Raw genomic sequence first — 135,918 nt, 5'->3', positions numbered from 1 at the left:
GAGCCGCGTCCTGTCCTCTCCTGCTAAGATGGCATTAGCCAGGGGCTGCAGTAAGTGTGTTATCCCCAGCCCGGTGATCCAATCACCCAAGTAGATTAGCTGTAAGACCTTAAGACAAAACAGAGGCTACGCGCCCCGTGCTGCACACTGCTGAAAATGTCCACCCTGAAGACCCTCCTGGCCCTGGCCATCATCACATCCCTGGCTGGACAAAGTAAGTGTCCCGTAGCTCAAGGCGGGGTAAATCGCTGTAGCTGCTCTTCTGCTTGCTGGCTGCCCCGTCTCTGCCAGGCTCGCGCGAGCCTGCTGTGCCCTGCCCGACGCTGCTCCCATCCCTGCAGAAAAACGGCCTTTTGGGGAGGTCGGGGGTGGCTTTCTCCTCCTAGGAGTACCCAGAGGAGCACCCGGCCCCTCGCCCTCTCCTCTGCCGCTTGCACAAAGCACAGGCGTGCGGTGCCCAGCGGAGCCTCACGGTCTCCATCTGTGATGGAGCCCAGGAGGTACCTGAGCCAAAGAAACGCAGCTTCTCATTGCTAGAGCCGTGTTTCCCAGCTAAAACTTGGTTCCTCAAAGGCAAAATCACAAAAAGCCATCTTAAAAGGCGGGAAGGCGGTCGTGCTGCTCAGAGCAATGCCATGAAGCGTGGCCAGGTCGGGACGGTTTCAGGATCTTTGCAGCAGGAGAAGCTGAACCACAACGGTGTTTTTAGCTACGGGTAAACGAAAGGTTGTACCGTGCTGCAAAGACCCACAAAGCAGAAGTGCGAGATAAGCAATCCCACTGTGGAAGCTGGGGTCTGTGTGGGTTGATGGCAGCCGTTTACTGGCATTTGGCCCCATGAAATCCCAGTTTCCCCCAGACATGGGTTTTCTCCTTTCCCAGGAGATGAAGGTGGGAGCTGTGGCCTCCTGCAAGATCCACCCTGCTGCCCAGGAGCTGGGCCCCACTTGCCACGAGAGGGCTCTGCTCAGCCAGCAAAGCAGATACAAATTTTAGTCCCAACATCAGTGATAATTTAACCATCACCATCAAAATCAAGTATTCATAAGTTCAGGCGGGAGCAAGATCTTCAGGTTTGGGTTTTTTTGGGGGAGGGTGGTGCTTCGTCTGCAGATATTTGAAACAGCGCTGTTATTTAAAGTCTCTTACTGTCATAAAATGATAATAACACTTTCACATTTGCTCAGCTGGTTCCTAAACTGAGCTGGGACCTCTGGCAGTTGTGCATTTTCCTCTCCTGAAGGGTCAAACAGCTCTCGTCCCTATTATCAGCTCTGACGCACAGAGTGCCGGCGCAGGCGAGGGGCTGGTTATTCTCTGACATGCCCGTGGCCTCCTTTGAGGACAATTTGGAGATGATTCGTCCTTCCCGACAGGCACGCGCCTGCCCGGCACTTTGCTGCCCGTCACCGCACTGCGTCCCCCGGGCAGCGCCCTCGGGGTGCGCTTTCTGTGCAACACCTTGCACGGGGGAGCTGCCGTAGTTTGAAGCCACACAAATGCACAAAATCTGCTGCCGTGGTTTAGCTGAATCCTCCCTTCCCCCCGAAAATGCTCGTTAAAATGGAATTTGGCACAAGAAGACAAAGATTTAGGGTTTGGGGTTTTTTTAATAGTATTTCTACCTATTTTTACTGTAAAGGAGATTACAGGAATCTCGGTTGCAGGCAGTTTTTGCAGAGCAAGGACTCAGAAGAGCTAGCCTGCCCGCTTTAGCTCTCATCATTTTGAGTCACTCTTGGAAGAGTTTCGCACGCGTTGTGCGGACAGGAGGGACCCCCACCCCAAAGCCCGCTGCGTGCCGCGGCCTTGCCGGTTCCCGGCCAGCAGAGCTGCCCAGCAATGACCAGTGCTAAGCCTGGCCCGTGACTCCCTGCCCTGTGCTGGGGGTCACCGGTGGCTGTGGAGACCCACAGACTGCAAACAGCACTCGGGGCTCCAGGATGGAGCATCGCCGCCGCTCTCACTCCTCCTCCTCCCCATCTTTGCGCAGGTCAAGCGCTGAAATGCCACAAATGCGTTGCATCCAACGAGAACGACTGCAACAAGCAGGGCTCCCACAGCTGCCCCCAGTACGCCGACGCCTGCTCCACAATCACTGCGCCCAGTAAGTCCCTTGGCCGGGGGTCCGGGGGTGCTGGGGGGGACCGGAGGGGCTGGGGAAGGACCAGAGGGGCAGGGGAGGACCAGAGGCCAAGGAGAAGGGGAGGACCTTGGGGGGGCAGACCAGGAGCTGGCTTCCCCCTGTCCCAATGAAGCAGGGATGAGCCACCTGTTTTTTTCCAAGTTTTTAGTCCTTGGAAACAGGCTTTTGGTCTGAGATAACTCACAGCCCTTTCCTGGCATGAGGAAAGTCCTTCTTTGTGGCGTGCTGCTCCCATCCTCCAGAAATGCTTCACCACCCTCGGTGCAACCATGTGGCTGCAGGGCAGCAGCGTGGCCAGCGAGAAGGACAGAGATGGTTCCCAAAACCAACCTCCTCTCCCGCCTCGGGTTCACTCCATAGCCTGGGCTATATGTATTTTCACACGCGGCTATAAACGCGTGGCCACTGTTTCACAGTGGGGCTGTGCAATGTGCTCCCGGGTGACTTGGAGCAGTGTGACCGTGGGGACATCCCTTGGCCACCGGACTGCTGCTCGGCTCTCTTGGCAGTCCCATGGGCAGCAGGGAGACCCTTTTGTTCCACATTTGCAACGCAATGGGACATGACTCTGCTTTCCCCCTTTCCTCCCCCAGCTTAGCAGGGGAGGAGTGAAGCCCCAGTGCCCGGGGGTGCCTAACCACCGCGTGCCTTTCCTTGCAGACAGCATCATTAAGTCTTGCTCCTACAAATCCTTCTGCGACCAGGCACGGCGCAGCGGCTCCGGCGGGGCCACCCTGCAATGCTGCTTCAGCGACGACTGCAACGGGCCGACGCGGGGCTCCAGGAACGGCGGGGGGGCCACGCCGCTGCACCTCCCCAGCCTGCTGGCCGCCACGCTGGCGGGGAAGCTGTTGCTGAGCTGGCTGTGAGCGTCCCGGGCGAGGGGCGGCCGGCCCGGCGTAGCTGCTTGCTGCAATAGCCTAGGGACGTGCGCAGGTTGGTGGCCGGAGGGTTTGCTTCTCTGCTTAAAGCATGGGAGAGGCCGAGCCACCATCAGTCAAATAAACGCTGCAGTTGAAAGCCGTGTTCCCAGCCACTGCTTCTCATTTACGGGAAAACCATAACCTCTGGAGAACAGCCCAAACCAAACTGATTTGATTCCCTACGGGAATGGGAGCTCATCCGAGCGCAGGCGCCCTGGGAGGCTGGGGCAGAGCCCCCCTTCCCAGCACGCTGCCCCAGCAGAGATGCTTTGGGGCTGCTTTGTGCTAACTTGAGATTCCCAGCTGTGGGGAGTGGTTTCTTGCCTCTTGTGGCTGGAAAGATAAGGGCCTGGATGGGCTATAAAATATATTTGGTGTGAAATATTGGCCGAGCCTGTTCGGTGCAGCTCCTTGAGCTGCTCGGTGGGAGGAAGCCGTCCATCGGGACCCCCTCACCTCCGCAGGGAGCCCCGGCCACGCTGCACCGTGGGGTGGGCTTGTCCCCAAACAAGCAGTGCTGCGTGTCTGCAGTCACAGAGAGACCAAACTTTCGGGTGACTAATTCATCCCCTGGCTGTCACCGCCACTGCCGGGAGATCTGGCTTCTCCTCTTTCCAGCAGGCTTTCCCTTTGAACCCCTAAGGACGGGGTGTGTCCCGCAGGTGCCCGTTGTTACTACCTGCTAAAGTGGGATTTTATATAGGAGTCCTCCTGCAGCTCAGAGACCCCCGGGACTGGTCTGATGCAGGCACAGGGGCTTGGCCCAGGAGATTTTGCAGTCTAAGGAGAAGGAAAGCAGTGCCTGGTTGAGGTAAGGAGGAGATGAAACGTGTGGGGTGGCTGGGGAGGAGGCAGGACGTGGGGGAGGCCGGCTGAGCTCCCCCGTGGGAAACTCAGTTGTGCGTTGGGATAAGAACAAAGCTCCCAAGACTTGCGGAGAGCGGGCGGTATCCTGGTGGCACTGTGGGATCCAGGGCCAGGCAGCAGGCAAGCAAACTGCTTTCCCGGTTATTTTCAATATATGATGCTTATGAATGTGAAAGCATCCGCACCGAGCCGAGCAAGCGGCAGCGCTCTGCGGTGGCCGCTGGCACCGGAGGGAAAGGCGCCCGAGGAGCAATCGGCTGGGCGTGGGGAGGCTCCTCTGCCCCCGCGCAGCTCAGCACTCGCTGGCCAGCAGCAATTTGGGGCTGTCCTGAGCACAGGGGCCCCTCGGGGCAGCGAGGTCCTGGGTGAATCCTGCCAGTCCCGTGGTTTGCAGGGGGGAGCGTTGATGTGGGGCTTGCTCTGGGGCGGCTGGTGTTCACACAGCTTAAAGCTCTGCTAGAAAGACCCCCCAGGAGGGCTCGCTGCTGCTTGCTTTTGTAAGGGAGAACGGTAAAAGCGAGTGAATGAGGAGGAAAGAAAGGGGAATGATGAAGGGAGGAGAGAGAAGGATGGCTGGGAGCGTGGAGAGTGGGAATTTGACTGCAAGAAATGTAATGCAGGGCAAGCCAGCAAACTGCTGACTGAAAGCCCAGCCTCTGCTCCTCCAGCAAAGCAATCTGCTGGGAGTTTCCCTTAGTCATAACGCAAGAAAAAAGGGAACAGGTACTGAAACCGAAAAGAGCAAGTTCAAACAGAAGAAAAGAAATAATTTAGCATGCTCGGATCCAGCCGTGGAACTCCCTGCCGCAGGATGCTACTGAAAGAGAGACCTCGGTGACTGCTGGAGGATAAGAGGGTCAGAAGTCCTGGAGAACATGGATATCGGGTCTTGGGAAGGCTAACACCAACGAAGAGGGATGCTTGGCTGCTGCCACTAGAGGGGAGATGTCTGCAAAGCAGATTATTCTGTCTGCTGTGGGCCCTGCTCCTTCCCCTGGGTACACGAAGGACGTGGGGGACCCCGGGTGCTGGTGGGACCTCCACAGGCCCTGGGGCAGAGACGTGCCCTGCCCTGGGAGTCCCCTCATGCCCCTACGTCTGCTCATGGGGTGTCTCTGTGAGTTCAAGGGGCTGCTCGCACCCCTGGAGAGGCTACAGCAGCAAAATATATTGGAAAAAAATACGGGAGGAGAACCGAAAGGCTCGCCAAATAAAGGAAGAGCAGCAGTGTGACTACCTGCCATGTGACTGTGCCCGTAGAAAACAGAGCTGCTTCAGATCCAGGCTCTGGTGCAAGTCACAAGGTCTGCAAGAGATGCCCCGGTATAAAAATACTCTATGGAACAGTTTAGTCTTCGCAAAGCGGGCAGAGATGGGGGGGGGGAGACAGCGGTTGGCAGGACAAGGCTAGAGAGCTCCAGCGAGACACGCTGGGAGGCAGGCGGCGCAGCGGGACGGAGCGGACACGCACGGGATGGACGAGGGTTGCGGGTGGGTGTGGGTGAGGCTGTGCTGAAACCCCGGCACTGACGCTCTGCATCTTGCCTCTGCTGCGCCATGCCCGCATCTCGGTGTGCGTGTGGTAACACCGAGCCTGTTTAAGTGCAGGTTTGGGTGGGCAAGTGCTGCAGCAGGCTGGTGGGTATCCACCGCTGAGACTTCCAGAGCTTGCCTGGGCATGGCCCTGTCCTCACCCGGTGGAGCCGCCAGCCCTGCTTTGAGGCAGGAAGGTTGCTTTTCTAACCTCCTTGTTTTCTCTGTTTGGTGTGTTGTTTTGGTGGTTTTTTTTATTCTAAGTATAATCCTGTTGCTGTGGCCTGCATTTCCATAACTGGTGGTTTTTCGTGCTTCAGGTTTTGGTTCCCTTACAGCACCTTCAAAAGCTCTACAGGGAGTGCTTGGCACTGTCAGGCTCCGGCTCCATCCGTGTTCGCAGCTGGGCGAGGGTGGGCTTTAGGGTCTGTGGCCGCCCGCGTGTGTGGGGAGATGGGCAGTGCGAGGAACAGCGCCCTGGCTGCAGTGAGGGATGATCCTTCCCTTGAACGGTACCCGAGGGGCAATGCCAAAACCCCGCTCTGTCCTGCACAGCAAAATAGGCATCCAAGCTAGAGTCACCCTGCGTACACCGGCTCGCAATTATGCACGGTCCTGCTGGGGCTCCCCGGAGTGTTGGCAGGAGGAGATGCGGAGGGAGGTCATCCCTTCTTTGCTCCTGGTGTAATTATTAAATGATGCGTTTTGGGCTGCAGCTTCTGGCAGGGCTAGGCTGGACTGTGCCCCAACGGGGAAACCGGGGAGGGAAGCCGCTCCTGGGATGCGTGGCCGCGGTCGGCTGGCTGCAGCGAGGGGAGCAGCCGCCAGCACGAAGCTGGACGATGCATTTTTTTAATGGCGCTGAATGCTGTGCTTTCAATGAGGACAGATGGGGTGAACAGCCCTGTCAGGATCCAACAGGAAATTTCTGGGGGGGGGGGGGGGGGGAAACCACCAAAACCTCTTGTGCAAAATGCTGGGAAAGCACCGCTTGCACGGCGTCTGTGAGAGCAAGGCTCCCTGTGCACCCTCGGTGGTGCCGGCAGCACCAGGATCGGTTTCGCCCACGCGGGGAGAAAGTGCTTCGGGGCCAGATGCAGCTCCCGAGAGAAAGCAGGGACTTTCCGAGGGCGCAGCCGCGGGGATCCTACGCTGCCTTGGGTGGCATGGGGCGCGGGGCGGGGAGCGAGCGTTTCCTACTCCCCAAATCCACCCTGAGCTTTGGCAGCAGCTTTCCCAAGCGCTGCTGCCGCGGGACCTGTGACCCAAACTGGGCAGCTCATCTCCATTCGAGGCCACGCTCCAACACGTGCGTAAGAGCCTGGCGAGAGCGGGCCCTCAGCTGCCGTGCCCCGGCGCGTTGTCTCTGCGACGGGCTGGAGGCTGCTCTCTGCTGTGGCAGACTGTGGTTTCGGCTGTCACACAGAAACGAACACACATGGTTTCAGTAACAGCGTTCAGGCAATCTTCTGCAACATGGAAGAGGGGGGGGGAAAAAAAACTTTGTTCTAAAAATGACCCAGGCCATAGGAAATGCTCAGGATTGAGGCAATATGTTTACTTAGCAACACTTAGTACAGCAAGCGCTGAACAGCATGTAATTGCTCTGGGGGGGGAAAAAGATCTTCAAAGGCATGGCACTGGATCCTCAAAACCAGAGTCTTGCCTTAACATGAAAAAAGGGAAGACCCCCCCCAATACACCAGCAGCGAGGGGCACGAAGCTGGAGGCTGGGGTCATTTGCAGTGCCCGGGAACGGCAAAGCTGGTGACCGTCCCTAGATGGGGACCCTGCAGAGCTGATCCCCAGGGCGGGTGGGAGCACCACCGACTTTCGGTGGCTAAATCGGCCCGAGCCATGTAGGGACCTTTCGGATGTAGGTGACGGGCTCAGCCGATTGACTAACAAATGACTGACTGATGCAACCCTGAGGTTTTCTGGGTGACCAGGCAGCGCCTGCAGGCCCGGTACATGAATGATGGCCCTTGGCTTTAAAACGAGGAGCAGCTTCCCTCCGGGCACCGCGCGGGAGGTTCAGGGAGGTGGCAAGGACCCCGAGGCCATCACAAAGGGGAAGAGTGACTTGCACCGCTTTCGGTGGTCCGCATGCTCAAAACATCGGTTATTAACTCCAGGCTTTATTTTTGCAGTTTTCTCAGGTGAGGAGGAACCACAGGGCTGTACGAGCCCAGGTGCTGGAGCACATGAACAACTGCTTACAGATTTCACTGCTGGCCCGCTGCGAGGGCGCCCGCAGTGTTTCGGGGAGCGGCGCGCCGTGGTTTGGACGCCCGACGTAACCGCTGCGTTACACGGCAGGGTTTACGCCTCCCACCCTGCGAGCGTGGGGTGCCAACCCCACCGGCTGCTTGTTCTTTCCCAGCAGCACCGCTGTCGGTGCCACGGTGTTTTTGTAGGGTCCGGACTGGAGCTCGCCCTCTCCGGCCTCCGTCCCTGCTTGCAGCGCCGGCTCCGAGCTCTGCGAGCCTGCGTGCGCACAGCCAGAGATCCGGGTGCACCCTCAGGCTGGTGTGAAAACGTGCAAGCGTTCACAAACCCCCACTCGGGGGGGGGGAACTCACAGGCGTAGCTGGGTTGACAGGACCTGGAACTGAACTATGAACAAAACCGGTGGTGATCGGCCAGAGTCGGATGCAAAAGCTGGGGCAATTCACCCTCCGAGATGCACACCGCTCTCACCTGCTTGCTTCTATTTGCTCAGACGCGGCTGTATTTGTTATTACGTGCCATAACAAGGCCATGGGAGCAGGGAAAGGTTTTGCAAAGCAGTAACGATGCCCCACGTGCTTCGGAAGCCCAGGACTTTGTGTCGGGCTAACTGTAGAGCAGGACCACTGAAGCGTACCTACCCTTAGAAACTTCTCTTGCGTGAGAATCCCCTCGCTATTTTGAGCATCTCGGCTAGCAGCGCAGGCGCTGCGCCCCAGGCTGCGGTCGTGGCTCTTGTCCCAGGTGGGGTCTCCGTCAGGGTCGCGGGGGTGCAGTTTCACACGGCGGGGATGCAGCTGTCCCCAGGGTCCCCCGTGGGCCAAGGGGCAGCTCATGAGATGGGCCTGGGAAACTCTTTGCCGAAGCATCCCGGTGACGGAGCGGGAGCTGTTTGGAGGATGCAGATTTACCGAGCGGTCTTCTGTCGAGTCGGGGGGGGGCTTTTGCCAGGAAGGACCCGAGCCCGGGGCTGGGCGGGGGGGCTCGGAGGCGGGGGTGCGAGGCTCAGGGTGGGGACCGGGGTGGGACACCGCCCCCCCGCCGGTGGCCGTTGCCGCTGCAGGTGCTTGGGGTGGGGGACACGCAGCCCCCCCCCCCGGGGCCACCCACCGCCCCCCGGGGCCACCCGGCCCGCACTCACATCCGGGGCCGGCTTTGCTAATGGGAGACGTAATTAACCCGGAAAAAAGCGACGGCGGAGCCAGGGGCACACCCCCTCCGCCGCCCGGCCCTCCTCCTCCTCCTCCTCCTCCCCCTCCCCCTCCCGCCGCCGCCGCTCGGCGTGCGCCCCGCAGCCCCAGCCCCAGCCCGCTCCGCCGGCCATGCGCGGGGGGCGCAGCCCAGGGACGCCGCGGGGTGAGTGCCGGGGCCCACGCGTGTCCGCGGAGCCGCCGTCCCGCCCGTGGGCTGCGCTCCCCTTCGGGCGTTCCTTCGAGAACCCCGCGGGGCGGGCGGGGGGCCCCTCGCTGCTCCGTCCCCGTCCTCCCTCCGACCCAGCCCGTGGGATTCCCCACCCGCGAAGGGGCTTCCGCGGGGTCGGGGCGGCCGGGGGCGTCGGGTCCCCCCCGTCCCCGGCGCTGGGAGGCGGCTGTTCCTGCGGGCAGCCGGGGGCCCGGCCCCGAGGGGGGGCAGCCGTGGTGGGACCGGTCCGTGGGTCCAGGGATGCGGCAGAAACTCCCGGCTCAGCGGCTGGAAGCATCCGTGGGAGTGGGTGGGAAGAGGCCTCCCCGCCGCGGTGCGAGTGCCTTCTGCGCGTTGTTGCTTGCGGGGACGGAGGGAGCTGGAGGTGGCGAGGGCTGCTCCTGCCGGGGTGGCCTGGGGTTTTGGGAACGGGGTCCCTGTGGGAGATTTGGGGGTGCTGCACGCTTTCATCCCTGGGTCTGCGGGGTTGGTAGCAAACGTGCGGGGATGGTTTGGGATCCGCAGCGCTTCGGAGCGCGTTCCCCTGCCTGTTTTTCTGTGGTGAGATGAAGAAATGGATCCTCGCTGCTCCCAGCCTGCCTTTCAACAGGTTAATTACTTCGTTAAGGCAAATGTCTGGAATTAGCAGGAGTTAGTTGCTGGGCTCTGCCTACACCATCTGTCTCGTGTGTCAGCCGCCGGATAGACGTCGGCAGGGCGAACTCTGGAAACTCCTTTGCAAGGCCAGGTAAAAGGAAGTACTGCTGCAACCGCTGCGGCAACCGCTGCCGCTCGCCGCCGTCGCCCCGCGCGGCCGGGGCTGTCCGGGAGCTGCACGGGGGCAGCGGGCGTCGCGGCTTGGAGCCCTCGTGAAATGAGGGTGGTGACCCCGCGCCCCAAATGGCACCGGGGCGGCTGGGACAGACAGGCGTGAGAGAGGAGGAGGAGGATGCTGCGACTGCCTGCAGGTGCAGCGGGCCGTGCTGCGGAGCGAGGGGCTGAGGAGATGCCTCCGGCCAGCGCTGCTGCGATGCTCTGAATGCCAGGTCTCCCGTTGCGTCGGCTTTTCCTGCTGTGGCTTTCCGTGGTCGTGCTCCCGTGGCTGTAGCGGCACAGCGAGCGCCAGGAGCGGGACAGAGCAGGGCGCGGGCAGCCGTGACGGCGCGGGGAAGCGCTGGCGTCCTGGGGGTGCTTCCCGGAAAGTCTGGCTGTGTGGCTGCACACGAGGCCTTTGAGCCAGCAGCGACCGCAGAGAGGGGCTTGGGTGCCGTTCGGACGCTGCCCTGCACCTTCCGCCTCCTCCCGGGAAGCGCTTACCTGTGTCTCGGGAGGCAGGCGAGAGGGTATTTTTGCTGTAAACCTTCTCTAGCCCAATTCCTCTTGTTATCTCATTAAGTGAGCTAGAAAAGGGTGGTTGTTCTTGGTGGGATATTATGACTGATATTATGGTGGGATATTACGGCATAAATTCCTAAAAGGGACCGTGAGGGCCTGATGCGGCGCGGTGCTTGGGGAGTTCAGGTCGTCGCTGGACGGCAGATTAGCCTCCACGAACTGGGTGCGGGCATCGGCTGTAAATCGCAGCTGCCCGTGCCCAGTGCCAGGGTGATGTCCGTCGTGTTTCCACGAAGGTTGTCCTCTGAAGCTGAAGTGCCTCCTCGCTGCGAGGCCTTCAGGGACTTATCCGGACTTTTAAATGGTGCCAGTTTTCTGTGAGGTCCTTCTTACCTTCGGTCCCTCTTATCCTCACCCTCAGATTTCATCTTCGGTCCTTCCTACAGCAAACACAAGTTTGGGTCTCGCATAAAAAAAATATTTAGACTTTGAGTTTACGAAGTGCTGTATAAATAGTAAACGTTAGTGCAAACTGAGCCCTCCCGGAGTCCCTGAGCGGGGGGACCAAATACCCACACGCTGGGGGTGCTACTTTTATCCTTTCCCTATGGAAAAGCGCAATTCTCAGTGGCTGCAAGGAGAGAGACGGTTTGCGTCCCGCAGGCGGTGGGGTGTGAGGGGACGGGGAGCCTGGCTGGCTGCGGGGAGCCCGGTCCGGAGGGCAGAGACGGGAGCAGTTGCAGTCTCCTCTGTCCAAAGGTTTTTTTGCATATCCAAGTGCAATCCGAGGGCAGCTCGCACAGAAGAGTTGAGCTGGTTTGTGGGCTTTGAGCCCAAATTAATTAAGGATGGCGGGGGGAACGTAGGGAGTCCCGGGAGGTGTCCCGAGGGGCTGGGGGCTCGTCCCGGGGCTGCCTGCGGCACACCTCGGCTTTCTCATCCCTCTCATAAGCAGAAATCTCTGGACTTTTGTTAGCAGCAGGAGGAAGAGGTAATTTATGAGGCCTGGTCTGAACATGTCGGTATGGTTGAAGGCACTGGGGAATCTGCTTTCTGGGTGCTTCCCCCCGCCCACAAAAATAACCCCACAAAAAAGCAGTAAAATGTGAAGTGCCCACATAACCCTTGCATCAGGGCAAACGTGTTGTTTTAAAACCATCTCTTGTACTGAAGCAGTATGATTTCCCTCTTAGCAAAGCCCTGATACCCATCTCTGAGACGCTGGTGATAAACTCTGAGATCCTAACAGCAGGTTGACTTGTTTTCTGCCACCTCTACCTTTGCAGCTGCACCACAACTCTTGCACAACACTTGCCTCTCAGGGCCCCACTCCACTGCAGCTATTCAGCTCAAAAATAGTATTTCCTCCTTTTCTGCATGAGATCTTTTATTTGTGCAGCCTCCGCTTCTGGCACCTGCGTGAGTCACCCCTCTTCTACTGGACAAACCGCACCAGGTTCAGCTCGCGTCCTTTCGGTAACCGCTGTCTCCGTCCCTGCCCGTCCACCCGGGCCGTGGCGAGGGGGCTCTGCCCGGGCGGAGGGACGTGTCCTGCCCGCCCGCGGCTCTCGGTGCTGCTTTCGCTGCCTGCGTGGGGCTGGAAGTGACGGTGCAGAGACGCAGCCTGCCGGGGCAGCCCCATTGCAGGGGTGCTGAGGGGCTCCCCTCACCACGGCTCTGCAGCCAGCTCTGCTGTGCAAGGTGGGTGGGAGCTGCCACCAAATTAAAGCGGTGGCAACGTGCACCCACTCCCGCTGACTCAAAGCGACTGCTGCTGCTCCTGCGGGGTGACCGAGAGCGATGCTCGGGCTCCCCCGCGTCTTGCGCCCACGGGGGACGCAAGCAAAGCCTATTTACGGGCACCGCGGCTGCCGTGCTCTCCAGTCTGGCTGCTCAGGGCCGTCGTGCCCCGTGCCCGTGTTGTGGCAGGCTGGGCACGGCGTTTCTCCCCGCTTCTGCAGAGCGGGTTTGTGCCGTGGCTGCCTGGGAGGTCGGTGTCGCAGCCCAGCCCCGCTCCTCTGCAGCTGCTGCGGCCAAGGTGAGCTCGGAGGTGACCGCCTGGCTCGCCCCGGCTGGGGGACAGCGCCGGGGAGGGTCCGTGCCCGCGGCAGACCTGGTGACACGGCTTGGCCCCGCGGCGATGGGTCATTGTTTTCCCTGCTGACTCGGCATCCTGGCTGCACAGATTTTCTGCTGGAGTTGCAGATTGTTTTCCATTTCCTGGGAGTGTGCTCGGGCTCTCTCTAGCGCGCAGTCCGCTTCGGGGTTATTTTTTATTACGGTTCCCAGGGACCTGGTGTCTCACATCAAATCCTTTGTGGCTGCTTTGTCCTCTCTCGGTGGGCCGAGCTGTGGCACGGGGCTGTCCCACGCTGCTGAGCTCTCTGGAGGGCAGCTCGGTGGGATGCGACCGCCGCTGTGACAGAGGCAGTTTGGGGCCCAGGGCTGTCACTCGGCCTCGGTCTCTCGCTGCCCTGGGATGTGCCGGTGGCCGTGGTGCTGCCCTGTGCCATGAGCAGGCTCGGAGCCGGGCCGGCGAGCGTTTGTTCAGCAGCGTGCAGTGATTGAGTCCATCTGCAGCTCCCAGGTTTCCAAAGTCCTGTGGTTCCTCGCTGAGCTATTTTGGTCCTGCTCGCTGGTCTGATCTGCCCTGCGCCCGGGGCCGGCACGTTGGCACCCCTTCTTCTCGCCAAGGCGTGCTGGGTGACGCTTGCGTTTGGCAGCTTCCCCGTGGTGCGAACGCGCGGCAGTGGCTGTTTGACTTTGCTTTCCGTGTGTTAAGCCGTGGGCTGGGGAGGCCTGGGAGAGGCAGCAGGAGGTTTGGGCAGGTTGGGAAACTGCACCTGCAGGAAGCTCGGCCGGCGACCGTGGGGCAAGATGCGGAGGGGGGAGCTGGACGAGGAGTGAAGCCCCAGACCCTCCGCCGAGCGCCGTGCGGGCTTTCACGCCTCTTGAGCTTCCTGACACGGTGGGGTTGGTGGCTCTCGGGGCTGGGGAGCCACATGCACCTCTGCGGGGAGGAACGCCTTTATGCAAACACCTCATTTTTCAGCAAGGGGAAGCAGCTAACGTGCTCGTTTGGGTCAGCCCTGGCAGGTTGTGCCTTCCCTCTCCCTCTTGCGAGCTCAGATGGGGGCTGAGCAACTGCGCTGGCATCCCAGCGCCTGTGGCTGTGGTGGGTTGAGATGGCTGTAGGTGCAGCAGGAGCTCCCCTGGGGAGCTGGGGCTGCGGGCGCAGAGCACCCACCTCTCCCTGCCTGTCCCTTCTCCGCAGGGTGATGCGAGAAGGAGCCCGGCATGCCGTACTTGGATCGACAGAACCGTATCTGCGGGTTCCTGGACATTGAAGAAAATGAGACCTGCGGCAAGTTTCTGCGGAGGTATTTCATCCTGGACACCCAGGCCAACTGCCTCCTGTGGTACATGGACAACCCTCAGGTAGGTTCCCGCGCTGCTCCCAGCTTCGCGCTGGGCACGTCCCTGGAAGTCGTTAGCGAGTCTTCAGCTGCGTCTCGGGCTCCCCGCTGGGCTGCCCGGGTGGAGGCATCTCCTCCGGGTCCCCGAAGGAGGATGCTGTCTGCTGCCTTGGTTGTCTGCGGGGGTCTCCCACGGCTGGGTGCAGCCACGGCCAAGCTCCAGCAGAGCAGCCCCGCCGCGACTTCTGTGGATTCCGGGAGCACCCCAGCAGCAGCTTACCCCACCAGGAGCCACTGGTAGCCTGGAGGAGCCTATAGAAATGCTGTGCCCATGGGAGGTGTTACCTCTCCCTTGTGTCTTAGTGTAGAGACAGCGATAACAAGAGAAGAGGTTATCCTAGAAATGCTTGTCATCTTGGAAGCGGTGTCATGAGGAGCTGGGCGGCTGGGGGAGATGGAGCCTGTGCGTGTCGTGCCCAATGTCTCTGGGAGCTGCCCCAGCGCTTGCGGTCAAGCTCAAAAGAGCAAAAGCCGAAGCTGAGCTCTAGGAAGACCCTCCTGGAAACCCCACGGTGCTCGGGCACTGCTTGTAGGCTGGGGAGGCACCTGCCTTCCTGAAGAGCATCTTGCAGCAGATTCTGCATTGCCTTGTTAAAAGGGGAAGGGGAAGCGTGCGGCCGCCTGGCCGGTGTTAGCACAGCCTCCTGCTCCTGGGCTACGCGAGGCGGGAGTCGGAGCCCGTCTCGCACCTGAGGTGCCGCTGCACGGGGCGGTGAGCGGGACCGAGGAGGGCACGGCGTTTGGGTGCAGCACAGCGTGGCTGGTCCCAGCTGCTGGTAGGGTGCGAGATGAACCAGGTGCACCGAGGAGGGAAGCGGCCGAGGCCGGCAGCATGGCTGTTGCTTTTGCCGCCTGACCCCCAGCGACGCTAAATGACAGCCTGGCTCGCCTCTTTTGCCTTCTCCCTGTCATTTAACTCCCATTGCTCATTAAATGTTTTGCAGAACCTGGCCATCGGTGCAGGTGCTGTCGGATCGCTGCAGCTGACCTATATCTCCAAGGTAATGTCGGGGTGGGGCAGAGGGAAAATGAACGCTCCCTGTTGTCCCCTTATCCGTGCGGCCTTCCCGGGAGAGGCGATGGCTCGCCCCGGCAGCACCCGAGGCGAGGTCCTGGTCCTGCCCGAGCCCGTGCCATCCTCCCTGGGACGGGAGCCTGCGCGGGGCTGTGGGAAGGGGAGAGCATCCCTGCAGCACGGCTGATCCCAGCGCTGGGACCGGTGTTCGCCTTCCTCTGTGGACTGGCACGGGACGGGCTGCGAGGTCGGGGTGCAGGAGGAAGAGGAACTGTTGTGCCGGGAGGAAGGACGCGGGGCGGCCGGGGCTGAGCGGGGACGGGAGCATGGTGTCAGCCTGAGCTGGACGCGGGGCTGGCAGTCAGCTCGGTGTTGCTGCTCCAGTACCGGACCGAGCCAGGCTTTGTGCTCCCACCGCGGTGCCCCTCTCGCTTTGGCACTCAGTCCCCGTAACCCTGGCGCGGTGCCTCCCGCCGCAGCCCAAGGTCTGCGGGAGGGTGCTCATCAGACCCAGTGCAGATGGGGAGGTAGAGACGGTCCCAAGGTCCCTTTCACGATGGGTTCGGGGGCACCAGTACCTCTCCCCTGTGCTTAGAGGGCAGCTGGAACGCGCGGAGCCGTGGCTGCGAGCATGGCTGCGGCAAGCGGAGGTGCCACCATCCTTTTCCCGCGAGCTGCCCCTCGGCTGCCGCTGCCGGGGGGAGCGGGGGCTTGCGGCCGCCGCGCCGGGCTCAGCTCCGTACTGGAGCCGGATAAAGAATTGGACAGATCTCTCTGTTCCTGCTGAATCATGATTTATAAATTAAGCACAGATGAAGCAACGCTGGGAGGTTGAGCCTTCCCCATTTCGGAAAGAGCCTCACTTATAAATTATATACGTTTTAGTCTAAATGAAAATTGCTGTAGGACAGCATTTGGTCACAAACTTCAGGATTGGGTTATGCCAGCGGCTTTAACTACCAACTGTAAATACGCCAGAAAAATGGAGGTTTGCTTGAGAAAACATATTTAAAGCATTATAGACTGGCTCTGAAGGAGGAAGCCTGTCAGAATAAATACTCCATGAATGCTGTGCTTGGAGCCCCGGGGAGGAGTATTCTTATATAAATGATTCCTACTCTTTAGGGAGAAACCACTGCTATTTTCCCTCAATTTTCTTAATTGCTGACAAGAGTGACTGTGTTAGTCCAGCAGAAACTCGCGTTTTCAAGGCCTTTGAAAGCTTTCCGTTCTTTGCTTTACAGTGCAGCCAGCGCCGGGGGGGACGGCGGGAGATGAAAGCCCCGTCTCCGCGCTGACCTTCCCCTGGGACCGCGCGTTCGTTGCTGCATGTGGTCTGCGTTTCATCCGATACGGGCCAGTTCCCGAGAGTTCGCGCAGCTGCGCTGCCGCTCCCGGGCTCGCGCCGTCCGCGGCGTCCTCGTGAGCAGGGGATGCGCCAGCGCCCCGAGGAGCGCGCTGGCCGTCGGCCCAGCATCCGCGCTGCTGGGGGTCCTGCCCGGCCGTTCCCGGGGGCGGCGGAGCCTGGGGGGGGAGCGGTGCCCTGCGGGCTGCGGCGGTGGCACGCGGCAGGGCTCCGACCCGGAGGTGCACGAGGAAGACGAGCTAATTGGGCCCTGCCCGCCACCCATGTTCGTTTTCCCCGATGAGCTGGCCGGCTCTCCTCCTTGTTTGCAGCCGGGGTAACTGCAGGGCTGGGGAGGGCAGGTGATGCCTCCCCTCCGGCCGGAGCGGCTGCTGGGCGCAGCGTAAGGAGGCTGCAGCCTGCGGTGTGCCAGCGGCCGGGCGCTCGCTCCTCGGCCCCGCGCTCACGCTGCAGCGTCGGTGCTCGACGGGGGCTCGGATGAACCGGGAGTGCGGACTGGGTTGGAGCTCGGGGAACACCGGCTTCCCCTCCATCAGGGGTGTGCGGATGGAAGCTTCCAGCTCTCGTGCGTGCCGTTAGCCTGCACTATTGTCTTTAATTTTTTCTTTAATTTGCTCTGTTGCAGGTTAGCATCGCCACGCCGAAACAGAAGCCGAAAACTCCGTTCTGCTTTGGTGAGTGAGGGGGACCCCGGGCCGTGGCGGGGCTCTGCCAGGGAGGACCCCCCACCGTGGGAGGCTGTGGCTTAGCTGCCTCCCCCGTGAGCCCTCCCGGACAGACCCTGCCTGCAGCATCCTCGCGGTCGGGGAGGGAAGGGGATGCGTCAGCGCCCATCGTGCCTGAGGGCCAGCGCGGGGCCCCGGCCCCGTTAGGTGGCCCTGTCACCCTGACCCCCGACGCGAGATGCGTGGGCAGAGCCCAGTGAGGGAGGCAGGACCCTGTGGGTCCCCTCTGTGACGGTCCCCTGCGCCGACCCCGGCTTTTGCTGTGCTCCTGAATCCTTTCCGTGTGTCCCGTTGTGCTGCACCGCATTGTGCAATACAGGGTTGTTTTTCCATTTTAATGCCAGCATGAGCTTCTGTTCCTGTTGGTGCAAGGACGGGGTGTTTTGTGTCCAATTCCCCCTCACCCCAGATGGCCTCAGCCCGACCCACGCTGCCTCAGTGCCTTGTGCGTGAGCCGTGAACTCAGGTTTAAAGCAACAGAAATGACAGCACGAGCGCATGCTTGTCCCAGGGGATCGGTGTTGCCTTTGCAATACTTTACTACGAGGGATGGAGGCCAAGACAAAGACCAGAGCGTGTGGTGTATCCCCGCGCGGGGACGGGGCTGCTCCGGAGGAGGCCGGTGTGGCAGAGCTCGGGGCGCGAGGCTCCTCGGAGTTTCAGCAAGATCTTGTGCAGTTAAAAATCTCTCCGGCTTTTTGGTGCAGAAATCCTCCAAGAGGTTCCTCTGAGCCACCCGGCTGCCGGCCAGCAGGCAGCGCTCGCCGGGGAGCCTGCGGGGAGCGCGTCCCCGAGGAGCTTCCCAGACCCCGCTTGGGGTTCGCACCAACGTTTCGGATGAGAGTGAAAACCCGAGTGCCGAGTGAAGGAAGTCCCGAGGGGCCCTCCAACGCCCCGTGCGAGGGGGTAACTTCAGCACGAGATTAAGTCCTAGTTTGGGCTGTGCCACAGCCTTGGTTTAAGCCTGGCTTCAGCCCTGCCCTCCCTAAGCTCTGGTGCGAGGATCCGGCTGACCAGCCACCACGTCCCCCCTCCATGCCCGAGCGCTGGCCCCTTGGCCGCTTTTCCATGCGAGAGGTTACGAGATTGATATCTGCAAATCGCTCTGGGACTGGGCGTCGAGAGATGCTGTCTGGTTGATTTATCTTTCATTTGTTTTAATAATGCTAAGCACTGAACAGGGTTCCCTAACTCTTCTTTTTGTTCCCTCCTTTGATAGTTATCAATGCTTTATCTCAGCGCTATTTCTTACAAGCCAGTGATCAGAAGGACCTGCAGGACTGGGTGGAGGCACTGAACCGGGCCAGTAAGATCACGGTAGGTTGCATTACGCTCGTCTCTGGTGTTTCTGCGTCCTCCTCGATGGGCCACTCGATAAATGCCTGGAAGAGCTGTGCTTTTTCCTTCTTGCTGTGCTCTTCCCCTCCATCGCCTCCCCGGTCCCACCTGAGGAGCAGCGATGGTGGCCAGGCTGTCCCCAGCCTGGGAGCAGGTCGGTGCCAAACTTGCCAGGCTTTCTCCTGGGTTAGCGCGGAGGCTGCACCGGGGAAGGATGGAAGCGCAGCTCTCGGCTGGTGGCTGCGGTCTCTTGTCCTCCTCCTGGAGCCTGCTCTGCTTCTGGCGCATCCCTTGTTTTGCTGTTGAGTGAAGCAGAAACCCACCTCGTTCCCAGGGGAGCGTGCCCTGGTCCCCCGGATGGCCCTGCGAGAGCAGGGCTCTTACGCAGACGCCCCGGGGCTGCGTGGGGTTCTGCCAGCGCGCGGGGCCAGGCTGGTTTGGATCTGAGGGAGAAGCGCTCCGAGCAGAGGAGGGATGTGCTGGCCATGCAACCTTTTAGCGCGTGGCTCTGGACGGCTTCGCCGCATCCCTTCGCGAGGCCGGAGCTGCGCAGTGACCCCTCTCAGGGGTCTGGCTTCGGACGGGACATCTTCCCTCCACCATCCCCGGGGTCCTGCTAGCCAGGATTTACTTTGCCGCTGGTTGCTCGCGCATCTTCGCGCTCCCTGCCCAGCTGCTGTGGGGGACGGCACTCGCAGCCTGGGGAAGGTCCTGCGGGATCTGTCCCCATCCCCGCCTGCTCCGGGGACGTTTGCCTCCTGTCGGCTGGGATACCCGTAACCCACCCCTCGCTGTGGCTGTCAAAGGGCATCTTTCTTGTGCTTCCGTAATTTATTTACTCAATTTTTATTCCTCCTGGAACGCTAGGGCTTGTGACGAGGGGTAGCAAATGCCCTGCACTGTAGGGCATCGCAGGGCGGGTTGTGCCCGGATCCGAAGGAGTTTGTCTGCCATCTCCTCTCGCTTACTGTTGTGTTCGTATAACCGTAAATTAATGGTCACTGACCCGGCAACTCGCGGAGTCTGTGCTCCTCAGCTGCCCGGCGCTCCTGGCGATGAGGGGTGCTGCTGTGCTCCCTCTCAGGCAGCGGGAGCAGAAGCCCCGTCTGCACGCTCTGCGTTTGATGCTCAGTGGGCAGCGCCCGTACGCCGGGGCTCCCGGGTTAGGTGTTCCCAGGACGGCGTCTTCCTGGGCCTGGGATGCGGGGCATCCCTGCGAAAGGGTCGGGGGCACTGCAGGCTTCGGCGTAGCTGGCATTAGCCGTGTTGCCAGTGTTTAATGCTAGCAGGGTTTTACTAGATCACGCGCTGATGCATATTGTTTGTGGTTTGTAAACTAAATATAAGGGAAAATCATGGCAAACAGTTTAGAATTGGGGCCTATCAAATAACTTTTTTCTTTGATTTTTTTGTTTGAAATCCCTGGAGTGCCGTGTTGTAGTCCCTGTGGGAAACTCATCTACAAGACCAAACTTGGCTTGCATTTTCTTTTTTTTTTAATCTGCAAATACCTTAAATGTGACAACCTCTGTGCCTGAAGCCGCCAGACTGACTGCACGGGCTCTGGCTTGTACCTTCTCTCTTCTGGGTTCAGGTGATATTGGCTACAAAAAACCCACCTCCAAAACTGGGTAGGAGTTGTAACGAGAGCCTGCCGACGACATTTGTCTGGGTGTACCAGCGGGGTAGTTTCCCGCGGGGTAATGGCCTGCAGGCAGCCCGTGCTGCTGACCTGCCAGGCTGGCTGGGGCGGGAGCCGGTGTGCTGCTAGGAAGAGACGCATCTTCAGTTCCCGCAAGAAACCGCAGTGATTTTCCTACCCTGATGTTGGCCAGCCCTTCCCGACTCTGGCTGCATCCTGGCTGGCCGACCGGCTCATCCAGCCCTGCAGGGAGGAGTTCTCGCAGGCTGGCTGGGAAACACAGGGCTACCGGGATGCCGGTGACGCTGCCGCTCTGCCCTGCGTGGGAAATCCCTCTCCCCGCTCTGCAGCTTCCATTTGTGCCTGGGTTTCCTTGGGCGGCTCCAAATTGCAGCGGCTTCATCGCCTTGGCGTGGCTGGAGAGGCACAGAAGGGCATGGGGAGATGTTTTGGCTGTCGGCGGGGTTTGGAGCCTTCCCAGCCTCTGGCCTTTGAGAGGGCTCCCTTTTCCCCTGGGCTCTGCAGGGCTGCCGGGCTCCTGGGCAGGGCGTGCATCCCACCAAGCACGCTCACGTGCGCTGTGTCTTCGGTGCACGCCGCCGCCGGCCGAGCCACTCGCTGCGGTGGGATGAGACGGATGGGGCAGCGGTTCGGGTATTGCTCCTGGTACAGAAATCCAGGTTCAGCTTCCGCTTCTCACAGAGACTTCTCCTCTGCTCTTGGCAAATCGGTTCCTGTGTTTCCTCACCCTGCATGCTGTCTTTGTAGCCAGGGCCTTGGCGGCTGAAGGCGTGCAGCAGGCTGGTGTGACCGTGACAAGGGACTCGGCTCAGTTCTGCACGAGGAGGCTCGAGCTGGCAGCAGCGCTGCCCCGTGCCAGGCGCCGAGCAGCACCTTCCCCCTTGCACTGCTGCCTGCAGAGAGATGCAGCTCCTTCTCTCTGCCCTGCTGCCCGTGCATGCAATGTCTCTGCATCTGCGTTGTGAAACCATTTCCTCCGGCCGGGCGGCCTGTGCCGGCTCCCCAGCCTCGCCACGCACCCGCCTCGAGCTCGCCCGCGTTGCCGGGGCAGGCGGTGGTACGTGCCGGTGCCCGCGGGCACCGGTGCTCTGCGCGGGGCCGTGCAGCGCAGGCGTGCGGGAGCCTGCCATGGCCTGGCCCCTCGCTCACACGGCAGCGGCGTTTCCGAAGCAGGAAGCGATGGCGCCTGAACTTGCCGCTGCTGCCTGTCCCCTGCCTGGTGCTGCCTGTCCCCTGCCTGGTGCTGCCTGCCCCGCCAGCCGAGCCTGCCTGCTGGAGAGCACCCAGGGCTCTGCGCGGGCAGCATGCTCATGGGGTGACCGGGATCTCGTCCTTGGCCCTTCCTCCTCTCCTGCCAGCCCTCTCCTGCCTGCGGGTTTGTGAGGTCTTAGCACAGGCCTCTGCCCCCCAAGACTTAAGCCAGATCTCAGCCTAAACCCGAGTCCAGCCGTCTGCCTCGGGAGGGACTTCAGAGCAGCTGAGAGCTCTGCTCTGCCCAGCCGCAGCCGATGCGTGGTGAGGTTTGCACGGAGAGGACCGCGCGTCGCTCCCTGTGCAGTGTGAGGTGGAAGGCAGGAGGGTGGGTTGGAGCCAGAGACCCCGATTAATGGCATTAGAGAAGTGGAAGTGCAGACTTGGGAAGGAAAATTTGGAAACCCGCCTTTCTGTGCAGAGCTGGGTGCCGGAGGGCAGGAGCTGGGCCGGGGAAAAGGAGGATGCTGACGCCGGGAGCCGGGTCCCCGCGGCGCAGGCTCTGCCCGGGGATGCGGGGCCACTCGCCGCAGAGGCACAACCTGCCCGGCTGCGCGTTGGTGCAGGACGCGCAGGCGTTCGGTGCGTAAAATAGCGCCCGGCCATCCGCTGCGCCCCTGCGGACGTGCTGCCAGCCTCGTTAGGCAGACGGGAGCTCATCGTTAAGCCTAGCCGCAGTAGAGCAGGGACAATTAAAGGAGCAAGTGTCCCACAAACACATCGGGCTGCAGAGGCGAGTCGCAGACTCATGTGAGGTGATGCTTAATTATTCACCACCTCTCATCTCCCATCTCAGCACCTCCTGCAAACCACCTGGGTGGGGCCCACACCCTCCTTAATTGGGGTGGCTTGTTCATTTATTATTTTTTTTCATCATATTATTTTTTTTAAAGGGACATTGCTGCAGTTAGGCTGGGAGGACAGAGACGATGGTGCCCGGTGCAGGTGTGGGGCTGCCCGGTGTGGTCACACCTGTACCCTTCACCCCCTTTCTCTCTCCCGTAGGTGCCAAAGGGCGGCAGCGTCCCACCGGCCACGGAGATCGCGAAGCCTCCGGTGGTGCCCCAGGCCCAGGAGAGGAAGCCCCAGGTTGCCTACAAAACCGAGATCATCGGGGGGGTGGTGGTCCACACGCCCATCAACCAGGTGAGCTGGCAGGATCTGTGCACCGTCCCAAATCCTGGGGGTAAAATCCCTGCGACGCCAGCACCCCGCTTTGTTCTCTCTGTTCCCCGTGTTTTAAGAGCAGCTCCTAATGGGGATAAGCAGAAAAGGTGGCAGTTTCTCCATGCGTAGCTGGGCGAGGGCATTCCCACCACACCCTGCTTTGATGTTCCTGCACCTCGCTGCCGGCGGCCCTTCGGTGCTTGAGCCGGGCTTTGAGAGGTCCCTGCCCGCTGGGTTTTGTGTCTGCTGCCGTCATTGCCCTGCCCGCAAGGGCGTGCTGCCCTCCGAGTCGAGCGGAGCGAGGGTGGCTGGGCCTGCAAATCACTTGTTGCAAGTGAGGGTCCGATTGCTGCTGTGGGAAGGGAGAGCAGAGGGAAAGCGGGTGTCTGGGCGTTATTATTCCTTTAGCATCCTGCTGAGCAGCGCAATGGGTGGAGAAATACTGTTAATACGCAGCAGCGGTGGGCTCTGTCGTTCTCTAACCCCACGTTGGAGCAGTGGAGCTTGGGGACGTGGGTCCCCCGGCATGGCGCTGGGCTGGGGCGCGGGGTCCGGGGGTCTGGGGAGGTCCAGCCGTGGGGCTGGAGGCAGTTGCTGGTTTGAGCTGTTGGGGAGGCTGGTTTGCGCTTTCATTTCTGGAAACTCAGTGCCTGCAAACCCTTCCCACTCAGGGGTGTATAAATAGCTGCACTTAGCACCCTGTAGCACCTATCCTTTGTCTCGCTCAGAAGTGTGATGAGACGAGGGGGTGTGAGGAGGAGGAGGCGAGGAATCTGCTCGGCTTCTTGGCCATCCCGCACCATCCGCCCACCCGTCCTGGCTCCAAATCCCCCATCGAGGTGCCTGGGGCAGAGGGACCCCGTGTTGCTGCCCCTATAAATGCAGCCGAAGGGACTGACCCGTCCCGGAGGCGGTGGCTGGCACCGCTCGCCGTGGCTCCGCACCCCCTTCCCTCGGCACGTAGCCGGCTGCGCACATGGCCGTCCGTGTCTCCCACCTTTGGGCGCTCATCCGGCTCTGGGTCTCACTTCAGCTCTTATCAGTGGCAGCACTAAAAATAGAGCAGAGAATTAGATCATTGCAGCGTTTTTTTGCTGGCAGGCGTTTTTAACGCTTCCCTGGCCGCAGGGTTTGTCGGGGAGCGGGGTGGGAGGTGTGTGGGGTGCAGAGGTGCGTGGGGTCGGGGCTGCTCCCGGGGTTGGGCTAGCAGCTCTCCCTTCCCGGTGCCACGGGCCCTTCCCGGTGCCACTGCCCCGTGGGACGCTGCCGGCCCCTCGGCCCCGTGCATGGGGTGGGGAAGGGCAGGGAAGGCTGTGCCTCCCCCCTGCTTCCCTGTGTGCCTGCAGCTGGGACAGCCCGGCCGCCTGCTTGCAAACAAGCGGCAGCAGCCAGCCCTGTGACTTTTCTTTTTTGTTTCAGTCGGTTAAAGCTGCTCTTTCCGCCAGACTCCTGAGTCTGCCTCCCTCTCCTCCCTGCCACCACCTCCCGAGAGCCGCGAGCTCCATCCTCAGCCCTCGCCCAACTTCTTTCTTTCACGGAGGGGTTTTTTAAGAGGTGGTGCATCAGCTGCTGGACCACGTTCCTTGCCGATTGCCCCGTGTGCAATGGCTGTTCCTCCCCTGCAGCTTCCTGGGCACGTCCGTGGTTTCCCGGCTCTGCCCGGGCCGGTCAGGGCTGCCCCGCCGCGGCTCTGGGACTGCAGGGGGGAACCCCATGCTCCAGCTGCACCCCCAGACCGGCCAGCAGCATCACCCCGGCTCCTGGGTGTAACGCCCCCCATTGCAGCAGCATCCCCATCTCTGGTTTTGGACACGTACATCTGTAACGCTGGGCAGCGCCGGTGCGGCCCAGGCGAGGGCGGCGGGCGGCTTCCCCTTCCCGGCCAGGCTGGAGCTCTGCTCCGCCGCTCTGCGGAGGTGCCAGGCGGCAGTTTGGGGCCAGCCAAATGGCTGCTTCTCTCTGTCCTGGAGAAACCAAAGCAGCCTCTCGAAGGTGCTGGAAGGAGCAGCGCGGGCAGGTCGCTGGTTAACCGCACCGGCAGTTGCACCGGCGCGGGTGCCATATAAGGCTGGTGGCGGTGAGAGCCACCCCGGCTGCCATGGCAATTCTCAAACCTCAGCGCGGAGCTGGAGGAAGGGGTTGGAGGGACTGGGGAAGGAGATGAGCGCAGATGTTTCGTCTCAACCATCCTCTGTGCTGCCGAGGGGGAAGGGAGGGTGCTGCCGGGGGACGGGGCGGTGCAGGGAGAGAGGGGTGATGCTGGCAGCGGGACAGGGTCCAGCCCTTGGGATGCACTGGGAAGGGCTCGGGTGAGCCAGGGGATGGGTGCTGGATGCACGGCCACGTGCGCAGCCCCGCCACGCTCATAGCGGCAAGTGTTGTGCTTGGGGAGAGACGGCTCAGGGCCAGGGGAAGTGCGAGTTTTCTACCTGAACTCCAAGCATCCCAGTTTCTTTTGGGAGAATTTGGCTGTGAAAATGTGGAGCGGAGACTTTACGGCTTTCCTGAGCAGTTTGTTCCCATGATATATTACCTTCTCCAGTTGGAAAGCATCCCTGCTTTCTAACGTGGGGTTTTTCTGGCTCCAGCTTCCAGCTGGTGGTTTTTGTTCTGCCTCCCTCTGCCAGATGAAAGAGCTCCTGGTACCTTGCATCTCCCCCCGAGAGGGTCTGTGGGGCAGCGAGTCACCTCTCGGTGCTTGATAAGCCAGGCAGATGAGGTCCTTTCACTCCCCTGCTGCAAGGGATTTTCTTCAGCCCTCAAATTGCTTCTGTGGCTTTTCTGTAGCCTTTTCAATTTCTTAACATTGTTTTTAACATGTGGATGCCTAAATAGTGAATTCGACTCGGGCAGCAGTCTGAAAAGCTGCACGCAGCGAGATAAAATCAGCTCTCTACTCTGGTGCGTTCCCCTGCTTGTGTCCAGGCATTGCAATTAGCCCTTGGCACGCAGCGCTGCACTCAGGGTTTGCTTCGGGTTGCTTTTCCCTCCAGCTCAGGTGTCCTGCCTTCTAGCAGGGAATTCCCCTCCCTGCTCTCCCTGTGCTCCCCGGTAACTCTCTGCTCCCCGGTAACTCTCTGCTCCCCGGTTGCAGAACGGCGGGGACGGAGGGGAGGGCAGCGACGTGGCCGCCCACCCGCTGCTGCGGCGCTCGCAGAGCTACATCCCCACCTCGGCCGCCAAGCCGCCCGCCGGGCCCCCCATCCTCAAGAGCGGCTACTGCGTGAAGCAGGGGAACGTGGTGAGTGCCGGGGGTCCCCCATGCCGCGGGCTCAGCCCGTGGGTCGGGGATGCTCTGGGGATGCTCTGGATGCCAGACAGCAACAGCGTGGGGAGAGCGCCAGAGCCCAGCACCCAGTGGTTTCCCCCTCTCTTTTCCAGAGGAAGAGCTGGAAGCGCCGGTTCTTCGTTCTGGATGAATTTTCCATCAGTTACTACAAGTGTGAGCAGGTGAGCCTGGGACTGGCTGCTCCCAAGCAGAGATCTGGGGCTGCTGCGCTCCCGGCCGGCGCGGGTGGCTCCGCGGGAGGCACGTCCCGGTGCTGCCAGCCCCAGGGGCCAGCCAAGCCCATCATCGTCTCCTCTCGTCTCCACAGGACAAGGAGCCCTTGCGTTCGATTCTCCTGAAGGACGTCTGCAAGACCCACGAGTGCCTGGTCAAGTCTGGGTAACGCTCCCATCCGTGTTTCCCTGGACTGCAGCTCCTGCCGTAGCCCCGGGTTGTGCCGGGGCCGGAGCAGCTCACAGGAGCTCCGGCTGCTCCGGCTGCCGGTGGAAAGCAGCTCCCCGAGGAGCTGAACCGGAGGAGGGCGGGAAGGGAACTCGGCTCCCTCCTTTGGGGAGCCCAGAGGGGCCCCGAGCAGCGGCTGCTGCTGCGAGCCGGGGCCAGGCTGAGCTGCGCTGCCGCTCGTGTGTCTTTTACAACCCTGTAACCCAAACGTCGCCTCTCTGTTTTGCTTCTAAGAACTTTCTTCCCCTTCAGCTCCATGAGCAGGTCGGGGAAATGTGGCTGGATGCAGGATATTGTCCGTCCTCTGTTCTTCTGGTGCTGATAGCCATCTCTGTTGGGCAGGCGTGCTCCTACAGCTCTCTTATCTCCATAGATTAAGGAGCACGGGCCCTGCACAGTAAATAGGACCCTGCACAGTAAATAGCATCGTGTGACAGAAGAACAAAGGTGTTCCCAAAGCTGCCGACAGCCGTATATAGGCGTTTGCCTTAAACAAGCGCAGGTGGCTGCACAATGTCTCGGGAACAGTTTATTGCAGCAAACGCTGATGAAATCAAAGTAACTTGAAGACTTGCAATGGAAAATGAACTAAGGAAACAAACCTCTTTAGCTAAAGTAAAAATGTATTTTATTAATCTAGCTTTGAATTTTTATTCTTGATAAGTAGTAGAAAGTTCACATTTAAAATGAGCTGTAAACGAGGTGGATTACAGGTCTGGGGAAAGGCAGGGGCTTGCAGAAGCTAGAGTGTATTTGTAGCTGAAGGTCTCGGGGGAGCTGGGGTCTTCTCAAAATCCCAATGAGATCCAACGTTCGCCTTCAATATGGTTTTCCCCATGGTTTCGCCTTCAATATGGTTTTCCAGCACATTCTAGAGATGAGGGTAAATACGGATTTTTTTTTTTTTCCGTCCATGATGACTTCTGGGTAGTGACCGTCTCTTTCTCACTCTTTCTAGTGACCTCCTGATGCGGGACAACCTCTTTGAAATCATAACGAGCTCCAGAACCTTCTACATCCAGGTGAGGCAGCCCAGGCGGGTTTGCTTTGCTGTGCGGTACGTTCAGCTCTCGACAGCTCGTGCAAGCCACGCTCTGCAAACGGGCCGTCCCCCAGCGAACGCAAGCAGATGAGTTCGTAACGGCTTCGCCCGGCGTCGGGGCACGGGCGGTGAGGGAGAACTGCCAGGCGGTTTCACTTCTCCCCTTGGGTTTATTTATACTAGCGGCTATTTGTGCGAGCAGGAAAAAGCGGAGACAAAAGCACAGGGCGATCCGATGAGCATCCCGAGTGCGCGGGGCTGCCTCTGCACCTCCCCTGTCCCGCGGATTTGGCCGGCCCTTCTCTGCCGTGGAGGGGTGTTAAAGTGGTCTCCTCGTTGCTGGCTGGGCTGGGCAGGGGGAGGCAGCAGACGGGGGACGCTGTGCACGTTGCTCTCGGCATTTGCAGCCCCCCCCCAGCGCTCGGCAGTCCCCGAAGAGCAGCCAGCGCGCCGTGCTGTGCCGCGCCGTGCTGTGCCGTGCTGTGCCGCGCCGTGCTGTGCTGCGCCGTGCTGTGCCGCGCCGTGCATGCACATCCCCACGTGCACGGGCAAAAGCCCCAAACCCCGCTGCCCGGGGAGCGCAGCCCCGGGCGGGCTCCTGGTGGGATGCGGACCCCAAGCCTCTGCCAGTGCAGGGGCAGGATTGGTAACGCCCAACAATTTTTTCTTTTTCCTTAAATGCTTTATCTATTCCTGATATAAAAATGCTGCAATGTGGAGAGCGACTCCCCTTCTGCTGGGGGCAGATGGGGTGGTGCGGTGATTTTTAAGCAAGCGTAAATTAGGAGCAAATATACTGGGAGCAGCGGTAGGCTGTCCATCTGCGCGCCCCCGCTTCGCTGCGGCGGGGATCCGCTCTGGCTGCACCGGGGGCTTGCAGAAGGCAACGTCTCATTCGGGCTGGTGTGTTTTGCAGGCAGACAGCCCTGAGGACATGCACAGCTGGATCCAAGTAATCACAGGGGCAGTCCAGGCCCTGAAAACCCGCCCGAGGGTAGGTCATGTCCTTTCTGCTTCATATTTGGTGCCAAATGAAGATCATGCCAGTGTAAAAGATATTTATTCAGTGGCTTGTGTAAGCGCTCGGTTAGCCCGTTTCCAGGATGAGATCCCTCTGGGTTGGTTTGCCAGTCCCTGGAAAGGTTTCCTTGAAAAAGACTGAAAAGTGAGATTCAGTCATCGAACTGGGCCTGTGTGAACCCTGCTCCGCTCCGAGGCACGAGCGAGAGCCTGACTGGGGGCAAAGAGCCATTTCATTCAGACTTTCACTTTGCTTGGTTCCCCCCCCCCCCCCTGCAGAGCATGTAAAGGGCCTGGTCCTGGTCCCCAGGGCTTTGCAAATTGCTCACAGCAGTTGCACACGCACAAACCCAACCCCAGCCAGGGCTCACCCTGCCTCTGTCCTTGCAGGACATCTCCTTCATGAGATCCACCTCCATGGTGAAGCCCGGGGGCTCCGCAGCCCCCTCCCATCACAGGCAGGCAGCGGAGGAGAGGAGAGCGCTGTGCAAAGCCCCCTCCACCTCCTCCTGGCAGCCCTGGACCCCGGTGCCGCAGGCGGAGGGGAAGCAGCCGGCGCCGGAGGAGTCGCCCGCGCTGCTGAGAGACTCGGTGTTCATGCCGGCCTTCACGGAGCGCGACGCCGGAGCCGCGCTGGGCAAGCGCGTGCGGCACAAGTCGGAGCCGCAGCATCTCAAGGAGAAGCCGTTCGCCTTCGACCTGGACGATGAAAGCATCCGGACCTCTGATGTCTGACCGGGCGCCGAGCCACCCCCCGGCTCCCTGCGCCGCCTCCCCGGCTGCCGAGGGTCCCCACAGGGTGGTTCGGGGTGCACGGCCGCGCCGGGCCCGGGATGGCTGGTCTCCACGCGTCCGCTTAGCACCTCGGACTGAGCTCACCCCGTCATCTCGGCAGGGGTGAAGTGCCCCTTCCCTCCACCGCTGCTCTTCCGTGCGATACAGGATCCGGCTGGACCCGCGTCCCGGCGCCCTGCTCTGCCGGGGAGCAGGGTCTCTGCCTGCTCTGGCCTGGGCTTTGGCCTGGGTGCAGCCCGGGTGGCTCCGTGTTTCGGGAGCTGCATCCCGGCAGGGCAACCTGTGGGCGCCTGCCATCACGCGCCGTGCAGGGCGGGAAGCGCCGCTCCCCACCGCAGCCTGGCGCGGGGGCATCCTCTTCTGCAACTGCGTAATTTCCCCCAAAAACAAAGCCTGGAGGAAGCAGCAGGGGGTCTCAGAGGCATGAAGGGGAGCGTGGCCTTTCTTGTGTTTGGAAAAACCTTTTTCTCCCCTTTCGTGCTGCTCAGCCTTCCCCGGGCAGAGCCGGGGAGACGCCAGCTGCCTGCACAAGGGACGTGCTGCAACTTCCCGTTTTGATGACTTTTTGCCTAGGAGATCAGCTCTTTGCACTGCCTGACTAGTGATGTATCAACAAAGCTATTGGCTTTTAATTATGTCTTTTTATATCTGTGGCCACTGTTAAACCCCGGCGCTGGCAGGCTCCCTGCTCAGCCCATCCGAAAGGCTTGTTGGTACTTTCTGAGCACGAGCCCGGGCAGGCAGCCGGTGCAGCGGCGGCTCCCGGAGCCGGGAGGATCCTCAGGTACGGTGTCGGTTTTGCACCGCATACATCTGGGCACCAGAAAGTCGTGCCTGGGTGGTGAAGTGCTTTTAGCAAAAAAGCAACGAAAGCCGAGTGTGTAAATGAAACTGGGAAGACTCGTCTGACCAACTCGCCTGCTGCCTGCCTTGGAACAAGAACGAGCAGAAGTTTTTAGAGCAACGTGAACTCATCATATAACCAAACCAGCTCCTGTAGGAGGTGTGATAAATAGCGTGTAGAAAATTCAGGTATTCCCGAGAGATCGTCTGATAGCTTCACCCCGAGATGCATGCGTAATCCTTGGTAGCGAGCGAGGATGCACCGCTCCGTCCTTGCTTGCTGGCAGCAGCGGGTTATGTCGGTGTGACTTTGCGAGAGCTGCATCAAGCCCACCCAGGCGTAGGTGCTGCTTCGTCCTTCGTTTGCGGGCTCTCGTTCAGGCCTGACTTACCCAGACCCAAGGAGGCAGAGCGAGGAGCGTTGGCTGGGGCGGTGACCGCGCACCGCAGAAAGCAGCACGCATTCGGGGAGGGAAGCTTTAGTCCAGAATTGCATTAAGCCGAAATGAGCAAGCGAAGGCATCCCTCGCATTAAGCTGCTGCGCTCTGCGGGCGTCCCCAGCTGCGGAGCCCCGCGGGCAGGAGGCAGCAGCGGTGCCCTGGCCAGGCGCCGGAGCACCGGGCAAGGCTGCAGGCGATGCCCGGCGGCTGCGCGGGGCCCTGCTGACGGGCACGTGGCATCTTTGACATGCGCTTGCCTTGGCCCAGCTGCACCGCCGCGTCCTGTGTCGGACGCGGGCGTGCTCTCTGCCAGCTCAGATACATCCAGCTGATAAATCCGGGTGGCTGCTGCGGGAGCTGCATTGCAAGCTTAGCATTGCACGGAGTGGTCTGGAGTTAAGAAGGCTTCCCCTCACTGTGGACTAGTTACCTGTTCTTTTTTTTTTTCCTTTCTTTTTTTTGTGTCATTACATGTTCTCTGCTCTGCAAAATCAGCTCAACGTGCTCGCCAGGAGCAAAAAATCTGGTTTGTCCCTGCCCTTTCCAGCTCTCCAGCTGTTTGGCAGCTATGCTTTAGCCTGGCTCAGGCTCAGCCTGGGATCGAGCGGAGCTTTATCAGTGGATCTCCAAGGCGTTGATTAGCCCGATGGATCTTAACAGGATGAAAATTGCATCTTCCTGCATCGATCCCTCCTTGTTGGAGGGGCTGCTGCTCCAGCCGAGCTCTGCTGGAGCCCAGGGCAGCGGAAGGTGCGTGGGGCAGCTCCCAGTGCGGGGGTAAGAGTGGCTCAAAGCGGGGTTGTGGGGGTGCTGGGGAACACTGAAACTATGAAAACGAGTGGCAATCGATGCAAACGGTACTGGCTGAGTGTATTTGTTATTTAATTGTAGAAACCTAGACCATGCTGTTCCTTTTTCTTTTCCATTTTGCTTTATTTGCACTAGTGTTTGAAATTTTTTTTTTTTTTTTTAGGCTGACTTGCTGTTTGGCTCATAACGTGGTGTTTCAAAAATGTGTTAATAGCTTGGTAAGCCTATCAATCATAGAGCCAGAGCATTTGGTGATAGCGCTCTGACCTCATTTCTGGAAAAGATCAAATGCGGAGGGACGATGGTTACTTTGTGCAAGGCTTCAAAACCACGGAGTACCAAGGGGTTTTTTGTTGCTTGATAATTGCAAAGTTTCCTCGGGCCTGGGATGGTAAAGCAGAAGCTTGTTGCACAATTAGGGTTAATTATCCAGGAGGACAAACTACCAGTGGCTCCAGCGCTCTTGCGACATTCCCGTTCCTCGTTCCCACCCTCCCAGGACAGCGTAAAGGCTGCGTGCGAGACTGCAACGAGTGCGTTCCAAGTGGAGCCGGGCTCCAGACCCATCCGTGATGCAGGTGGTGTTGCCAGGAGGAATTTCTCTCCCATCCCCAAGGACCAGGCAGATGCAGGCAGACCTCAGTGGAGCTTTGCAGCATTGTTTTAAAGCAAACTGGTGTCCCCTCACCTCTGCGTTTGCTTCCCGGCTTTCCTGCGTGGGGATGAACGTGTCCCCCCTGTAGCTGCTCCCTTTTGAAAATGAAGCGTGTGCTGTGAGTTTCCCCGCTTTCCTAGGGGTGTGTGTAGGTTCAAGGAATCTTGTGCGGAAAGAGTGGTGCGAGAGATGGGTTTGCTCTTTTCTATGAAACCTTCCGAGCGGTTTCAGCCGTGTCTGCGAGTGCCGGCTGGGGATTTCAAGTGCTCTTAGGGCCGGGGTGCCTCGCGTGGGCGATGCTCCGTGGCTCCCGTGGTGTCGGTTACCCGCCTCCCACCCCTCGCCTGTAAATGCTGGCTGCAGGAGATGGAATGCCCTTTTTTCCTTCTGTTTTTAAATAAATAAGGAAATCCCAGTTGCTTTTCCAGGCTGTCTGTTTGCATTGTGTATTTTGGGTAATGCTTACTGGGGGGGTTGAATGTTACCAGCGGGTGCTCTCCCCCCGTGCAAGGGGAGCAGCGATCGTGTGCTGGGGGAGCTTTAGGGATGCTGCACGGAGCTGCCAAAGTCCTGCCTGCTGTCTCTTGTGCCACACTTGTGGCTGGAGCCCCTGGGGGGCTCCCACTGCGGAGCTGCAGCCAGCTGGGCTGCCCGCCCCACGGCACCCCATGCCCCACGGCACCCCGCCGGACACCCCGGCCCCCAGCCGGCTCCAGCAGGGCAAAGCACCGAGGGGAGGGTGAAGGGCCATCGTGGCCTCTGCTTTGAAAACGTTTTTGATCTTGTTTGTCACTGCTAGAAAACAAGGGGACAAAGATTAACCGGGCGAGAAGCATCCCTTGCTCGCGGGGCGTGTGTTTGGCAAGGAACGCGGCAGGCTGGAGCAGAAACGGTCCGTCTGCAGGCGGCGTGCATCCTCCCAGCCCGAGGAGCAAGTTTCATTTTATCGCTGATGATAAGACAGCTCCAGCTGTTGCTCCTCTTGAGCCCTTCCATGGGAAAGGTATGTCCCAATAAAACTCTTGGTTTAGACACTTTGTTACTATTTATTTTTGCTTTCACATCACATTTTCCAGTGAGAACTGGCGGAGCACGCTTCTTGGGGACATCTGTGAGGCGGGCACAGGCGCTGCTGCCCTGCACACAGCTCGGTTCTGGGTGTGCGAGGGGGTGAGTGCGCGGCAGCGGCAGGGAAGCCACAACTGTCTTTGCCTTTCCGAATACGCGGGCAGGAGGAACGCTGTCGCACCGATACCCCCGGTGTTCATCGGCGTAGTCCGTGACGGCCTCGTACACGGGAGGAATTGGAGGTCCTGCTGTTAGCTGGCAGCTGCTGGGCTGAGGACGTGGGGAGATGTTAATGACGATAGGCTTTTGCACGTGGGGTGGTTATTTTTTTTCCTTCTGGCTCACTGCATAATATTTTCCCCACCGTGGGCTTTTCAGCCCTGTTGTTCCCCTGGTCTGAAGAATGTGGTAGTTTCATGCTGAAGCCTCCCCCCACCCCAGCGCCCTGAGACCTATTCGAAGCCGCCAAATTCAGACTACTTGTGACCTAAATGGGATAGAAGCCCCATTCCCCGGAGAGGAGGAGTTGTTGCAATAAACCACAAACCAAAACTGGAACAGGCAGAATTCCCGGCCAAACTGAACCCCGTTGCAGCTCCATCGGAGACAGAAGTGGAAGTAACACAGGCAGAAATTCGCCAAATGGAAACGGCTGCAGGGTCCTCAGTTTGCAGAACTGCGTGAGAACGGAGAGCGTGCGTTCGCTATATTCGATGTCAGATGTGACTGGACTTTTGCACATACGGATTTTGTGTCTGGTTCTGGCTGTGACTTACTGCAGCTTCCTTTTCCCGTTTTTATTCAGCTCGGTGAGTTTTCAGACTGCATCTGGCGGGGCTTCCTCTTTTGGGTGCGCGGTTGCTCGAAACTCCCACTCATTTTGGTCCCGCGCGTGCCCTGTGCCGTGGGCTGGAGCCGGAGGGGTGACCGGCACGCGGATGGGAGCTCTGGCCCCTTCCCAGAGCTCTGACAGCTCCCGCCCCTTCCCTGCGGCTCCGGGCCTCTGTCGCTAATGAGGCAAAGGTCTGTAAAACACAAATGGTTGCCGCTGAACGGTCACGGGTTTTTAAAGAATGCGACTGTCCGGCAGCAGGGAAGGGGAACGCAACCTGCCGCCACGGCAGCACGATGCAATACGTTTTGAAAAGCACGCTCATTTACTACAAAGGCCAGGGGACAGAGGGAGAAACAGGTGATTTTAAAATAACACACGTGCTACTTTGGAGTGGCTGCAGCGTCCTACAGATGATGTTTGTAGAACGCGAGCAGGGTCGGGAGAGTTACATCAACGGACACAAGTGCTGCTTTTGAGAGGCCTGAAGAGTAACTTTCTTTGCTGCGCTGTGGCGTTCCCTGCCTGCAAAAGAGTGGGGAGGAATGATGTTCTCCAAAGGGCGCGGTTTCCACTAAACCTAACCCAGCTTCCCCTGCAGCCAGTGAACACGGTTTTAAACAAATAGCATAGAATCAGAGCTCGTCATCTCGCCACAGAGCCTCTCTAACTTTGTGTTAGGTTACTCAGCTGTAAAGGCCTGCAAAGTCTAGTAAGATGAAACCGCATGCTAGCAGCCCATGTCTCTGTGTGGCTCTACGTACGCTACTAATACTGAAAGCACGAGGAGTCAGCTCCTTCCAGACTTTATTATGATTTGTTTGACCACCTGTGTTTGCAAGGTCTGATTTCTTAAACTGTTACCCCTCGGGGGGGTGGGGGGGAAATCCAGATTATTTTAAACAAGCAAAATATATATACTGAACAATTTTGTGTCCAAGGTTTGCACAGGGGAATTAACAAGAATAATTGTTCCGCACGTTAAGTTACAGCTTTGTAAATCCACGTTTGTGCAAGGCAGAAGTCTGTTCTGATGCTGCGGAACAAGCGGAGGAGTCCAGCTCCAGTCCTGCAGAGACGGGGTTGGCTTCTTGCGGGCTCGGCTCTCGGGAGCAACCTTCGCTCCTCTCAGTACACGGTGCACCAGTTGCTGCCGTCGCTGGGCATCAGCCCGCCGGTGATGAGGAGAATCAGATCAACAAACCACCAGATGCCCAGTCCTCCCAGAGTCAGCAGTTTCCCCACGGCGGTCCCGGTATGGCCCAGGCAGAATCGATCCACTCCAAAGCAACCCAGGAAAAACGAGTAGAGCAGAGTGGTTATAAAATAGTGCCCGGTGTACCTGCAATGGAAGCGGTCGGGGGCGGGTCAGGCCGGGGCTGCGGGGGCGGCCCCGCACCCTCGGCGGGCTCTCCCCGCCGGCCTCGCCCCGTTTCTGACGGCGGGGCTCCCTCCCGCGGGGGCCGGCAGAGGTGCAGGGCCCGGGAGAGAGGAGAGGGGGCCCTCCCGCCCGCGGAGAACGCGGCCTACTTGACGCAGGGCCTGCTGCCCCGCAGGAAGCTCCGCGGCTCGGCGCACTCGATGCCGTCCAGCGCTCGGCACTGCACCCGGGTGTGATCCACCTCGCCGTAGGCCTGCCCGCCGAACTGCGGGCAACGCGGGCGGCCTCAGCCCCGGGGGGTGGCGGTCGGGGGGCTCCGGCAGCGAGGCCCGGCCGAGCCGCCCCTCCCCGCCCGCCCCCTCACCTTCACGCAGCCGTGGCCCAGCTCCTGCTGCGCCGTGGCGTTCCCGCCGTGGTCCACCGGTTCCTCGCACTCCACGAACTCCTCGGGGCTGCGGGGAAGGAGGGCAGCGGTGAGGGAGGGCGAGGCGGCCGCTCCCGCCGCCCGCCCCGGCCCGCCCGGCGCTCACAGGTAGGTGCAGAGGACGAGCGGCGCCCGCGGGTCGGTGTAGGCCCAAGCGGCGGCGGGAGGCCCCGGTCCGGGCGCCTCGGCCTCGGTGCCGTTGTTGGGGGTGCCGCGGGAGGCTCCCTGCAGCAGCAGGAGGTTGCCGAGCAGGAGCGCGGCCTGCCCGCACAGCAGCGCGTAGCCCACCGGCCCGCCGCGCCGCGGCGCCATGGCGGCGGCCGCCGCTGCTAGGAAACGCCGCGGCCGCCCCGGGCCTTCGGGCCGCGCCGCCGCGTCGCCGTCAGCCAATAGGCGCCCGCCGCCTCTGCGGGGGGGCGGGGAATAGCCGCTCGCAGCCAGTCAGAGCGAAGAAGCTGAGGGGCTGCGACGAGGCGAGGAGGCGATTGGCTGCCAGGGAGGCCTGCCAGCCTATGGGCGAAGGCAGGGGGCGGGACACGGATGCGGGGCGAGGCCCGGGCGGGGCCGGCGGCCGCCTCAAGGGCTCGCCCCGCCGTGAGGGGCGGCCGCGCCCCGGGGCGTTCCCGGCGCAGGCCTCCGGCAGAGAGGAGGCCGAGGAGGCCCTGCCCCGCTCGGCGTGAGTTGCTAGGCCGCTGTGGGAGCCGCGCTGTCAGCCCGCCGGGCGGGAGGGATCGGCCCGCTGGCGGGGAGCGAGGCCTGGCTGCCTCCGGCGGTGGTCGGAGGTCCTGTGGTGCTTCTCCCGGTACTCGGGGACCCTTCCTGAAGGAGCTGTGGCTTTGGCTTGTTCACTGGTGGTCGATGACTGGTGCTGGGCTGGAGAGCTGCGTAGTGGTGTTGCCGGAGTCAGATGTGCTCTGCCCTCCGACAGGAATTGGTTTGCCCGTTGGGTGTGATGGCCAGCTGTCCCCCTAAGCCCTTCTGTAACGATTAAGAGGCTTCCAAGTGGCTTTAGAAATAGCTTAAAGATTACGTAGCTTGTGGGCTGGGTGGCGGTGGGTTTTGTTCGCAGCACGAAGGGAGGCAGAAGAAAGATCACGTAGAGCGTGTGTTTTACTCGGCTTTTACACCGTTCTGTCGGTGTAAAGCACCTTTGAACTGGGTGTAAATTAAACTCATGCTTTTGGGCCTGGTATTTCAGACTTTACCACATTAATTGCGGGGGGAGAGGTCGTGTCCAAAGGGGCTGGGGATCCTGTTAGTGACCCTCTACATCTGGACAAGCCGCTGCCTGTTTCCATCAGTTTTCTTCTGCCTCACTTAATCCCCCCCCCAGCATCTTGAGGTCATTAGATTGGAAATGCCAAGCGCGGTTTGAGACAGGTACGTGGCATTCATTAACTCCAGCTGGAAGCCAGGCAAAACATGTAATTTGATAAGAATGCGTTTGGGAAAGAGTCATTACCAGGCTTCGTAGGTGCCCGTCAGCCGGCGATCGCTGGTGTAGTGTTAACGAGTGTGCTTCCTAAGCCAGCTGGACTGTTGCTGGTGATGTCAGTGAAGTCCTGACTGCATCCAAAATCCTTAATCTGTCTTATATACAGTGCTTATAAGCAAACACCATGCACGTGGTATGTGGGAACCAGCAGGACCGAGGTTGGAGGGAGAACATGACACATCTGACTTTGCTGTTTAAAACTGCTCCATGTTTAACCAGTTTAATTGGAGTCCTTGCACCCTTCAGTCTGGCGAAGACACATGTTCAGCAGTCACTGGAAAAGGAAGTGTAATCGTCAGCCCCATCATATGAGGATTTCTGAGAAACTTCTTTTCTTGCTGACTCTACAGCTTTGTTACAAAGAATTGTGAAAATAACTGACAAACAGCAGATGTTGTTTGGGGAATTCATTCCGTATCCTCTGCCCTGCCCTCGCTGTCTGCTCGAGCGCAGTACGGCTCGCTAAACCACAGCCCGGCAATGCCTGTCATCCAGCTCACAAAGTGTCGGTGCACTGCACGAGTACCCACGTGTACAAGATCTACGCCCCGATACGCCGGGCCGTACTGCCGCTCCGGTTGTGCATCCCTTTAGAAACCAGTCGAAAAATCTTCTAAAGCCTCCAAAGGGGACTGGCAGTGACAACAGACGAAGGAGGAAACGCCTCTTTGCACGGGCTTTCCGTACCGCTGCAGAGGAGATGCAAAGGCCCCAGTTATTTGCTGGTGTTACGTTGCTGGCCTTGCGCCGTCGGCTGCGTTCCTTACGAAATGGGGCTGCTGGCTTGCGGTCCCACCGTCAACCACAGGCAAGAGGACGGTGTCCCGGCTCTGTCAAAGCATGATGGAATGCTTTTCCTTGGAAAACACCACATTCCCCTCCCTTCCCCAGACACTGAATGAGGTCCTTTTCAACATCTACCCCATAAGCTTTGTTATCACACCCGATACTACTTTGCCTTTGGTGTAAATAGTTGGGTTTGCATCTTTTTGGCTCGCCGGCCACATCGGCAAGCGATTTCAGCTAGACCGGCTGCTGTATTGCATGGCTTACTCTTGTATTACCACTGTCCTGTGGAAATGAGATGTCCAGCACATGTATTTCGTTTCCATTTGTGTATGTTCTTTTCTCAGTAAGTTCACTTCTTTGAGATATTTCCAGTTTCTTCCTTTTATGCCTATTTAAGAGAGTATTGCTCCTATTTATGCCTTTGAAAGAATGAAACATCCTAATTTTAACATCGAGTAATCTCTAAGGCTCTTGTCTGCAATGGGTTTTCTCACTTAGCCTTATTCTAGCCGTAAGGTCTGTGCTGAAGACAACTGACGCCCTGAATCCCACTGCTTGCCTTTGAGGTTTCATTTGTGATTTAAGACATTGCAGAGCTCCAGGATTTATTGGTTTGTTTCACCCGATTCTTCTCCGAGAGCATCTTCCACCGTGTCTGAGCGATAGCTCTGCTGATGTGGTTGATCAGATGAGCAGTTCTCCAGATTTTTTGTTTCCAAAGGTGGCAGGTTTGCGTTTGACCCAAAACTTGTGTTCAGAAGCTGTCCTAGCTTTCCAGCCTCATTTCTGGTTCGTTTCTGGAGCTTTGAGGTGTGTTGTCTTCAATTCCTTGCATTGCAAGGCTGCAACAGCGGTGGTGAGTGACGGGAGAAGTTGAGGGAGGTGGATATAGCTCTTGCTAACTACGGACCTGGGAATCTCATGCCCCTCGGGCAGGAACCAGGGGATGATTCATGTTTGTGCGTTATTTGTACAGTGCACAGTGGTACCCGTATTTGATCCATGATATTATCCTCATCCATGGGAAGCCTCCTGCGTCTTGAGTAACACCCAGCTTACGGGAAGCACAGGATATTACCTGGCTCAAAAGCTATGTGCCGCTTCCGTAAGGGTTGAAGATAGATAACCTCTATGTTGTTTCTAACATCAGGCAGGAATGAAATCCTCGGTCTCACCTTGCAGTATTATACAATTTAGCGTGCTGGCTTCCTGCATAGCTTTATGGTTTGGTCCGTTAGGATACGTAAAAGTGGCTTCATAAAGTCGAGTTGTCGCCTCCTTCCAACAGGAACGGGAGGTTTTCTGGTTGCTGGAGGCTGCGAGGGGGGAAACCTGAGCCGCAGGTCCTCTTCCTACCGCTCCTGCAAAGATGGATGCACTTTTGGATCGCGAAGGGCCGGATGACTCTTTCCTCTTTAATCGTTCACTGTAGCGATGTAAAGCAGTGTAAGCCTCTTATAAAGAACTCATCGTTAAGGAGACAGGGAAGACTTGCGCCAGTTGCTCAGCCTGTTATGTGTTTGTTAATGGCCTCTTTTGCGTTATGTGCATTCGAAAGCAATTTCTAAAACATCGTAGATGTCGGTCAGACCCTCGTGAGTGAGAACTTGGGTGCGCGTGGGTGTTTCTGGCCGATAGCCCTCCAAGCCCTCGCGTCTCGCGGTCTGTTTGTGCCGATGCGATGCGCGTGGCCTTTGGCGCAGGCCTGGCTCTGCACCTACCCTGAGGGATTTCGCTGCGTCTGCTTTATTCAAGAGCAGCGCCCGACTAGGGAAAAGAGCATGGAGGCTCGAAAAAACCCGTCAAGTACCACACTTGGAAAACCAGGAAAGGTTATCGATATCTGAGAAGCGGTTGGTAAAACTGGATTTTATTCCTCTAGGCTCTTGTATGCTGCTTATCGCTGTGGCGTGAGGGCGCTTCACCCGTTGAGCGATGTGAGTGATGTGCCACGTGTTGTTTATTCCTCCTCTCCCCGGAGGAAGACGCCGCGCTGCCGGAGCGCCGTGGGAGGGTGTCGGATAGGTCGCCGTGGGCCGGCCGGAGCAGCACGTGCGACGCTGGGAGCGGAGGGCAGCGAGGCCCGTGTGACGGCGCTTCATCCCGCAGTTTTTTCTCTTACTCACCTCTATCCCGTGGTGTCGCGCAGCGGAGCGCCAACATCGAGTTGCGTTGCCACGTGCTTCAGATCTGTAAGGCAGCTTTTCGGAAGGCGAGGCCAGAAGAGCCGCTGTGTCTGCGCTGACGCCCGCTCCCTTCCGCAGGCTTTTTCTTCGGGACTCGCTCGCTCTCGGGACCCGGTTGTTTTTTTCTCTAAGAAAGCGCTGGAAATGTTGCTGCTAGATTTCTTCCCGCCGCTGTCACACGAGGAGGTGTCGTTGGGGCAGCTCCCCCGATGCAGCCGGGCTCTTCTCCGGGGCTCGGTGTTGCTCCCCGCGGTCGCAGGCGGCTCAGCCCCCGTCCCGCGGGGCCGCTCCGCCCGGGAACGCCTCGGGTGGGCGCCGGCCCGCCCGTGCCCGACATCGGCGGGGCCGCGCTTCCCGCCCTCGGCGCCGGCCCCGGGGAGGGCCCTCAGCCGCGCTGGGCGCCGGGGCCGCCCCCGCTCCGCGGTGCCGGCGGCGGGCGGAGCGGCCCCGCCCCGGGGCGGCGGGGGGGCGGCGCGGCGCAGGCCCCGGCCCGGCTCCATAAGGCCGCGGGCCGCCGGCCGGACCCAGCGCCCCAGCCGGGAGGGGCGATGCGGACGCGGAGCGCCATGGCCTGGGCCCGGGCGGCGGGCAGCTGCCTCTGCCTCCTGCTGCTGGCGGCCGCGCCCGGGCAGCCGGACCGAGCGGGTGAGTGCGCCGGGGCCGGGGCCTGCCGCCGGCACCCCCCCCTCCGGCCGGGCGGGCCCGGGCCCCCCTTCCCTTCCGGGTCCCTTCCCCGTCCCCTCTGTGCGCGCCTGGCCCCCTTCCCCGGCACCCCCAGGGCTGCCAGGGCCCGGCCGGGCCCTGGGGCCAGCTGAGGGGGTCTTGTAGCCCCCTTCCCCTCCTCGGGGCTGCCAGGGCCCGGCCTGGCCCTGAAAGCTGGCAGGTGGGGTGGGAGATACCCCCCCCACGTTTTCCTTTGCCCGGCTGCCCCCGTCTGCCCCCCCCGATGCGTGGGGATCTCCCCCGGTGCGGGCAGCCCGGTCACGGCGCGGGGGTCACGGGTGTCTGAAGGTGCCTGGCAGGAGGGTGCTGTGGGTGGTGACACAACCTGGGCCCTGTCCAGGGCGGCCTCTGCCAAAATGCTCCTGGTAAATGCTGTGCGTGGTCAGAGGTGCTGCGGAGGGGCCGAGAGGACAGCAGGGCCTTTGTCTTAACCCCGAAATGCGAGGAGGCAATCTCGGCTGGTGAGCTGGCGGCGTCCCCTTACACCTGCTCGGGTTCGCAGGTGTCCGGGAACGCAGTCGCTTTGCTCTCCGGCTCTCCTGGGCCGGGCAGTCTGCTGCTCCACACGCTCCTCCAGGCTCTTGCTAGGCAGGTGGCAATCCGTGCACAGGAAAGCCTGTAAAACGTGGTGGGGTGGGCAGCCTGTTCGTGGGTCTCCCAAAAAACTTGTGTGAGCAGATCCTGGGTACAATCCTGTAATTTCCCCTGCCCAGAGGATGTTGCGTTTCTGTGTTGAGGTGACAGAACACCCACATCGTTTCCACTGCATTTCAAGGGACACGTGCAGGGACCTGTGTCTTCCCCCTCTCTGTCTGGGTGGCCTTTGCCATCACGGAGCCAGGGCACCGCCTGCGCTGGCGCAGCCGGGCACGGGGCAGGACCCCGGCGGGCTGCTCTCCCCCGAGGGGGAGGACAGAGGCTGCGTCCTGGGGCAAGAACTGGGGTGCAGCACGGTGCCATCGCTGATGGCAGCAAACAGACACCGTGCTCTCTTTATGGGCTTTTAACGAGTTGACGCTGTGCTGTCTTTATGGGCTGTTCGTGAATTGAAACTGTTCTGTTTACAGGCTTTTATGATGCTGATTCTGATGTTACATATACATATGTATAACAGAAATGTCTCCTCTGTCGTTGTTTTCCTCCTCCTGAAGGGATATATGCACTGTGTTAAACTTCTGTGTTTATCATTAATGCGTAGTTTTATAGTCAGGGCTTCCTAATTGAGGAATCTTCTCTAAAACTAATATTGATGGTTCATGCTGAGAGACAGTGTTCTTGTGGTGGGTATCTCTCCCTGAGGGATTCTGTGCTGCGAATCTCTTCCCTCTCATTTGGCGTGTTGTTACTGGCGGTTGTGTGCTGTGTGCTAGACGAAAGCCGGGCTTGGAAAGGTGGCTGCTGGCTTGGGGTGGAGGTAGCACAACGTGTTGGAAACCGCCTTGCCAGAGCGCCAAGGAGCAAAGTGTAAAATGCCGCACCTCCTGGGTATTGGATGCTTGTGCTCCCAGTGGGCTGATCCGTGTTTTGAGGAGTAATATTTTAGTTCCTACCTTGTGGGGGGAAGGAAGCACAGGTCCCTGAGTTACCGATGGTGGATGGCAGTGTTTCTTGCTGCCTTCTGAAGTCTCTGTCCCAGCTAATAATGCCACATCTGCGATGAAGGATAACGGACCTTCTTTGTCTCTGGTCTGAGCGTGAAGGAGAGGGGAGAAAGCATAGGTCAGGATTTCAGCAAGAGGGAGGTAAGAATTTTCTAGGAAACACTGCTGTAGAAGTCGCGTGTTTCAGTTTATCCAGACACTTCCAACGTTTGGGTTGGAATGTATATGCTTCGGATACCCCCCAATAAATAGGGATATGAGGCAGAAATGGGGTGTTACTGGAAACTACTAAAGTGAAAACTCCTGAATGAACATAATCATATAGCGATGTGTAGCCTTAAGGGGTTTGTACAGTGTAGATTTTCCCCTCCTATTTGTGTCCGTAGGAGGCCTCAGCGTTTGGCTGTATAAATTCATCAAGAAACCGCCTGGCATTGCCATAGGCAGGGACTGTGGATTTTGCTACTTGGTCTCTTCCCCAGTACTTGGTGTCATACGCATCCCGGGATGTTCTAGCTGTGCTTCACCTGTTTTTAAAGGAATTCTTAAAGTGTCTAAATGCTTTGGTTTGAATTTTCTGGGGAGATGCAGTGTTTGGTTAAGATAATTCCTTTGTTCAGCTCATGAAAAACACAGCACTGCCTCACCCGTATTTCAACAAATCTGGGACAATCATTCAGCAAAGAGGGGTTTTGTGGTTATTTCCTCTGTGCGAAGAATAAAAGGAGGAAAGAAATCTCAGTGTAGCTAATGTTGCCTCGTGTAGAGCTTTGTTTTCGGAAAAAGGAAGTTTGAAACATGACTTTGTAGTTTTTGCATGTCTCGATCATTCTCCTTTCTCAAGCTAAAATTAAAAAAAAAAAAAGTTTATTTGCTCAACTCTACCGAGTTCTGTCATTGAATTTGTATTGTGTGGTTTCCTCTGGTGGCCAAATTTAAAGACAGCGATATCTCCGAAGAGAAGCGTTCCCACGAACCTCCCCTGCGTGAAGCGAGCTGACATCTGCGCAGCTGACAAGACACGGAGGAGGCGAGTGGGCTCTGTCTGCGAGGAGCTCTTCTCCATGGGCAAGGCTGTCACGGGTGGAAGCGCAGAGACTCCAGGGCCATTGGCCCAGGAGGAAGGGTGTCCTGGTGAGATTAATCGTCTTGCATCAGAGGATAGCGTGGCTTTGCTCCGTTTCTCCTTGTAAGACAGTTCCAAGGTGGAGAGGATGTTGGGACAGCACCAGAGAAGAGGAGCAATAGTCCTTTTTGTGGAACAAGAGTCGCTGTTGTCTTGCAGACAGATTAGCGTGGCTTTAGAAAGGGCAGAAGGAATAGTAAGAGTCTAGACAGGAAACACTTACGGCATAGGTCAGGATTTCAGCAAGAGGGAGGTAAGAATTTTCTAGGAAACACTGCTGTAGAAGAGCTCAATATCCTCATTAACGTCCAGTGCCCCCAGTGAAATACTAAGAGAAATTACGTTAACCGTTCTTGCCAGCTTTAACGTTAAACAAATGTTCCAGGTGAGCAGTAAATCACGTCGATGAATTTGCTTCTCCTGCCGTGGTAGTTGGTCATCTTTTCCTACCTTCTAAAAAGGCACTGTGGCACAAGGGGACCCCCTTGGTCTGAAGATTTGGAGCAAGGGAGGGAGGAGACGGAAAGAAAAGTCGCAAGGAGGAGTGCCTGTAGGAGAACAGCTGGCCAGATGTTCCCGGGTGCTCTGGAGATGGAGCACCACCAAGGCACTCTTTAGCCTGAGGTATGGGAGGAACTCAAACTGCTGGCTTCATAGGAAACATTCCTACTTTTAGCAGAAGATTTGTTAGCTTGGTGTTTTGTATAAATCTCTAAATATTTTTAAGTGGACTTGGATAATATTTACATAGTGAAAGTGAAGGAGATTTTTGCTGCCAGGAATCCAAAGAGTAAACCTTACTACAGCTGTCGTCTTAGCGGAAAGGTCAAATGCACCTAAAAATGCTTTTCCTAGTACGTAATCGATTGAAGAAATACACCGAAGTATCGGTGCTTACACGTCATTCTGGAAGGACATCTGTAAGCCAGTTCACAGAAGTTTCTCCTCAAACAGATACTGCTTGGCAAAGTCCTTTATGATTTTGAAAACGGGATACAGAGGATGCATGCTGAGTTTGCGGCTGATGCCCTTCCAGTCAGATAGGATTCAGGCTCCTTAAAGAAAGGATTGGCCTGACCCTGTGGACACGTGAGAGAAATGCCTGGCAGAAAGATGCGGCTTTGGAAGGACGGGTGCAAAGCGTTCTGCTGAGGTGGAAATGATTGTCTGCACAAGTACGAGAGGGTGAAAAATGGGGTGCAGGAGCGTGTTGGCAGGAAAGGAAAGGAGCGTTGGAGCAGGCGAAACGACAAGTGAACCGGCCGTGCTGTCTGTTATGGAAGAAGGATTAACCTGTGGAGGTGCATAACCACAGAAAGCATGTGAACCTTGATACTTGTGGGGCCTCGCTGGACTGTTGTGTCCTGGTTTGGATCCTTTGGCAGGGTAGGTGGGGTCTGACTGCAGAGTAGAGCCGGTAGAGCCTAATACGAACGGTCAGAGATCGAAGAAATAGGGTCCACAAGGAAATGCTGGATATTGGCCTTTACTTGGTTGAAGGGAAGGAGAGGCAAGTGTGACAGCACGCTTGGAAAATCTAAAAATTTGCAGCAAGACAGAAGGGGAGTAAACTGTCCACCTCCTTTGGGGGTTAGAGATGCTACTTTAAAACACAGCGAGGGAAATCTGCTGGACGTCGGGGGTGCTTGTTGGAGATGCTTTGTGTGGAACCGACCCTACCCTGGCACCGGAGGACGGACTAGGTGGCTGTGTAAAGCTCTTGGCACTTCTTCTCGTGAGCAGTCTGCTGCCCAAGTGTGGAATGACTGGTGCAGCTGACCTCATCTATTAATTTTAATTGATTATAACAATGGTTAATGTAATGAGTTTGTGTATTTAATGCTTTAGCGATGTGTATCTTTTGACTCAGACATCTGCACAGCTAATAGAAGATTAAAACTCATTGCTGCTAACTGATGCTCTAGGTTTAATACAGTTTTGGTCAAGCCTTTACTTTTAGAGTAAAATGGCTAAGAGATACCAGGGTGGATGCAGGCCCAGGGTAAATCCAGAGAGAGCCTTACTTCTGTGTGGTGCTCGTTTTTTTCCTGGCTCAATAGGAAACTTTCCACTCTTACTCAGGGATTCAGTAAATTGAAGTAGGTGAGTATAAGTAAATGGTCATACCGGGCGTCCTCTCTCTGCGTTTCATGGAGAGACAGCTGGGAACAACTTTGGGTAGCATCAGAGGGACTTCAGTGTTTTGCTTGTTGTACAGAATGATGCTCTTCGGTATCACCTGTGACGCTGAAAGCGGTGGGGGAGCCGAAAGGGGCGGTCAGAGCAGAAGAGGAGCCCCGCAGCCGTTGCTGGCAGGCCCAGCGCCCCGCTGCACCCCGGGATGCTGCGGGTGGGACGGGCTTGAGCCTCATCTCCGCGAATCCAGTCCCGCTCGGTGCGGGAAGGGCGGTGTTCTGCACGTTCCTCGTTAGCATCTGTCTGGAGCCTGAGCTGGTCACATGCTGATGAGCTTGTTTTTATGAAATGAGTTCGTTTTGTGGTGTAATCGGCTACAGTCTAAATTTTCCTATTTCTTCTTTTTTTTTTTTTTTTTTTTTTTTTGCTTCCATCGAAAAGTATATCTTTGACTTGACTTTAGTAGGCTTGGGAACGAGTTAGGGTAAAAGAAGGGTGGTAATTGGGGTGAACCGTTTCGTGTGGGTGGACGTAGCTGTGTGCAGTATTTCTGTAACCGAGCCAACGATCGGCAGGCATGCCAAGGTCTCTGAAGACAGGAGATGCAGCTTGACTTTTGCCGAATATAGATCTTACCTGTCGGGGAGCAAGCAGCTTACCTCAGCGTCTGGAGGGCCGTAAGGGCTATGACACGTTTCCATGGCTTTCAAGCTCCCGCACGCTGTGCAACGTACACGAAATTCCTACTGTGGATTCGGGGCGGGGAGGAGCAGATGAGTCACGTTTTCCTAGTTGCCTCCGATGCTTGGTAATTAAAGGCAGTCTTTAATGAGACAAGATAAATATAGTGGATTCAATTGCTTTTTTTTATTTCCTCCTTGGAAATACAGTTTCAACTGGTGTTACACCCCGGAGCGAACGATAAGAAGCATGCTCTCAGGGGTGACGTGTAGCACAACTCGGACAGCCTTGGCCAGTGGCAGGAAGCACCCGAGTACAGGGAGTCCTGCAAGTTACTGAAAAATTTATTGCAAAGTGCTGTGCTGGAGAACCATACTACTTATATTGCAATGAAGTTTCTCAAAAGAGGGTGGAGGAAAAGCTACAAAAAATAGCCTGTCTTAGGAAAACAGATTATAAATATCTTCAAACATGTTGAAAACAACTGAGTATCTGGGTTTGTTTTTTGTTGTCACTTCTGCCTTTCCGTAATTGCTATGAATCACCTTTACTTTGTACTGAAATGCATGGATGAATTCTCATGGATCGTGACCATCTTGACCGGAGGGTAGCATCTTAATACCGGTGTGGTTGCCGGAACGTACCTGGTAATGCCTTCACAGCAGGCTGGAGCCTCGCGTTTGGCTAGACTGCTGCGATAGCTGCAAACTGCCTCGTCCTTGCAGAATTTCACCTTGTGCTAATTAGGTCGGCTGAGTACATTTTTCTTCCCTGGGTGAGATAAAGTCTGAATGTGTCAGTCAGTAGAAGGAGCGCTGGGTGCTAGGTGGGACTCGAGGTGGCCAGTGTGTTATTGGATTAAGGACTTAGCTTTCAAGCTTTGTGTCTCTCAGAAGGAAGCAGCCTTTGCAGGAGGAAGATTTAGGGGCAGGGCTGTCTTTTGAATGTTCTAGTTTCTGCTTCGTTGCACTTGTCCCTTTCATGGGATTTTTGATTAACCAGTCTGGTGCCCTCTCTGAGGGTTGCTAGCGATGTGTGAAACATTGCGTGGGGCAGTCCGCGTGGAAAGGGGCTCTCTGTAAAGTGAGGGTCAGCGCAATGGAGATACCTGCCGTCACGGGTGCTTTGGTTCTGGGGGTGCCGGTGAAGGGGTGTGCTGCGCTTGCAGCCGCTGCGGAGCGGTTTTGTCCCAGTGAGAATCCCACAAAACAAACTCCTGTCTCTTCTGCACGTCAGCAGGCTTGTTGTCAGTTTGATCTGTACTGAAAGGCGGGGAGAGAAAGGATGTTTTTGCCAGAAGAGGAAGGAGAACTGAAAGTTAAAGGGAAAGCTATTTGCATCAAGTTCAAACTGTTAATGTGAAGGCTGCTTTTCTCTTTTTAGTTCCACTCGAAAGCAAGGTGGTGCCTTCCTACCCTTGTAGTTTAGCTTGTTGTAATAGGAAGCACTTTGTTAATCCAGACGAACACGCCCTCCTCCTCTGATGAGTTTTGCCCACAACGAAGGGAAGAATAAGGCGTTGTACCTGAAACCAGCTCCCGAACTGGTGGTAGTGGAGGGAGGGAAGGAGAGCAGAAAGCAGGGGGAGTATTCAGAGTATTCGGGGAGTTGAAAATTGCACTCCTTCAGTGCCCTTCCTCTAAGAGGAGGCCTCCGAGTTGCACTCTTCCCAGAAATCCCTCCCAGCTTTGCTAGCTTCGTACGATGATTCACTCCTTTGTCTTCTGCTTCCAAGCTGCTTTTGGGGAGGCATGCCGCTTTCCGAGCGCTACGAAGATTAACCGTGCCCCCCTGTTTCTCTAGCGTGTGTCCTAAGAGAGTCTCCAAAACTGTGTCCAAGTGTCGCCGTGTCACATCCCCCAGTGATAACGGCGCTGCTGGCCGGCCGTGGGGAAGTAGCAAGTGCAGAGCAGCGCCGTGCAAGAGCTCGGGGCCGGATACGAGTGAAACGCGTGGTTGGAAATGACAAACGTAGAGAAGTGATTTGCCGGAGTTTGTACTTTTGGTGGTTCATCCCAGGGAAGGAAGCAGCCCTTCCCTCCCCTGTTTTCGGGCCAAGGAGGTATTGACCCTGTGCTTTCTGTAGCCTGTGAACGTAAGGGCTATTTTCAGGAAGTTTATTTCTGCTTATTTTATACCTTTTTTCCAACAATCACTGTAATTAATGCAACTTCAGCTGCGGTACGCGCACTATGTTATTTCTTGAGAAACAACACGGCTCTCCCTATGCTTGTGTGATAAAAATGCTGTATTACAAATAGGCGCACTGCAATGCGTCTGCGTTCTCCGGACGGACGGACGCGCTGTAACCTGAGAGACGTTGAAAGCAATCGAACTGCTTTTGCTTCCTCTTTGGGGATATCGGTGGAAAGCGCGCAGAGAAGTGGACGTGCTTTTCCCTCGCGCAGTCGCTCGCCGGGGCGCCCATTCGAAACGCTGACCCGAGGTGATACTGGTGGCACGGAGGCTGCGCGGCAGCCTGCTGGGGATGGAAGAGAGGCTGCAAAAGCATCTGCGGGGGTCTGAACGCCACTGCAGCTTGGCGGTGCTGGCTTGGGGAGGCTTTCAGGGGGACCCCTGGCATTTAAAGCCTGCGGGGGGGCTCCAGCCCGTTTCCCAAACGATGGAGCAGGCCTCCCGCGGAGGCCTCCAGCACCCAGCGCCTTCGTGCGACTCGCAAAGGCACGGGCGCCTTCGGAGTCGCAGCGTGAGTTTTGGTGTGCTCAAAGCGGCTGGTTTTTAAATGAATGCGGCATCTTGGTCCCATTCAGAGAGTTTTTGGAGGATCTCAGAAACCAAACACCCCCTCGCCACCCCCCAGACGTGTGGCGATTACTTCTGGAGATAAACGGTGGCGAGGAGGATAACTTCCCTTCCCCCCTACCTTTGGGTCGGGAAGCTTGGGCTCCTCTGATGAGCTCACCGATTCCATTGCCATGAGCTAGTAGAACTGTTGCTCTTCATCCTGCCTGCAAGCCCTGGCGACAAACCTCCCTCTTCCCGGGGGAGCGGCTCCCGAGCCAGGCCCAGGCAGGCTGTTGATGGGAAAAGTAAGCTTACATGTGCAATTTATTATTGTTTACACGGCCGATACAGAACAGTTACTTGCAAAAACTGGTGCCTTATAAAGGAAACTTGGACCGTAGAGTTTTGTTTGGTGGTTGTTCAATCAGATCAGAGGATCTGGCTGATGTTGCATATGCAAATCATTTATAAAGTGATCTGCAAAAGGCCACTTTGTTGCATGCGTTTGCTTCACCTCGCTTGTTTTCCTAAGGTCCTCAGGAGCTCTCGAAGAACGTGATGAGTAGTACCGGCCTCGCGTCAGGAGTTTGGCTGTGATGTGCAGGGCGAGGACGTAACGCTGGGCCCTGCTGGGCTGGCTTTGTGCCGCCGCGCCGTTAGAAGCACGGGAACTGCTGGAGCCCCTGGGAGCTCATCTAGAGAGGCTGCGTGGTCGAGCTGGTGCGGTCCTGCAGCACAGGGCGCCTGGTTTCCACGCTGTCTTTCTGCGTGTCCTTGAACGAGTTCTCTCTGTGCTGACCTGCTTTGTTAAATGCTCTGATTCCTGCTGATGAAAAGCGATGGTGTATGAGAAAGATACTTGTAAGACAGTAATTGGAATGCAAAGCTTTCAATTTGAAACCTTCTGGAAAATTTGGTGTCTTTGCCATTTGTGTGTTGTTTTCTCTGGCCTTTTACAAGGCAATCCAAGCGTGCTTTGCTCCGAGATTTGCTCTGTGCCCTCCTGCGTGCACCAGGGCCTCTGGCTTTTTCTGTTTGGCTTACAGCTCTCCAAACGCACGTGGTGCCTTGGCAATGTGGTGCTATGTTGTTTCTTAAAAGCAGAGCTCGTAAGTATGTGATGAGAAACGCTGCCAGTCTGGTGGCAGAGGGATCTGCCCAGTGCAGCGCTGCAGGCCCACACTGAGCAGCCCAGTTTCAGGGGCCCGTGATAAGGTGGAGACCTGAACTGGAATCACAGGCTGCCTCCTTCCTACGGAAGGGGCTTTTCCTGAAATAGCGTTTTCTTCCTCGTGCCTTACCCTGCTGATTGCTTTGTTTCTTTAGCCAGTGTTTCTGTTCTGCTTTCTAGGTTTCCAGGAGGTTTCTCTGTTGTCTTCCTATGAAGTTGTAATCCCGCAGAGGTTAGGAAGAGAACGGCGAGAGGCTTCCAATGTCTCCTCGGTACAGGTACTGGGCAGTCTTAAAAACGCCTTCAGTTTACCTCCTAATGACGTCCACCCAAAACTGAGCTGAAATTCTCACAAAACACACAGCAAACAAGTATCCATCCTTACGAAAGGTACTACATCTAGCATTGCCTTTAGCGGAGTTACGGCAAACACCTCCCTGCTCCAGAGGTTACAAGTTGCCGCAAGGGATTTTTGATCTGGGTGTAAAAGTTGCATAATGAGAGTTGTTAAGCACTGGAATGAGTTTGGGAGAGGTGGTGGAATCGTTATCCTGGGAGATGCTCAAAATCTGCCTGGAGGAGGCCCTGAGCAGCCTGGGCTGAGACTCTAGCTGGCCCTGCTTTGAGCAGGGGGTCGGATTAGACGACCTGCAGCGGTACTTTCCAGCCTATATTATTCTGTAGCCACGTATCTAAAGACTGCACGCTTCAAGGTATTCGGATTAGACCAACTGTGTTTAGTCAGAAATCTTATAAACGTTGGCAGAATTTAATATTAACAAAAATGCCTTGCAGTTTATTGCAGTCACTGACTAGTACTCCTGCTGTGATATTTAATGTGGTAGTCAGGCGACCCAGCTTATCCGCTTCGTATTTAAGGACCTGGTTGCTGTGTGTAGCGCTTGGCTAACGCAAGGCTGCGGAGGTACTGGCTCACTGTGAATGTTCAGTAATAAAACTGTATTGTCCTTTTCCAGCTGTAACTAAGAGCTTTTCTGTGGAAGTCTTAGAAACAAGGAATAAGAAAACCACAAAGCTATTTTGAAATAGCTTCCTTCATGTGACTTTTCCCCAGTTACACAGGAAGGGATGCCAGGTTCCGGAGGTAGGGACAATTATAAAACAGGTTTCAGGTTCACCCACATGTGGTTATTCCTGGTCTGGTGCAACTAGCAAGATTTAAGAAGGAAAGTTTATTAGCTCAGTATCTGGCAATTTCAGTGTGTGGACGTGGTGGTCATTTTGTCTGCTGGATGTCAGGGAACCAGAGCAAATCCCGAGCTTCTCATTGCGAAGTCTTGCGGGCTCAGCGATGTCGTCTAGGAGCACAAGAAGCACCCGCTCCCCTCACCGGCGCTGGGGTACCCACAAGAAGCGTGATGGGAGAGGCAACTCCTATCGACAAGAGTTCTGCCTCCCTCTAGGAGGTGGTTTGAATGCTGTTGGTATGAGCTGCGTCTCCGGCCCCTACAGCTGTGTCTAAAGAGGCTACCAACACAGACTAGTCCTGAGTCACGGAAGGTGGCAGCAGTGATTTGAATGCTATAGTCGTAGCAGTCATGGAGCTCACAGAGACTCTTTTCTGCCAAACTTCTGTTGATTTCAAAGAATGTTTTATTTGTTAACATGAGTAAAATGTCGCTTTTTTATGTTCAGGACAAGGTGTCGTACGCTATTGAGATAGAGGGAAAAGAATACACGATTCATCTAGAAAAGAACAAGTAAGTGATGCATTTCTTTAGATTATTAAATTCCATCTGTTGTGTCCAAATAACAAGCTGGCAGGTACCATGCGAGTTCTGATTCTTGAGGTTCTTTGAGAAGTGCAGTTCCATGCTAGCTCTGTAAAATCTGCCGCGAAGGACGGCGAAAGTGGATTCAGTCACACGGTCCTGGCTATCGGCCAGAAATTTGGTTGAACTCCGGCCACCCTGGTGATCCCCTGTCGGTGAAGGAAGCAGTAGTTTGCTCAAAGGGGATCTGGGGAATCGCTGAAATGACTCTGTCCATTCACATCTAAAAATAAACAAACTGAACTATATTTCAAGTAAATATTTTGGCTTTCTTCTGGGTTTTGTTTATTGTTTCAGGGTTTTTTTCCTGTCTCAGTAGCACAAGAATACTAATAAATGAGGAAGCTGATTTTATATCCAAGGCCTTAATATCCATAACTTACAGACAATATAGATGTTGTCTGTCCTGAGTTTCGTTTTTAAAGGGCTAGTTGCAGCAACAGCAAGTTACTGTTCGTCAGGCTATTGCTTCTTAAAACTGCCCTCATAATAGACAAAAGCGACAGAACTATTTAAATGTACAAGCCCCTGGGGATCTCTAGCTGCCGCTTGCCAAGCCCCTGACCCTCAGAAACATGGGAATTCAGCTACGCTGCATCCAGGGATTTACCGGTATGGGTCAGCAGTCTTAATCGTGGGAGACTTTCCTAATGCGCTTCCTTCCAAAACCGGGGAAGGGAAGTCATATGCAGCAAACTGAGTGCTGTGATTTTTTTTCTTTTTATTCTGCATGAAAGCAAGCTTTTAGCACAATGTAATGGGTTCTGATGCTTGTCTTACTTACCCGGGGTGAGGTGGTTGATTTGATTTCACTGACGGTTCCACCAGTCTGATATCTTGGATTTTGCTGTGGAAATGCAGTTTCTTTGTTAATTTTTTTTTTTTGAGGGGGTTCCTTTTGAATGTTTCCTTATTTCCTTGCAATTTATGTATTTGTGACACTTCTGATTAGGATCATCTTAGTGCCCTGCTGTAGTGTCATAGTCATTTCATTGAATTCCTCTTGTGTTCCTTCTCCCCTTTCCTTACAGAGAACTGCTGCCCAAAGATTTCACAGTTTATACCTATAATAAGGAGGGGAAGTTGCAATCCGAATATCCAGATATCCAGGTAGGATTTCTTTCTTTTTATACCCTTACTGAAGGTGACTTGACCACTGAGCATCTACAGGATGAGGGAGTCACGTGTTACAAAGCAATAGTTGTGTTTTCCGCTGGGCCACCTTCTAATCCCGTGCATGCGTTGCACTCTTCCTGGAGAGAAGCCTTGATTTTTGGATGAGGCTCTAGCCTGGAGCTTGCAATAGCCCTGTATTTTCTTACGTGGAGGTGATTGCTGTCTAATTAAAAGTTACTCTTCTCTAAAAAGGAAATGCTCTTCTTCTGTCAGGTATCTCGTTATCTGAGAGTGGTGCTGTCCTTGTCATGCGGCACAGTGCAGCATTGGTATCACTTCTGGACACAGGCCTTGCTTCTCGTGGGGACCAGAACAGACGGGGCAGAACTGGGGTGGTCTGGTGGCGGAATGTATAGCTTTTGCTTTTACACACAACGGTCCTCCCGATCGGTCCACAAGTCAAAATGAATGGTGAGCTGGTGACCCATCTTTTCAGTTGTGCGAGGCTGTCTGTTAGTGACTCTAAGAATTTTTGAGGGTTGACGGGCTCTCCCTTAGTCCAGAAATTTGTAAACTGCTAGAAGGGATGGATGAGATCAAGTCTGGAGGACCTTTGAGAAGGATGTTACCTGCGTAGCATTGGAGTTATTCCAGTGAAAAAGCAGTTGCAGACCTCTGTTTCTGTACAAGCAGGCTGCCTGATAGGTTGCCTTTGAAAATTTAATTGCTTCTGTAGAATAAGAGTATAAACCAGCTCGTGTGATACAAAAAGCATGAGAGTATTTCTAATGGTTTCACTCTTACGTATCAACGTTGTTCCTTTGAAAGGGAAGCATTAGTCATAGATGATTCGTAGGATCTTGGTTTTGAAAATATAGCACCTGAGTCAACTGAGTATTTGCTTCCTAGCTCAAAGGGATTGACTAAGAGGAAAAATGCTTTTTCTGCACGAGGTCGTGAAAGCCACGGTGGCCCCGAAGGATTAGCACATGCCTTCAGTGCTTTCTGCGTTCGTTGCTGAAACAACAGGCGGCATAATCTACCTGACCCCTATAATAACATTCAAAAATGCACTTGCCAGAGAAAATGGAGTGTGTTTTCCCCATGCTACCTCCTCATCTAGTTTCCAAAGTGTGTAAGAGGGCAAAATAGAAGAATTCTGTCTCATTAGGGCTGATGAGGGAGGTACTGTGCAACTGAAAAGCTGGCAGCGCAGCGCCCGGTGGCGAGGATAGCTGGTGTTGGCCCTCTTCTTGCTGGAGAGAGGTTGCGTCCAAGTCAAGCATTCTGCAGGACTGTTTTCTAGAAGGCTGCATGGTGATTTGGCCCAAATCGGTAGGGAGGGGCTGGCCTCAAAATATTTGAGGCAGGGTGGAGGACAGAACTTAAGAGTAGAACGGCTTATGGTCAAGTTAAGAAATCCGTTTGCTAGATAATGTTTCTGAGCCCTCTTTGCCTGGTATTTCTAACAGGTTGGCAGCGCCAGCTCTGAATCTGGCTTCAGGTAGAACGGTTGAGTGGGCGAGTGGGGTTTTAAACTGAAATGTGTAAGGAACTGCTGGCCCTGTTGAGCTGTGAAGAGCTGGAGCGCTGTGCCCCTGGCATCTTGATTAGCTTCGTATATATAAGTCCTTGTGGTACTAAGGCGGGTGAGGAAATGTTTAGATGTACGTTAGTGAAGGAAACGCTGTTGCATTGAGGTAGAGCTCGAGGCATGTTTGAGGCTATAGACTGTAGGTAAATGGCACGTGGTAAATTTTAATTTGAAGCGTATTATGCTCTCAAGTTGTAACTACTGCCGGTCAGTGGCAGGCATAGCGATTACACGATCAGAGATCACACTGTGCGTGCAGATACGCGTGGAGTATGTGTGTAACGCGCCCTTGTTTTCCCGCGTAGGATCACTGCCATTATCAGGGATACGTGGAGGGGACCCTGGACTCCGTGGTTGCTGTCAGCACTTGCTCGGGGCTCAGGTAGCACAGCTCGTCTTTTGTCTCCCTGCTGGCACGTGAGTCTCGCGGCTCGCTGAACCTGAAACAAAATCCTTGCTCTGTTTTTAACTACAGCTCAGCCAGACAGGGCTTCGTTGACCGGGGCTGAGCTGCAGTAGCGTATTCCTTTGTGCAGTCTTTCTGTGGTATCTTCTATTCCTGTAGTTAATAGGTATTTGAAATACTATTAAATAAGTTGCAATTTGTTATCAGTTGTTTGTTCTAGGACGCAAATTTTGGCTTATTTTCTAATTTGGCTAGATGGTCGCTACAAAGAACTGCACCTAGTGCAAAAAAGGAAAGTGGAACGCCAGTCTGCAAATTTTACAAAATTGGCTCTAATTATGCACATCAAATGTGATTGGAAATTTTTTCTGCTTTGGTCTAATTTCCATATCTTTTGGGACTTTTTTGATTTTTTGCAGTGCCGTGTCAGGCACCAAAGTGGCAATAGTAATTGAACGAAAGCATTTCTGCTTAAGGCCATCGCAGACTCTTACAAAAATGTTTAATTCGCTGCATTTGCGAAGGCCCTATCCAGTGAAAGGCTGCTTTCAGGTTCGAAATGAAGCACGCTGTTTTGCAAGGACTGAGATATAGACTTGCCTTTAGTTATCAAAGAATAATTGCTTCTTTTTTTACTGTAAAAATCTGGGTAACTATCCTCTGGGATGCAAGAATTTCTCACACACTACCATATTCTAGGGGTTTGGTGACAATAGGGAACATCACCTATGGAATTGAGCCCATGGATTCCTCTTCTGGCTCTAAACACATTTTATATCGATTGGATAATGTGAAGAAAGAGCCCACGATGTGTGGAGTAACCACCGAAGACCATGAAAGGGAACATGCAGAGGAAAATCACCATCCCAGTATGACTCAGCTACTGCGAGTAAGTACTCCACTGTTTCCTCCGCAGTCCCCTATAATGGGTTTTGTGAATGTTCAGCTAAGAATATGGAAGCAGCTTATCAGATTTCCTGGGGTTTAACACATGCCAAGAGGTTTCTGATTCAGAGGGCTTTCTACGCTGCTGAAGACCTCAGTTGCTTCAACAAAGCCGTCGCAGTCTCCTTCTGCTTCTGCACGCAGGGGTGAGAGTCGAGTGGCTACTTAGGTTATTCGTGGGCAGAGCTTTTTGGGGCTTTTAAGGGCAGGAACGTTACCCTCATTGGAGAGGCTCATTAACGAAGCGTTGCATCAGAAGCCAGGAGAATATTGTGCTGTTGATTCCATTCTCCTAACCGTCGGAATAACAGTTTGGTGTGAAGGTCCCCCTTGTCGTTTAAAGACTGGCTATACAGGAACAAGATCACAGTAAAAGCAGGAGTAGGAAAAACCTTGTGTTTCACTTCAAGGTTGCTGGCGTTTGCTCGTTAATATCTTTCTGCTCCTTTATAGAAGCATATGCTGTCTTTCCAAAGAAACCTGTGTGAAAAGTAAAAAGGTCCCTTGCTTTTGAAACACGGGAAATCTTTGTGCAGCTCAGTTTTAGGGTAAAATACTTACAGAGAAATCGTCATTGCATTGGATTACACTTCTGGGGTTTGGCTTGTTTTCGTCTTGGCACAGCGTGCTTTGGGTGTGTCTCTCAAACCACTAGTTGTATCAAGTGTAATGTGACAATGTCATGATTTTTTTTTTTGTTTACGCTTGAATTAATAAAATTGAAGTTGTCTAAAACTTTTTTTTTTCCGCAGAGAAAGAGAGCGGTCCTACATCAAACAAGATATGTAGAGCTGTTCATAGTCGTGGATAAAGAAAAGGTAGGGATTGTGTGTCGCTGTCCCTGCCTTCTACCCAGGAGGTGGCTCAAAAAGCCCTCGGTCTTCATTACTCCCAAATGGATCCTTGAAAGACACTGACACTTTAGCCAAGGTTATGCAAATATGCTAATCTAAAACTGAATAAGCATCTTCTGTGCAATACTTTTCAGGAAAAGAGTAAACTGCCAGACATGAAGAGTTTCTATCGGCAAGGAATCTAATATTGTAAGGAAAACACGTGGCAAAAACTGCCTTTGCTGTTTTCTCTTGCATGTTGAGCTGTTGAGCAATAGCAATGAAGATGCGGCTGTCTTGATTAGCATCTTCTTGACAGGAGATTTGGAGCCAGGCCACAATGTTTTTCATGTTGCTAGTCTTAAAACGTTTTGTTCCTTTTTCTGACTCTTGTCTTTATCTCTTTATGACTAAGTTTCTTTGTCTTGCAGTTTGAAGATTTTGGAAAGAGTGAAACAGAAGTAAGAGAACACATGGTGCAACTGGCAAACTTCCTTGACAGCGTAAGTTAAAGCTACGCTGAGCGTAAGTGGGAACGATGCTGCGTGCAGCAGCCCTGCGGCTCTGTTTACTTGTGTAAACTTCCACCTTGGAGTCTGTTCTGTTACCGCTTTGGTGGTGAGAATGAAATGAAGGTTTTTATCAAGCCAGGAGCTAAACCTGTCCCCTCGGCCATCACGTTGATGACTGAAAGAACTCAAGGCGCGCTTGCGTGTTGTGCTGAAGGAGTGCCAGAGGAGCAGGGGCTGCAAAGCGATGTCAGCATTTATTGACAGTGGGCTTTGGTGAATGCATCGCTATGAAAGCTTTTCCACCTCTAAATTCATCTGCAGTCATCATACTTGAGAATTTAGGGAACTCTTCCAGCTTGCGCTATGTACAGTGAGAGACAGGCCAGATTGCTGCAATTATTGCAACTCTGAAGTATTTGTCAAGGTTAGACAAAAAGCATGTCTTTCAAGCTGACTATTTCAGGCGATGCTTTTTGTCAGGATTGAGACTCCTTCTTTATTTCTGTTTTGGATTTTCTCATTGATTCTGTAGCTAATGAAAGTCTGAATCACAGGGAAAACGTATTCTGGTGATTTGAATTGTGTACTAATTTAAAAAAAAAAAAAAAAAAAAATCCCCAATCAAACAGAAGAAGTAGGTTCTTGCAATAAGATAACATAACGCCAGGCCACTTGTTCTTCTCTGAAGGTCTTCAGAAATATTTCTCCCTTTTTTTCCTCCCCAGATGTACATCATGTTGAACATCCGCATTGTGCTGGTTGGTCTGGAGATTTGGAAGTATGAAAACATAATTAGCACGGACGGAGGTGCTGGTGATGTGCTGGCAAATTTTGTACAGTGGCGAGAGAAGAATCTCGTTCTGCGCCGGAGACATGACAGTGCCCAGTTTGTTCTGTGAGTTGCAGTTCCCTCCCCCTGACTCTTAAGAAGCTTATTCTTTTCCTGTCTGCTCAGCCGTGCTCGAGTATCAAAAGTAGCCATTGTATTTCAGCAGAGAACCCAGGGCAATCTGCTGTGTTTTATGTACTTGTGAAACCATTCCAAGTCAACTTAAACATTTTTAAGAAGGTTTCTGTGGTCCTTGAATTCAGTGCCCTCTCTGACAGGTATATTGCTAAATAACCATTTTTTTTTCCTGTCCTGCAACGTTTTATGTTGTATTGTGTAAAGCTTCCATTCAGATAATCCTGTGTCAGGTTGTACACCGGTTAGACTTGTAATCTAGGGCTTTTTCCACTTGAAAATGAGCATAAACCTGGTGCAGAGCATTGCATTTTAATGGAGTGAAAGTTGTTTCTGCAGCTGGTATGCAGAAGCTAGCTACATGGTTTGAGCTTTGGCACGTGACGTTAATCCGTCCGTCCCTACTGCCTTAAACTAGCACAGAGCTTCCTGCGCTGCCGTCTCTGCCCCGCTTCCAGGACGTGTGCCCCTGTGCACTTCCCGCTCCCGCAGATAGCGCGGTCCTTAGGAAGTCACTGCCCAAAGTACGAGAAAGGGCAGCGGGGAGAGCGCTGCTTCGCACGGGGCAACGGCCCAGCCTGCCCTTGTGCGAAGCAGAAGCTCCCCTTCCCGCAGGAGCTGGGAGCCCCTGCTCCTCCCAGGCAGAACAGCACCGTTCAGGCCATGAGGGTGAAATGGCTGAAAAAAATATTCATTTGAAAAATTCTTTTATATGAAGTGAAATGTGGTGCGTTGTGCTGTTGCACTTAAGCTTTAAGAACTGTGTAGAAACAAAATAAGGCAGTAATGAAAAGGAAGTTGACAAGGAAAGAAATCTATGGAGTTTGGCAATAGTAGAAAGGCAGCTAACAGCCAATTAAAACAAATGATTATAAGGGTGGACCATTTAGCTCTTTATATTTAGAGGGAAGATGTGGAAGAGGATAGCTTCCTCTGCAAACTCTTGTCTTAATTTAAAAGAATAAAAGCACCACGAACAGAAAGGTAAAGCCGAACCGGTACGTTCATACCCACAGTCAATAGTAGCGCTCCTAGCAGTGCTCCTTTGTTGGTGTTGGAAAGCTGGAAAAGCAGTGTGTTGTGCCCCACCAGCAGAAGTGAGGTGTTGAGTGGCTGTGCGGATGGGCTGCATCGTGTGTCTGTACAGTCGGGGTGACTGCCTTTCCTTTTTCTCCCCGTGACTGCAGGAAGAAGGGGTTTGGTGGCACAGCTGGGATGGCCTACGTTGGAACGGTGTGCTCCAAGAGCCACGCAGGAGGCATTAATGTGGTGAGATGTCTTTAGCGATACCCTGATGTGGTCAAGATAAGAGTTTTGTGCTTCAGAAGTCTTCCTGGAAGTGCACCATCTTTAATAACAAAGCTGAAGTGGCTTAGTGGGGGCTTTTATGTGGTCCCCAACCATTTCTGGTGCTTCCAGGATACCTGGATCACAACTTTTCTGTAGTCTTCCGCATCCTCTGCTCAGCCTTCCTTCTCCTCAGTGCACAGCACTCATGAAAAAGGGACAGGGTTTCTTGCTGCCATTTTAAGCACCCCTGCCTTAGAAGTATGTGGGAGCTGTGGGTGTTCTCAAATCTGTCCTGTGGTGTCTGCTCGACCTCCACGGTTGTGAACTCCTAGAGCAGTGCCGGTTGACTGCCCTCTTTATGTGAAATTGCAGAGCGTTAATGAACTGAATTGCTGATCTCAGATAGCTGTCAATCCCGGCAGTCTTGTTTTCTTGGACTAGTGACAGAAGTACTGGAATTGGAGTTTGCATATTTAAGGAGATTTGGGCTGGTGTGGAGAACTCTAGTTTTTGTGCCTAATGTTGCAGCTGCCCTGGAAAGTAGAGGTTGTTAGGTAGTGTCCCAGATATGTTTGCTTAAGTGCTCTTATTACTTAAGCTAATGGCATGCACTTGGTTGGAAAGCGGGCACAGCTGGTCTGAGAATCCTGTTCATGTAGAGACAGAAGGACAGAAGTGTCTTTTTTTGCACACAAGTAAACACTGACTTTCTCAATAGAAGCTGTCCGCTAATTTTCTTCTGTTTTGCTCTTGTGCAGTTTGGAAGAATCAGTATACAGATGTTTGCATCAATTATGGCTCATGAACTGGGACATAACCTGGGGATGAACCATGACGATGAACGTGTCTGTCACTGCGGAGCAAGCAGTTGCATTATGAGCTCTGGAGCATCGTAAGTAACTGACAAAAGGGAAAGCGTTTTCCGAAGGTCAACGCTCCCCAGCCACGCGCTTAGTTTTTGCAGGTTGCTTTCATCTCCAAAGTACTCTTGCAAAGAGTCGTGTCATGCTTGCAGCTCATGGGGAAAGCAAATGTTAGCCTTGTTCTGCAAACTGAGGGAATGCTTGTGGGTTGACTTAAAGATAAGCTCATGTTCTCTCTTGCAGGGGATCGAGGAACTTCAGTAGCTGCAGTGCAGAAGACTTTGAGAAGCTGACTCTCAACAAAGGTGGAAGCTGCCTGCTCAACGTTCCCAGGCCTGATGAAACCTATAGCGTCCCGTACTGTGGGAACAAGCTGGTAGATGCCGGGGAGGAGTGTGACTGTGGTTCACCAAAGGTTAGTAGCTCGTGTGTTTTACAGGTGCTGCCAGGGTAGCCTTGCGCGCCCCTCGCGAGAGAGGGGACCGTGCGTGGCGGAGGGTGCGGTTCCTTGACGCTGACAGCACTTCTGTTCTCAGGAATGTGAAAGTGATCCTTGCTGCGAACCAGGTACTTGCAGGCTCCGATCTGGTGCTGAATGTGCTTATGGCGACTGCTGTAAAAACTGCCGGGTAAGAGACTCAAACGTAGCATCTGGAATTGTTCTTCGGTGGTTGAGAAAAGCAGAGCGTTAGCCTAGCCAGCGCATCTGGGAGACGGAATTGCCACGTGTACACAGCACCCACTGAGGGCTTCAGATCAGTGCCCTTTTTTTGGGTGCATATTGTGGGTCGGGTGCAGTGTTCGTCTCTGCTGTAAGGTTTCTGTTTTCTGATGCAGTTTCCCCCTCCCCTCTCTCTCCGTAGCTCCTTCCTCGAGGAACCGAGTGTCGGGCAAGTAACAACGAGTGTGACCTTCCAGAGTACTGCAATGGCACGTCCCAGTTCTGCCAGCCGGACTTCACCGTTCAGAACGGCCACCCGTGCCACAACGAGGAAGCCTACTGTTACAATGGCGTTTGCCAGTACTACGATGCACAGTGTCAGGATATCTTTGGCCCAAGTAAGGAAGAGCAGTGTGTTACGGTTTTTCTAGGAGACGTAGCTAAAAGAATACACTAAGTTTATTTAAAATATATTTACTTGTGTTCCTGTAACAAAGACCAGCTGGCTTTGGCAAGGGATTTGAAATCGCGGTATTTATGGCTTAGCCTTCGCACATTCTTCCTTTGTTACATTTAATGCTGTGCTGATGATTCAAGTAGTAATTTTCTTGCACTGATCATTCCTGTTACAGTGGGGCTCCTGGGGTATAGGGCTGTAAAGAAGCCATGAAGAAATATCAAATGGTATAATTGGCTCAATGTTAAGTGACTATTTTTCTCTCTCTCTTTTTAAACTTGGAACCTTGTAGCACTGACATTTTTGCCTCTTTATTCTTTTGATCGAGTTCTTAAGCTCTCTGCGCTGCTTGGAAAATACTAGGTGTAGCAGGATAATTGCTCTGGGTAAAGGAGACGTGATGATGCGAGGTGTTTCTGTCCCTCTTTAACCTGGTTCCTCTGTCTGGGGGTTGGGCTGTTGTTTGCAGAAGCCAAAGCAGCCCCCAACATTTGTTTTGCTGAAGTGAATTCCAAGGGTGACAGATTTGGCAACTGTGGCTACCATGGCCATGACTACAAGAAATGTTCCAGCTGGTGAGTTGAGCACAGCGCATCAAGAAGTTCCTAAATGTATCGCTGCGAATCCTTATTCGGGTGCTGTGGTGTTGGTTTGGGGTGTTTTAGCAGGTGCACGGGGGAGAGGCGTGCTATCCCATAATTTCACCTTATTGACACGTATGCATCATTCTGAAACCGCAGTGAGAGAGCTTAGAAAAGATGCGTTTTATCCTAATTTCTGAAGCTGTTATTAGCGCTTAAAGCCCCCACGCTTACGCAGTTGTGAGTTTTGTCGACTTCAGTTTTAGGTTTTCTGGCTTTAGCTCTCGCACGTAATAGCTGAAGCGAGTTTGAATGTTTGCGTGTTCAGGCAATTCTGCCGTAGCCGGGTTTGAAGCTTTCGGGCCCGTGCCGCAGTTTCCCCTGCGCGCGCTGTTCTGTGGCCGCGGGGGATCCACGCGTTCGGACGTGGGGTACGGCGAGGAGAGGGTTCCACGTCTCCTGTCATTGATTGTTCTTATCCGAAGGCGTTCACGTACAGAAAAACAAGTAGCAAATAGTCATGTTTTCTTTAATGTAAAGATCCCGACAGCTTACAGAAAGAAGGGATAAATCCATATGAGGCCCAGCTCAATTTTGTTTGGCGAGTTGCCTCGATGTTATTTTCAAGTAGCGTCTTCCAGTAGAAAGAAAAGGTCACATCAAATGCGCGATAGTCTTTTTCTCAGAATAAATTCAAGTGTCACTACAGTATTCATATGTTGATGTTGTAGGAATGCCATGTGTGGGAAGCTGCAATGTGAAAATGTGAAAACTATGTCTGTTTTTGGAATTAAGCCTGCTATTATCCGAACTCCCATTGGAGACACCACGTGCTGGGGTGTAGATTTCCAGCTAGGCTCTGATGTCCCGGACCCAGGAATGGTGAATGAAGGCACCAAATGTGGTGCTGGCAAGGTAATTAACAATTAAAAAATGATTTCTTAAAGTAATAATTCGGGGGTTTCATGTGAATAAAATTTTCAGCTACATTGTTTCCTGAATATTTATGGCCATTAATTCTTTTGATGCCTGTAGGTAGTGCAAAACTGAGCGCGCCCATTGGTTCCCCACGCTGCCTAGCACTGCAGTGCACGGGCATAAAAAATGTAGCGAGCCTCGCATTTATAGGTGAAGCAAAAGAAATTAAGTTTGTTGAGAGCCAGAATCTTTGCTCTGTCAATGAGCAGGAAGAGCTGGGCACACACAAATGCCTTTAAGACAACTCTCAATTAAAATCCAACTCAACTCAAAAGCCTAGAAGCTTAGCCCCAGCAGAGGAATGTGCCTTCCACGTATCCTTACTGGGCACAATTTAATTGCTATTCCTTTACATTCAGACTAGAGACAAAAGACTTCAGTGACAGTTCAGACCCCACGCTGAGAAACCTTGTGTAGAACAGACGCGTTTCTGTGGAGTTGGGGTTTATCGCGTCCGAGTACCAGACTTGCTTTGTGGGCAGGGAGCGCAGAGCGGCTGCGGAGCCGCGTGCCGTGGCGCGGGCCGCCGGCGGGGAAGAAGGGGTGGGTCGGTGAGATGCCATCTTGCTTCATTTGTGCGCACCTCTCAATTCCCCTAGATCTGCAGGCACTTCCAGTGCGTGAGTGCCTCTGTGCTGAACTACGACTGCGACGTGGAGAAGCAGTGCCACGGACATGGGGTAAGTAGAGCGAGAGCCTCTGCTCCTACTCATGGTCCGCTTACAACAAACACTAAGCCTGTAAGTTTTGACAGAACTGGCAGTATTGCTGTAAGGTCCTCTGACGTCTTTGTGACGAGAACAGTAGATTTTTAGAGCCCAATGACTGTGCAAATATATAAACAGAATTTTTTTTTATCAAAGGTCCTAGTTTGAGCCAGGTACATGGTAATTGTACTTAATCAATAGTGTCTATATATGAGTCTTTTTAGCACTTGAGAGGTCTTTTGCCCTTCTCTGTTTAAAGCTGTAACTAATGTGGAATAAAGTAATCCTGATGCTAGATGCAGCGATTAAAAAAAAAATCTGTGGGGTTCCTGAGGATGGGTTTTGCTATAAAAAGCTGCTTTTTGGTACTGCTAATGAGAAAAGTGTCTTCAACGGTCAGCGAAAATTGGACCGAAGTTATGTAAGTTGAGCAAGTTTTAAAATGGTGGATAGTAACTTAATTTTTCTGTTTTGTTTCATTTTAAAACTCTCTATAAAATGTCTCTGGGCAAGACATCCCATAACAGCATAAAAAAAATCTTTGACAAAAGCTCTTAAGATGCTATATTTTTGCCAGGCAAGAAGAGTTCCCGATTCCAGTATTACTAATGTAATTTGAAACTCTGCATCTCACAAAAAAAAAAAAAAAAGCAAAAGCCATGTTCTTTAAGCCGTTGGGATAGCTGATCTTTGGAAGCTCATCCTGACCAGTGCTGTGCTTGCTCAGTCATGTGAAATCTTGAGACGCCTGGCCAAGGAGTATTTAGAATTGATGTGGGAGTTACTGGTTAAAGTTCTCCAGGCTGAGTGACGTGGAAGGGACAGAATAGATGGCCGTGGCTACTGCACGCTGCCGTTAAATATACGGAAACGAAGTTACTAAACAGCCCTTGCTGTGATGTTTGCGTTGGTTGAATACAGGTGTGCAATAACAACGGGAACTGTCACTGTGAAGCAGGCTGGGCCCCCCCGTACTGTGACACTAAAGGCTACGGAGGAAGCCTGGACAGCGGGCCCTATAAAGGCAAGTAGCCGTAAGGCAGCTCCAGAGCTGTGGGCCTGTCCTGCTAAGGGTGGGTGGTGCTGGGCTAGTGCAGAGTGCCCGATGGCTCTGAAGCAGCTGATTTCTGGTGGCTGAAGCGCTGGTGGTTGGCTCCTCCACCAGGTTTCGTTTGCAAACGGTTCAAGTTAAGGTTTTGGGCTCAAGGTGTTGCACTTCTCTCTTTTGGGATGCTGGGGATCTGTAAAGAAACTGGGCGGCTTTAATGGCCTTCAGGTGACTTCTGCCACCTTGCACCAAGATCCTGTTGGACTTCTCTGTATCCAAGCTGGGAACTGAAGCCCCTTCCATTCTTAGATCTAAACAAAAGATGAAATTTGGCTGAGGATGTGGGTTCAAATCCATGGCTGCGAATCTGCATCTCCGTAAGGACGTGCTGCTCCCAGCAGTGGTAGCAGAGATGAGTAGCTGCCCTGTTCTGGTATCTGCAGGTAGTTGCACGCGCACCTGCAGTGCAGTCAGGACTAACATCTGGCCGAGGTGGGCTAGGGCAACGCGTGCTGACAAGTCACTCTTATTAACGTTTATCATTTGAGTGCAGACAGCATGCTTCGTTTGGTAGTAAATACAAGCGTAGCCCCTGCCCCGAACAACTTGCGGTATAGGAGAGAGGTACGTGATGAAGAAACGGGGAGGTACAGAGGTTTGTGACACTACATTGTTTGCAGATTCCAGTTCGCTTTTTGTTTTTGTGAAGGGAAAGGACACGTTGGGGAGGGAATTTTGTGGTTTTTTCCCATGTGGTTTTTCCCCCAGGAAAGGCGCTAGGTCGATGTTTGACGTGGCAAGATGATGTATCTGTGTACTCGGAAGATATATGTATCTGTGTTTGAATGTGAAGAGTGGGAAAATGGTGCCTGGGGCAGGAAAGCACAACTCATGCACCCGAGAAAGCAAGCTGAAAGAGGCTGTGAAGCTTACTTTTCTCACTGAGAGTTTGGAGATGAAATAGGAAGCCAAACGCGAGCTATAATTTGGAGAAAACTTGTGCAGTGCCCATGTGGAGTATATAAAGATGGGATTGATGTAGTCCGTTCTACGAGCTGCAAGAGTGATCCTGAAGACTGTTTTTCATAAGACAATGTGGGTTTTAGGGGAAGCTAGACACTATGTTGATGCAATAACAGACTGGAGAACCACACTGAAGCATGGACAGATGCCTCAAATCAAAAAAAGGGCAAGGGTTTTTTGTACAGCCTGCAGTGGAGAAATTTTGCTGCATATAAAAATGTAGAGATTGTTGAGAACCCGAGTTCCCTGCCTATGGCAAACAACGGTAGGAGAAGAGGAAGATTTAGGATCAGACCAAAGGGCAGAAGCTCTGTTTTCCTCTCTTTCAGCTGAGCTCATAAGATCTTCACAGTAATGTAGTAGAAGAAAAATTAGCTATTGATGTAGTAACTCAATATGCTGTTAGAGCCCAGGGTGTCATGGCACGTACAGTTCTTTCATCTTTGACCAGACAACCCCTGCGAAAAGATAATCGGAAAAGAATATTTTTGGGCATATATCTTGCAGTCTTACTCAATTCTTTATTTTTTTTCTTCTACTAAAAATGGAAAATAGTTGTAGAACCAATCCTACGAAATATTCACTGCTGCAGTGAGTCAAGTGGTGCTAATGCCATGTAATACTTTTTTTTTTTCTTCTCTGTCGTTTTGTCCCCATCAGACGACAACACCTCACTGAGAAACGGGCTGCTGGTATTTTTTTTCCTGATCCTCCCACTCCTTATAGCTGCTGCTCTGGCATTTGCAAAAAGAGACAGGCTGAAGCGATGCTATAGAAGATTGATGTCACGCTGCCATTCGTAAGTACAGCCTCCTTTTTACCTTCTCCTCTGCCCTTCCCAAGTAGTCCACAGACGTTTGTTTACACAAGCCAACGCCAAAGTAGGGAGGCAGATTCCGGTCCCAAGATAGCAGCAAAGGCCTCTGCATCAAGTGACGCATGTAGCTTGCCCCGGGCAATGACAGAAAAGATAAATTCATCTTAAATTGAGGGAGCAGAGAACTTTCTTTTTACCATTACGTTTGTTGTCATGCACTGGCGATGCGTTTTATATTTTTGGGTCTCGTCTTTGGTATAAAGTGGCAAAATAAAGCTGTCCTAGTCCTAAACAGAAGAAGGGTTATGTTTATTAGATTTGTGGCAAATACTGTCTTCCCGACACTTGGTATGTGCTAAGATAGTATAAATCCATCTAGCGGGTTCGAAGTGCTTGGATTCACAGCCTGCAGAGTCGTGCTGTCGAGGTTATATGCTCACGCAGTCCGCGTCAACTGGATTTCAGGTCACTTCAGTCGCCACCTCCTAGGACAGAAACCGAACCCAGAGACTACCACCCCAGAGGCTTTTCACACGGCATGCCTTATGCTCCGCGAGGCGCACCCGTGGTAGGAGTGATCTACTTTTCATTGCTTTATTCGTAGGCAGTTTATAATTTTTGCCCTAATAAAAGCTTCAAAGCTACTTTATTTTTTCAGTTCTGCACATCGGGCTTTATCCTCTCTGAGAGGCAAAGCGAATAATTATTTGCTACGGTGTGTTGGGGGGGAACTCCTCGGTTTCCCACTGTTTAAGCTTTTTCAGGGGCTGTGCTTGGCTTGGCAAGCAGGTCACCCGCTCTGCTACCCCCTTTCCCTGAGGCTGGAACCCCCGGCCCCCCCGAGGAAAGGAGCAATCCTTGCCAGCTCCCTGGCCCCGCGCCTTTGCAGAGACCGGTTCTCTCTCTGACTGCAATAACTAAGCAAAGCACACTGGCAGAACACATCAAACGCTTGTCATGATCAGCCTTTTTGGTTTTTTCCAAAATAGAGTGCTTTTCAGACTGCTGTTGCTTCTTTCTACTGAGTTTCTCAGAGGAAAGAGCAACTCTGACATTCCCAGGTTTGTGTGCAAAGGTCTTAAATGTCACTTAACTAAGGAAACAAATATTTCAATTCCCTAAGTGCAGATTTGTGGACGTTCTCATTACGTTTTCTTCGTAGGATACGGAACCAAATACCTTTCCCGTTCCATCTTACCCAGTTAACCAGCATCCTCAGCAGGCTTACCACCAGTCTTACTACCCATCTCCGCAATACCGGGCACCACAGCCACAGAAGCTGCCGACAAGGTGGGTTGAGTTATTCCAAATAACTACCGGCAGTTGATATGTACAGATTGTCACTGCCTTCATCTCTGCGAGCGTTAGGGTATTTCATCACGTATCGCACGCAAGCAGGACTGACCTTTTATCGAAAGAAGTTTCTCCTTCATTTCGTGCTGTGGAACTGAAGTGCCGTTACCCATAGCATTCATTTTCCGCGCTGTCGTGGCTACGTTTTGAGTAACAGGTTTCAGAATGCTTTTCTGGGGCCAGATTAGCCCTGCGTACAGGTGAATAAAACGTTTTTCAAAATACACAGTTTAAAAAGAAATTACTCAAAAATCTGTCATTTCGCTGATTGGTGAATGTTATCGCCAAGTACAGGATAAATTCTTGTTAACTTTGAACAGAAAGTTTTCCTTTATTTTTCATTTTACTTTTTAATTATATTTCTAAGATGTAAAGCCTATGCCATAAAACATGCCTATCCAGAAAGTGCAAGGAATCGAGAGGGAGAACTTCAAAATAGCTTGTGTCGGTGGGAAACTCGCAGGGGTCTTTACGCTATTTTGGGAAAAACGATGCGTTAACAAATGGGGGTTCCCTGAGGATTTTGGGCGGTGGAAAGCAGAGCCTGACCACGGCACGTTCGAAATGAACGTGGAGCTGAGATGGCGAGAAGCAGCGTAGCTGGGCGGGGGGAGGCTCCGCAGCGGCCGCGGTGCTGGCGCCGGGCGAGGGGGAGCGGGACGCGCGTCCTGGATGCGGCCGCCTGGACTGACGACGGCTTCTCTGTCCCCTTGTAGGCCGCCGCCTCCGCAACAGAAGTGTGCACCTCGGGGACCTCCTCCGTCACAGCAAAAATGTTTACCTCAGGGACAGTATTTCCCTTCCCGACCGGCACCTTTGCCTCCCAAATAGCTTTCGGCTTCTTTGGGGCCTTCACGTGAGCTGACCCGCTCGCTGAGACAGAGCTGAAATTGCAGTTATCCTTCTCGCGTTGAGTGGCCGGTGGCAATCCCGGAAAGCCTTCCTTCTGCAGCCTGGGACAAGGCAAACGAGATATCGAAATGAGGAATGTAAAACTTTAAACTAAATACCTCTACCAAAGCTACAGGAACTGAAAACATCTAACCCGTTCTTAGATCTGAGCATTGTGGCTTTGTAAACTGCAGCAGGGCTGCCCAGCTGGAAGTGGAGCGGCCTGCAGCGAAATAATCTTTAAAGTACAGCACTTGGGAGTTGCTTTTGGTTTCCCCAGTTCTGCGATGAGCCCTAACGATGAAATTGTCCGATTTGTTGTCGTCTTCCTAAACGTACGGTGAAGAATTGACGTAACCCATACCGTTTTCAAAACAAGGAAATCTGGCCAGTTAATTTAAAATCACTTTGCATGGACTGGAACATGTTACCCATTTACACGTGAATGGCACAAGTGAAATAAGGTATCAGTGTACTTTTTCAGAGGAAGATAAATATATTGTAAACATGTTTATGCATGTATATATGTTTATTGATATGTAATAATGCACTTAAATTCTTACTTTCATGCTGACTGACACTAAGCTGTGCTGTATGAGCACTAAGTTTAATGATTTTAAATTAGTAATGGTGAGTTGCTAAATGAGAATCCTCTACTAATTTCCACTAATACCGTGAACGGGCAATGAAAATGAAGGTACGAAAAGACGTGGCCATATTTTGGATTTTAAAAAACGGGGAGCTCTTGGGTTTTAATTTGGGTCTCAAGGCTGAGTAGCAGTCCCTGATGAACACTAAGAAGCAAAAAATTCTGCCTAGGCCGCCTGGGCTGCTCCGAGCCCTCGAAACAGAAACCTGTTGCGACCTTTTCACCTAACCCTCGAACCGTTTTAGTGTCAGTCAGGATGCATACGGGCTAACTCGCGTTAGACTGGACTGCCCTCCGTTTTACACCCCCGACTAAACGAGACTTTCAAACCCTTTCTGCGAAGGAGCGTTTCGCAGTTGGCGTGCTGGCCGGGGAGAGGAGGTCTGTTCGGCGGGATGCCGCTGCGCCGGGGGTAGGAGCTGGAGGCTGGCGGTCACAAATAGAAATCCGTTGCACAAATTTGCTAAAAGTGAAGTAAGTACTGAAAAGAGTGCTTGGCTTTTTCACTTCGTGCTAGCCACCGAGTACAAACTCAATCTGTTAAAAACCCCCATAATATTGCCAAAAAAAAAAAAGAATATTTTCCTCTGTATATACATATATAAATATATATATATATAGTGTTTGCATTTGCAGTAATAAAATACTTGAACTCCTGTGGTTTCCCATAAACTTAGACTAAGGTTTATAACACTATTAAAATATGTAAAACATCACCTAGAATATCACCAGGCGTATTTGGGGGGGTCTGTTCCAAGATAATCACTTCCTAATTTTTGTTGTATTGGACTCGGTTTGGGCTGTCTGTCTGTCCGTAAGGACGAGCTTTGCAGCTGGAGGAGGCAGGCGCCGGTGGGAGCCTCTCCAGGCGGCGCAGGGCTGGGGTGGGCCGCGTTCGGAGGGAATCCAGGGGATGAACTCATCCGAGAGCGAGCGACCTACTGCCTCGTATTTGAAGCTGTACGCGTGAACTAAAACTATGCTGAAAATGGTGCCTTTTAATAGAGTTTTTATACTTCCAGCATGCACGTTAGCAATATTTGCAGGGTGGTGGTGTAGAGCAGCGAACATGCGGTTTTTAGAAGCGATGCTGTGGAAAGGAAATAGCTCAAATGTTGTGTGCGTTGAATATTGAAGATGACTACTGACTTTTTAAAGCGTACGCTTCTCCCCGTCCCCCGAGTCGGTCTGGAGAAAGCGGCGGCCGCGTCCCACGCGCGTTTAAACCCTTGCGCTCCGCGGAACCGCGCGGCTCCCGTCCCGTCGGGCTCTGACGAAAGGGCCGTTACCGTCCCCCTTTGTAAAGAGACAAACGAGCAATAAAGAGACCGGTTTTGTACAAGGTGCTCTCGTCCTCTGCTTTCCCCGGGCGGGCGGGGCCCGACCGTTACCGGCCGCGGGATGGAGCCGCGCCGGGCGCTGCTGCTGCTGCTGCTGCTGCGTGAGTCGGGGCCGCTCCCCCGTCCCCCCCGGTGCCCCCCGTCCCCCCGGGGCCGGGCACTGGAGGGTCTCTCTCCCCTCCAGGCTGGCGGGTGCTGTCCCAGCTCACGGTCCCGCGGCGGCTGCCCGCAAACGCGACGGGAGAGGCGGCAGCTCGGCAGGCAGGGCACGGCGGGGGGGGCGGGCACGGCAGGGCCCTGCCCGCGCCCTGCGGAGGCACCCAGCTCTTGGGCTTGCCCTCCGCCTCGGAGTCGCCCTGGGAGCCCCCGTTCCTAATTCCCCCTCTCTCCGCTTTTCCGCACGCTCAAGGACGCGGTGTCCTACGTCCTCAGGATAGAGGGGAGGCCGTACACCATTCACCTGCGGCAGCAGTAAGTTGGCCCTGGCGTCGCCTCCTCTGCCCGCTGCCGCCCTGTTCCCCGGCGGCGGCTGCTGGGCCGCGCGCTCTGCCCCGGCACGGGACGGTGCCACGCTGCGGGGCGATTCCCGCCCGCGGGCGTTCACGCTGGCGCTGCGCCCTCGGGCGCTCGCCAGCCTCTGCAGGTGCCGGGGCCGTGCCCCGCTGCAGGCACCTCCCAGGGCCCGCAGGGGCTGCGTGCGTGGGTGCCGAGCACCCAGGGGTGGCAGGGGCTGGAGGAGGGCTTGAGGGATGTCCGTGCCCGGGAGCCCTGATGCCAGCGCGTTCTGGATCTGCCAGAAGCTCTGGCAGCACCAGTGCACCGGCGCAGGCTGCAGGACCTGGAATCAGCTCAAGAAACTGGGTAAGAGACACTATTTTAAGTGCTTCACTTTACTCCTTTCTTTTGTAGCGTCTTTTTATCTGACGATTTCAGGATTTATGCGTCTAATGAGAAGGGATCCTTGCGCTCTGATTCGACCCGTATCAAGGTAACCTGGGAGTGCTTTGGGGTTTTTGTACCGTGAGTGCTACAGCGTAGAGCTGCTGTCCAGTACGTGCTGCTCGGGTGGCGGGCGAGGGAGTTGCCTTCACGGCCGCGGAAGGGGCTCCTTCTCCTGTCGTGACGCAGGGAGGCTGCCACTACCGCGGGTACGTCGATGGCTTCCCCGGCTCGGCAGTGACCCTCAGCACCTGCTCGGGGCTCAGGTACCGAACCGCCACCTCCCCGCGCTGCCCGGCCCCTCAGTGCTCACGGCCGCTGCCGCGGGGGAGCCCCGGGATGCCCCGGCAGCCGCGATCGAAGGCGGCTGGGGCTGGGGCTGGGGCTGGGGCAGCCTCCCCGACGCGGCTGCCAGCGCCCGGTGGCAAATGGCCGGTGACAAATGATGCACCGTCACCTTGGCAGGGGCTTGCTGCAGTTTGAGAACGTCAGCTATGGGATCGAGCCCCTGGATTATTCTCCTGCGTTCGAGCACTTTGTGTACCGAGTGAGTGATGAGCAGACGGCAGGTTCCCTCTTTGCCAACAGCCACCGCGAGAGAGGGCCCGGCAGGCTGACAGCGGAGGAGATGATCTTGACGTTCACGTACCTTGAAGTGAGTGGGTGCCCGTCCTCGCGGTGGTGCCGGTGTCCCCGTCACGCGAGGAGGGGTCCGATCCCGCAGGAAGCTTTGTCCGGTGTCGTCTGGACGGACGGGGAGGGTTTAGGAGTGCCGTGCTTGCCGTGGGGTGTCGCGTGGATTGTTACCCTCCAATGCCTAACGAGAGGCATCGCCAAGGTAGAAAGGCTTCTGAAAAACGTCCGAATGGCTACGCTGGAATGGCTTCTAACGGCTAATTTGAAGATGGCATCGAAGCATTGCTTTTGAATGGACGCTTGAGTAGCGTAGCAAACCTCAGGAATAAGGTGGCTATAGAACGCAGGGATAAATAGCATCGGAGACCATTTTCTTTTCCAGCCGCTATCAGCTGCAGCACGATCTCCCAAATACTTCAAAGTGCACGTAATTTTGGACAAGGCTTTGGTGAGTCCCTGCCAGTCGTTTTCTCCTGTATTTGCCTTCTGTGAGCATAGAAACGGTGCCCCTTCCCAGCTTATCTCTGTATTTTCCCTTTTGAAAAGTTACGTGTACTGTGATCTTGTAGCAAAGAAAGAACGAAAGTTCGTAGCTCGCGTTTACACGACTGGATGTTGGCAATCGCGTCAGCGTTGCAGCATCGTTCTGCTTCACCGTGGTCAATGCCTTGCCTGCTCTCACGTCCTCTCGGGTTATTTTTCAGTACAACTATATGGGTTCAGACACGAATGCTGCAACGCAGAAGATAATCCAGGTCTTCAATTTAGTCAACAACGTAAGTTTTCAAGTCTGGTTTGTATTGTAGTAAGATGACGGGGTGGGTTAACGTTAGTAACGGCCACCTATTTCCTAGCCGCTTTTGGTTTTAGGAGGAGGTTGTGTAAAATGTCAGGTTGTGGCTCACGCTGGCTGGCCGTGGCCTGGAGGAGCTCCCGGCTTCTCGGCAGCCTGGTCCAGACTTGGTCAGAGGTGGGCGAGGGGTTTAGTCCCGGTGGGCTAATCCAAAGGTTTGGCTTAGCAACTGTGAAAATGGGCTCCTTTAAAGCTGTAACGGCACTAGCGGGACGGTCCGGGCTGGAGTTAGGGTTAGCTGCTTGGGGTGAGGCTGCGACAAGTCGGCATCGAGGAAAGCTCTGGTCAGCAGAATGGAGCAGGAATCCGCAGGACCTGGCCACTGCCCCCCCGTTTCCACCCGCCTGGCATTTATCACCCGTGAAGTGTTTCCCGAGGAGATTTTGCTCTCGACACGGCAATCTGCTACCAATTACCGTCCTTCCATACGGGGCGGCAACGTCTCACGCCGGTGTACAACAAGGCAGGAGGTTTGCCTTAAGGCAGCCCGAGTCCAGCGTCTTGGGGCTTCCGAGATCGTTCCCCTCTCTGCGCTGCGGATCGCGTCTCCCTGGTCCGCCAGGCGATTAATCTGTTCCCACTCAGGGGCTTATAAGCAACTTCCAACCCTGTTCGTCACTGGTGCTGTTACGATTCATGCGTACAATGACAAGTTATTCACGAAACCCTTCCTATGAAGGGATTAGCTCCTCACGCCTCTTGGTTTATCTTTTTATTTTGTAGGTTTGCTCATTCTCTTTGTCGTACAGATGCCGTTCAGGGACTGGCAATAGCAATTGGCTTTTCCTCCGTGATTTATTGCGTATAGCGCTGTGATTCTGCGCCGGAGGAAAGGCATGCGAGCGGGCGTTTCCTCTGTTACGCTTTCAGATGTTTCATCCTCTTAATACTACCATTGTGCTGTCCTCCCTGGAGCTGTGGACCGAGGAGAATAAGATATCGACAGCAGGGGAAGCAGATGACCTTCTGCAGCGGTTTTTACAGTGGAAACAGTCATATCTCGCTCTGCGGTCGTATGACATAGCTTATCTATTAGTGTAAGAGAAAGGTTTGCTTACTCGTTAAAGGCTACAGGGTAGAAATCAGTTAAACCAATGTCAGTTGGACTATAAAGATTTCCATGAAAAATGTTTTTTTTTAAAAGAAACATATTTCCTACATATTTCCTAATTCCTTAATATTCTGAAAGCATTTCTTTCAAGGCATACCTTCTAGCCGGCCTTTCAGTGGTGATGTAGTGAACGCGACTGTGCCGTCCGCCCCGGCAGCCCGTGGCTGAGGAGAGGCTCCTGCTGCCCTGCCAGGGGACGGCTGCAGCCCCAGTCCCTGCCGGGCACTCGGCACAGGCACCGGCCACCACCAGACCCTGGCAGGGGGCACCGGGGGACAGCAGAGCAGCCCGGGGGACCGAGGGGGACTGTGCAGACCCGGGACCCCCCACTTACCCACAGCGACGGGGCGTCCCGGGCCGGGCGGCCGGTGAGCACACGTGTGTTTCAGGTACAGGGAGCAAGCACCGTTCATGGGCGCGACGGCTCCGGGAAATGCATGTCAGAGAGACGCTGCCGGCGCAGTGGCCGTGGTACGGTGCCGCCTGTCCCCTGCCTGTCCCCTGCCTGTCCCCCGCCAGCCCAAGTGTCCGTGAAGCCGGAGCTCGCCCACGGGCGGGAGCATCCGCAGCTGGAGCTGGGGTCCGCCGGGGTCTCCGCAGGGAAAGCGCAGCCGCGACAGCCCTGCTCTCTCCTCCCTCTAGTACCAAGGGGCCGTGACGCTGGAGTCCTTCTCCGTCCTCCTGGCCCAGCTGCTGGGACGCAGCCTGGGCATTAGCTACGACAGCTCCGGAGAGTGCCGCTGCCCCGGGAGCATCTGCCTCATGAGCCTGGAGGCGCTGTGAGTCGGCCGGGTCCGTCCCGGGCAGAGGCGGCGGGTGGGCAGGACGCGCTGGGGGAGACGGGGGTCCCCGGCAGGCGCCAGGTCGGTGGCGTGGCCGTGGCCAGCGCCGTCCGGCTCACGCAGCCGCGTGTCACCCGCAGCCTGGCCGAGCGTGCGTGGTGCCGCGGTCGCGTGGTGGGGACGATCGCGGGTGCCCTCTCATCAGAGGTGTCCTCGACAAATGTCATTCTGTTGCAAAAATGACAACAAATAAGAAATATCTGCTTTTATTCCTTTAACAAGGAAAAAAAGAATAATTAAATTAGCGATTCCGTGCTTAATTTGAAAATAGAGACCTTTTCTCTCCAAAAGCAAGATATTTCTGAATGCTTCTCAGTCTCTGTTAACAATGCATTGAAGAATCAGGTTTGACGAGGGAACAGAAAGACACCCAGGGGACCACGGCACCTTGTGCCGGCGTCTGAATGAGTTCTTGAACTGCAGAGAGATTTTGAGGGAGTGAGCAGCGGTAGATGGGTGACACAACCAAGCCTGGATAATTGCTTTATTTCAGACGTCTCAGTGGGGCCAAAGCCTTCAGCAGCTGCAGCGTCAGGGACTTTGAAACCTTCCTGAAGCACAACGGAGGCGCGTGCCTTTTCAGCAGACCCCGCTTGACCGGACTCTCCTACCGGAGAGCGGCCGTCTGCGGCAACGGCGTCGTGGAGCCCGGCGAGCAGTGCGACTGCGGGGCGGCGGCGGTGGGTGCTGCAGGAATTATGGCGAAATGTGTACATTTTATGTTTAGAATAATGAACCCTTGAGACTAAGGGCGCAAGTGAAGCAGAGGCCAGCCCGAGAAGGATGATGTCGGGTTTTAGATCGTTTTCTGTGACGGCATCGATCTGATCGCAGCCTTGCCGACTTTCTTCTGCTAGATATTGCCCCAGTGTAGCTTTTTGGGGAGAAGAAGGAAAAGGAGACCCTCTGACAGTAACAATCTCTGGGAGAGCAAAAAAGTAGAATAACATGGTTTTGCGATGTGTCCCCAGGCATGCTTGAAGGATAAATGCTGTACTAAAACATGTCGGTTTAAGCCAGGAGTGAAGTGTTCCTCTGGATTATGTTGTTACAAATGTCAGGTAAGGCACGTTCTTATAACTATGACAAGATCATTATTTATTTGGGGAGAAATAGTATGTTCCCATGCTGAAGGACGGAGACAAACTCTCTGCTGTGCAGTCGGAGAGGTTCCCGGGGAAGGGCTTCCCAGCTCAGCTCCCGGAAAGCCCCGGGAGGAATATTCCCGGGGGAAGGCTGTCTGGGGCAGCGTCACGCGCGTGGGGAGCCGAGTGCCTCGGAGGGGGTCCCGAGGGACGGGGGATGCGTCTCAGGACAGCGTCGGGAGGGTCCGTGCGGGTCCCCCCTGAGAGGGGACGCTGCCGGCGGGCGGGGGAGGATGGAGAGAAGGGTCCTTTCTGCCTCCCCCGCCAGTTCAGGCCGAAAACCTCGCGGTGCCGCCCCGCCGCCGATGCGCAGTGCGACCTGGCCGAGTTCTGCACCGGGGCCTCCGCGTCCTGCCCCCCCGACCTGTACGTGCAGGACGGGCACGGCTGCGAGCACGGCACCGGCTACTGCTACAAGGGACGCTGCCAGTCTCCGGACCTGCAGTGCCGGCAGCTCTACGGGAGAGGTAGCAGGGGCTGCTCTGGTTGCACTGGTGCTACTGGTGCTGCCCAGGTGCAGGCTGTGGCTGCAGTAGTAACAATACTCAGTTTGTGTCTTTGCTCTCTAATGCACCAGTCGCAGGCTGGTCTCACTGTGTCTTTTCAGCCTGGTTTCAGGGGAAATGAGGGCTGTGGTTGGTTGCTCACTCATGTCGGATACTTCCCTGGGAGCCTGAACCCCATTTCCAGCACCTGCTGAAGCAGGAGGGGGTTTAGGGCCCGCCTTGGACGTACCCGAGGGGCGAGGAGGCACAGTGCTCGCGCAAGACTTGTGCCTTGCGCCCCGGCTTCTTGCGCGGGCGGCTGGGGGCAGGAGGGAGAGCGGGGGCTGGGGTGCCTGGGGAGGGTGGGTGCAGCGCCCAAAAGGAGGGCAGAGGGGTGGCGCGGGCACGGCACCCAAGGAGGGAAGGACGCAGCTTTAGCAAGCTTTTCAAGCTCCGTTTTGAATCTGGTTAATACGCACTTCAGTAGCACATAGTTCTCCCGGTTATTCAGCGATAGCAATGAAAACGGCAACAAAAAAAGCAAATGATTGTCTGTGAGTGCACTTAGCCAGAGAGCTGGCCTGCTGGCTGCTAACCCCGTGTTTCTGGAGTTCAGGACTGCTGCGGGTTTGGCAGCTCAGGGACAGGTATTGCATTTTCTCTCATTAGTGAACAGCATCTATGTTCTGCTGTGAACAGGGTGAAGAATTAGGAAGTTATTAGATACCATAATACGTCCCTTTGTCTTCCTTTACATGATAATAACTGTTACTGCTAAACTCGAAGGTTCAAAAAATGCTCCTGTGGCTTGTTACGAGGAACTCAATAGTCAGCAGGACAGATTTGGACACTGCGGGTTCCAGCCCAGACAAGGCTATAAGTCCTGTGCTTGGAGGTAGGCGCCAGGGAAAGGGCACAAACGCGCACGTGTGATCGGGGCTTTGCAGACAAGGCAAGTACCGAGGCTCCAGCCGGCAGCAAGATTTGTGAAGCAGTCAGCGGGGTTACGCGTGCCTTCTCCTTGTTAGCAGCGCGGCGTCCCCCCTTACGCTGCCGATCGTGTCGTGGACTTCCCAGTCCTGCTGCGGTTTTTCTTACCACGCAGCGCTCCAGACGTGCGTTGTGCTGTTTAATGTTTTTAGTGTTTCATCAGGTAAGTGCGTATGTGATACGCATCCTATGCAAACCCATTTTATAGGAATCTCAGGTGTGGAAAGTTAATCTGCACGTACCCGTACAGCACTCCGTTTGCATCAGCCGCCGCCGCCGTTCTTTACGTCCAAGTGCGCGAGCATTTATGCGTATCTTTGGATTACTTGAATGCACCAGCAAGGCTGGATCCTCTTCTGGTTCCGCCGGGTACAAAGTGTGGTTCTGGAAAGGTAAGAAAACATTTTATAATGATCTAAAATGTCAGGTATAAATTGTAGATGATAAAAAGGTTTTAGGACTATTTGCTCCTTTGCAGCATAACTGTACTTGATATTTACAAACGCTGTAAAAACACGCAAACGTGACGTTTGGCATGGCGTAAACATTAGACATAACCCAGCCCCAAGACAGGATACGTAGCTTTTTAAAAGCACAGTTTTTTTAGAAGTAGCGTATTTTCGCTCCCTTTTGGGACGAAAGACTGACGCGCCGAGTGCTGCGACGGTAAAGCAACGCTGAGCTGGAGCCGCTGTGGTTTTTCCTAGGTGTGTATCAACAACACTTGTCACCCGCACTCGGTGCTGGGATATGACTGCGACAGCAAAGTGAAGTGCCACGGCCACGGCGTAAGTCGCTGCGGGGGCGGGTGGCTCTGTCGCGCGTGTTTGCTGTGGCTCGCGTGGGAGCTGGCTGCAGAGCCATTTTGGGCCGATCCGCTACGAAATCATGCCCTTGTCAGCTGGTACATGGAGGGAAACCATTTAAACTCTTGGTCCTAAGACCAGTATCAAAACATAGCGGCAGTTTTTGTTCACTGAAATGGAGAATTTGATGGTTTGTTTGGTTTATAGAGGGGGGCGGGGAAGAAAGCAAAATAGAAGGGACGTAGAATTGAGGGCAAGGGAGCCGGTAGATAGAAACGTTGTGTGGCTGTAGGGGGAGGAGAGCCGCCCCGCGATGCAGGGAGGGCTGCCGGGCTCTCTGGACCCCCGCCTGACGGCCGGGGCAAGCCGCTCCTGTTTTCTGCTCGTCAGCCAGAAACGCAGGCGGGTTTTGCGGGGGGGTGATGTTTTATGCTTGTTCAATGTCTCCTGGCTACTAGAGCCTGCGCTTCATGGTGCGTTCCTTGCCTGATACGCTTTCTAAACTGCCAGAATGCCGATAAGCGCACATAGCCTTGTCCCAACCCGGCCAGTGGCAGCAAGACCGATGCCGGTCTGGGCAGGAGAATCCGTTGCATGAATTCATTGCAAACTTTCACCCCCCGCCCCCGGGCTTTTCAGGTGTGCAATAATAAGAGACACTGCCACTGCTACCCTGGCTGGAAGCCCCCTGACTGCCTGCAGAAGGGATCCCACGTCGGGGGAAGCGTCGACGGTGGCCTCCAGGTGCTGGACGGCGGTTAGTACCCGCAGAGAGGTGGGAATGGGCGCCGGGCCGGGGTCCCCGGCGCAGGCAGGGAGGGTGGCGGTCCCGGCCCCGCTGCCAGCTGGGCTGCCTCCTGCCAGGCTTCTCCCTGCGGCGAGTGCTGGAGGACATGACGCTGGCCTGGCCGGTGCTGGGCTCCTGCCTCCTCCTGCTCGTCCTCGCCGGGGCCGCCTGCCTCATCCTCCGGCGGCAGGCGCTGGGCCGGTGCTGCGGGCGGCAGCCCCCGGGCACAGAGGGGTGAGTGGGGCCCTCCCTGCCACGGGATCCCTGGGGGGCTTGGGGGGCACGGGATGGGGCCACGGTGTTTCTCTGGGAGGGCTGAGGTGACCCCCGGGGCTGAGGTGGTTCCCTCGGGGGGTACGGGGTGATTCCTGGGGGGATATGAGGAGATTCCCTAGGGCTGAGGCGATCCCTGGGGGGGCTGAGGTGATTCCCTCGGGGGGCACAGGGCGATTCCCGCGGGGATACAAGGAGATTCCCCAGGGCTGAGGTGATTCCCTCGGGGGGGTACGGGGTGATTCCCGGGGGGATACGAGGAGATTCCCCAGGGCTGAGGTGGTTCCCTCGGGGGGTTATGGGGTGATTCCTGGGGGGGACATGAGGAGATTCCCCAGGGCTGGGGCGATCCCCGCCGGGGCTGAGGTGACCCCCGAGCCAGGCCGGGGCTGAGGCGCCGCTCCGGGTCTCCGCGCAGCCCCGCCGCCGAGGAGGGCAGCGACCGCTCGGAGCCGGAGCCGGACTCGGAGCTGGAGCTGGAGCCGGAGCCGGAGCCGGAGCCGGACCCGGACCCGGAGCGGGGGCCGGGGCCGGGGCCGGGGCCGCGCCGCGGGCGCTAAAATAAAGGCGTTGGGTGGAGCCGCGTGTCCGCGCCTGTGTGCGGGGCCGGCGGGGCCGTTACCGGCCGGGCGGGATGGGGCCGCGCCTGGCGCTGCTGGCCGCGCTGCTGGCCGCGCTGCGTGAGTGAGAGCCCGGGCCCCGCTGCCCCCGGGGCGGGCGGGCCCCGCTGGCGGAGGGGCCCCCCGATCCCGCCTGCGGCGCTGCCCCGCGGCGACCGAACCCCCGCACCCCTCCCCGCCGGGCACCCGCGCGGCCTCGTGCCACTGACGTGCTGGAAACTGACGTCACGGCCTGGCGGCTGATGTCACACCCTGGAAGCTGACATCGCAGCCTGGCGGCTGATGTCACACCCTGGAAACTGACCTCACGGCCTGGCAGCTGATGTCACACCCTGGAAACTGACCTCACGGCCTGGCAGCTGATGTCACACCCTGGAAAGTGACATCACAGCCTGGCAGCTGATGTCACACCCTGGAAGCTGACCTCACGGCCTGGCGGCTGATGTCACACCCTGGAAAGTGACATCACGGCCTGGCAGCTGATGTCACACCCTGGAAAGTGACATCACAGCCTGGCAGCTGATGTCACACCCTGGAAGCTGACCTCACGGCCTGGCGGCTGATGTCACACCCTGGGAGCTGACATCGCAGCCTGGCAGCTGATGTCACACCCTGGAAAGTGACCTCACGGCCTGGCGGCTGATGTCACACCCTGGAAGCTGACATCGTGGCCTGGCAGCTGATGTCACACCCTGGGAGCTGACCTCACGGCCTGGCAGCTGCCCAGACGCCGGCAGCAGCTTGCCCCAGGGCCGCGCTCCCCCAGGCCCGAGCCCCGGCTGGCGGCAGGGTGTCGTGGCTGGTGATGACCCCAGGGCAGGGCCGCCGGGCCCGGGGCGAGGTTCTCTGGCGTGGGAGCCCGTCTGTCCCACGGCTGGCGTGGGCCCCGGGGGGGATTGCTCCTCCTGGCTGCTTGGCAGGGGTGCACAGGGATGATGCTCTCCTCCCAGCACGGCACACCGTCCGGCGGGAGGAATCCCGTGGAAGGGTTTTATGCTTGCTTAGTTTGGGCCGTTCAACAAGTGTTAAATCCTGCTCTCGGGCGCTGAGGGGCTGCAGCCGTGGCTGGCACCCTTTTTCTCTGCAGGCACATTGTGGTGGTTGGGTTTTGTCCATCGGCCGAGTGTGTGAAGCTGCGCAACGCTGGCAGCCGTGCAGTGGGGACAGGGATGCTCACGGGGACGGAGCAGGTGGCGTGGCTCCTGCTGAAGGGGACGTTCCTTGCGTGGTGCTGGATGTGCGTGTGACCGGCCTCCCTGAGCCCCATTTCTGCTCCTGGCGCGAGGTGGGTTTGTTCAGCTGGAGCTTGCTCTCGCGCTCCCATCACTCATATTCCTGGGCTCGGATCCCGCAGTAGTAAGTGCACATCGTTTTGGTTTTTTCTATGCAAGCACCTAGATACTTTAAAATCAAGTGTGGGTGAAGGATAGCAGGGTAGAAAGTAGAGTTGGTGACCCTCTGCAGGTGCGGACCGCCTCTGTCCGTGTGGCTCTGTCCGTGTCTCGCAGGCGTACGTGTTTCTGACTGTGGCTGACGGGCACAACCGTGTGACGCTAATCTGGGACTATAACTAAGAACAAATTCTTTCCCTAGGTTCGCAAATGCTGCTGCACATCACAGTTCCCCAGAGGCTGCTCTCAAAAAGAGCTGGAGAGACGGTACTGAAGTTAGCAAGTTAGTTTGTTTGTGTGAGCGTGCGAGTGGATACCTGCGCACAGGAAGGCGAGGTGTGACAGCCGAGGTGTGACTGGTAGAGGGACGGTTTTAGGAAACCCCGTTCTGCCTGTGCGGGTGATGGGAGCACGCTCTGCTGAGCTCTGGTGCTTGCCCTCAGCATTTGCAGTTGCCCTGGGAGCGTGCTTTCCCAGAGCCCCCGTTCCTAATTCCCCCTCTCTCCGCTTTTCCGCACGCTCAAGGACGCGGTGTCCTACGTCCTCAGGATAGAGGGGAGGCCGTACACCATTCACCTGCGGCAGCAGTAAGTTGGCCCTGGCGTCGCCTCCTCTGCCCGCTGCCGCCCTGTTCCCCGGCGGCGGCTGCTGGGCCGCGCGCTCTGCCCCGGCACGGGACGGTGCCGCGCTGCGGGGCGATTCCCGCCCGCGGGCGTTCACGCTGGCGCTGCGCCCTCGGGCGCTCGCCAGCCTCTGCAGGTGCCGGGGCCGTGCCCCGCTGCAGGCACCTCCCAGGGCCCGCAGGGGCTGCGTGCGTGGGTGCCGAGCGCCCAGGGGTGGCAGGGGCTGGAGGAGGGCTTGAGGGATGTCCGTGCCCGGGAGCCCTGATGCCAGCGCGTTCTGGATCTGCCCGTGCACCAGCGCAGGCTGCAGGACCTGGAATCAGCTCAAGAAACTCTGGGTAAGGCCATTTCAGAGCATTTTCAGAGGATTTTATTGTTTTTCTGTTCTAGATTCTTTTTATCTGATGATTTCAGGATTTACACATATGGCGAGCAGGGATCCTTGCGCTCTGACTCGCCCCGTATCAAGGTAATGGTGACCTGCTCGGTGTTTCTGCTGCTGCCTTGTTCCAGGGCAGCCTCGCTGTTGGGTCTTTCGGGGGATGTCACTGGTTGCTGCCGGGGAGCAGCGCGTCCCTTCTCTCTCCACATTTTTGCCTCCTAATCACGGCAGGAGGTGCTGGGGTGAAATAAAAAGTTTTCCTTGCAAATGCATAGTCACATTCATGTTTATGAAGATTTTTGGAGTTGCTGAGTTTGCTCGCTTCAAAGCTTGTAATCCTGACCGTGGCTACCATTCCCTACGGAGAGACCGGGAGAAGAGCCACCAGCCCCAGCAGTGCGGCTTGGCAAAAAGGGTGGCGTGGCTCCTTACCATGAGCATGCCGCATCCTCACACTAGGATTTGTTTTTAATGACTCGGGCCAAAGAGAGATTGTCCACAAAATCCTTGTTGTGCCATCCCCTGTTGGAGTTGCCTTCACGGCCGCGGAAGGGGCTCCTTCTCCTGTCGCGACGCAGGGAGGCTGCCACTACCGCGGGTACGTCGATGGCTTCCCCGGCTCGGCAGTGACCCTCAGCACCTGCTCGGGGCTCAGGTACCGAACCGCCACCTCCCCGCGCTGCCCGGCCCCTCAGTGCTCACGGCCGCTGCCGCGGGGGAGCCCCGGGATGCCCCGGCAGCCGCGATCGAAGGCGGCTGGGGCTGGGGCTGGGGCTGGGGCAGCCTCCCCGATGCGGCTGCCAGCGCCCGGTGGCAAATGGCCGGTGACAAATGACGCACCGTCACCTTGGCAGGGGCTTGCTGCAGTTTGAGAACGTCAGCTATGGGATCGAGCCCCTGGATTATTCTCCTGCGTTCGAGCACTTTGTGTACCGAGTGAGTGATGAGCAGACGGCAGGTTCCCTCTTTGCCAACAGCCACCCCAAGAGAGGGCCCGGCAGGCTGACAGCGGAGGAGATGGCGAAGAAAGCACGTGGAGATGATGAAGTGAGTGGGTGCCCGTCCTCGCGGTGGTGCCGGTGTCCCCGTCACGCGAGGAGGGGTCCGATCCCGCAGGAAGCTTTGTCCGGTGTTGTCTGGACGGACAGAGATGAGAGGGGGGCGTTCAGGAGTGCCAGTGCTCGCGATGGGGCGTTGCGTGGATCGTTACTCATCTAGTGCCTACATTGCCAAGGGGTCCAGGATTTATTGATGGATTTGTAGAAGTGGGGGTATTTCCCGCTCCAGTTTGCAGACGGTTGGCAGTGCTGTGCTGGCTACTTTGGCCATGGAGTTCATGCGAGCGTCCCAGGGCCCCGATGTTCAGCTGAGCCGAGAGCCAATGTTCTTAGCGAAAGGCTTCAGTGTTGCCCTAGGTGTTAATGTATAGCTTTTGCTTTCTGCCCTGAAAACAAGATTAGCAGATGGCAATGCCTCGTGGAGGGTTGAGTGTCTCGGCCCCTCAGACAAGTCAGCATTTCTTACGCCTCGTGACTGAAATGGAGAAATGAATTATTAACAGTGAAGAATTTTTTTTTTTTCCAGTTAGCGTCCAAATACCAGAAAGAGATAGCGCTCCACCTAGTTTTGGAAAGGGCTTTGGTAAGTCCGTGTCAGGCAGTCCCTCTTCTGTGTTTATTTTCTTTGCCCTTGCTGCGATGAGGCTTTGCCGCGGGCCCTGCCTGGCTCTGCACGGTCTGGGCCTGCTGGCCATGGGTCAGTGGGTAGAAGCCGCTCTGGGAAAGATCGTGACAACCTCGTGTGCTTCGGCGTGGCGAATAACCTAGGTATAATCCCTTGTCATTTTTCAGTACAACCACCTGGGTGCAGGCAACTATGTTGTGACACAGAAGATAGTTCAGGTCTCCAGCTTGCTCAGCGGTGTAAGTTTTGCCTGGTTTATACGTACTGAGATGGAAATTTTGGTGGCTTATTTCAGCCAACTAATGGCTAGGTATTGGGAGGATTTGTCTAATTTCTGAGAAGATAATAATTAAACATGCTTTCTGGAAATACGGAGTCTCAGCTTGTTAGCTTCTGACTGCTTGGTTTAATCTGTCGGAGCTCCAGGTTTGTCTAGGACTTGCCAGACCGGGGCAGGAGGTGTGGAGGGGATTTTACCCCCCGCTGCCCAACACAAAGACACGTTCTAAATCCGTGCTGCTCTGGAGGCCAGCAGTGCCTGTTCCTGAAATCTCTGAGATAACGCGCTGTCCCGTGGCCCGTGCCGCACCGAGGGACCGTCGTGCGCGTAGGCAGGCGCCCGCAGCCACCGCGGCTCCTTTCCATCTCTCTGTCTTCGGGGAGCGAGTCTGTTGTTCTCCTGCCTGTGTAGCACGCAGCGTACACAGCTGGGTGAGCGTTTGACTCGAAATCACGGGGAGTATTGTGTTTCCTCCTGGAAACCTGAAAAATGCAGGCAAGGACAAGTTAGTGTATTCTGTACGTTTAATTATTTAATATCTCTATTGAAGCTTAGGTTGTCTTTGGGTTTATTAGATCTTGCTTACTGAGCTAATTTTTTCTTTGCTCTTTTGGATACGCTTCTGTGTCTTTCCATTTTATATTTCCTTCACCCTTTCCATGACAGACGTACAAAGCAGTCATCAGTTGCCAACTGCTCCCGTCTGTTTTCCCGAAGCAGCGTGGCCGCTAATGAGAACAAACATTCAAACAGCGCTTGAAATGAGACGTATGGGAGCAGCCACTTCTCTTGTTAAACTTTCAGATGTTCAGGTCTCTTAACCTAGCAGTTACCCTGTCCTCCGTGGAGGTCTGGACGGATAACAACGCATTTAAGACAGCGGGGAGCGGAGAAGAAGTGCTGGCGCGGCTGTTGAAGTGGAAGCAGACCAGCCCCACTATGCAGCCCCACGAAGTGCCGTATCTGCTCCTGTAAGAATAAATTGTCATCGTTATTTAAGAGCAGACTGTAACAACCTGCTGAATCCACGTGCTTTTGAACGGTAGACTTTGCTATGACAGTGATGCCTCTTGTAAAAATTAAGTGAGGATGCAGTGGTATTGCAAAGCTAAAGCGAGACCTGCCCGAGCTTGGCACGGCCAGCTGGGACCGGCCGGGGCTGGCAGCGACGGGGCGTCCCGGGCCGGGCGGCCGGTGAGCACACGTGTGTTTCAGGTACAGGGAGCAAGCACCGTTCGTGGGCGCAGTAGCTCCAGGAAAGGTGTGTCAGAGAAATGCTGCCGGCGCGGTGGCCGTGGTACGGTGCCGCCTGTCCCCTGCCTGTCCCCTGCCTGTCCCTCGCCAGCCCAAGTGTCCGTGAAGCCGGAGCTCGCCCACGGGCGGGAGCATCCGCAGCTGGAGCTGGGGTCCGCCGGGGTCTCCGCAGGGAAAGCGCAGCCGCGACAGCCCTGCTCTCTCCTCCCTCTAGTACCAAGGGGCCGTGACGCTGGAGTCCTTCTCCGTCCTCCTGGCCCAGCTGCTGGGACGCAGCCTGGGCATTAGCTACGACAGCTCCGGAGAGTGCCGCTGCCCCGGGAGCATCTGCCTCATGAGCCTGGAGGCGCTGTGAGTCGGCCGGGTCCGTCCCGGGCAGAGGCGGCGGGTGGGCAGGACGCGCTGGGGGAGACGGGGGTCCCCGGCAGGCGCCAGGTCGGTGGCGTGGCCGTGGCCAGCGCCGTCCGGCTCACGCAGCCGCGTGTCACCCGCAGCCTGGCCGAGCGTGCGTGGTGCCGCGGTCGCGTGGTGGGGACGATCGCGGGTGCCCTCTCATCAGAGGTGCCTGGGGCGCGTTTTACTTAGGCTAGGCAAGGTGCATTCCTTTTTTGAGTTTTAATGTTTAGAAATTGAACATCCGCAAATCCGATTTAATTTCTGGTTACTGTAAATGCGATAAAAGTTAGTTTTGTAAGAAGCGTTGCCTGTGAACTGACCGCGCAGTAGCTGTGTACCTCAAACGCTTTCGGTCTTTGAGAGGGTGAGGGGAAGCGGTCGCTGCAGCCGAGCTGAGCCTGAAACATTCCCTGCGAAGCCTGAGGAGCGTATTTATATATGCGTGTGTGTGTGTGTATAGGTATACGTATGTCTATAATGGTATATATGTGTAGCTACCAACATGAAGAGAACAGTCAATCTAATATTTTTCAAGAAAAAAAATGACAGTTCAGATTTGATTTTGTTAGTACTAGGAAAAGAATAGCCAATGAGAAAATAGGACTTAAAGTAAAAATATGTTTTAATTACTAGAAATCCTGAGATATTTTGGCCTTCCGTTTTACTATATCAGCCATAAAAATGCAATGTTTGTGTTAGTGACTATTTTTGAGAAGTAATAGTTGCATTTGCTTTAAACAGGAGAGCGTGCTCTTCCAGCACTTCTGCCTGTGTTATTAGTCATACATGATTTGAATCAAGTTTTACCGAGTGATTGCATGTTGAATATACTTTAAAATAGCATGTCTAGAGTGAGATCCTAAAAGGAACTTGAGACAGTGTGAGAAAAAAATGGAGTTGTTCTTAGGATAGAAACGATGAAGTATGAAGTAGTGATTTGACTTGAGAAATGGACACTTTTTGTTTCAAAAGCAAGATATTTCTGAATGCTTCTCAGTCTCTCTTAATAATGCGTTGTAAAATCAGGTTTGACGAGGGAACAGAAAGACACCCAGGGGACCACGGCACCTTGTGCCGGCGTCTGAATGAGTTCTTGAACTGCAGAGAGATTTTGAGGAAGTGAGCAGCGGTAGATGGGTGACACAACCAAGCCTGGATAATTGCTTTATTTCAGACGTCTCAGTGGGGCCAAAGCCTTCAGCAGCTGCAGCGTCAGGGACTTTGAAACCTTCCTGAAGCAGAACAGGGACTGCCCTTTCATCAGGCAATCTCTGTATCATCCTTCCTACCGCGCATCCGTCTGCGGCAACGGCGTCGTGGAGCCCGGCGAGCAGTGCGACTGCGGGGCGGCGGAGGTGGGTGCCGCGCTCCGGCGGAGGGTTGTACTTTCTCCCGGTCCTGAGAGCGGGTGTCAGCTGGAAGCGGTCTCAGGGGGTGTGTAAGGCATTTTGGGGGTAACACGCAGGCGTGCAGCATTGCTGCTCTTCCCTCGGCTCCTGCGCGGTACGCTGTTTGTTAGGAGGAGGGGGCTCTGGGCAAGCAGTCATCCTGCGGATGGGGAAACCTGCAGCAAATAATGATTTCTGGTGCGTTTGCAGGCCTGTGCGTTAGACAAATGCTGTAATACCCAGTGTAACTTCAAACCAGGAATGAAGTGCTCCTTGGGATTATGCTGTGAAAATTGCCAGGTAAGGTGTGTTCAGAATTAGCAGAAGTTAAGGCCATTTTTAAACTTTGGAGCTGTAGCAGCTTCTATAGCAGCACTGTCAACCAGCTTTCTGGTTTCGCTCGGATGGGCGTCTCCAAAAAAACGTAACAATATTTGTTCTGCATTTTGTCTCCTCTGGATTCTGTTGTCGTGAATGTCAGGTAAGGCACGTTCTTATAATTATCACAAGATCATTATTTATTTGGGGAGAAATAGTATGTTCCCGTGCTGAAGGACGGAGACAAACTCTCTGCTGTGCAGTCGGAGAGGTTCCCGGGGAAGGGCTTCCCAGCTCAGCTCCCGGAAAGCCCCGGGAGGAATATTCCCGGGGGAAGGCTGTCTGGGGCAGCGTCACGCGCGTGGGGAGCCGAGTGCCTCGGAGGGGGTCCCGAGGGACGGGGGATGCGTCTCAGGACAGCATCAGGAGGGTCCGTGCGGGTCCCCCCTGAGAGGGGACGCTGCCGGCGGGCGGGGGAGGATGGAGAGAAGGGTCCTTTCTGCCTCCCCCGCCAGTTCAGGCCGAAAACCTCGCGGTGCCGCCCCGCCGCCGATGCGCAGTGCGACCTGGCCGAGTTCTGCACCGGGGCCTCCGCGTCCTGCCCCCCCGACCTGTACGTGCAGGACGGGCACGGCTGCGAGCACGGCACCGGCTACTGCTACAAGGGACGCTGCCAGTCTCCGGACCTGCAGTGCCGGCAGCTCTACGGGAGAGGTAACGGGCAGCTCCGTCGTCACGCGTGCTGACGTCAAGCTGCAGGGCTGGTCTAGGGCAGAAAGCGGCATCCGAGCACGATGGATGCCCACGCCGTCTCTTGCGTGGAACTGGGCGAGTTGGGGAGCACCGGGAGCATGCAGCGTAGGGAAGGGCAGAGGAGGTGGCAGGATGGATTTCTCACGCCTGCAGCGAGGGGAAGGGAACGGGCCATCAGGAGAGGGGGACAGCTTCCACGGGGCTTTCAGGCTGAACGTGGGCACGGCCAGTCACGCGTGCCCCGCTGCCTCTCAGAGAGGAGGGCGAGCCAGAAACACACCCTGATGCTGTTGTGGAAGGTGTTTTGGACCGCTCAGGCCATGCCGCTGTCTGTGAGATCTGTCCCACAACCCCAACAGAGGTGGCTAGCGATGGGACTGGAGCAGTAGCCAAATATTCCTCTGCCAGAGGCCAGAACTGACAAGTGTTAGAAGCAACAGAGGTATTTTAGTCTGTATTACCCTCAGTGGTAACCAGTATTATTTCTAAACTTCCAGGTGCAAAAAACGCTCCTTTGGCCTGTTACGAAGAAGTCAACAGTCAGCAGGATAGGTTTGGACACTGTGGCAACCACCCGAAGGACGGCTATCAGCCCTGTTCCTGGCCGTAGGTTTCAAGGGAATGGAAAGCGTTGAATTGGGAACATATATTTAATTTGTGCTTCCCTTTACTGTCGATGCAAAGTGATAATCGGTGAGAAGGTCGCCTTCGGTGTGGTTTTCTTTTGCTGGGCGGGATTGACTTGCAGAAACCGTTTTTAGAGAAGCGGTGGCGTAGCGAAACTGGAGACTTCCGAAGGCAACTTCAGCACACAGCTAATTGTGCGAGGATTTCATTTTCTGATGGTTCTTAGGACGGCTTCTCCCTTGCTATCAAGGATTCAACTCTTCTGAAACTTCACGCTTGTGTTTTTCTTTTGTGTAAATCCCCCTCCCTGCGTCGTGCACCTCAACGTCTCCAGCACTGCGATCAATCAGATGCTGTGCGTGCTGTTCTAATTTATTGTGCTAATGAATTTTTTAGGAATCTGGGATGTGGAAAGTTAGTGTGTACCTACCCGAATCGTATTCCCTTCACAAAAGTCAAGGGTGCCGTAATTTATGCTCAAGTGCAAGAACATCTGTGCGTGTCTTTTGATTTTATGCGTGGACCCACAGCGCTAGATCCTCTCCTGGTAAAAGAAGGAACAAAATGTGGTCCCGGGAAGGTGAGACATATCGCACGAGCATCTGTAAACGCCATATAATTATCACGACCGTAACAGTTTTAGAAATAGTTGCCATTTTGCAGTATGAGTTAAAGGTGGTCTGTACGTAACGTTTTTAGTAATTACTACCTGTGCTATTGACTTTTGGTCATTCTTTAGGGCTAGGAATCCTTTTTAGGGTTATGGCAAGCGTGGTAAAGGGTGACGAAAAAGCACCCAGCAGGATTTTTTTCCCTTGTGGTCTTTCAGGTTTGTTTGAATGGCACGTGCCACCCACATTCAGTCCTCAAGTATGACTGCAACGTGCAGAAAAAATGCCACGGGCACGGCGTAAGTAACAGCAATGCAGTGAAGTTAGCGTCGTTGGCCTGAAGGAGAGAGAGCCGTTCTGTTAAAACGCCCACAGGCTGGCCCGTGAATTGCCCAGCCCCGTGTTTTGGGCTAACGCTTGCTCTCTGAAATCAGTCATGAGTTGTTATGGGTGAAATTAGGTGAGACTACTTAACTTACTTTCTGTCCCAAGTGAAAAATAAGTGAGATAAAGGGGCTTGGAGTATTTGCTTGTCTAGATTAGCAGAAAACTGGAAAAAGAGTATCTCGAGAGGATTTAACTGCACAGAATGGAAATGGGGTTGGAAGCGATCAGCGTAGCTGCGCACGGCGAGGCAGCGCGGGGAAGAGCGGAGCGGGAACACCGGGAAGGCCGAGGGGGCCGCCGCACAGCGGGGCCGCGGGGTGCTGGCGGGCTGGTTGTGACCGCAGCACGGGAGCCGGGTGTGCGGAGGAGAGCAGGGGCGGGTGGGAAAGCAGCGATCCCGCTGGAGACGGAGCACTGTCCCTCAGTAGGGGTTTCTACCATGAGGGATGTTTTCTGCCCACCCCGGTGTGTGCAGGTGTGCGATAACAACAAGAACTGCCACTGCGATCCGGGCTGGAACCCCCCCAGGTGCAAGACTCGAGGATTCCCTGTAGGCCGTGGCACCGACGGCGCGCTGGGCCCCGGTGAGTGCCGCAGCCGGGCTCTGGGTGCCCCGGGGTTTTACCGGGTGCGACAGCAGCTCCCACGGCCCTGCAAACAGCCTCATCAGGCTCGCGGCTGAGCAGACGGCCCGTGGCATCGCCCAGCCCTCACCCGGCGCTGTACCTTTGCTTCTCTGCCTAGATCACATCGCCCAAAGCTCTGCCCCGGCTGTGCTGAAGAACTGGCTGCTGCTGAGCTTCAGCATCGTCCTCCTCGCCCTGGTCTGTGGCACTGTCGTGATTATGAAGCGGAGCCGGCTGAAAAGATTCTGTGCAAGGAGGGGATCAGAAGCGGATGGGTGAATTGATATTAGTTACTTAATGCAAATCCACCTTTCCGGGTGTGGGAGATGGGCAGGGATTTGTGGGAGCACGGAGTTAACTGGAAAAGCTGGTGAGTGGGATTTACAGCCTGGGCAGAGCAGGGAAAGTGGCTCTTGGGAAACAGTAACTGTTTGTTGGTAAACTGGGAACTGTTTGTTGGTAAACTGGGAACCGTTTGTTGGTCAGCAAGGGAAGAAACGAGCAAACAGATGTCTAAAGTATACAAATACAGGAGAAGCAAAACTAAGGGTGGATTTCCTGGCACCGAGCACGCTGTCTGTGTGCAAGAGCTGGAGGAAACAGCTTTTCCATTTGCTAGCTCCTGGGGAAAGCAAACTGCAAACGGGGGAAAGTAGGATACAAGTGAAGCTGCAGGCCCCAGTAAAAGCGGAGAGGCGCAGCTCGCTCTGATGCGGAGGAGGAGCGCGGGTGGCAGACGACGCTCGGGGGCAGCGGGGCATGGGGCGCAGCGGGGCTGGCTCGGGGCACGGGGGGCAGCGGGGCTGGCTTGGGGGACAGTGAGGCTGGCTTGCGGCACAGGGGACAGCGGGGCTGGCTCGGCGGGCAGCGGGGCTGGCTCAGGACATGGCGGGCAGCGGGGCTGGCTCGGGGGACAGTGGGGCTGGCTCGGGACACGGGGTCAGCGGGGCTGGCTCGGGGGACAGCAGGGTTGGCTCAGGGCATGGGGGCAGCGGGGCTGGCTCGGGACACGGGGTCAGCGGGGCTGGCTCGGGGGACAGCGGGGCTGGCTCAGGACATGGCCGGACAGCGGGGCTGGCTCGGGGGACAGCGGGGCTGGCTCAGGACATGGCCGGACAGCGGGGCTGGCTCGGGGGACAGCGGGGCTGGCTCGGGACACGGGGTCAGCGGGGCTGGCGGGGCCGGGGCTGAGGCACCGCTCCGGGTCTCCCCCCGCGCAGCCCCGCCGCCGAGGAGGGCAGCGACGGCCCGGACTCGGACACGGAGCCGGGCACGGAGCCGGGGCCGGAGCCGGAGCCGGGCACGAAGCCGGGGCCGCCCCGCGGGCGCTAAAATAAAGGCGTTGGGTGGAGCCGCGTCTCGGCGCCTGTGTGCGGGGCCGGCGGGGCCGCGCCGGGCCGGGCCGTTGGGCCGTTGGCGGGGCGATGCGGGCCGGGCTGGGGCCGCTGGGGCTGCTGCGGCCGCTGGGGCTGCTGGCCGCGCTGGGGCCGTGGCTGGCGGCGGCGGGCGGCGGTGGCCCGCAGGTAGGTGGGAGCCCGGGACCCGCCTCGGCCCCGCTCCCCAGCTGCGCCGGCCCCTAACGCTCCTCTCCCCGCGGGCAGCACGCCCGGACCTACATCATCCCCATCGAGGGGACCCCGCGCCCCGTGCGCCTGCGGCAGCAGTAAGTGGGGTGCGGCAGGCAGCGCGGCCCCCCGGCCCCTCTGCAGCCCCCGGGGCTGTGCAGGGTCACGGGCGGGAAGCGGGCAGGGCCACTGCCTCGTGCGGTGGCCACCACGCGTGGCCACGGTGCCGACTGCGCGGGCGTCATCTCTGTTCTGTGTGTAGAGTGTTTTTGCCGGAGGATTTCCGGATCTATACCGATGGCCGAGGGGGGCTTGCGAAATCCGAACTGGCACATATCGAGGTAATAGTCCCGTCCCGTATGCTGTAGCCAACGTCTCCGAGAACAGAGTAGCCGTGGAAGTGCTCCAGGAGGAAGGTGCAGAGGAGATTCCCCTCCACAGCAGTGCTCTGCACAGCCCAGCTCTCCCCCGCCACGGTGCCAGCAGGAATTTTCTCAAGGCACCAAACCCCCGCGCTGGGACCACGGGTGGCCAAGCCAGCAGTGCTCAAACATCGACGTGGTCGGTAGCGTGTGGCTGGAGGAAGGCGGGCAGCCGCCAGCCAGGGGTTTTGCAGAGGGGCAGGGGTGTGGGCTCAGCCTGTATCTGGTGCAGCAACGCAAGCGATCCCACGTCCCACGGTGGAGCTCGCCCTGCAGCGTGTGGGCGCGGGCTACCTGGGGGGCTACGGCTGCTGCCAGGCGAATGGCCGCGTCACCCAGCCAGCCCAGCGTTTGGGAGGACAGCCACACTGAGGGCACGCATCGGCTCGCACCCCGCCGCAGCGAGGGCTGACACGGGAGCGTAACGGGTTGCCGAGGACGGTAGGGAGCTGAGGAAGGGACAAAGACCGAGCGGGGGCCAGTGCAGGTGTCCCTTCCCAGAGGAGGCCGCAGTGCCGTGCTCCTCCCCACACGCGTTGCGTGCCCGTCCTCTGCGGGGACGGGGACCGCGGCACAGGCGGTAGCAAGGTCTGGTGCCTCGCACGCAGCGGCGCTCCCCAGGGCTCGGGAGAAGGCACCGAGCCGTTGATACGGCTTTACTCCTTCCAGCGCGACTGCTTCTACGAAGGCTACGTCGAGGGTTTCCCCATTTCGCTCGTGGCACTTAGCACCTGCTCCGGCCTGAGGTAAAGCGGTTGCTTTCGCCTGGGGGACAGGCGTCAGCCAAGCGCCGGGCGCTGCCGGCGTCGTCCCAGGGTGGCGGAGGAGCCATTCCTGCCGCTCCGCACCTTTGCTTTCCAGTGGGATCCTGCAGCTCGCGAATGCCAGCTACGGGATCAAGCCTCTGGAGGCTGCAGCCGGGTATCAGCATCTCGTGTACCCAATGTGGAACGAAAACGGAGAGAGTCGGCTGTTTGCAGAAAACAGCTCTCTTGCCTGGACTGGGGAGGTGTCGCGGAAGCCGGAGGACGCAACAGCAGTGAGTACGCCTCCTGGCCGGTTGGTCTTTGGGAAACCGGTAGCCAAAGGGTGCCTCAGTTTGTGCAACAGTGTGTTTCTGAGTTGATTTGGTACCGCAGATGCTAAAGGGCTTCAGAACTCGTCTGTGCGAAGGATGAGGTCTCTGCCTGCGATGGGTGGGAGCTGTGAGGGTGGTCCACGGCTGGGCGAGCAGGACGGGGATTTCTTGGCAGCAGTTATCATGCCAGAGTCGACTCTTGCCTGCTTATTAACGGGGTGGAAGAGAGCCAGGCAATCGAGGGCACGTTCCTTCGCTGGAACTTAACCTGGTGGGCCAAAGGCAGCGGCAGCGTGCAGAGCCGGGGGGGCAGTGGTCCCGGCAGGCGGCTGGTGTGTGGTGCTGCTGGGTGGCCGCGTTCAGAGCTGCTGCGAATAGGAAGGATTCAAGGTTTGCCTCTGCACTCTCTTGCCTTTTTTCCATTGGTCTGTGGCCTTGCCAAAATGTCTGTTGTTGTAAATATGTCTGGAATCCGTGGCTGAGGATGTCACGTTGTAGACGATGTGAGGATGGTTTTCCTGGGAGTCTGTGGCTGTTCTACAGCTCCAAATGGCCACGAAGCGCAGGAACTGACGGAGGACCCAAAGGTCTCCTTTGCAGAGCTGCTACAAACTGCAGCAGCTCTGCCCTAATGTGTGCAGGGGGTGTTTTGTTGCTTAGTTTGTTTTGTTATTTGATTTTCCTAAAGAGTAAGCAAGCTGTCAGTAGATCCCCCCGGTATCTGGAAACGCACGCAGTTTTGGACAAGGCTCTGGTAAGTCTTTGCATCCTCTCTGCTGTAAATCGCTGCCTCTAGAAAAAACTTCTGCGCGCAGCAAGTCCGTAGCAATGTCAAGGGCAATTTGCACGAGGCTTGAGAGCCCTCGCGCAACGGGAACGAACTCCCTCGGGCACGGACAAGAGTTCGTTGTGGCAGGGACCACAGCCAGCGCTCTCGGAGAGTTTGCCTTGCACGGTGCCCTGACGTGCTCTGGCGTTTGTCGCCTTCCAGTATGACTATATGGGAGCAGACAAGGATGCCGTGACGGCCAAGATAGTGCAGCTCTTCAGCTATGTGAACAGCGTAAGTTGCTTTTGGTCGCATCCCGAAGGCGCGTGGGAAGGGTGGGGGAGCGGTATGGATAAGGCCCCGTAGCTAAAGCAAGCGGGAGGCCGCGGAGCAGCAGGGCGCTGTGGACCAGCCGTGGTGTCTGTCTGTCTGCCTCCAGATGTTTGCTCGCCTCAATCTGACAATAGTACTGTCTTCTCTGGAGTTTTGGACGGAAAAGAACAAAATCCCAACCACGGGAGATGCTGAGGAGTTGCTGCAGAGATTTTTGCAGTGGAAAAATGTGCATCGTGTGTTGCGGCTGCAGGACATAACGTTTCTATTTGTGTAAGACGAGGATGGCTGTGTTAGTGTGGAAACGAAAGGAAGGTGCCGCTATACGGTGTGTCGGACTGGGTCTGCTCTGTTCCCCAGTTACAGGGACCAGTCCCATTACGTGGGGGCATCTTCTGCGAGGAAGCTGTGTCTCAGAAACCATGCTGGAGGGGTTGCCTTGGTACGGTACCACTGAGCTGGCTGTCCCCATAACCTCCCGTGCCTGTAGGTAAGGTGGCGAGCGGTGCCTCAGGAGCTGAGCCCCGCACGCAGCCCGAGGCCGAGGAGCTCCAGGTGGGAGCGGAGCCCCGCCAGACATGCAGCAGAGGTGCTGGGGGGTGCAGACCGGGTGCCCCCGGGCTGTCGGTGCAGGAGCCCTTACGCCCAGCAGCCCGCCAGAGCCCCGAGGGAAGGCGCTTGGGTACGGCAGTGCCGGCGGGCTGAGGCCAGTCCTTGTCCCCCTTGCAGTACCGGAGGGCTATGACGCTGGAGGCGTTCGCAGTCGTCGTGGCCCGGCTGCTGGGGCTCAGCCTGGGGATGGCGTACGACGATCCCAGGAGCTGTCGCTGCGCAGGAGCCGCCTGCATAATGCAGGCCAGCTGGGCGTAAGGCTCCCCCTGCCCCCTCGGCGCCCGGTTGCGGTGTGATGGCCCAAGTGGGGCGCGCTCCCAGCGGGCGTGCACGGTGCCCGTCTGTGCGCCGCCGCCTGCGAGGGGCAGAGCAGGGGACGTGTGCAGGAGCGGGCAGGGGCGCAGGGGGCAGACAGCGGGCAGCTCCTGGGGGCGACCGCAGCGGAGAGCAGCCACCCCGCGTTACCGACGCCTTCTGCGGGCGGGAAGGGCCCCAACTGCAGATTATGGTAACAGCAGCCCTGTCCTCTGCCTTGCAGACACTCGGCTGGCGTGAAAGCCTTCAGCAGCTGCAGCGTAAGAGACTTTCAGCGTTTTCTCGCCGCTGGAGAAGGGCAGTGCCTGCTGAACAGGCCAGCTATGGATGCAGCATATAAAGCTCCTGTGTGCGGCAACAAAGTGGTGGAGCAGGGAGAGGCTTGTGACTGCGGTTCAGTAGAGGTTAGTTAGTTGTGGAGCCTCGGGACAGCGCAAAGAGCCGAGCCGCGTGTCCCGAGGGGAAAGAGCAATCCCAAGAGAGGTGTGAATCCCTCCCGTACCCTCCAGACCTCTGTGCAGGGCAGGGAGGGCCCAAGGCTTTATGGAACCCTAAAGCCATGCAGACGCTTGCCACCATGTCTGAAGCGGCCGTCACAGAGGGCCGTTGTGTGGTGTTGGTGATGATGGGTGGATGGAGGGAGTTTGTAAGCGGTTGTAGCTGTAGAGAGGGGCTGCCCGCAGCCCCCCGCTGCAGGTACACCACCTGAAACGGCGCTGGGAGGATTACCCCGGGGACCTGCCAAGGCGCCCTGCTGCAGATACCACTGGGGAAGCAGTTTTGCACAGCAGCGTGGCACGTGGTGATGCTCTGGGGAGAAACTCTGTGACTGCAGCCTGCCAAAAAGGCAGGGGTGCTGTAGCGGCCGTGTGGTTTGCTGGCAGGGCGGAGGCAGCGGGGAAGGTCTGGTAGAGCAGCAGTACTCCTGTTGCAGAGGAGAACTGGAGCAGCGGATGAACTCCTCCGTTTTGCTAGAAGCCCCCCCACTTTTGTGCCAACCTGGGTGCAGCCATGTGCACACATCTGCAAGCAATCTCTGTCCCCGCAAGTGCTGCCAGCCCTGGCAATGTCTCCCCCTGGCATCGAGCGTGCATGGTTGTGAGGATGGAAAATACGGTCTTGCCGTGGGAGCGTTGATGGCTGGGGGCAGCCAGTGTGGCAGAGGGGCTCTGCCCCGGGACCCCGGGCGCTGCTGGAATGCCTGGGAGATGGCTGCCTCGGATGACGGGGGCTGCCGGAGGGAAGGGCCAAGCTCTCTGGCTTGTTCCCTTGTCCTTGGGAGAAGGGAACCTCACCTGACTGTCCCCACTGGTCATGTCCAGGAATGCCAGCGCGACCCGTGCTGCACCACTGGCTGCAGGATGAGGAGAGGGGTGCAGTGCCTGTCGGGACCGTGCTGCCGGAAATGCCGGGTAAGCCACGCGGCGGGAGCGGGCAGGCTGCGGTCCCTAGGGATAGCCCCCGCGCCGGCATCGCTCGCTTACATGCCTGATGTGAAACGGGAATGTAACGGGACTCAAGGGGGAAAAACGGGGACTGTGCCTCCGGCCGACGGTACTTGCTAGTGCGTTGATGCAGAGGGTCAGCAAGCGTTGGAAAGTGAAGTGAGCGCTGTGAAGTGCGGGTGCCAGTTAGGGGCCTGTGTCCCAGGAAAGTATTTTTAGGGGGCAGGTACCGTGCCTGCTCCCAAAGTCCCGAGGTGAAGGAGATGCCGACTTTATGGCCACATGTGAGGCTCGTAGCGGCGTTTGGCCTTCCCAGCTGGGCAGCGCAGGGTGCTCGGGGCCGGGCGACTCCTGTCAGTGGTGGCACGTCTGCCCTGTCGCCAAGAGCCGCGCAGGCTGCAGGGGAGGGCGGCAGGGCGGAGGAGCGAGCCGGGGCCACGGGAGCTGGAGCAAAGGCAGGGCGAGTGGAAATCCGCACACCAGAATCGCGCTGCATCGGGCCATGCGGGTGCCAGCGGTCTTGTGGTGTGCAGGAGTTTGGGGGGGCTGCAGCTGGGGCCCCAAAGTACTGGCAGCTTTGGTCTTGCAACTGTACAGAGAGGACAGGGTGCAGTGTGCTCGGGAGCCAGAGGACCTGAGACTTCTCTTTCTGGGGGAGAGCCACTGTGTTTTCTGGACGGTATTTGCTCTCCACGTTGTGTGCATCAGGCCAGCTGGTGTTACCGTGAGCAAGGCTTTGGGGGTCCTTTTGTTTGTGTCGCTGGTTGATGCAGTCGTCGAAAACGGCGGACGGAGCGGTTGGTCTGAAATCTCTCCCTTACGGGCCTCGATTCCAGGCAGCTGGAAGCCGCGTGGTGGAAGCAGGGGGTGCTGGTCGGCAGCGAGCTCACCAGGAGCCAGGAGTGTGCAGCCCAGAGGGCAAACCGCATCCTGGGGGCATCAAATGCCGCACAGCCAGCCGGTCAAGAGAGGCCGTTATCCCGCTGTATTCAGCGCTGGTGTGGCCTCACCCTGAGCACTCTGTGCAGTGCTGGGCTCCACCGTTTCAGAAGGATGTTCAGGTCCTCAAATGCGTCCAGAGGAGGGCACCAAAGCTGGTGACAGCCTGGAAGGAATGTGCTGGGAGGGGCGGCTGAGGCCTCCGGGTCTGTCTAGGTTGGAGAAAAGGAGGCTGAGGGGCGACCTCGTTGCTCTCTGCAGCTTCCCGAGGAGGGGACGTGGAGAGGGAGGTGCTGAGCTCTTCTCCCTGGGATCCAGGGACAGGATGAGTGCGAATGGTTCAAAGCTGCACCAGGGGAGGTTTAGACTGGACGTGAGGAAGCATTTCTTTACCGAGAGGGTGGTCAAACACTGGAACAGGCTTCCTAGAGAGGTGGTCGATGCCCCAAGCCTGTCAGTGTTTGTTGAAGAGGCATTTGGGCATTCCTCCTAATTCTGTTCTAATCTGTTCTATTGCAATTCTATTCTCTTCTAATTCTATTCTCTTCTAATCTAACCTAATCTATTTTCTTTCCTCTAGTTTGTGAAAAGAGGCACGTTATGTAGAAGCAGCTCCGAGGACGAGTGCGAGTTGAAGGAATATTGCAACGGCACCTCTGGGCAGTGCACACCCGACCTCTGGGTCATGGACGGGCATCCCTGCAGCAGGAACACTGCCTTCTGCTACCAGGGAGTATGCCAGACAGCTGACAAGCAGTGTCAGAAGGTCTTCGGCCAAGGTAAGGGTGATGGATTGCAGGAGGGGAGCTGGCTGTCGTGTGGGAAATGCAAAGACCTGGAAGGGAAGCACTGAAGTGGGAAACTCTGGCAGCCCAACTCGTGTGCGTGGGCAAAAAGGGACAGGAGGTACGGAGGAATGGGAGGAGGCGTGTTGGGCTGTCTGTCCATCACTGTGCTGCCACAGCGTGGGTTAGGCTGGGGGTGTTTGCAAGGGACGGAGTCCCCGCAGCCGGAGTGGAGGTGTCGGTGAGAGAAGAGCTCTCATGGAAGTTGATCTAAGCTGGGTGAAAGAGCAAGTGGCCGAGGGGCTGGTGGAAAAGGCCATGAGTGCACCACGGGAAGGGTGTCCAGGGACAAGGGTGGGCAGCTGGCCGGGCTGTGACTGGCGTAACTGAAGTTGGGGTGGCACAGCGCATCTGCCAGGAGACATGGGGCTGCTTTGGTGGCACGCTGTCAGGTGCAACGCAGTCGTGAGTGTCCTGGGCACCCGGAGAAACGGCTCGCAATGAGCGTCTGCCTCGTGGCCGCAGGGCGAGGTGTGCACGCGTTGTGTTGCAGCACCGGTGCTGTTCCAGGGAGGCTGGCAATGGAGGAGCGGTGTGTAGTTGGAAGCGGTGGTGAGAGCCGTTGGTGGGGGACACTCGTGCAGGATGGGGCTGGCTAGCTGCGAGCGCTGTCCTTTCCAGCCAGGCGGATGCTCTCGTTCTCTGGGACGCAATTCCCAGAAATGTCCTGGATGGTCTTGTGGCTATGCCGGGGGAGCCTGGCGTGGAGCCGATGGGCACGCAGGGGTGCAGATGGGAGGCAGCCAGGGCATCCCACTGGAGCAGGCTGTAGGGAGCATGAGAGCAAGCAGGCTCTGGATGCCTGTGAGCATGCAGGTGGCCCCAGGCATCACCGAGTAGTGGGTGTAGCATGTGGCCTAAGCGGTGATGCCTAAACCCAAGGTGGAGAGGGGCTGTTGGACAGACCATGGGTGTCGTTATGTGTTTGCAGGTGCCAAGAACGGGCCTTTGGCCTGCTACGAAGAAATTAATAGCCAAAGGGACAGAATGGGACACTGTGGCTCCGATCACCGTGGTTACCAGCATTGTGCGTGGAAGTAAGTGCTGTAGCAAGGGTGCCGGGGTGCTCTGGCCGCAGCGTGGTCTGCCATGGAGCCGGGAGCCCGGCCCCACAGCGGGGAAGAGGCGGAGCGCGGATGGGGACCCTGAGCTCAGCCGCCCGTCGGCGGAGAGGAAGGTGCCGTCCCGGGGCTGGGCGGGCAGGGGCACTGGACGGGCCCATGCAGGGCTGGTGAGCGCACGGGCTGGGAGGGGGGATGCGGAAAGGGCCCATGGCGGACATAAGCGTGCCGTGTCCACATACTGGGAATCGGGCATTCGGGGTCCGTTCTCCAAGCACTCGCTCGGTGTTGGCAACAGAGCTGGAATGGAAGGATGAAGGTGGCTGCTGTCAATCCTTTGCTCGCGATGCCTTTGCAGGGATCTCCGATGTGGGAAGCTCGTGTGTGAATATCCGAGCTCCAAGCCCTTTACCAAGGAGAAGGCTGCGGTGGTTTACGCTCGGGTGCAGAACACGCTGTGTGTAACGTTAGACTACATGAAGCCTCCCACGGAGAGGGACCCCATGCTGGTGAACGATGGCACTGTCTGTGGTGACCACAAGGTAAGGAAACCCCTGATGTGTAGCAGCTCCCTTGGGAGAAGAAGGACTTGTAGAAAGTATTGCTGCAGTAGCGGTGTCAGGGCCCCGAGGGCAGCGGCTTTTCTGTTGTGTCCATCCTGAAGGAGTCGGGATGGATGTACGGGCGGCGTGACCCCCCTTCAGACGGGGTCTAGCATGAAGCCTGATGCTCCCTTGTGGGTTCCCGAAAGATCTGCAGCTCTCCTGAGTTGGAGCTGGTGTGTAACCGCCCGGCTGGCTGACCAGGGTTGCCTGTGTGCTTGTCCTGTAGATCTGCCTGAACCAGCAGTGTGTGCCTGCCACTGTCCTGAACTATAAATGTGAGGTGAAGACAAAGTGCCACAATCGCGGTGTAAGTCACGGTGCTGCACGTTGTTGTTTGTGGTTTGTTCAACTCTCCAGAGACGTGGCTTGCAAAAGTGGTGTCTCGGGTCATGGCTGTGGGGAAGAGCAGCTGAGGGGGGGGCTTGGCAGTGGAAGTGCCGGACTCTCTCTCGAGGCTGCATGCGTAGCACCTCCAGCAGAACTCCTTCATGGAGCCAGGCGGCTCCTCTTTGTAAATCAGCCAAACAGAAAGGGTCTGAGCCTGCTGGGGAGCTGGAAGAAGCCATAAGGATGGGGAGAAGGCAGCACCCCGGGAGGTGACAGCCAGCATTGACTGAGGCAAAGGGCCAGCCGTGTGAGCCCCGGGCGAGCTGCGCACCGGGAGGCTTTGCCCAGTGCCGGGTGCCCTGACATCTGTGCCCAGTGTCTGGCAAGTGAGGATGTGCGAGTATGGTCCTCTGCAGCCGGCTAGAAATCCTGTCTCTCCCTGCCTGTCACACAGGTCTGCAATAACCAAGGGAGCTGCCATTGCCATCCCGGCTGGAAACCACCGACTTGCCAGGAGAAAGCAGGGGCGATGGGTGGGAGCAGCAGCAGCGCGTCTGGAGATGGTGAGCGGCGAGGGCAGCGGCTGCTCGGGGTGAGGGTTCTCACGGGAAGAGATGGTTCTGGGGCCAGGGCGAGGGATTTCTGTTCTGGCGGTGGCTTGCCAGAGCAGGGCTGTGTAAGCAAGTGTCTGGGTCCTGTGGTGTGTCCCAGGATGGGCGCAAGGAGGTTGTTTTCTTTCCTGTGCCTAGATGAAGCAGACGTCGGGAGCAAGGGCTCGCTGAAGCTGTGGCTGCTTCTGACCTTCTGCCTCTTTGTGTCCGTCACCGTCGGGCTCATCCTCATGGCGCTAAGGAGAAGGGGCCAAAGGCGCTGTCTTGCCACCGAGGAGTTGGATGAAGACAAGTGAGTCTGTTCTCTGCACCAAAGGGTGCTGAGGTGATGGTGTGGGGGTGGCACGGAGGTGGCTGTAGGCAGCAGGACAGCTGGAGCCCGCACAAGGACTCTCGCCCTGCAGCACGCCCGAGGCGGGAAGAGAAAGCGGGAGCGATGGATGACGAAGGGACAAGACAGTGCCACCACGGGGCCGGCGACGATGCTGGGAGGATTTTTCCTCCTTGCAGCTCTGGGCGGCTCTGCGACTGACAGGAGCTGCCTTCCCGTCCCACTCTAGGTTGGAAGACAAGGATTGTGTGGATGAGGAAAGGAGCGTGTCGGATGTGTAGCGGTGCAGCAGGGAAGGACGTTGAAATGTAAGTCTTTGCCCATGTGGCTGATGATTGTTTTTTTGTGCAGGGCTTGTGTGGGGGCAGTGGTGGAGCTGGCAGTGGAAATAGTGGAGAGGGAGCCGTTGTGGCTGCCTTGATGTTGGCAGGGGAGCAGCCTTAGTGGAAGCCTCGGGCTGGGGGCCAGGGCACCGCCGGCAGCGTGGTTGTTGGAGTCACGGGTGGGTGGCAGCAGGGTTTCTGCGGCACGTCGGCTCCTGGGTGCCTGCAGATGTGGCCGGTTGAAGTCACGGGAGTCGGAGTAGGTGGTCAGGAGGTGGCAGTTGGTGAAATGTCCCGGGCACGTGGCAGCGGATGGCAGCCTGGGTGGCGGTGAGTTAGCATGAGCTCTGAGCGGTGAAGCTTAAGAGGTGCTTGCTGGGAGAAGGCATATGAGTGTAATAGGGAAGTAGGGTGGAATAGGGAGGCCTGGAATAGTGGAGTTAGTTGGAAGGGTCCTGCGACAGTTGTTTAGTGCAACTGCTGTTCTGTTTCATATGTTTTTTGATGATCTCGACTTGGGGATCGAGTGCACCCCCAGTCAGTTTGCAGCCAACACCCCGTTGGGCAGGAGCGTTGATCTGCTGGAGGGCAGGGGGGCTCTGCACTGGGTGAGGGTCAGCAAGGCTCAGGGCCGGGTCCTGCCCTTGGGGCACAACAACCCCAGGCACCGCTGCAGGCGTGGGGAGGAGCGGCTGGGAGCTGCCCGGCGGGAAAGGGCCTGGGGGTGCTGGTCGACAGCCGCTGGACATGAGCCAGCAGGGTGCCCAGGTGGCCAAGAGGGCCAATGGCATCCTGGCTTGTATCAGGAACGGTGTGGCCAGCAGGAGCAGGGCAGGGATCGTCCCCTGTGCTGGGCACTGGTGAGGCCGCCCCTCGAATGCTGTGCTCAGCGCTGGGCCCCGCACCCCAAGGCGGCCATGGAGGGGCTGGAGCGTGGCCAGAGCCGGGCAGCGAGGCTGGGGCAGGGGCTGGAGCACAAGGCTGGGGAGGAGCGGCTGGGGGAGCTGGGGGGGCTCAGCCTGGAGAAGAGGAGGCTGAGGGGAGCCCTCATCGCTCTCTGCAACGGCCTGAAAGGAGGCTGGAGCCGGGGGGGTCGGTCTCTGCTCCCCAGGAACAAGCGATGGGACGAGAGGGAACGGCCTCAAGCTGCGCCAGGGCAGGTTTGGGTTGGAGATTGGGAAAAACTTCTTCACCGAAAGGGCTGTCAAGCTTTGGGACAGGCTGCCCAGGGCAGGGGCTGAGTCCCCATCCCTGGAGGGATTTAAAAGAAGGGTAGACGTGGTGCTTAGGGACATGGTTTAGTGGTGGGCTTGGCAGTGCTGGGTTAATGGTTGGACTCGATAATCTTAAGGGTCTTTTCCAACCTCAGTGATCCTACAGGTGGGTGGTTTGTCAGGGGGATAGGGGAGGACTGTGGTGGCAGCGAGTGTTGCCCAAGTTGGGGAGTAGTTGGTCTTAGTGCTCGTGCAGGGCAGGCGGCAGCGATGCGTGTTTGGTGAGGATGCGGCAGCGGCGGCCCTGGGGCGTGCAGGGTGCCGAGCAGCCCTGTGCGTGGAGGTGCCTGCCCGTGCAAGCCAACTCGGTGGAGAGCTGGACCGAGTGTCACTTGGGTGAGGTGCTGAGGGCTGTCCCTGTGGTGGGCTCGGCCCCCAGACGGGGTCCAAGTCTCGGCACGTGAGCCCGGAGGGTGGCAGGAGCATGCGTGGCAGGTGCCGGGGCAGTCCCATGTGAAGCAGCCCTTGGGCGGGCAGGGACGTTGGGGTGGAGGTGGCTGGAGGTGGGTGCTGCCCAGAAGTAAGCGGTGCCTCCATGGCGTTTCTTCTCTGGCAGCGTCTGGGGCCAGGCAGCGTCTGGCAGAGGGTGTCGGAGCCCAGTCCTTGGAGGACGCTGCAGCGTGGCACAGAGGAGGAGATGCCCACGGCCCCGGGCTTGGGAGCGAAGTGGCCCGCAGCCTGTGTAGTGGCCACTGTAAGCATGTGTAGTGTGTCCGTTGTGGTGGTGTTTGTTGTTCAATAAAAGGTGTCTCCGGTCTCTGAGGAGCTGTGTCATCCCTGCGGAGTGGCACCGGGTGCCAGAACCGTGCCTGGACCGGGAGGCCCCTAAGTGAGTGGAGGAGCCCTGGCTGTGTGCTGTGATGGTGTGGGCAAGGGCTGCTCCCGCCCGGGCCACAGCCAGGCGACGTGGCCAGCCCTGACCGGCGTGTGCCCAGTGTGATGCCAGGGACCGACTGACTGAGTGAGAGGTGCCTGCCAGCCCTGGCCCTTGTTGGACTCAGAGCCAGCGAGGCAAGAGGGCAGCAGGCCTGGCCATGTGTCAGTCAAGCAACGGAGCAACCAGGGCCCCGGAGAGCCTGTGCCACCCAAGGAGCACCCGTGCTGCAAACCTGGACACTTGCTGCTGACCCTGCAGCCACAGCTGGTCCCTAGGAGCAGGGTTTCACACTGTGCTGCACACTGAGAGCATCTCAGCAGAGCTGGAAAATTGCTAGTGCGATCCCAGAGGCACCGCAGCGCATCACCTACCTGGGGACACCGTTTCATCCTGCAGGAACCTGGATGCCCTCCTCTCCTTCCCCGGTGGGGACAGTGGCACCAACTGCTTCCTCGGGTCCCTGCTGGTGGGGGCAGCACTGGTGGCTGGAGCTGAGGTGTGGGGCACCGGCAGCAGCCTGAGCAAGAGACATTTTCTGCCCAGCACATCTGCCCTGGGACCATGGCTTTGCTTGGTGCATTCAGGGATGCAAGGACTGGCAGTGGATTTGCCCATCCGGCACCTCTGCCAGCTGGGATGGAGGCACGTCTCATACCACCACACCAAAACTGCCTGGGGCAAAACAGCTCCGCTCAAGAAGCAAAGCACTCTCTAGGCTGAGGCTACAGGGAGAATATTAGTCGTACTGACAGGCAACGCAGCCCTGCGCTTCAGAGCACCCTGCACTGGGAGGCTCCCAGGGTTTGCTGCCGCTGCACCACTGTGCTCTGCCAGCGCCAGCCCTCGCAGACGCCTCCCCGTTGCCGTCCCCATCCCCAGGTGGTGAGGACCGGCCAGCAGCCCTGGAAGAGGGGCTGCGTCCCACAGAGACGCCCGTCTCGCTGTCCGTGCCCCGACTAACACAGCCCTTCCCTTCCCGTGCACCCATGGCATCTCCAGCCCCGGCCTCGGCACGGGCAGCTTTCTGCGCAGGCAGCACTCACGGTGCTGCTTTTCCCCCAGGAAACCACTGTTTTGGCAGGCCCCGCTCAGAGCACGCTGCCAAGCCCCGCTTGATGGGGGGGGACCCGCTGGGCCGCCCCAGTGACCCTCAGCCGCCGGGACCCTGCCCTGCCGGGCGCCGGGCTGGGGCGGCTCTCGGCGGCACTGGGAGGCTCACGCCATTGCGGCTGACGCACAGAAAGAGCGCGGGGCGGATGTGCGGTGCCTGCCGTGGCCGCAGGCTCCTTCCCGCTGGCGTGGGGCTGGCGGGAGGGTGGGCTCGGGCGGTGGCGGCGGAGGAAGCCTGACTCACCAGAGCAGGCGCCGGGCCGGGAAACCCTCGCGTGCCGGGCGGCCCCCTCCCCGCTCTGGCTGCAGCCCACGTCCCCTGGACAGGCACACCGTGGCACTCACCCTCACACTTGGGTGGGCTCGGGGTGCCCTGCCCAGCTCCGGCACCCCCCCCAAACAACACCCCTGCAGCCTTTCCGTGAGAAAGGCCTGCACGGTCGTGCCCCCACCTCGGGGCCCCTTGCTCCCAGCTGACCCCCAGGGATAAACAGAGGGGAGCAGGCGCAGAGAGCAAACGGCACCGGCACCACGTCGCTGCAGCCCTGCGCTTTCCTGTGCTGAAACACGGGGAAACAGCAGCCTCCACTGCGACGTCCCTTTCAGCCTCCTTTCCTTCATCTCCGGCCAGACAGCGGCATGAGCCTCGCCGGCGTTAACCACCCAACGGGAGGGGAGTTTTGCTCCAGTGCATGGCGATGAGGTCAGAAGCCTGCATGGCTGGTGCTCCGGTGCGGGCACGCTACCAGCACACCCTTCGCTGCCGCCAGTTAAAACCGTCATTATGGTCTTGCACTTTATTTGGCACTGGGAATTTAATGACAACGTCAGCTCACGTTCAGTCATTAGGCAGCTTGCTGGAAATGCAGATAGGCCCTTAAGTGACGCGAAATGCAGATTAGGGAGTTTCACTCCCTGCCACGCAGCGCTTGCTTCTGTGGCGGCGGCTTTGGATGTGGCTCCCATTAATTTATTTTGGCTGTGCTGGGCATATTGTTAGCGCATACATCAGCAGCCTCTCATGCGAGCAGGGGGCTGAGGGTACAGTTCGTGTCTGATGGAGTGCGTATCGCTCCTGTGGGGATAAATGTCCTCTGGCACCGGGGGGTGTCACACACAGCCTGGCAGGAGCTGCGGGCAGCTCCCAGAGCCACGACACACATCTGCCCTGCCAGGGCTGTACCTGGCACCTGCGGAGGCTGCAGGTCCGTGCTGCGGTGTGGGGTTCATGGTGTGCAGGGCTCTGCAGCCTCCAGCGAGACACAGACGGTCCCCCGTTCTTGCACAGGTCCTGCAGACCAAGCACAGCGCACAGGACATGAGTTTGACGTTGCCAGGATCGTGGGGAAACCCGGAGACAGCATCCCTGCGCTGCCGCCAGCCTCGGGCACCCTGGGCCCCTCTGATGCAGCCTCCCACGGGAGCCTGGCGCATCCCCGCAGCCCCGAGGGGAGGTCCCGGGGGCAGACAGCTCGCAGCCCCTACCCACAGCAAGGGAGCTGCCCTGAGCCTTCCCCGTCGGGAAGGGGGATGGAGATCGATGTTTGCTCCGCGACAACACTTTATCGGCAACCTTTAACCGTGTTTGCTCGGACCCTCTGGCCATTGGGCGGCCGGGCCCCGGCCCCCCCAGGACAAGGTACGCTCCCGCGGCCGGGGCGCGCGGCGCTGGCTCAGCACATACCGGGAGCGGGGCAGCCGGCGCGTCTCCGCCGAGCCAGAGCACATCTCGACCTTGCGGTGATGGAGGCCAGCGACGGCACGGAGGAGACCCCGCTGCCTCTGACCAGGTTTCAGCTCTCCAAGGAGTACGGCTTCCTTCTTCCCCACCCTCTGGTAGGAGATGGCTGCGCCACCGCGTCTGCGTGCTACAAGAGACAGAGAACAGAAAAATAGAGGGGTTGGTGAGCGGCTTTCTGGTTGGGTTTCAATGTAACGCTACTCTGTAAGTTTATAAAAAGCAATGAGGAAGGCACGTGCTTGGACCGTTTCACAGGACAAACCCCTCGCATTAAAAACGATTAAACTGGCTGCAGCAAGTGGCACCGGGGAGAGGCGAGGGAGCTTTGCAATTCACACGTTGGCCTTGGCTTTACAGGATTTCAGGGAGCACCAGGCGAGCAGTCAGACTGCAGATCTCCCCTGCTGAAAGCGGTGCCATTTATCACTGGGCTCACTTCACAGCGGGAGCGCTCGGGGACAGGCAGATACTTGTTTATCATCCATTAATTCACAATTACACAAGCTGGTGTTACAAGAGGGGGAACCAGACACAAACCATTAGGCTGGATGGAAGCTGGGAGCCCGGGCTGGCGGCGTCTGCTCCCTTCCCCTCCCCGCAGGCAGGGGAGCCTGGCAGCCCCAGGAAAACGGCAAACGCGACGGAGCGGGACGGTGAAGGACCCTAGTCCTCCCTGGCCGGGCAATGTCCGGCACAGCCCTCCTGGGGCTGCCCGGCCCAGCGGCGAGTCGCAGCCCCGCTCCAGCCCACCGTGCATCCCCCGGCTGCCATCGCTCCCCCAATTCCCTTTTCTCCCCGGACCGTACGGCTCTCCTGCGTTACAGCCAGAGCGGGGTCCGGAGCAGGAGAGTTTGGGTGTTGCCTCTCAGCTGGCCTTGACTCCAAAGAGTTTACCTAGGGCTGGGCTTATCTCCAAGCTCTCTGTTCCCTCCTGCTCCTGTCCCAGCACCCCCCGTACCCCAGCCCGGGGTTACCCTCCCCACGCCGGGACAGACAGCCTCCGTCCACCTTTGCAGTGACTCCCTGAGGGTCACGCCGGTCCCTAGAGCTGCAGCGGTGCAGGACCATTTTGGCCACCCCGCTGCACCCCACCCGTGGGTGTGCAGGGGACGCGCTCCCCTCTGCCCCCCAAGCCGGGCGTCCAGGCGCCGGGGCAGCCAGCCCGACTCTTTCAACCAACCCACCGCCTCTAAGCCCTGTGACTTATTCCCAGGCTTGGTGCTGGCAGCACCACGTTTGCTGCGACCTGTCCCCCCTCGGCTGCCGCCTGCCCACGCCAGGATGCCCCGGGTCCCGTTTCCCACAGCCCCTCGCTATTTTGCGAAGGACGACGGTGGCAGCACGTCCCCCCGGCCCAGCACAGCCCAGGGGGCTGCGCTCTCCCCCGAGCCTGTCCCTGCTTCTTGCAGGGCTCCGCAGCCGGCTCTGCTGATCCCAGATTTAACCTCTGGACACATCTCCTCCTGCCTCAGTCCTGAGCTGCTCGGGAACCGGGGGGAGAGAGGAGACACAGCCTCGCGACACCGTGCGCTGCCAGTCTCCGTGCATATACAGCCCTCCCTCTCACCTCTCTCTACCAAGACAGAGCTGCCAGCGCCCTACGGTCCCTGGATGGAGATTGCCCATGACCTGCCTCAGCTGATCACGAGCCATCGGCTCCGCTCACAAGTTCACCAGGTACCTCTCTTCTCTCTCCTGCCTCTGGAGCGCTCTCAGACCTTCGTCTGACACAGCAGCGTCTGCTGAACGCACGGAAAAGCAAACCAACAGCAAAGCCGTGTCCTCAGCAAGGATTCACGCAGACAGGACTAATACCATGCAAAAGCAAAGCCTTAACCTTGGCACAGGAATAGCTCCTACGGCAGATCCTAGGTCGCGGCGGCCAGCCGAGGCAGCGAGGGCTGGAGCGTGGCGTGCGGTGGCAGGGGAAACCCTCTAGATGTCATGAGAGCCATGGCTCGTCCCAGCCACGCTCCCCGCCAAGGAGCCCGGGCGCCCCATGAGCCCCCCAGCCCGGCTGGACCCCGCCGGCACGCAGGGATCGGCCGCTCTCCTGTGCGTCCCGGCGCAAGGGAGAGGGACCTCTTTTTGAGTAAAAGCCCATGGTTTTCTGTCCGTGTTCGCAAGCCGCCAACAGCAAATCGGTAGCAAACCCTGCGGGTTGGGAGGGAACGGGGGCTTGCGGGGAGAGGGCAAGGGCAGGGAGAGGATTTAGGAGGGTCTCTCCCCGGCTGGCGGGGCAGCCCCCCACCGCGGGGGGCCTTGGCATCGCCTGCAGTGCCCCTTGCTCCCGAGGGTCTCCCCGGCAGATGCCGCAGCTGAGCGCCCGGCACCTCCGAGGGCGCGAGGAGCTGCACTTGGCGCATCTGGTGCTCAGCTTCATCACGATGGGCTACCTCTGGCAGGAGGGTGAGGAGGGCACCGTGAAGGTAAAAGCAATGTGGAGCAGGTTCACCTGCTTCTTGGGATCTGGGACTCATCCCATGGGAGCAAAGCCTCTTTCCTGAGGCTGCAGCAGGAGCGTGACCCCTCCTGCCTGGTTGGGTGCCCGTAGATGGGCACCTTTCAGCAGCCTGACAGTGTCCCCGTCTTCTCCTGTGCTTTGTGCCCTTCAGGTCCTGCCCCGAAATCTCGCTGTCCCCTTCTGGGAGGTCTCACAGGCCCTTGGCCTCCCCCCCATCCTCAGCCATGCGGACTTTGTCTTGGCCAACTGGAAGAGGAAGAACCCCAACGGGTAACTGGGCAAATGCCGGCAGACCGAGTGCAGCTCTTCCCAGGGTCTGGGCGACAGCAATGAGCCTGAGCAGGTCCCATCCAGCACAACGGGGACAAATGGTTCCCAAACCGCTCCTGTTCTGCCACAAAACATTGAAAAAGCATCACTGGGGGCCTGTCTCATGGAGAAGGTCTGGGGAAGGGTCTTGCCGGGGGGGAACCAGGTGCCTCTGGGAGCATCCCCCCGGGGACGGTGCTTCCCGCGGTCCAGCCAGCTCCTTTGTCTCCCACAGAGCACAGTCCGTTGCCGAATGATTTATAACGTCTCTCTCTCTTTTTCTTGTGCGTTTGTTGGCAATAACTGAAATGTCTTCAGGCCTCTGGAAATTGAGTAAGTATTTAAGATGCTTATTTATTTTCTAACAGTATTAGTTTTGTTTGAATTGGCTTAGCGCTCCAACACTGCAGGGCTCTGCTTAAGTTGAACCTATCTCTTGATATACGAGCGCAACAAAACCAGCTCCGTCTTTGGCACGCAAATCCCACTGCAAGAACATCAAAGTGCCGTGACCATGGCTGAACCATGGGCTGCTCTGGTCCACCCTGAGCCTGGCTGTCATGGGCCAGACGTTTAGCCCAGCGAGTGCATGGGGAGGGTCGCAGATCCCTCAAAACCAGAGCAGCCCCCCTCCCCTTCTGCTCTGTGCCGGCTTGTCTCTGTCTGGGGTGCAGCTAAGAGGCTCTGCAGCCGGGATGGTTTTGCTCCAAGGGTTCAGCGGGTCCTGGGGTGTGCGGGGGAAGCCTGAGCAAGCACCCTCCTAACCCCCGCGCACTCGGCTGCTCCGCCGGTCGCCCCTGCAGGAACCTGGACACCATCATCTCGCTGCCTGGGGGAGAGAGCCTGCGAGGCTTCATCCTCGTCACCCTCCTGGTTGAGAAGGCGGCTGTGCCTGGGATTAAGGTAGGGTACCGCCGTGCCCCGTAGCTCTTTGCTCACCTGGAAAGCGCCCGCAGGCGCGCACCCACGAGGCGTACCCGTCCCCTGCAACGCTTGCTCGCGGGCTGGGGGAAGGGGCAGAGCTGGCGTGGGTGGTAGCGGGTATCCAGAGCTGGTACGCAGACATCCCAGCCTCCTCAACACTTCGTGCTCTCCCTCCTCTCGCAGGCAACCGTTCAGGCCATTCGTGCCATCTTGCAGCTCGATGAGGAGACCCTGCACAAAGCCCTGCAGGAGCTGGCAGAGGCCATCGGGGACATGAGCAAGGCTTTGAAACAGATGCACGGTAACAGCAGCCTTCGGCTGGAGGGCAGTTTGTGTCTGTGTGCATTGCTGCGCACGCTTTAGCTCATTGGATGCCTTGGCGTAAACGCGCTTGCACTTGGCCCATAACGCCTCTCCGGAGGGATGGGCGGGAACAATTCAGGGGAAGCTCGGAGCTCCCAGGATGATACATGGAGTCTGAGCACCCAAACGGGCCCAGGGTTAACGTGTGGGGTGTTTTTGGGCTGAGCAGCTCCGAGCACCGATGCCGTGCTGCACGCAGCGGTGCCCCAAGGAGCCCGGCTGGGGGGAACCCACCGCAGGGAGCGGGCACCGGCACCACGCAACGTGCCGGCTCCTCCTGCCCGGGCCTTCTCGGAGCACAGATTCAGGTCGCCTCGGCGTCGGCAGCAGGGGGGAGCACAGCGAACTAGTTGCCTTTTGCCCGCAGTAACATCTATGATCTGATTTCCTCCTAGACTATGTGGATCCAGCAGTATTTTACGCTGTGATCCGGATCTTTCTCTCCGGGTAAGTGCGGTGCCTTTCCCTCCAAAGCCACCTTGTCGGCAGCTCCCGGGACCAGGGGGAGCAGGGGATGTGCTGGGAAGGGGCAGCCCAGACGGGGCACAGGGTCCCCCGGGGCGGGGAGGGAGCCGGCGCTGCGTCCGGCAGCGTTGGCCCCCAGGGCGACGCGGTCCTGCTGCCCTCGAGGGACGGAGTTCCCAGGCGCTTGATCCGCCTGCGCGGGGCCGGAGCTGCTGGGCAGGGGCTGTGGCTGGCGTCTGTCCCTCAACCCGCTTCCCTCCATCCCGCACGGGCTCCGCGCCGCAACAGCCGTAATTGTGCGGAAACGAACCATTCCTGCTCTTGGCCCAAACAGTTTTGACAGGAGGAGACTAATTTAACTTCACACACCGTACACACAAAGCTACAAAGCCAAGTGGGGTCTCTTCCCCCTGAGTGTTAAGGAAATATCTGTAACAAGCCTCTTGCTCCATTGCAATTCCATTAATTCAAATCCCCCCCAAATACTGAAAGAAGTCAGTTGGGCAAGGCAGAAACAGGGCCACGAGAGCCCAGCGCTGCGGGTTTGCCATCCCTCATCCTCCCTGCGGGGCTGGGAGCATCCCCAACTGCTCCGCTCCTGGGCTTGCCAGGGGGTTTCTATTTTTGTTTCTCTTCAGCATATCTCAGCATTCCTAAGTCAAAAGGCTCCATGCATCCTGATTAGGTTTCTCTCATTTTTTTATCCAAGCTGACCTTGTCTTGATGGTCATCAGCCTAGAAAAACATGCCTTTTAAATTCTCTTCTGCTTATAAGAACTTCCCACTAGTAAAGGTTACTATAAATACATCCCTGGGAGAGCTAAAAATATTACGGTATTTGATAATGAATCTATTTTCTCTGCATTTTCTGCAAAATCTGATCCAGCCGTCAAACAGCCTTAGCAGCCAGCACCGAAAGCTTCATGAAATGGTGCATTCTTCAGAAGGTCAAGAGATATTTTTGTGCCAGGCACATTATCTCTCTGAAATTATAACTCCTCTTTCCATTTGTGAGCGAGCATTTATCCATTTTTGCACAACAGGCGCATAAAGCCGGCTGACAGGGGCTGAGTTAATGGTGTACGGGGGGAGGCACCGATGCTGCCCCGTGCCTGGGCTTGCCGGGGACGAGCAGCTTTATGAGAGGGAGGAAATCACATTACAGCCTTGTTTTCTCCTGAAATAAATAAAGGCAGGCTGTCCTGCACTGTCTTTAAAGACATCATGTCAAGAGTAACAAGAACAGGCTAAAATCCAAAGTACAACCTTCAAGGGCTCGGAGGAGCGTTTGGGCAACTCTGTCTGCCGCAGAGGCAACCCGACTTCTCCTAATGGCCACCAGGATTTCAAGAAATTCATGCTAGGTGCCACTATTGCCCAGACAAGTGCCCCCTCGCCTCTTGCACACCCAAAGCAGCTCTGCACGTGCAAACCAGCGCAAACCACCATGCGGCACCTGCCCGAGCCAGCACCCGAGCAGGAGATGGAGGTGCAGGGCAGCTTGTCCCGGGACCACGCCATGGGGTGCTCCCCAGTGCGCGGCAATCCCACAGCACGATCCCTAGCTCCTAGGCAAAGGATAATTAAGGATTTCTCCCTACACCTATGACCTTGTCGTGCGCCTCGACGCAGTGTGATTTCTGAGTTTATCTCGGGTTTGAGGACAGCTGACAAGGCTGACCGAGGAGGAGGAGATCCATGGGCCGGGTCGGGAAGGTTTCGCTCCATCTTGCCAGCCCAGGGTCCCTTCTCGCAGCCCCCCCTGTTATCAGCCGCCCCACGGCCGCTCCCTGCCTGACCGCCGTGTCTTCCCTCTCAGCTGGAAGGATAACCCCGCCATGCCGGAGGGGCTGATATACGAAGGTGTATCTGACGAGCCCATGGCGTACTCGGGAGGGAGCGCGGCCCAGAGCACCGTCCTTCACGCTTTTGATGAGCTCCTGGGGATTCGCCACAGCGAGGAGAGCAGTAAGTCACACGCTCTTCCTTTTTCCTAAGAAAATAAGGGGCGGGGGAAGAACAGAGCCAGAGCGATTCCCATGGCAGTGCCCAGCTCTGCCAGTCGACGGGACACGCGCCCATCTCGCCCTCGCAAAACCCTCGCAGAGCCCGGCTGGGCTGAGGCTCTGCCCAGTTCATTTGGGAAGAAGTCTATAAACAAGGCTCTGGCAGGCGCTCCCTCACTGCTATAAATTCCCAGATGGACAGATTTTGCTTTTTACTGAGGTTATATATGGGTACAGAGATGAGGGAGCAGAGCAGGCCAGCATCCTGCCAGTAATTTAGCACATCCATTCACATAGCTTCGCGTTAGTCTGGCCCACAACAGAGTATATTTATCAGAAATTAGCAAAACCACTCTAACAGCAAAAAAACCCCAAACAACCCGAAACCAAAAGGCTGGGAGCAAGGGCTAAAACCTGCCTTTTAGGGTTAAGACTGACCCTAATGGAGCATTGACCTAATATGGGTTTTCTTTCTCAATTAATCGGCGGCACTGAGACAGAGCAGAGGGGCCCAGGAGGCTGGGCAGGCTGTTGAGTCCCTGCAGACCGCGCCAGCACCAGTGCTGCAGTCCGGCCGCTCTCTGAGCGCACCGGGGTGCTTTAACCCACTCACCCACAACTTAGTTCGTCTTTTGCGGTGTCTCGCAGCCGCCTTCCTGCACAGGATGCGGGACTACATGCCCCCGCCGCACAGAGCCTTCGTGGAGGCCATCCGCCGTGCCCCCTCCCTGAAGCAGCACGTGCTCTCCTCCGGAGACGCGCGGCTCTGCGCGGCTTTCAACCAGTGCGTCTCTGCGCTGGCAGACTTCAGGTCCTACCACATCACCATCGTCACCAAGTACATCGCCGTCGCGGCGGCCAAAGCCAAGGCTAGACGGGCAGAGCCGGGCGACGGGGCTGGCCACTCCGCAGGGAAGCCTCCGTCGGCGCTGGAGGCCAAAGGGACCGGCGGGTCCCACATCTTCAGCTTCCTGAAGAGTGTCAGGGACACCACCAGGGAAGGGATGATAAGTGCCTGACTTGCCCTGAGGGTCTGCGAGGCGCTGCTCAAAGCAGGGGCAGGAGGCCAAACGGCTCGGGTGCACATCTGCAGTGACCTTCACCAAAAACCTCCTCTCAGCAGCCCCCTTCCCGCTCGCACACTTCTGGGACATGGGGAATGCGCTCTGGGTTGTCCGGGGAGGAGAGCACTGCTGTTGATAACCCCTGAAAGGCAAGCACTGAGCGCAGCATCCTTCCACGGCACCGGGATGGGCACCGCATCCTTCCATGGCACCGGGATGGGCACCGCATCCTTCCATGGCACCAGGATGGGCACCACATCCTTCCACGGCACTGGGATGGGCACCACATCCTTCCACGGCACCGGGATGGGCACAGCATCCTTCCACAGCACTGGGAAGAGCCGTGTCCACCCAAGCCCTGCTTGCTGCGTCCCACCGGGCTCGCTCCCTGCGACACCCCGGGGCTCGGGGCTGCTGGCTTGGCTGGACACGGCTGGGATTTCAGGGACGAATAAAGCAGCCATTCCCTAATCCAGCCGTGCTGCCTGGCCCTGCGTCCTTCGTGACATCCCAGCGCTTTTCCATCACGAGGTGGCGGCAGAAACTTGCTCTTGGCTCTGCCGCAGCCGGGCTCCCCGCAGCAGAGGAGCAAGGGGGGAGCAGGTAAAATAACCCCCTCCTCGGGATTTGGGAGGGCTGCGGCGAGTGCTGGGCGCTGCGGGGTGCAGCGGGTCGCAAGACGGGGCTTCCCGCTGCGACCCACAGCCCTTGGCACCCAGACACGGCTCCTCTCCCCCCACACCAACCAGCCCTGTCATTTTAACACCCGGACATGGCACATTTCTTACGTGCCCAGGGCTGCCAGGCCCCTGCGGGTCCCAAAGCACCAAGGCAGTCTCAAGTCAGCAATTCTCATCAACCCTTTCAGCCTGATCCTGACACTTGGGCTGGTAACAACAAGCAGTCCGGTCTAAAAGTCAGACTCCTGATTGTCCGGCATTGCACTATTACTTGTTTCTGTACAAGACAGACAGTTTTGCCTGCTGAAATGCCTGCTCCGGGTTTGGCAGAGCTCTTACATAGCTGTGCATCTGCAGCAGGACCACAGCTACGCACAGGGGAAGCCTGCTGACCAACACCAGCTCTCCAGCCACGGGGATGATGCTGAAGTCACCCAAACCCAGCCGAGAGGGGAAAGCGGATGGGAGAAGCGAGCAAAGCAGGGGGGGAAAGCGCAGGCTGTCAAGGCTGTTCGCTGGGAGATGCCGCATTAGGGCATAAGGTTTTACTCTCCATTGCCAGCTTCGTTGCAACTCCTGATTTATTAAGAGCTCAGGATGTCACAGGGGCAAAGCTGCAACATTCGAGCACACATAGGATTCACTGTCTTAGGTCTCCATGAGCAACATGGTGCTGTGGAAGGGGACGTGGGTACATAGAGACTCCTCGAGGGGCCAGAAAGGGAAAAACGCCTCAGACAAACCCATGGTCCTCACCGGGTACCGCAGCAGCCCAACACCCAGCCTGATGCCGGGTTCAGCCCAGGACCTAATATACAGGCTCCTACGATACGGACACGGCGGCAGACGAAGCAAGAGCAGCAAACGGCCCCGCAGCTCGGCCCAGCTGCCGGACCCCCCCGCTCCCCCGCCGCACTGGGCTCCCCTCGCCCCACCGCGCTGGGATGGCTGGGCAGATCTTCGCGGCGCTAAAGCTTTTTTCCTAATGCCAGGTGCCCAAGATGCCCTTTTACAGTGAGAGCGCACCCCCAAATTCCTTGGAATCGGCATCTTTAGGGAAATCAGGCCATATGCCTCGGTGTTTCGCCTGCCCAGGTTTTGCTGGCACAGCCACCAGAGACAGGTTTCACGCCCAGTCAGTGCCTTGGTGCAAAAATAGCTCTGGCAGTGCCACTCCTCCTGCACTATCGGAAGAGAGTCAAGGTCCTTTGAAACGAGGCTTCGTTCCCATACGGGCAACAAAAAGCTCCGCACACAGCAGCTTCAACTATTAAAGCTCCTTGCTAAATTTTATTTTGTGCCCTCTTTTGAAAGGCAGTCTTAAAACTGGGGCTTAGGAGAAGATATCTTCAGTAAACAACCTATGGGAACATGTCAGCACCTTTAAATCTTTGCCTGGCAGCCCTCATTCCACTCGATCTTCATTTCTGAATAGCTGCTGCCTATTTTATGTAGGAAATATTTCATTCTGGTGATTGTCCTGGTCTATTACATTTCAGACCATTTCAGGAAAACAGCAAACTTAGAGGGGAAAAAAAAAATAATAAGCACTCTGGCTAAATGAAAAATCCAACTGGGACTCGCCGGGAGCTGGTGCAGGCCGGGGCTGCAGGGGGACGCGGGGGCTCCAAGTGCCCAGCCCACACTGGGCAGCAGCGACGCCAGCGTCGGGAAGGGGCAGAGGGGCCCCGGGGGGGTTTTGTTGCTGCTGCAAACCCTGGCGAAGCCCCAGGGCCCTGCCCTGCGCACGCTGGCCCTGCTCGGCAGAATCACAGAGGTGCTCTAACTCAGGAGGGAGATTTGTGCCGCCTTGGGAGAGAAAAGAGGAGCTGGGAAACTGGAGGAGAGACGCCGGAGAGAGCCAAGGGGGTACCCTGCACTGGTGGGCACGCTCAACTTCAGCAGATGACTTTTGGGGGATGAGGAAGGTGCCTAAAAACTGCACAGAAACAGCCAGACCATGGCGTTCCCAGGTCAGCAAACTACGCAGCAAGGGCTCACCGCATTTGAGTTCACTTTACCAAACACTTTGTCAGAGACGCGTGCAGCGGCGGCACAGGCATTAATCAGATTCAGCTCCTTTAAAGTCGGATCCAGGGAGGATCCTGCCGCGCTCGCAGCACCCAGACAGTGATGCACAGTGATGCACAGACCCTTCCCGTCTCTTCTCTTGGCAGGCTGGGACAGCTGCAGCACGAGAGCTTTGATTTCTCTCTGTTCCCAAACCACTGCTGTCTAATATTGATCACAAGATGCAGACATCTAAGGTCTTGGGTGCATTATGACTGGAAGCACATTGCATTTAAATAATTTACGCCTACGCCTAAAAAATGCCACTATACGTTTGAGACTTACACGGTGCTTGGCATTCATTTTGCATGCTGCCACCAGGAACCGCGCTGCGATGGACTGCGGGCCCGCGGGCCCGCTCTGCCCTGAAGCGTTGGTTTCGGCAGGCGCTGGCGGAGCCCGGGACGCGTGGGACGAGCCCAGCCCCAGCTCTCCATCACCTTTACAGAGCCACAGGTGTAGCAGCAATGTTTGGTCTCTGCTGCTCTGGTCCGCTGTGCCCTGTCTCAAGCCCCCAGCCTTTCCCCAGCCAGCACCCAGCCCTCACGGGGCGGCACTGCACGTCTGCCACCCGCTGCGACAGGACAACCTGAGCCCGCAGGAGACCCGAGACACCCTGCACTGCTCCCTGCAATGGGACGGACATTTCTGCAGCTCTTTAATAAACTGAATGTTTTTTCAGCAAGGGGAAAACAGCAAAAGAACTGCTGCACCCCAGACCTCAGCTCCCAGAGGCACTTCTCCGCGGTTCGGCTGGGATGGTGCTATCTGCCTGGGCTCCACACGAACGAGAACGGGATTTTGCACCACCTCCCCAAAGCCGGCAGCATCTGCCGGGCCAGCCGGGCCAGATGTCTGCCAGGGAGCCGATGCAAAACCAGGAGGGATGTTGCAGCCCTCGGCCACGACTGGAACGGCAGCTACAGACCCAACTTAGCACCACCCACACAGAAAACTATCTTATCACTGCAAACAGAGGCCCTGCCCCTGCAGCGCTGATGCACACATTTCCATTGCGACTCTGCAGCTCGGGAGCCGCCCGGCAGCCCCGGCACGGCACTCCGGGCCCCGTTCTGGGGGTGTCCACCTTCTTCTTGGCTCCTCGTTACCCCCTTTTATTAAGCAGAGATTTGCCCCGTGATGTCTGACGGGATGGAGAAGGAAGCCCGGTGCGCACCCGAGGTGGCGGGAGGAGACCTCACCTGGGTACACCTTCGATGCCATCAAGCCTCACGAGAGCCGCGGCTGGCCCCGGGACCTGCCCGCAGCACGGTGGCCAGGCCTGCCCGCCAGCCCTGCCCGCCGGGCTCCCCTCCCAGCCTGGCGGCCGCCATCCCACCCACGCTGCTTGCTCAGACTTTCCGTCCTTCTCCTCAATTGCTTTGGCCTCTGGTTCCCTCCTCGCCTTGCCCGGGTCTCACCCAGGCGTCTACTGTAGCAAATCTGTGCAAAAGTTCCTGAGATGCCTCCGGGCACTCGCAGCCGCTTTCCTGGCGGCCGGCCCCTCTCCCCAAGGCATCTCACGGTCCCCAGGCAGACACAGCCAAGCGCTTTGCTGCACCTCCTACTACCACTTTTGTCCCTGTGAATATTTGAAATTGAACAAGAATACAAACATTTGGATTCTAGACACTTCCCAACCCCGACCTTGCTTATCATACTTGGCTCTGCTCCTGGAACCGGGGCCAGAAGAGGCTCTGAACGATTTAGGTTATTTAACATGCTGTGCATAGATCAATCTCGCTCTCCCCTCTAGCCACAGGTTTCCCTTTGTGGTTTGCTGCACACTTATTATGTCCATCAATATCCAAGTAATTAAAATCCCCCATTATCCGGGTCCTGGCAGCCTTACGAGCTCCTCATAAGCTATAAAACATTTCAGGATCAACCTTCCTTAAGTGCCCGGGAGGTCTGCAGCCCCATCTCAGGATGCCCTGGCTGCTGCTAGAACCCATCGACACCACCGCCTGCTCCAGCCCGACGCGTGTCTGCCATCCCTCTCCACGCGTTCCCGTTCTGTGCCAGGATTGCTCATTTTTATCCCCGTCTTTCTCTATCTGCTGGCAAGCTTATCTCAGAGCAACTCCCCCCAACTCCTGCTCAGCTCGCACGGCTGGAGGCGAGTACCGGACCTGCTGCATTCCTGGGAGCACCCGCAGGCTGCCGGGCTCTGGATGGTCACATCCCGAATTTCGCCCTGCTGCTCACCGTACCCTGGAAAAGCAGCGAGCCCCCAAAGCTGTCACACCTCCGGCCCTGGCTGTCCCTGCATCATGGTCAGGGACCGTCCTGGGGCTCTCCTGAAGGGACACCGGCTGGGGCGGCCGCTCACGCTGCCCTTCATGCCCGAGCTCAGCCACCCACAGCCCACCGGCAGGTCTCTGTGGAAGCGGCCGTGGACTGTCCCGGCTCGGCACGTTGCTCCGGGCATGGACGTTACGGCACGCCAGGCAGGGCAAGCGGCGCACGTACGATGGACATGTACCCGCCGTGACAACACCGCTACAGACAGGTCTCCTCGTTGCGCTCTCCTCTCCTGCACGGCTTGGCCACAGGTCTCAAAGCAATTTATTAAAAACAACCAAGTTTGCTTTGCATTTCCCCCTTGGGAGGGACGGGAGGGCACAGAAAATCATTGCCTTCACCTTCTTTCTGGTGCTGCCACTTGCCCAAGACCTGACATTGCATCGCGTGCATGCCCTGAGCACCGCATCCCTCTGAACGCTCGACCTGGCAAGAGCACAAGCAACGCCGAGGGCTTTATCTCTGCCCGGGGAATTACTCACCTTGGCAGGAGTGACTGCAGTCCAGATATGATTAAAGGACATGACTCAAGCCAAAAAGCGCTAATTATGGCACTGAAAGAGGAGGAGAGAGGAGCTGCTAAATTATGCCTAAAATGGAAGGGGCGTTAGGAACAGATTGAACAGCCATTGCTGCAGAGATGATGAACACGGGGTTGTCCCAGCCCGGGGCCACCGGCACCGCAGCGAGGGGACACGCCAGATGCAGTGCCCCGAGGCAGCCGCAGACCTCTTGCCAACACTGGTTTAATTCTGCAGTTTGCATCATCCTGTTCTACTCGCTCTGTCACTCGATGCTGTATGCGCTTTGCCCAAGTGTCCCTGGGACCTGCCACCCCGAGCCCAACAGCGGCCTGTCAACAAGCCTCTGTCAGGGAAAGAACAGGTTTGTTTATGCTCCCTGTGTGACCTCCAGTAAATCTCTGGGGTTCTGCTGTGTGTTTTAGCTTCCCAGCTTTACCAGGCGGGCGAGCATCTGCTAACGGCGTGGGGATCCCTCTCCCGCTCTGCTCCGCTCCGTCCGTGCGGGCTGCGTTCGCGCTCTCCGTCACCTCCTGTAGCTGCCTCCGTTTGCTGAAGCCTAACGCTGCCCTCTCTTTCGCTGGCTCCTCGCCGCAGCGTGTCATCCCTGCAGACGCAGCATCAGCGCTGCAGTGGCATTGGGGCGAGGTGACAAGGGACGCGTGCCCGGGGCTGTCACACGCAGCCACACGCTCGGTGGGCTGCGGTTCCCGGCACCTTACGTTTCTGCCTGCTGGGAAGCTAAAAGGACCGCACGGACAAACTCTGGTCCTGTTTTCCCATGGATGGTCGGTGCTGGGAAACGGCATCGGTGTAAAGCGAGTCACCAGATGGAAGGATACCCAGAGGGACCTTTGGGAAAGGGCTTTATTTCAAGCCCTGAAGTCCCCAATGTACGGCCGGCATTTACAAACCAATGCACTGTTAATGCTGTTTGGAAATAAAAGGAACCAGAGACCGAAACATTAGCATTAGAATAAAAATAGCTTTGCATGGAACAAACACAGTTTGGAAAGGAGCCAAAGACAGGCCTTGACAAAGGTCTTCGACCTCCCTTTAGGATTACGGACGTCGCCGCAACCGCAGGCTGCTGCCGCAGCCCCCGCTGCCCGCAGCCCTGCGCCCAGCTCTCCGCTAGCAACCTGAGCGTCTCAGCTGGCAGCCAAGGTTTTATGGGTTTCTGGGACACAGCAAAAATCCTGTTCATAAAATGTAGAGCAGAAATGCAGTGCATGGCAGGATATAGGAGTGGGTTTGCAGCCTCGTCTTTAAGACGTGGGCAGCGGATGAGAGGGGTATGCAGTGCAGCCTCCCCCCCTCCACAGACTGGGGGAGCATTAAAAATACATCACGAGTGTGGCCTAGAAACATCTTGTGTGTTCAGGGACAGCAGCGATGGCTTTAATTCCCCCTTCTGGGATCCTTTAGCCCACAGCGAAGCAGGGGAGGAGATGGGGTCCCCGCGCGCCCCGGGGCAGCAAGGGGCTCCCTGGAGGAGGGGGCGGCCGGGGCTCCCTCTGCTCCGGCTGCAGGTGCCCCCCGCCAGCTTGGCTCTCGCCGCACGCTGCCGGAGCAGCTCCGGGGCTGCTCACAGCCGGGAGCGGAGGCGATAAAATCCACAGGCTTTGAGCGCCAGCTCTCTGAGGCCGGGGCTGTCGTCTTCCGTATTTACTCGGAGACGAGCACAGCAGGCTCCTGGTTTATGACGATGCATTAGAGTAATCTGAATAATAAATACCATGAAGAAAGTGCAGTATCATGAAATATGGGTTTTTCCAGTAAATAAATCATGGCCGTTATTTGCATGTATAATATCAAGAGAGTGTATCTGGGACGGTTGGTGCTGGCTGGAGTGTCCGACATGAAGATTTGCAATAAGACTCGAAGATACGCCATAAACCAACATCCCCTTCCTTTAGCTCGCCTCTCACTCCAGCCCCACTGGGTTTGCATTTCAGGATTCGAGGAGGTGACACTGGCAGGGCAGACCCCATTTCTGCAAGCCTTTCCTCGCGTGGAAAGCCGTGCCACATTTGCCACGTGGACCCACTGGGCATCGGTGCAAAGGTGCCGTCCCCAGGGGCCTGACCGGAGCCCCGGCCACGGGCCGCACGCTCGGTCTAACGAGGGGAAAGTGGGCGGATGGCGGGGAATGACTTCTCTAATGCCTGGAGTGGCCGTTCATGCCAGGAGCCAGGGCTGAATCACCAGCTGCGTGGTGGCATGTGGCGGTGCCGCGCAGAGGAAGCGCCGCGGCGGCCCCAGCGCCTGTTTGCGGAGTTAGTCACCGCAGCCTGCCGTTGCTAGCCCGGGTAAACAAGGGCAAACAAAGGCGCTGGCATTCCAGGCAGGCACGGTGAGCCCGTGAGGCAACCCGGACCCAGCTTCCCAAGAGCTCCGCCAAACCGACTTCTTAGAAAAAAGGAAAAAAAAAAAAAGGAGAAAAAGACAAGGCACTGCTATTATTGCAGTAAGAGGCTGTCTCATGCTGGGCTCCGCTGCTAAATATATTCTGTGTTTACTGTACGCAAGAACAGTAGGAAGCCTTCTGAAACGGCACCGGGGTTGCTCCCATTTTTTTCAGCAATCAATCACGCCTAGCTTGAGCCATTTTTATCCTGACACAAATGGAAAATATTTTCCTGGTTTAATTTCTACTGATCACAGACATTTCCTCAACAGAGAGGAGCCCCGAGGAAACTATTTCACTGCGGAGACGCGGGGCACAGCTCGCTCGCAGTGGGATGCCCCACGAGCAGACAGGGCGAGTCAGGACACGATCCCTGCGAGGCCGGGAGCCATTAGCAAGGCTGTTAATCCTTTTTTTTCCCCCAGTTCATTTGCCGAACAAGAGACTGGGTGTTTACCCACGTGCCGGCCAAGCACAGCGCCTGAGAACATCTCGAGGCCGTTGCTGCTGCGTGGCAGCGGCGATGCCGGGGTGCATTTGCTCGTGGGGACGAGACCCTGGAGCTCCGGGGGGTGGATGGGGGCACAGGGGTGAGGGGCAGTGGGGCACATGAGGGCAGGGCATGGGTCTCCCCCCCGAGCACCCTTCCGTGGGGCAGCTCCCACCCACCCCATCCCGTCCCCCGCACGCGGCTGCCCCGAGGTTTGTGGGTGCAGCCCTGGCTGTGAGGGGGGCAAGCGCCGTCCCCTTTGCTGCACCGGGATCCTCTCTTCCCCAGCTGCTGCCATGACGCGAGGCCTGTGGAGGGGCAGGGTTTGGGGGTCAGATAGCTGCTGGATTTTGTTTACCTTCTCCGTAAGGTTTCCCTAAACAGCATTGGGAAACGCTCCTTCCATGAACCTCATCGGGGCCGGAACTGACTCAGTTTTCTGCACGGAGAGGGTTCTGGAGACGAGCTCACTGGCATCGTTAACTTGACATCATGCTGTTTACTGACAACGTATTTTATTTTCATTTGTGCCTCACGTCAGAGCGGCGTGCGCAGAGCTCTGACGCATCCCCACCGGCCCCGCAGCGTCCCCGGCTCCTCCTGCACGAACCCGCCTGAAGCGCGGCCGCTCGCCGGGTCAGCGCGCACTGTTCAAACAGCAACTTGCGATTTAAGGAGCAGCAGCGACCACCCCCGCACATGATAATACCCAAACCTCGAAACCTTGAACTTCCCCTCTTCCCTGCCCGCTGCAGGGGCAGAACCTGCCCTGTCCTTCCAGCCTTCACCCACGCTGCTCCCAAAACCACAAGGCATTGCTCAGCTTTTCCTCCTTGATGCTTTCGCGGAGCAAAAGTGAGCAGCTCGGAGCAATCCAGGCACTCAAGTGCATTCAGATCAGCAGCAGACAACCCACACGAGAGCTGTTTTACCCAGCGTTCTCCATCTAAATGACCTTTTCATGTGTTATGGAAAAAGCACGCCGCTCCACGCTGGCATTTTGGCACATTAATGACAGGCTGCAGCCGTTGGCCGCTGTGGCGGGGGCCGCGGAAGGTCGTGTCACACACGGCTCCGATGCCTGGCTGGGCAGGACGCCAGCGAGACTGAAAATGCCTGCTCTGACCCATTCGCCTTTCAGGGTTTCTTATGTAAGAGAGAAAAGAGGGAAAAGGGACACGGCTGGAAGCAGCATCGGGGCTCTCCCATCCACCTCTCCAACACTTTGCGTGCTGCCCAGCCTGCTCGGCGTGCTGATCCGGCCCACGTCGAGGCCACGAAGCAGCGACTCTGAATGCAGAGAAGTTAACAGCCTCCCACCGAGCCCAGCGCTGCTGCGGGAGCAGCCCTGGTAAGAAACGAGTCGCCACGCTTGCCTGCGAGACGCGGACCAGGCTTTGCAGCTCCGTGACCTGCAGCAAGGACTCTGCAGTGCACCTACAACAATTTCACCTATTGAATACAGAGCATAACCTATATGAAGATCTGTAGCTAGGCTTATAAGACCTCATAGGCAGCTCAGAGGCCTTTCTCTCCCCAGACATCTTCCCCAAGCCGGAGGGGCGGCTGGTATCGGTGCCGGCTCCCGCTTCGCTCAGACAGACCCTCGCGATGGGCAGGCAGAAAGACAAATCCGATCTACTTCTCCCAGGCACTTCAGAGCACAAACTGCAAACCGGGCTGGTTTCTAGTTTGACACCAAACCTCTGACGGATCAGAGCCGAAGCCGCAGCGGTCACGGCTCGTACACTCAATTAGCAGTTTGCTGATCAGCCGGGTCTCTGTCGGAGGGGCTGCAAAGCACTTTTTCCTTCACATCCACACAGCAGCATCTCTCTCCCTTTTTCTCCCCTCCTACACAGAGCTGAAATAAACTTGCAGTTCTAAACCAGTTCTTTTTTGTTTGAACTGCCTGCATAAATAACCCGATGCAGACAGACCGAAACACCCATAAACCAGCGCTGACACTTGACAAGGATTCAAGGGCAGATCTCGAGAACAAAGACAAGGCTCCCTTGTAAACAAGGCATCAGTCACTTAGATTATAACAATTAGGCAACGTGATTGTTAGGAAACATCTAGAAGTCGTCACTGGAAGAGCTAAACAAGCCCGAGAGCAGAGCCTGGCAGCGGGCTGCTGCTCGGGAAGCCTCGGGGGGGTTCCCGCGCTGCGGCCGTACGGAGCAGGTCCCTGCCCCGCTGCGCTCCCGGTGACTCCAGGGATGGGGGGAGTCTCCCCGGCCCCTGGCACGGACCTCAGCTGGGGCAGGCGACGCTGGCCGGCCCGGCGCCTGAAACTGCCAGCCTTGCCTCTGGCTTGGAGATAGGCTTTACAGCCCTGACATTGCTCTTCGGAGTGAGAGCTGACGTGCGCTGCTGAGTGCAATTTGCTGGGGAAAACAACCACTGGCAGAAGTTCAGTAACCTGCTGTAACCCCAGAAACAGCCGCAACGGTCCTGGGAATAGCCTGAGCCGTGGCTCCAGTGGCTGCGTGGGTCTCAAACCCATGCGACACTCGTGCAAACCCATGCGACCTGTGCAGCATCCCGCCAAAGCAGCAGGGGCGCAGCCAGCCCCGAGTGCACCCTGGGGGGATCTGCAGCAGGGCCTCAGCATGCAAAAACCAACCCCCAAAAACCCGTATGCAACCACCAGCCCCTGCGATTCGGCCGGCCGCTGCCGTTGCTGCCATAGGCATGCTAAGGGCAGGGCTCCGCAGAGGGTTCGGTGCTGCCCTGGTGACGGCAGCGGTGATGGGAGGAGGATCGCAGAAATTGCTTTTCTAGCAGTTACAAAGTGAAAGCTGTCAGGCCACGAGAGAGGGTGACGGGAAGCAAACACCATCTGTTTTCTCCGAGGAACTCTTTTGTTACTGGAGGATGAATTACAAGGCTGATAACACCACAATTTCAAGCTAATCTCCCACACGACTTAAGTATCAGTTGATTTCCCGATAAATCTCCATAGGGGCAGGCCGGGTGATTCCCTCAGCTCTGATTATCAGTTTTCTTCTCTCGGCGTTCCTCGGATACATGTTCCCCCCAGCCCCAAGCACGCTGCTACCAGACGCGCTGCTCTTCCATGTGTCTGTTTTGCTTTGTTAGAAGATTAAGGAACTGAAAACTAAATTTGCAGGTTTTCTGCTAGCAAAGCCTGGCCCTCTGAGCCAGGACCCGGCTCAGCTCCCTCTGCACAAAGCCGTGCTTCTTTCTCACCAGGGGAAATGCTCTTTAATTTCCTTCTGGGTGGATCACAAACCAGGACTGCATTGTGCAAATCAGAACTGAAAACTGCCTCAAAACTGAGGGGTCAGTCACTGCCCGTGCCCCAGAGCTGGGAAATCGCCTTACTGCTAACCAGCGGTTCACTCAAAGCAGGCAAATAAGCAGCAGACGCAGATCAAAACCAGATTTCGGGCTGAGCGCCCTGGAGTGAAAGTGCCTTGCCATTGTAACTAACTTGCTTGCATCCCGGCGCAGTCCCTCTGGTGGTTCCCCAGCCACGCTGGACCCCTCGCAGAGTCGCAGCATCGCACAGAGGTCACCCAGGCTTTCCCCTGGGTCGTGGTCCCAGGCAGACCACCAGCCCGGAGCCTTTGGTGAGCCGCTGCCAAGCCCAGAGTCTCGGCACCGTGGCAGCCCTTACCGGGCACCGCAGATCAGCAGCTTAACGCCCCCCCGGGCCCCTACGTTGCCTCGTGACTGCGCATCGCCACCGTCCTGCCTCCATCCTGATCGCTTCAGGCCCCGTGGGAGGCTGTGCCATGCCTTTTTGCACATCTGGCTCCCGATCTGGCGCTGACCCCTGTACGCGGCCCTGGGCTGCAGCCGCTCTGGCTCCGGCGGTGCTGGGGGGCACCGAGGGCCCCCAGAAGCCGGAGCAGTACAAAGGCAGGCATCCTGTCTGCCACCCCTTCTGCAGCAGAGGAAGCAGCTCGGCAGAAATCAGAGCCCGGCTGAAGGGGGTACTTGAGCGCTGGTACGTGTGTCTGGTACCGTCGCCCATGGGCTGGGCTGCAACAATGACCCGAGCCAGCCCCGCGTCCCAGCCCCGAGGCAGGATTTCCCGTGAGCCCGTCCCCTCGGCACCAGACAATGAGCTGTCTGACAACTGGAGACAGCTCTGCCTTCGCCCTGCTCCAGCCAGGGGTACTCGGGGACCTTCAGGAAGATCAAACAGGAAATTCAGCAGAGAAAGAAAAAGGTTGTTCGTGCTTGAAAGTCTAAACTTTCATTGCCATGCTCAGTCTTGCTGACCCGGGAGGAAGATGCTGAAGTCAGAATATTAAAATACCTTCCCTGGCTCCCATGGAAATAGCAGGAGGTGGTGAGCTGGTAGGCAGACACGATGGGTAGGTGCCATTTCAGGGTGCTGGTCCTGCCAGCAAGCAGCACCCAGCTGACGGAGCAGCCCCGGTGCTCACCGCAGAGGCTGCCCGGCTGCGGGGTCACCTCAGCCCTCTCCAGCGACCGGCTGGGCCCCCAGCAAACCCCCTCGCTTCTACCCTGCCCTGTGCTCCGAGTGCATCGTTTGCTGCTTGCCTGCATCCCCGCTAGACACGGCTTTTCGGTTTTTAACAAGGCTTTCAGCTGCACCACATGCTCTGGCTGGCAATCTGCCACCAGCCTCTCTCCCAGTTATCTCCCACTACAAGTGGGGAGCACCACAGCTTGAGTTTCCCTTTGCAAGATGGCTTTGGGAAGCCTCCGGCGACAGAAGCCACCCGTGGCGTCCGTACGCAGCCAGCCTCCCCTCCCCAGCCCCAGCCTCTCCAGCCATTTCACACCAGAAGATGATGTGTCCTCAGGTCAGCTTTGCTGAAAGCAGGGTTTCTTCAGAACTATACTGGCTTTTAAAAGTGCCAGAAGTTTCTGTTTTTGTTCTGTTTCTTAACAGGCATGATTTACTTACTGTAACTGGCTATTCATTATGTCCTCCACTCCATTATCAACTCAGTGATCATACATTTAGCAGAGAATTTATGAGAAATGAGGAGACATTCATTATCAGTAACACCACAAACTTTACTCTTATATGGTCTCCCTGCCACGCTCAGCTCCCATGGCCGAGCAGCAGCGTTCGCGCAGCCGGGCAGCCTCAGCGCGTTCCTTCTGCCTGCGCAGGCCGGTGCTGCTCTGCAAAGCTCCGTTTTCCTCTTCCCAAAGGCCACAGTCCCCCTCGCTCAAGCCAGTCCAACCTGCACCCTTGGTGTCACCGACCAGGGACGGACCTGCCCGCAGGGATGCCGCCGCCAGCGAGCCGCAGCAGGACCAGCGAGGGGCAAGGCTATGGTCCCACTTTGCACCCCTGACACTTTATACCGACTCCTCTTACTGCACGAACAATAATTTTCTTAACTTGTCAGCACCCTGTGCTGCCCTTAAAATGGCAAACCACGCCGGCTGTAGGACCAGCTCGGCTGTCGCCGGTTTTCCCACGTGCCAGCGGAACAGATGCGCAGGTTGCTGGGGAAGGAGAGGAGGCCCGGTGCGGCGGGAGCCCTGCGGAGAGCTCCCGGGAGCTGCCGGCTGCAGCTGAGCGACGGGCGGTAATAAAAAATACTGCTCGCCTTGGCCGCCGGAGGCTGGGGCGCAGAATTGATGCCCTGCAGACGGCGCCTGCTAGAACAACGCCTGTCTTAGCAGCCCAGAAGCCAGCATCTAATTTAGTTTTCACAGGTAGGCTAAAGAAAAGCATTAAATAGACACGGTGCAAATTTTTTTCCTTATTAAAAACTTTTCCGATGGAATTTAAGCAGCTTAATCATGTCTACCGCTGTCTGAAAGCCGATAGCTTTTTTTTCTGTTTTTTAGGCAGGCAGCTGTGTGATCAGGATTGTCTGAGGAATGTCTTTACTTCCCAGCAACTGAGCTCCAGCAGAAGTGCCGTTAAAATACATCCCCCTGTACTGCAGATCTGAACTGGGGACCACAGGACAAGTCACAGGGAACACACACGGTCAAGTTAAGCTCTTGGGTTTTGTAAGCAAAGGGCACGGTGTCCTGCCGTGAGATCCGGGACAAGCGTTCCCAGATGCGCTACCGAAGAAACAACCGCCACAGAAAAACCCAACCGACAACAGAAAAACCCAGGTGGAGCCCGTGCCGTACGGCAAGAGGCACACGAGCCGCAGCTGGAAGAAGGCAGAGGCAGGGAGGCTGGAGAGCTGGGGCAGGCGCTGCCATTCGCACGACCTGGATGTCCGACAAATTCCCAGGAATTTGGATTCCACAAGGAACACGATGAACCGGTTCCTCTTTGACCTTACAGCCATCCCGCAGCTGTGTCTGCTGCAGAGCGCTCCATCTCGGATACATTTCCCAGCAGAGAGCAAACATAAAGAGCAGCGTTTACGGCTCCTGAGGAGGGCAGGGATCCTCCAGCCTCCCCGGCCAGTGGAAGAAGTGAAGGCTGCGAGTGAGCCGGAGGTCGAACACATGCGGCAAGGGAAAGGATGGGAAGAGAAGAGATGGTCTGAGGCTCCTGGGCATCTCAGATTCTTAGACTTTATATATGCTAAAGACAAAGCACATATATATATTTTTAAGGCAATAATTTCACCTTCCTCTCCTGTCCCAAAGCCCTTCCAAGGGCTCAGTTTGTGAATATTTTGCATATGGCTGGGAAGGTCTCGGCAGCACCAATGCTCTCCTAGGGGACTGCCGCATCTTTCAATGCCAACGCGGTGTTACAAGCCGTGCAGGCTTAGGCAGGCTAGTGAAAGGAAAGCTATGTGAAACATGCCCTAGCAAAATGCAAAGGCATCCCAGATTACCTTCTTTGGAGTGATTTTGGACCGTTACATAAATGCAGACTAAGTTCTCTGCAAGAGTTTGCGGGAAAGGCGCTGGCTGCCCCTGCCACCCCTGCCGCCAAGGGCAGCCCCGGCCTCCCTCCGCCTCCTGCTGCCGGGGCTGCCAGCTCCTTGCAGGGGCCGGGGGTTTTTCCCCTTTTCCCTGCTTCACCTGCCCCTCTCCTACAACGGTGCAGCTGGGGCAGGCAGGATCCTCCGGCGACTCGCAGCTCTGAGCCGGAGGCGTCTCCAGGTCTATTTAAACACGCGTTGCATTGCCAGCGGAGCGCAGACCTGGCCGCTGAGTCACCGTCCTTCCCAAATCTTTCCCTCCAGCAACTGCTCAACAAATCATAAGCGCTTCAGCTTCAAAACCTTCGTGGCCACGACCTGGGAGGAGATGCTAGTGGGATGCTTGTCGCTGCCAGATGCCGCAGAAGGGCCCTGTGCACCCTAAAGCTGAGCACAAACCTGCCCGTCCCCCCGGGCCGAAGACCCCCGCGGCTGGAGCGCTCCAAGCCCATGGCGTCGTGAGAAGCAGAGCACGATTAGGGATGTGGCTGAGCTGCTCTGCAGGGACGGTGGGGATGGGAATTAATCCTCCCATTAATGTGTGAAACAGAGCGTTTGCGTTTCACAAAGCAATTACACAATAATAGCAGGAGAGCTATGATAGGAATCGCATCGTCTGAAGTTTTGCTCCAATCCAACACATGAATAATTCCTCCAAGGCATTACTGGGAAAGCAGTATTAAAAGACCGATATACACAAAAATTACTGGAAAAAACAGATGAGGCATGCTTCATCTCTCAGTCAGAGTTGAACACAACTAAATTTATACAAAGTGGGCAGAGGAGCTTGAAGGGGCAAAGACATTTGTTACTGCTCTGTGCCAGATGAGCCCACAAGAGAACGCATGCTTCATCTTGGCAGCTTTCTGATGTCTTACTCCTAAAGCATCAGCTTTATTCCCGGTTTCCATGGCATGGCTTTCTGAGCTTCTACCTTCCACAAATACTGCTAATTTATTCTCTCAGCCATGTCTCTGCAAATACCTGCAGAATGATTCCATGTGCAATAAGAGCGGTGAAAACTGGGCATACGTTAACATGCCTCAGCTCTTGTTTTCAACTAGGGGAAACTGTGCCTCGCAAAAGAAGGGCTCATTTTCTACAGCCACAAGATCACGGCTGATCTTCTGGCACTATTTTTTGCCCTAAGTACTCCGAAACTGTATTATCTGTCCGGTGAAGCAAAGCACATTTAGCATTTCGGCCAGGCATTTTTTACAGGCAGGTTCTCCCCCCGCACAGCACTTTCCATCCGAGCAGGAGGGGACCGGCGACGAGCGTGGTCCCCGTTCCTACCGCTCCCCGCTCGTATTTCACGTTAACAGCAGTCTATAAAACATGAGGCTCTTTCACAGGCAGAGGCCCAGGAGCCAGCCACATCAAAACCATCCTGTTTTCAGGGTGGATTTACCAGCCCTGCAAATGTTGAGTAAACAGAGGCTGGTGTGTAATTCTGACAAATTCGGCGAGACTACAGCAAAGCGAAAGGCTTTTAAGTCTTTCTGGCAGAAGGAGAATCACAAGGCTTTGCAAAGCCGTCGTTTAGACGCTAAAGCACGTAACAGCTAGCACATACAAAAGAAAATGAGAAAAACTTGTAAAAAGTAACCCGCAGAATGACAGCGATGCAGAACTGGCGGAAAAAAACGGCAGGCTCGTGCTGGGAGAGCTCGTGTCGGTAACGACGGCGCGGAGCAAAGTCCCGGCAGCCGCGGGGAAAGCCGTCCTCCGGCGGGCCGCGGGCGAATGCAGGGCTGTGCCGGGGCGTGCCCAGCACTTACGGATGAGTCCCTCGGTCCCAGACAGGAAAGTGGCCAACCACTGAAGTGCAGCCCACTGCCTCTCCTAAGGGTAAAAGCCTGGCGCGCTCTGGCCAGCTGGAAGCCCACGAGAGCCTGGCTGGAGCCGGGACTGCCAGTCGTTCCAGGGGCCGGGCAGCAGCCTGCCCCGCTCTGCGCATTGCCTGGTGAGCCACAGCCCGCGATGAATCCCGTTCTCCGCTCTGCGCCGGCACAAATGCCTGGCACAGGGACTTCAGGCGCCCTTACCTCTCCACGGCTCCCGCTGGCCATGGGAGAGGGGGGCTGCAGGGGCTGCGCTCAGCCGCGTCCTCTCGCTCTGTCCGAAGGAACAGAAGTTTTAAAGGGAATGTGCAATGACAAGCAACTGGGCAATGTTACTTTGGATCTGCTCACCGCTGCGGTCATGGATCACCTCCACAGCTCTCTGGTAAATACGGGGAAACCCCCTGTGGCCGTTGGTCAAACCAGCGTGGGGACAGAGGCTGTTTCTGGACTTCTTCAGTAAGGATGAGTAACAGGGGTCATCAACACAACCAGTAAACAAGAAGCTAGTTTTCCAAACAGGGCATCCGGCTGCTTTTAAGCCATTAACAAAAATAAACTTCTCTCTAAATCCTTGGTCTCAAGTGACTTTTGAACGAACTGCCATTCTGGGCCAGATTTGCTTGTGCTCAGCAATACCAGATCTCTGAGCCCAGCTCCAGTGGCCAGAGCTGGCCCCTCGCGGCAGCCCTGCCCTGCCCACGTCCCCAGCGAGCGGGAGTCAGGGAATCATCTGGAGTTGGAAGGGACCCATAGGGATCACCGAGTCCAACTCCCTGCTTAGGACTACCTAAAACTAAACCGTATGACTAAGAGCAAGCTCTCCCAGCCCAAGGGCTTGGCATGAGCCGAGGGTGGGGTGGAGAGCACAAGCTCTTTTGGAGCCGAGGAACTGCACCGGTGAGCTGGAAAATAAAGAAAAAGGATGCTCGAGGCAGGAGCAGGGCAACAAACTGCTCGGTGCTGTTGCTGCAGCGCAGCGGGGCAGAGATTTTACCTGCTGCCCTGGCGAGAGCATGGCCATGTGCCAGCTGGGCAGCTCTGGGGTGTACCACCCCAGGGAAGTCCCCTCGGGGGACATCATGGACCAGCTGCCTTCGGTAAACCACTTGCCAATTAGAAAATACAGCTTTGTGAGCGCAAAACATGAGCTGTATCATCCGGGAAGCAGCAGACAGCATCCCATGCCCAGACCTGAGCAGGTTCTGCTGCCTTGCCGTACTGCTGTCTGACCAAGAGCGCACGTCTGCATGCACAGGCTCGCAGCTAACACCCCTTGCTAGTATTGCAATAGTTTCCACCTGGAGTTTTAACTGTTTATTATATTATATATTATATATTATGAATGCAGAGCTTTTCCGCATGCAACAAAAGGCCAGCAGCAGAGTTTGAGCTGTAGTAGCTCAAAGTCCCACAGCGATCCCTGAAGTTCTGCAGCGGGTCAAAGAAAAACCAGCCCCATCGCAGAAACGCAGAAAACTTTTCGTCTTGGCTGCACGGCAGAGGAAAGTTGGCAGCTTAACTGTTAAACTCGCCTATGACTATTTCGCGTTGACATCAGCATGATCTCATCACTGTAACTTGAGCCCTCCGGCTTTTTCTCCAGACTGCCTTTAAATACCGGTCCTGGGAGCCAGCACAGCACCGATCCCTCTGACTGGACCCGAGGGCAAACCCGGCAGCACCCCACATAGATGAAAGCAAAGAGAAGCTCCAAAACTCCAGCCATGTCCACATCCCTGCGAGTGAGCCCCTCGGTCCACGGCTACCGCTTTGACACAGCCCTGCGCAAGAAAGCCGTGGCCAACATCTTTGAAAGCATCAACGAAGAGTCCCTACAGAAACTCTTCAAAAACTCCGGGGACAAGAAGGCAGAGGAAAGAGCCAAGATAATCCTCGCCACCGACCAGGACTTGGAGGAGAAAACAAGAGCGCTAATGGCGCTAAAGCAGAGGCGAAAAGACAAGCTGCTCCAGTTCCTGACATTTCGGAAATACTCCATTAAAGTGCACTGAACTGGCGAAGGGAGCAGAAATGGAGGAGAACATTTCGGCACGGGACTGTTTGTGACCTCCGACCACACACGGCACGCTCCGCTGCCCCTCGAGCTGCTGGCGGGACGGGGGACCTGCCGGACCGCCCGCAGGGCTTCAGCCCCACCGCGCAGGCAGCGAACCGCAGCGCCGACGGCAGCGTCGGTGCGGACGGCAGCGTCGGTGCAGACAGCAGCACTGGTGCAGACAGCAGCGTCCGCGTGGACGGCAGCATCGGTGCAGACGGCAGCATCGGTGCAGACGGCAGTGTCCGTGCGGACGGACGGCAGCGTCGGCGCAGAGAGCAGCCAGGCTCCTCCGGGCAGCCCCGGGACCGAGCCGCGGGGGGACGCCGCGCCTGGGCGTGACTCCAGACCTGACGGACTCGGTGTTTGCTGACTGCACCTGGGTGCTTCGCCTTTTCAAACTCGTTTCCTTACAGTCTGAGCCCTTGCTAAGCCTTGCTGTTGCGGGCTAGGCGGGAGGGTCTAGAGACTGATCAGCTACGGATCAGGGACCACTTTGCATTTGTTAAAATGCACGTAAGCGCACCGTATGGGTACAGTAAGCTCAACCTTCAGGGAATGCAACTGCTCTAGAAACGCACTGTACCTATTCTTTCTCAGGCTGTATATGTGCAGTATAAATTGTTTGCACAGAAGCAATAATAATGACATATTTCCCTGAATTTACTGTGAAGTTCCTTAATATTTTGTTCACTTCCCATTAACACTAAAAATCTGAGTAGCATAACTACAATCGTTATTTGTATAGATTACAATAGCTGTTAGACGAGTACTTCATGGTAATATTTTATGACAACGTTATTATTATATTGACTATAATTTATTGCATATGGCGATCTGAAATGGAATAAATTATGAAGTAAATATAATTTCTCTTGTCTGAAATGCTCAATTCTCCTGGAGGAGTGGGGTTTTTACTTTTTTTGGTCATTTCACATAGGTTCTGGTTTAAGAGCAGACTCCCTGCACCTCTCCTTAGTTCCCAAGCGTCGGTTTGGCAGCCTGTTCTCAGCGTCTGCAGCCCCCCCGGCTTCCCCATAGTCCCCCCATCCCCTCCAGCAGCACCAGTTTAACCCACGGTTGCTGGGGCCACCCTGGCATCCCTAGAAAGACCGCACCAAATTTAATTGTAAATCAGACTCAGCTGTTCGTTTCCTCCATGTAAAAAAAGGAGAATTACATCTTTTGCAATAGCGTAACAGAAAAACGGGGTTAGGAAATGACCCGTTCTGAGCCACAGCGAGCGGTGCGGTTCCTCAGGCTCTCTGCATTCCTGCAAAGCAGACCGAGAACTCGGACTTGGCTCCCCATCATCCAAAGAAACAGAAATGAGTTATGAA

At 56.5% G+C, this 135,918-nt stretch overlaps 8 protein-coding genes across 11 annotated transcripts; 7 read left to right on the top strand and 1 right to left on the bottom strand.

The window, feature by feature from the left end:
• The first annotated feature begins 8,969 nt into the window (after nt 1-8,969).
• Nucleotides 8,970-31,993, top strand: LOC309601613 (pleckstrin homology domain-containing family A member 2-like). 4 transcript variants are annotated; one of them, XM_082334748.1, is made up of 13 exons: nt 9,002-9,054; nt 9,749-9,847; nt 13,709-13,872; nt 14,855-14,911; nt 16,917-16,965; nt 18,236-18,333; nt 22,274-22,414; nt 25,530-25,676; nt 25,817-25,885; nt 26,032-26,102; nt 27,124-27,187; nt 28,124-28,201; nt 28,618-31,993. In XM_082334748.1, the coding sequence occupies exons 3-13, from the start codon at nt 13,732-13,734 to the stop codon at nt 28,960-28,962; spliced, it is 1,260 nt and encodes a 419-aa protein (XP_082190874.1). In that variant the 5' UTR covers nt 9,002-9,054; nt 9,749-9,847; nt 13,709-13,731; the 3' UTR covers nt 28,963-31,993. The 4 variants fall into 4 exon arrangements, with proteins under 4 accessions (XP_082190873.1, XP_082190874.1, XP_082190872.1 ...); XM_082334747.1 differs by lacking the exon at nt 9,749-9,847 and having other exon boundaries at nt 8,970-9,054; XM_082334746.1 differs by lacking the exons at nt 9,002-9,054; nt 9,749-9,847 and adding an exon at nt 10,028-10,145.
• Nucleotides 31,994-34,470: 2,477 nt separating this feature from the next.
• LOC309601883 (TM2 domain-containing protein 2-like) lies at nt 34,471-35,791 on the bottom strand. The gene is made up of 4 exons (XM_082335127.1): nt 35,583-35,791; nt 35,417-35,504; nt 35,202-35,317; nt 34,471-35,013 (listed from the first exon to the last, which is right to left on the bottom strand). The coding sequence occupies exons 1-4, from the start codon at nt 35,786-35,788 to the stop codon at nt 34,800-34,802; spliced, it is 624 nt and encodes a 207-aa protein (XP_082191253.1). The 5' UTR covers nt 35,789-35,791; the 3' UTR covers nt 34,471-34,799.
• A 4,703-nt stretch (nt 35,792-40,494) lies between these two features.
• On the top strand, nt 40,495-70,935 carry LOC309601546 (disintegrin and metalloproteinase domain-containing protein 9-like; the record flags this gene model as incomplete). Its single annotated transcript, XM_082334597.1, has 22 exons — nt 40,495-40,591; nt 50,310-50,407; nt 51,786-51,850; nt 52,954-53,032; nt 54,938-55,014; nt 55,738-55,927; nt 56,736-56,801; nt 57,248-57,319; nt 58,054-58,223; nt 59,480-59,561; nt 60,341-60,474; nt 60,689-60,860; nt 60,982-61,074; nt 61,309-61,504; nt 62,033-62,138; nt 62,876-63,059; nt 63,722-63,802; nt 64,751-64,853; nt 66,561-66,699; nt 67,183-67,285; nt 67,880-68,007; nt 68,787-70,935. The coding sequence occupies 22 exons, from the start codon at nt 40,495-40,497 to the stop codon at nt 68,899-68,901; spliced, it is 2,550 nt and encodes an 849-aa protein (XP_082190723.1). The 3' UTR covers nt 68,902-70,935.
• LOC309601702 (disintegrin and metalloproteinase domain-containing protein 2-like) lies at nt 69,647-79,782 on the top strand (the record flags this gene model as incomplete). Its single annotated transcript, XM_082334869.1, has 14 exons — nt 69,647-69,658; nt 71,360-71,421; nt 71,860-71,938; nt 72,079-72,155; nt 72,355-72,544; nt 73,230-73,301; nt 75,132-75,268; nt 75,825-76,011; nt 76,745-76,943; nt 77,748-77,856; nt 78,160-78,343; nt 78,659-78,739; nt 79,397-79,514; nt 79,622-79,782. The coding sequence occupies 14 exons, from the start codon at nt 69,647-69,649 to the stop codon at nt 79,780-79,782; spliced, it is 1,668 nt and encodes a 555-aa protein (XP_082190995.1).
• Nucleotides 79,783-80,451: 669 nt separating this feature from the next.
• On the top strand, nt 80,452-91,435 carry LOC309601701 (disintegrin and metalloproteinase domain-containing protein 32-like; the record flags this gene model as incomplete). Its single annotated transcript, XM_082334868.1, has 18 exons — nt 80,452-80,501; nt 81,525-81,594; nt 81,946-81,984; nt 82,354-82,415; nt 82,842-82,920; nt 83,412-83,488; nt 83,688-83,880; nt 84,684-84,755; nt 85,601-85,750; nt 86,265-86,401; nt 87,621-87,801; nt 88,045-88,134; nt 88,668-88,866; nt 89,403-89,511; nt 89,929-90,112; nt 90,362-90,442; nt 91,006-91,114; nt 91,275-91,435. 18 exons carry the CDS (start codon nt 80,452-80,454, stop codon nt 91,433-91,435), a joined length of 2,043 nt encoding a protein of 680 aa, XP_082190994.1.
• Nucleotides 91,436-92,580: 1,145 nt separating this feature from the next.
• On the top strand, nt 92,581-102,695 carry LOC309601699 (disintegrin and metalloproteinase domain-containing protein 2-like; the record flags this gene model as incomplete). Its single annotated transcript, XM_082334866.1, has 19 exons — nt 92,581-92,679; nt 92,758-92,819; nt 92,984-93,062; nt 93,813-93,889; nt 94,005-94,182; nt 94,910-94,975; nt 95,213-95,284; nt 95,430-95,596; nt 95,684-95,765; nt 96,053-96,189; nt 96,474-96,654; nt 97,573-97,662; nt 99,215-99,413; nt 100,411-100,516; nt 100,899-101,082; nt 101,372-101,452; nt 101,927-102,035; nt 102,222-102,375; nt 102,644-102,695. The coding sequence occupies 19 exons, from the start codon at nt 92,581-92,583 to the stop codon at nt 102,693-102,695; spliced, it is 2,175 nt and encodes a 724-aa protein (XP_082190992.1).
• Nucleotides 102,696-107,741: 5,046 nt separating this feature from the next.
• On the top strand, nt 107,742-115,289 carry LOC309601677 (indoleamine 2,3-dioxygenase 2-like; the record flags this gene model as incomplete). The annotated part of the gene is made up of 10 exons (XM_082334843.1): nt 107,742-107,834; nt 109,321-109,416; nt 110,049-110,168; nt 110,355-110,473; nt 110,831-110,845; nt 111,316-111,415; nt 111,620-111,737; nt 112,195-112,246; nt 114,084-114,232; nt 114,919-115,289. 10 exons carry the CDS (start codon nt 107,742-107,744, stop codon nt 115,287-115,289), a joined length of 1,233 nt encoding a protein of 410 aa, XP_082190969.1.
• An 18,887-nt stretch (nt 115,290-134,176) lies between these two features.
• Nucleotides 134,177-134,850, top strand: LOC309602022 (transcriptional and immune response regulator-like). Its single transcript, XM_082335305.1, has one exon. It carries the CDS (start codon nt 134,214-134,216, stop codon nt 134,532-134,534), a length of 321 nt encoding a protein of 106 aa, XP_082191431.1. The 5' UTR covers nt 134,177-134,213; the 3' UTR covers nt 134,535-134,850.
• The last annotated feature ends 1,068 nt before the right edge of the window (nt 134,851-135,918 follow it).

Source organism: Platalea leucorodia (assembly GCF_965183815.1).
Source record: "Platalea leucorodia genome assembly, chromosome: W".
Lineage (NCBI taxonomy): Eukaryota > Metazoa > Chordata > Aves > Pelecaniformes > Threskiornithidae > Platalea > Platalea leucorodia.
This window is presented reverse-complemented; position numbering and strand designations above follow the sequence as displayed.

Coding starts and splice junctions, on each gene's coding strand:
- LOC309601613 (XM_082334747.1), top strand. CDS start 13,732: ATGCCGTACTTGGATCGACAGAACCGTATCTGCGGGTTCCTGGACATT. Junction 16,966..18,235: donor GAAAACTCCGTTCTGCTTTG/GTGAGTGAGGGG, acceptor CTCCTTTGATAG/TTATCAATGCTTTATCTCAG. Junction 25,886..26,031: donor GTTACTACAAGTGTGAGCAG/GTGAGCCTGGGA, acceptor TCGTCTCCACAG/GACAAGGAGCCCTTGCGTTC.
- LOC309601883 (XM_082335127.1), bottom strand. CDS start 35,788: ATGGCGCCGCGGCGCGGCGGGCCGGTGGGCTACGCGCTGCTGTGCGGG. Junction 35,505..35,582: donor CTCGTCCTCTGCACCTACCT/GTGAGCGCCGGG, acceptor CCTTCCCCGCAG/CCCCGAGGAGTTCGTGGAGT. Junction 35,318..35,416: donor TGGGCCACGGCTGCGTGAAG/GTGAGGGGGCGG, acceptor CGTTGCCCGCAG/TTCGGCGGGCAGGCCTACGG.
- LOC309602022 (XM_082335305.1), top strand. CDS start 134,214: ATGAAAGCAAAGAGAAGCTCCAAAACTCCAGCCATGTCCACATCCCTG.